We start from the raw sequence: 115,244 nt of genomic DNA on the forward strand, positions 1-115,244 counted from the left end.
GAGTCCCCAACACAGGAAGGACATCAAACTCTTGGGGCAAGTCCAGAGGAGGGCTGGAGCACCTCTGCTATGAGGACAGGATATGAGAGTTGGGGTTCTTCAGCCTAGAGAAGAGAAGGCTTCAGGGAGACATTATAGTTACCTTCCAGTATCTAAAGGGGGCCTACAAGAAGCCTGGGGAGGGACTATGTACAAGGTCTTGTAATGACAGGATGAGGGCTAATGGGTTTAAACTGGAAGAGGGGAGATTCAAACTAGATCTTAGGAAGAAGTGCTTTACAGTGAGGGTGGTGAGACACTGATGGGTGGTGAGACACTGATGGGTGGTGAGACTGGAATGGGTCGCCCAGGGAGGCTGTGGATGCTCCCTCCCTGGAGGTGTTCAAGGCTGGGTTGGATGAGGCCTTGAGAGACCTGTTCTAGTGGGAGGTGTCCCTGCTTATGGCAGGGTGTTGGAACTGGATGATCTTTGAGGTCTCCCAATCTAGACCATTCTAGGTCTCTGGGCTAGACCATGTCTCTGGGCTGCCTGCTCCAATACCTGACTTCTCTTGAAGGAAATAATTTTTTTTCTAATACACAATCTAAACCTCCTGTGGCACAGTTTGAGTCAGTTTCCTCTCATCCTATCACTATGGGGCACGGTAAGGCCTTGTGCATGCTAGGTGGAAGAATTTGTAGCCATTACAGTGTTAACTGGCAGGGTCCTGTGCTTGCTTGCATTACTGTATATGAGGGTCTGGTGCATGTTAGGGGTTGTTTTGAACTTTTGTTGTTTATTGTAGCAATTATCATCCTACTGTGCTGTGCCAGGAACATTTTGTTAACAGCAATGGGCCATGTTCCTGGGCTGGCATAGGGCCCAGGCACTGCTGCTATTGGACATGCCATAGCACCAGTGTCTCATTGTAGCAGCCCATGGAGTGTTGGAGTTTGGATTTCTGACTAAAACAGGGTTTCAGCAGTTACTGAACAGTGTTTGCAGTGTCAAGGCCTTTTCTTTTTCCCTCTCTGTCCTGACAGTGAGTAGACTGTGGGTGGTTAAGAGGCTGAGGACAGTGACCTGAGCTGACCAAAGTTCTATCCAAGTAGAAACAGAATCTCCAACTTGTAAATTTGATGCAGATGTATTGAGTCATTCTCCTGCAATCAGTTTTGCATTTGTCTGACTTTATACAGAACTATACAGGTATATTAAAAAACTATCTACTTAAAACCTCTAAGATCATGGCCACCTTAAACATAAATAGTTTGGCACGTTGTGCAAAATCCTGATTCTGCTGACTTTATTACTTGTTTTCTAGGGCAAAACCTGACTCCAAAGTTGTTTCCCCCTTGCCCCTTTTCCTTTTGCTAAATATGGTTTGCATTGTGACTTCATGGCTGTATCAAGAAAAACTCAATTAAGTACTGTTATGAAATACTAAGAAACAGATTTTTTCCAATGAAGCAATTATTCATACAGTTTCACCATGTGAAATTAATTCTAATTAGGACTGAAGATTCCCCATCAAGCTGCAAATTTTATTTTCATGATGCAAAATGTAATGTATTAATAAGAGTACTACTGTTGAGGCAAATATACAAAATGAATTGTTGATGTTTTTCATGCTGTATTATCATCTTTATTTTAGGGTGAAAAAAAAATGACAATAATTTGTGACATAGTAAAAAAAAAAAGGCAGAAAATATTTCTTTACTTTTTATACTTTTTTTTTTCACCCCACTCTATACCTTCCCTGGAGGTGTTCAAGAGAAGACCGGATGAGGCACTTAGTGCCATGGTCTACTTGACTGGATAGGGCTGGGGGATAGGTTGGACTGGATGATCTTGGAGGTCTCTTCCAACCTGGTTGATTCTATGATTCTAAATGCATGGTCTATAAGATACAAGAACTGAAAACCTACTGAAATAACTTGCATAACACCATACAAAGTTCAAAGGCTACTCTGAATAATCCACCCTGTTGAATGGTATCTGATGAGGTAAGTGGGAGTTCTGCAGCTAAACAATTTACAGCATAGAAGCAAAAATCACTACTGGAAACTTAGCTAAAACTCTGCTGGAATGAGTTGATGGACTGTGTGATGTAGTCATCCTGTGAAAAATTCATGTATGCTCTGTGTCCCTTAATTGAAACACTGTCAGGGCTGAATGGTAAAGAAGATGCAAATGTTTCTATCATCCAATTGCATCTAACCCTCCTCTGCTATACCACCAGGTTGTATTTGCACTGAGCAGCTGTAGTCCTCAATGTCTCACTATTCCAAGGAACTCCCTCTCCCCATGGTCTAAGAAAGTTCATATGGAATCAAACGTTAGGAGTTCTGGATTCTCGCTTCGGTTCTGTTACCATTCCACAACCTGCTGTAACTGAGGTTAAATCACTTCCCTTCTCCTTTCTGGGAAAGATAGTTCTGGTCCCCCCTCCCTTTACCATGGCACAAAAGATGGATTCTGTAAATTCTACAGCGTTTCAGGTGTACTAGGCACGTAAGAACCAAGTCAGTAACGCAGACCTACATTCTCCAAGAACAGCTTGCACATGCTCAGCACTGGGATGTGCTCTACCTTTATCTCAGTGTAGGTTAAAGACAAGTGGATGCAAGGCCACCCATAAAATAATTCCTTACCGAGGAACTGCTGGAGTGCAGCACCACAGCTTCATACCTGCATTGGTTTTCCCTCTCAGCCCTGTGTATGGAGAACATTTACCTGCTGTAGCTTTGTTTCTCCTCTGTGCTGCAGAAGCATTACAAACCAGAGATAAGCAGGGCTCAGGATAAAGGCCAGATTCTCCATCACTAGGATTCAGGACTTAAAATTAAGTAAGAAGTAAGACAAAGTGCTGGTTAGAATGAAGAAGTGATAATAAAGTCAGAAGGGACCGCTATTTTTTTCAAGAGAAATGAAGCTGTTTTCTGAAGTGTGCATTTATAGGAATGAAACATCTGCCAGAGAAATCTTGCTCAAGACTTGCTGACAAAACATTACAGTCCTTCAAGGAAGCACACAGCCAAACTACTAAGAATGCTTGTTTAAGGGTTTTGTAAAACTTGATGTCCTGCATGATGGTTGCTGAAAGGTTAAGAGCTCTCAGACTTGTCACTCCTTTTCACAGGCAGACCCCCACCAAAATCACAGCCGTAGAGTTCTACCCGAAGGGCAATACCTTGATGCCATGTTCTTGGAACAATGCGGATAAACCTGGACAGGATGGGTGGGTTAAAGAAATGCTTGACATGTCCATTGCTGTTTTCATTACCCAAGAACACCTGCAAATACACAAACATACAATAATAAGAATAATAACAAATTAAACCATCTGCTTTTTCGTTTTAAAACGTTCCAAGGTGCTGCATTAGCTGGTCAGGGTAGATTGGAGTGGCTCATTTCTGGTTTTACAGAAGAATACATTTTGATCTCTTCCTAAAATGCTAGTTCAAAGGTTAATTCAGACCAGCAATATCTGGCTCTGAATAAAAGCTCTGTTTCCATCCACAATAGAGAATTTGCCATTTTCGTTTTGACAGACTGAACCCCCAAACTGTTACTTTACCTCTGCTAGCAGCCCTTGTGTCAAGTACTTGTGTAATAGTATCATCTCCTTCTGTCATTGAACCAATGAACTGTTGAGGTTGGAAGAGATCTTTCAGATCATCAAGTCTGACCGCTTGCCTAGAGCTCACAATCCCCCCCACTACTGCTAAGCCACTACCACTAAACCATGTCCCTAAGTACCACATCCACACAACTTTTAAAGCCACTACCAGGTTGGAAGAGACCTCCAAGAACATCCAGTCCAACCTATCCCCCAGCCCTATCCAGTCAACTAGACCATGGCACTAAGTGCCTCAGCCAGGCTTTTCTTGAACACCTCCAGGGACGGTGCCTCCACCACCTCCCTGGGCAGCCCATTCCAATGCCAATCACTCTCTCTGGGAAGAACTTCCTCCTAACATCCAGCCTGTACTTCCCCTGGCACAACTTGAGACTGTGTCCCCTTGTTCTATTGCTGGTTGCCTGGGAGAAGAGGCCACCCCCCACCTGGCTACAATGTCCCTTCAGGTAGTTGTAGACAGCAACGAGGTCACCCCTGAGCCTCCTCTTCCACACAACTTTTAAATACCTCCAGGGATGGTGACTGTCACTTCCCTGGGCAGCCTGTTCCAATGCCCACATCCTCTACAGATTTGGTGTTCTGCCCTTTTGTAACAGTTAATTACTATGACTAAAATTAGATGGATATTATGACATTATCTGTAGCTCCCTAACATTTTAAAGACTTGTGAAAATCTCCTTGGCTGAGTATTCTGCCTTTGGGCCTCAACTCCACTCAGCATCTGAAACCAAACAACAATGCAACTGTCCGAGGTAAGGATGATACCTTTGCTGTTGAGCTTGAATTATCCATATAAGATTTCCACTCTGAGCCGTGGTCACTGTATTGGATAACATAGGTTTTCACAAAGTTTTCAGCAGTCATGGACTTGACCCCCTGGGTAGCAATAGCAGTTATCTTCTTAATTGTGAGGAGATCAATTTGCAGCCACTGTTTGTTGTTGTTCAACTAAAAGGGATTTTAAAGGTTGTCCATTAGTAAACACATCTATGTCTTTAAGTGAAAAGCCCTTTTTGAAGACAGTGAAAACTGCATCAAATTTGGGTCAAAGAAGTGGAGAAGAGTGAAGCTGGGGCAAAAGTCACAAGCATATTCAGTGGCCCATGTGCAATTCACTTCTTCACTGCAAGTGGTGTGTTTGGTGTCTTAAGATTTCCACATTAATTTCCATACATGACTAAAAACAACATAGATTTGTCTCCAGTTTTACAATGCAGTACATAATAATAACACCAAGTGGTTGTACAAAACAGTAGCTTCCAGCAAATCTCAAGCTACTCAATAAAGAAATGCAGCTCTCTTTTGAAGGCACAGGCTCACATGCCTCACCAAAGGTCATCCACCCCCAGAGCCACCAAGCTGCACTGCCTATAAAACAAGCCAGGAGAGGTTCTTTAACCCCTTGAAATTGTAGTCATCTCCTGCAATTAAAAGGGCTGTTTCTGAAAGGAAGTGCTGCAGGTTCTGATTCAGAGGACACGTATTTCATTGATGTTGCCAGAAATTCAACAGGTTTTCTACTGGAAGAGTTGAATGGGCTTTTTTTCCCCAAAGAATGGCTAAAGAGCTGTCCAGTAACCCTGTCACACTTGGCACTGGGCACAGTGTGCAGGAAGCACACGAGCACCATGAATTTAATAACTGTAGCTGTCTTGCTGTCATCCCTACTTTTCATTTGTTACCTTGGCTCTCCAGGCATTCACCTTTCCTTTCTGATTGAGACGAGCAAATGAAGGGTCCCATGTGTTAAACCAGGATGTCTTAACAGATGAGGCTGTTATCTGGGTATTCTTGATCTCTCCATTTTCCATTCCAAGTGGCAAAGAACAGCCTGTTAAGAGAAGCACCAGGTTATCTCCAGATCATTCAAGCAACAGTAACTGAGAACACTCAAAATGGTAGCTTTATTTAACACATTAGATTATAAATGTTGCCAGAAAGGAAGCCACAGCACATGACTCATTCTTACCATCAACTTCACAGCCCAGAAGCTCCATGCGAAGGGTAGGCCTGTTGTAGACCTCCGTTGGGTAAACTCTGACATACCTAGCAATAATAGGGGGGTCAATGACGTTCTCTTTTATTCCATAGGCATCAGAATTACCTTCAAAAACCTATAATAAAAAACAAAATCCATGTATCAATAACTTAATGCTAACACAAACTGGGATGCTAAAAAGCTGTTCTGTAACAAAGGAAGTTTTTTTAACTCCCTTAGCTTCATCCATGATGACAGAGTGCCCTGTGCTGCAGGGCAACTGGAAATATTTACTGGTCCCAGCTTGGAATATTTGAAAGAGCCTGAAAGCCTCAGTTTAAATAAGTAACCCATTTCTATACACTGTGTAAATTTGTAAGACATTAGTAAAAAGGCAAAAGGAGAGGTAAGAGACAATAGGTTATCAGTCTGGGAGTTGTACCACAGAAATCTCAGGGTAAACTGAAGGTTTACTTGTAATGGATAGGGCCAGACAGAATAGGCACAGAATCATAGAATCAACCAGGTTGGAAGAGACCTCCAAGATCATCCAGTCCAACCTAGCACCCAGCCCTATCCAGTCAACTAGACCATGGCACTAAGTGCCTCATCCAGGCTTTTCTTGAACACCTCCAGGGACAGTGACTCCAGCACCTCCCTGGGCAGCCCATTCCAATGCCAATCACTCTCTCTGGGAAGAACTTCCTCCTAATATCCAGCCTATACTTTCCCCAGCACAACTTGAGACTGTGTCCCCTTGTTCTGTTGCTGCTTGCCTGGTAGAAGAGGCCACCCCCACCTGGCTACAATGTCCCTTCAGGTAGTTGTAGACAGCAATGAGGTCCCCCCTGAGCCTCCTCTTCTGTAGGCTAAACACCCCCAGCTCCCTCAGCCTCTCCTCATAGGGTTTGTGTTCCAGGCCTTTCACCAGCTTTGTTGCCCTTCTCTGGACACGTTCCAGCACCTCAACATCTTTCTTGAATTGAGGGACTTCTTTCAAGACCACACAAATACAGGCCTTCTGTAGGCAATTCAGACAGTTTAACATTCAACTGCTGTGATGGCCAAAAGGGAAGGACCAAAATGAGGAAACTAATCACAGATGATGCAGGGCCTGATTTTTACTTCAGCTTCTTGCTTGCTTCAAAAAAGTTGACGTGGACTTAGGGAATAAAAGTAGGGAGAGATGCTTGTGAGAAAGTCAGTTTATACAGTCAAGGTTACAAAGCCAATCTAAATGGCAGTTTAGGAGATCCCTCACTTTACAGTTTGCTTCTGGTCTGAGTTTTATTAGATGGGTAAATGACTTTTGGTGCCCTAAGCTGTGCTATTGTCTCTGAAGGCTAGAATTTTGACCACTATTTCTTAATGTGGTGGGAAGTGACTAGAGGAAATGGTTTCAAGCTGCACCAGGGGAGGTTTAGGCTAGATATCAGGAAATACTGCTTCACTGAGATGGTTACCAAACACTGGAATGGTCTGCCCAGGGCAGTGGTGGAGTCACCATCCCTGGAGCTAAACAAATGTGTAGACCTGGTGCTTAGGGACATGGTTTAGTGTTGATCCTGCAGTGCTGGGTCGAGGGTTGGACTGGATGGTCTTGGAGGTCTCTTCCAACCAAATATATTCTGCGATATAAAACTGTGATCTCACTGTGTGACGCTACCTGGTTTGTTGCAACCCCCATGGCATATACAGACCTTACATGCTGGAGAGCTGTCTCCTTTGAAGGTGCTCCACTTCCTTTTGTCTTTGCTATAAACTACACAGAACTTCTGGACGTACAAAGACTTCAAAAACTGCTTAGCTCCCTGTGTCTGTATCCCAGTTAACAGAACTTGTCTTTGGAAGTCCACCTAAGAAAAGAGAACAGTGTTCATAAAACCAATAACACACAGCAGAATCTGCTTCATTCTTGGCAATCTACACAATAGCACTGAGCCTTGCATTTTAACACCTACAATACTAACACTCTCAGGAGCAGTACCAACCAAATGCTAGAGTCCAAATCAGTGCTGTTTCGGTCGCATTTTATTTATGTATTTGTGTGTGCCTTTAATCTCAGAGGCCATTTTACAGCGTTTGGCACAGTACCACAAAGGCACATCAAAAACATCTGCATCTCTGTGGTAGGCAGAACTCTGCTATCCCCACTTATGGATATGCAAAAGGTATATAGAGAAATTACAGGTTCACATTTTCATTAGCTGCCTCTAGTTTGGAACACTTAGGCTGACAAAAGGCATATGGCATTCCAAAATGCTGAAAAGCCATCATTACTGCTTATAGGAGATCCAAACACTTAGTATATAAAACCCAATCAGGAAGATCTTCATATCCATAGTGAAACTCATTCTTTGGGACATGCCTTCCCCATCTCTATATGCTCCAACTGCCCAAGCCTCAGCTTCTCATTACCATGCTCCCTTTCAAATTCTTTCTTCTCTCAGCACAATTTCTAGTTTCACATCAGATCTCCCAACTCCTACTTCACCACTACTAACTGACTAGCATGTTAAATGTTAGCAGGCCAAATGAAACAGACACCAACATGTTGAACTTAAACTGCAATACTAGTTTTGAGTCTTTCTTTTTCCCCAGTTGCCAATTTTAATGATATTTGTAAGAAATCAACTCTTCTCCACAAATTTAGGTGCAAATTTGCTGTCTGGTGCAAAAGTGATGAGAGCAGAAGAGAATGATCAAAGAAAACAATGGGAGATGTAAGGTGACTGAATGATATAGTGCTTGAAGCTGTACTGATAATTTTGTTGTGATGCCACATTGTGCTTTGTCAAGCTGGACATAGAAACATGCAAATCAACCAAACCAAAACTGTCTAAGGCAACGTTTGAGTGTATTACACTTTAAATTATCATCCAACAAGCACATGCACATAAATAGGTAGTGAGGTAGACAGGTAAAAAAACCCTACAAAGTAGTAGGAAGAGTGTAAAGGGTTAATCCTGCTGGGGGAGTGGTTTTGACCCTGACCCCAGGTCCTCCTGACTCCTCTCCAGGGGTAGGTCCAACCCATTCTCCAGGTGTGGTGGTCAGCCCACTCCTAGTCCCTGTCTAGCCCCTATAAAAAACAGAGGAACATCCTGTTTTGCTCTCTCTCACCCTGCCTCCCTGCTTCACAGCATCAGCCTCCTGTTCCTGCTGCTCTTTGTTTCACCACATGGCCATCAGTGCATGAGGTGTGGCAATCCCATTGCCATCAGTCTGGTTGTATTTCTATATTTTGTATCTTGTCTCCCCTTCCCTATACCATTTTTTGTAGCTCCCCTACCTCAAATACTTTTTAATTATTGCTAAAGCTTTCTCTTTTAACTTCAAAATCAAAGTGAGACAATTTATTTGTGTGTGTTATACCTTTTCCTCTCTACATCAAATTCCTTTTCTTTGGAAAAAAGGAGGAAGAGGGAAAGGCATCCTATAAATTGTTATTGGTTCTATTAACTATATTTGAGTCTCTGGGAAATTTAAACTAGACCTGAGACAAAGAGCTAGTTCATTTCCTTGCAAAATGGTTAGAGTCTAAATTATGAGCGTAACTGTCTAGTTGGTGTACCTCAGTAAGAGTAGAGACTGGGTTATTTTAGGGGAGGTGGACAGCTTATGACATCACCAGTCAAACTTGCTAGATCTTTTCAGTCTTCCCCAGCAGCCTTCTCAGCAAGAACAAGAGCAATCTGACCTTATGTGATGGTTTGGGCTCTTACCCGCCCCCCCCACACTTTGAATTTGCCCCAGCTAACTCAGACGGACCCTGGGAATATAGATGAAGCAATTTATTTACAGCTAGCAGAATTTACAAGCAGCTATTTACAATATATACAGTTATATACAATTATATACAGAAATATACAAAGGATAAACAATACAAAAGCACAACTCCCCTCCCAGAAACCTGAGTCCCCAGGAGGGGCTCTCAAACCACCCCAACACCTCCCCCGGCCCTCTCAACCTTACCCCAGTTCTCAGGAAGAAGAGAGATGCAGCCAAGAGGTTAGGGAGCAAGGTTAGTGGGAGCAAGGTTAATGAGATGTGACCAGGTCTGAAGGCAAAGGCAGAAGTGAAAGACAAAAATGGAGAAAAAGTCTTTCTTCTTCCCAGAGTTCTCAGTGTAACTGTGAGAGGAGACACCATGTTTTCATTCCACTGCCTGTTATCAAGTTCTTTTACCAAAACATTCCAGCTTGCTTCAAACTAGCACACCTTATAAAGCAAACTGTAGGAAAATCACAACTCAAAGGTGGCCAAGCATGTGTCATACCAATCATACCTGAATCCAAGGCGGTTCTTCAGTTTTCATTGTAGCGCTCCAAGCATTGTACGTTCCAGAGTTGTTTAACCGGGCTAGCTTAGGTTCCCAGTAGTCTAGACAGAAACCACAAATAAAGCAAGAACTTAAAAGAAAGGTGGTGACAAAAAAACCCCAAAACAAACCACAACCCCCCAAAAAAACTAACAAAACAAAGGGGGAGACTGCAGCTAGCAGCTGATGTTGAGTGCTTCATTCCTTTTCTGATCTGACTTGGCAAAAATTCCCAATCAACAATAAGCAAAACAAACACAAGACTACAAAACCATAATCTAGGATAATTTGGACATGGTCAGCATCTGAAAGCCAGCTGTTACTCTGCGAAGTTTTATAGTTGGCAGAATGTTTAGCCTAGAGAAGAGGAGGCTCAGAGGTGACCTCATTGCTGTCTACAACTACCTGAAGGGACATTGTAGCCGGGTGGAGGGTGGCCTCTTCTCCCAGGCAACCAGCAACAGAACAAGGGGACACAGTCTCAAGTTGTGCCAGGCGTAGGTACAGGCTGGATGTTAGGAGGAAGTTCTTCACAGAGAGAGTGATTGGCATTGGAATGGGCTGCCCAGGGAGGTGGTGGAGGCACCATCCCTGGAGGTGTTCAAGAAAAGCCTGGATGAGGCACTTAGTGCCATGGTCTAGTTGACTGGATAGGGCTGGGGGATAGGTTGGACTGGATGATCTTGGAGGTCTCTTCCAACCTGGTTGATTCTATGATTCTATGTACTGCATTGTCTGCTGATTTGGAAACAGTCTAGAGTTTTGTAGACAGGTTTTGCAAGATCAGACACTATGCTCATGGAAGACAGCTCTGCTCTGCATGAAGAAGTTTCCAGGATAACCAATGACATGGAATATGACACACAGCTTTGAAGCCTTCATAACAATGTGTCAGGAAATGAAGAAAATTAAATCCACAGAAAAATCAAATTTCCAAAATACATCCTTTCCCCTGAAACAGGAAATCAATCATTTATGTTCCTGCATGTGTGTGTCACCCATATACCTCAATTTGACACTCTGCATGGAAAATTCTATCCATTTCTCTACTAAATTATCCCACTTTTAATCCAGGAGTAAACTTGTTGAATTAAACACTCTGAATGCCAGGTTCCCAAATATTTTGTAACAGATACACTTTGCCCTTTCACATTCTCATACACATGTTAACCTGAAAAGCTTTTTGAACACTTGGTATTCCCTGTTTTCAGCCAGGGAACCTAAAGGACCAAAAGATAAAGCTGGATATGTTCCAGGACATCCAGCAGGCCACAGATGATTCCCTGACTCTTAAGCATGTGACACTGTCAGTAGAACTGTGACACTATTACAATAAAATGATGAGTGTTTACCTAACACAGCTCAGAGCCTCCACTTGCAGCACTGAAGAGCTTTTTAACCTGACAGTTGTGGTGGGTTAGGAACTTCTCCTCCCCCCCACTAATGGAATTTATCAGACTAGCTCAGACTGCTTGGAAGTAAGATGAAGCTCTATTTACAGCAAAGCCAGATTTACAAGCATATATACACAATGTATTCACAAGTATTTACAATTATATACACATTGGAAATAAAACAGAAATCCAGATTCTCTCCTGGACAACGAAAAACTGCTCAGGAGGGCTCAAAACTACCCTCTCTGTCTCCCTCTACTTTCCCAGGCAGACAAAACAACCAGCAAGGCTTACATTGCTTTGTGTTAGCCAAGATCAGAGGAAAGATATTATAGTGGAGTTAAGAGGAAGTGAATAGATCCAGTGACACAGACTGCAGTGGGACAAGCTGTTAACATTTTGGCTTTTTATCCCTCTCAGAACCAATGAATGATGTAGACTTCATCGTTATTTTATTTTCACAACCAATGATCTAATTTGTCTCACTAAAATATTCCAATTAGCCTCAAATCAGCACAGTTGATCACACTGGGGGTCAGTCTCTTCTCCCAGGCAACCAGCAACAGAACAAGGAGTCACAGTCTCAAGTTGTGCCGGGGGGAGGTCTAGGCTGGATGTTAGGAGGAAGTTCTTCACAGACAGAGTGATTTGCCATTGGAATGGGCTGCCCAGGGAGGTGGTGGAGTCGCCATCCCTGGAGGTGTTCAAGAAAAGCCTGGCTGAGGCACTTAGTGCTGTGGTCTAGTTGACGGGACAGGGCTAGGTGATAGGTTGGACTGGATGATCTTGGAGATCTCTTCCAACCTGGTTGATTCTATGATTCTATGATCATGAGATGGCAAAAGAATACAGTACTGCAACACTTTTCTGGGGGATACCAGGAACATGCCCAGACTTTTTCAAGTATTAACTCACCTATATGATGTGAAGCATCGATTTGCGAGTCTAGGATAACTCCACTTGCGAGACCCATTGGGCTCCTGCACTCTATAAAGAGAGCACAGTAAGTTTGTTGTTAAAGGAGGGCTGCTGCCATGTATATCCTGGTAGAACCTTTTAAGACTGCCTCACTCAGGACAATTCTCATTAATACTGTAACACCACCACTGTTTCCCAAAGAAGGCCATGATAATTCCTGCAATTACTCACAACAGATTCATCCACTGTTCACTTGGAGGAAGTCTCACATTCAAGGCTAGTGTGCTAAAAGGAACTGAACTGCTGGAGGGGCTTCAGAGGACAGCCACAAAGATGATCAGAGGGCTGCAGCACCTCTGCCACGGGGACAGGCTGGACAAAAGAAGCCTCTGGGACACATTATAGTGACCTTCTGGTATCTGAAAGCAGCCTATGGGAGAGCCAGGAAGGGACTTTTTACAAGAGTTTGTTGGGATAGGACAAGAGAGAATGGATTTAAGCTAGTGGAGGGTAGAGTTATACTGGACCTCAGAAAGAATTGTTTTACAATTAGAGTGATGAGACACTGGAACAGGTTGCCCAGGGAGGTCATGAATGTCCCCTCCCTGCAGGTGTTCAAGGCCAAGCTAAATAAGGCCTTGAGCAATCTGGTCTAGTGGGAGGTGTCCCTGCTCATGAAAGAGCAGTTGGAACCAGATGACCTTTAAGGTCCCTTCCAACCTAAAGCATTCTACGAACCTGTGAATAAAGACAGTATGCTAAATAATTCAAAGATAGTATGCTAAAGGGTAAGCATTTTTTTCTACTAGAACAAATTACTACCCTCTCCCCTTGCATGCACAAAGAATTTGCTTTGGGGTTCTGCAGAACAATCTCCCAAATTTATTTTTCCTGAAAGGGTAGAGATTATTTTACAAGTGGACTCCCCTAGCCAAAATACAGCATAGTTCAGTACCTTTCTGTATAACCAAATAGGATGCTTGCATTCCTGCTTGCTGATATTCCCCCACTTCAGTGTCTAAAAGCCACCAGCCAGGTCTCTGTGGTTTCATTTCAATTGTTCTAAATGAGCCTTGAAAAAAAAAAACATAAGAAAAATGTGTCAGAAACATTAGCATTATAAGGTTAGTGTTAGTGAGACTGGAAGTTAAACCAAAGATCAGCCTAGGACTCAGCCCAGAAAAATTAAATAAACCTGCAGCACACTGCAGAGAGAGCAATAACTGCCACAGGCTCAAACATTTCATTTCTTAGCAAGCAAATTCCAGTGGGAGACCAAGACTGAAATTAAGAGACCAGATCAAAACCTAACCTTTGCTGATGGTGCAAAGTACAAAACCTTGGATGCCTGTACTGTGCCTGGATATCTGCACATTAAGTACAGTGCTAAGCCATACAATGAGCAGCACTATTAGGTTGCTGCATTATGCAGGGATGCTGATTCTGTGGTGCTGATTACAGTTTTTAGACCTGCTGCCCCAGTGTGGTGTTCACATAAGGTAAAGAAGACAAAAGTAGATGTGGCAGAATTGGATGTATAGACATGTATATGATGGAGTGGCTCCTGTTGGAGGGCTTCTCAAGGCACTTGGAAGAGAAGAAGGTTATCAGGAGTAGTCAGCATGGATTTACCAAGGGGAAGTCTTGCTTAACTAACCTGATAGCATTTTATGATGCCATAACTGAATGGGTAGATTCAGGAAACCACTGGATGTAGTCTGCCTTGGCCTTAGCAAGGCCTTTGACACTGCCTCCCATGACATTTTAGTGAGCAAGCTGAGGAGGTGTGGGATGGAAAAGCAGACAGTGAGGTGGATTAGGAACTGGTTGCAAGATACAGTTCAGAGGGCGGTGATCAATGGTGCCAGGTCCAGCTGGAGAGCTGTGACCAGTGGTGTCCCCCAAGCATCAGTGCTGGGGCCAGTCCTGTTCAACATCTTCATCAATGACACTGATGAGGGCACAGAGTGTCTGCTCAGCAAGTTTGCTGTCAACACCAAGCTGGAAGGCTTGGCTGATACAGTTGAAGGCTGTGTGGCCATCCAGAGACCTGGACAGGCTGGAGAGCTGGGCACAGAGGAACCAGAATAGCAAATAAACCACATAATGTTCACTGAAATAAACTATTATTCCAAGCCAATCCCATTGTTTTGATTTCCTTGTTGCCTGGGTTGTTGTTATGGAGTTTGGAGGTTCTTGTTTGATTTTTTTTTCAGTTTGGTTTGGTTGGGTTTCTGTGTGTTTGGTTTGGTTTCTTTGGGTTTAGGCATTTGTTTGGTTGGAGTTTGTTTTGATTTTGTTTGTGGGGAGTTTGTTACTGGTGGTTGGTTTTGGTTTTTTTGTTGGTTTGTTGTTGTTGCTGTTATTTTTTAAACACTTGTAGCTGACAGTAAGTGCTGTTACTGCACACACACAGAATGATGAGCAAAGGAGTATATCCTGTGGCCTATGGAATGCTTTAGCCTGGTTCCTTTCTCCCTGGACATAAAAATTCTCCTACGTCTCACATTTGTCACACTTATCCTGACTTTCCAAAGATAAACCCTCCCTACACTGCCCAGATACCAATGCTATTTCCAGCAAACATCAGTGAGACTTCAGTGGTATTGAAGCCCAGGGACGGTGTGAGCAGCACTGGCTGCACGGCTGTATGCATGTCATTTCACATTATCCTACCAACTGCCTTTTGCCAATACCCAGCTTTACTGCACTTACCAGAGACAAATCAGCACTCTGCTTTGCAGACAGGAAAAGAGAGATGCAATACAAGAGACAAGCCCACTTGTAGTCATGTATATGGTGACAAGCAAAGGAAGTGCAGAACAGAAAGTATGCTACAGACCATGGTGCTATTCATTTTCCATATACATCCCTTTTCATCTGAGAGGAAGAGATATGTCCACTTCACTTTTCTCCATAACTTTGCTCATATTTCCAGTTTTAAAGGACAGCAATGCTATCTTTTTTCCACCTCCTCTCCCCTAATGATAAGTGAGGTGCAAAGTGATAATTTTTCCTTTGACCATCATAGGCAATCACTCTTAAATTCTTCCTGTGCTCAAAGCCAAATTCTGTTCACCTTTACACTGGCATGATGATGACAGATTGAAAAGGTCACCTCTTAGAATGCACTTTGTTCTGATACTTACCTGGAAGGAGTGTGTATGTACCAAGCTGATAGTTTGCCTTTCCTTGTTCTACGAAGGTCTGTCCATGGAAATGAACAACATGAATGTCTTTTGGTCCACCCATATTTAACAAGTGCCATCGAACCAGTTCACCTTCATACATCCTCAAGCCTTGCAAATTGTAGGTAATGCCATTAATGGCTAGGGAAAGGAAGGAAGGAAGGAAGGAAATTGTTAGCAAGGACAGCCACTCACAAAACAGATCTTTGGAAGTGCTAGAATCCACTTATTAAAATTAGTAAAGTACTTGAAGAAGTAATGCATTTGGGAAAAACATCACTTTTCCCAATTCTAAGTGCTACACCTTTTATCATCTATATACATCAATTCAGAAAATACATGGACCTCACCAGAGGATTTGGGCACAGTTGGCATGCAACACAGGGCAGTCAGAAGGACAAGGAGGGTAACATTAAATGTCATAATGAAACACAAGGCCCAAAAGAAAGGACAGCTATCCAATATAGAACAAGGGGACACAGTCACAAGTTGTGCTGGGGTAGGTCTAGGCTGGATGTTAGGAGGAAGTTCTTCACAGACAGAGTGATTGGCATTGGAATGGGCTGCCCAGGGAGGTGGTGGAGTCACCGTCCCTGGAGGTGTTCAAGAAAAGCCTGGCTGAGGCACTTAGTGCTATGGTCTAGTTGACTGGATGGGGCTGGGTGCTAGGTTGGACTGGATGATCTTGGAGGTCTCTTCCAACCTGGTTGATTCTATGATTCTATGAACATGTGCAAGCTGCAGAACATTTCCACATATAGCTGTATAGCTTCAACCAATATCTTTGATTAATAATTGAGTTTATAAATCAAATTTTCAAATGGCAGATTCCTCTTCTCAACAGGCCTTTTACAAACACAGTCACTTACAGCACGCAAGCATCAGATTTTCAGAGAGACTTTTGTTACAGACCATTATTTCAAAGAGAAGAAAGGGCTCCCTTTGAATAGTCACCCACTTTACATGACTAAAGTCTCTCAATCCACAGAGAGGTAGATGAAGGGCTGTCCTACAGCTGCTTCAAACTCCTCAGTAGAACTTGTTGACTTGTTAAATTATAACAATACTTTTAAATTTCTTGCAAAAATTTGTCAGGGTACTGAAAATTGTGTCAGGGCACAGGGTGGGGGCTGTGTTGAGTTTTCTTTAATTTCTTCTCTCTTCTAAATACAGAGGTAGGTAAACATGAGTGTAAGAGAGAAGTTGGACGTTGAAAATTTCAGTCTAGTATTTCCAATTCTGTGCTATTCTTTACATATATCACAGTATCACAGTATCATCAGGGTTGGAAGAGACCTCACAGATCATCAAGTCCAACCCTTTACCACAGAGCTCAAGGCTAGACCATGGCACCAAGTGCCACGTCCAATCCTGCCTTGAACTGCCCCAGGGACGGCGACTCCACCACCTCCCCGGGCAGCCCATTCCAGTGTCCAATGACTCTCTCAGTGAAGAACTTTCTCCTCACCTCCAGCCTAAATCTCCCCTGGCGCAGCCTGAGGCTGTGTCCTCTTGTTCTGGCGCTGGCCACCTGGGAGAAGAGAGCAACCTCCTCCTGGCCACAACCACCCCTCAGGTAGTTGTAGACAGCAATAAGGTCACCCCTGAGCCTCCTCTTCTCCAGGCTAAACAATCCCAGCTCCCTCAGCCTCTCCTCGTAGGGCTGTGCTCAAGGCCTCTCCCCAGCCTCGTCGCCCTTCTCTGCACATGCTCAAGCATCTCAATGTCCCTCCTAAACTGGGGGGCCCAGAACTGAACACAGTACTCAAGGTGTGGTCTAACCAGTGCAGAGTATAGGGGCAGAATGACCTCCCTGCTCCTGCTGACCACACCATTCCTGATGCAGGCCAGGATGCCACTGGCTCTCTTGGCCACCTGGGCACACTGCTGGCTCATGTTCAGGCGGGTATCAATCAGCACCCCCAGATCCCTCTCTGTCTGGCTGCTCTCCAGCCACTCCAACCCCAGCCTGTATCTCTGCATGGGGTTGTTGTGGCCAAAGTGTAGCACCCTGCACTTTGAGCTATTGAACCCCATCCCATTGGCCTCTGCCCATCTGTCCAGGCGGTCAAGGTCCCGCTGCAGAGCCCTTCTGCCCTCCAGCTCAGTCACATCTGCCCCCAGCTTAGTGTCATCTGCAAACTTGCTGATGACTGACTCCATGCCCTCATCCAGATCATCTATGAAGATGTTAAAGAGGATGGGGCCCAGCACAGATCCCTGAGGGACACCACTAGTGACAGCCGCCAGCTGGATGTGGCACCATTCACCACCACTCTCTGGGTCCGGCCCTCCAGCCAGTTCCTAGCCCAGCACAGAGTGTTGCCATCCAAGCCATGGGCTGACAGCTTAGCCAGCAGTTTGCTGTGGGGGACAGTAAAACTATGACTATTATAAACCCATGACTATTATAAGTAATGCAGAGCAACCACAACAAAATTAACATGTAGGATTTATATATGTTCAAAAGGCACTGAGAACTGATCTACTGCCTCCAAAACGTTTTGCTCTACCCCAATAAACTGAATATCTGGTAAGATGAAATAGATACCATAGAACTTGTGGCACTGCTGTGTTCTCTGGTTCTTCTCAGTACAAGAGCTTCTAGAACGTTTGTCAAAGTACCAGCTTTTCTCTTCATCAAAGGCCATAAAAAGCAAGAAAAAGTCTCGACTTGGTGGTCTGCTGTTGTTTGATTTACTGAAGGTTCCTTTTTGACAGATCAGTATTGGCCCAATCAAGCCAGAATTTATATCTTTCTCCTAGAAGGTAAAGCTCATATTAGATGTAAAAGTGGATTTCCCAAAAGATGTCAAAAAAACCCACAGCACTCTTTAGCAATGTACCGGGCCATAAAACCTTAAAGCAGAGGCCAGAATTGCCGTTGCTTTCTATCTTTAATTTCCTCTGCTCAGTCTACCAAAAAGTTAGCAAATTTGAATTGTTCAACATCTTACACCCTCTTTTAACTAAAAGATTAAATGTCAGATGGGAATATTGAGCATAAAAGAAAGAACAGGTACCCTAAATGTATTCTGCAGCTTACATTTCTGCAGCCTTAGAGTAACATCGCTTGAAGATACTTGAAACCTGAGTGGACATGGACAGCCTGCTTGAGTTGCAAGAGGTGGTCTAGATGATGGCTAATGGTCTCTTCCAACATAAGTGTTTCTGTGAGTCTGTCATCAGCCCCAGCAACACTACAACTTCTGTTTTGGTTTGACATCTTACCAGGTTTAGATCAGAGTAGTAGATCCAGGACCGACAAGCTGCACCTGGCTGCACAGGTCCCGATCGCCTGTTTGCGTACCACACATATATGTAGCTGTTATTTGGCTGAACTGCTTCATCTTCCTTAAACCAAGAAGTAGATTCATCATCATAAATGCTTCCCTCAGAGGATTTTTCATAGAAGAGTCCATGAGCATGAAGAGTATAAGGTCTGGATGCCAGGTTCTTAAAATGAACCTAAAAAACCCAAACAAAACCAACTGACCAACAACAAAACAAACAAACAGACAAAATAAATAGATTTTGTTCAGAAAATTCAAGCCTAAACCAAGGTCACCACACCCACACCAAGACGCAGGAATGAGAGAAGGGAAACTCTACAGCTATGTGCTTACAGGCTGGATGGGTGGGCAGAGGCCAGTGGGATGAGATTTAACAAGGCCAAGTGCAGGGTTCTGCACTTTGGCCACAACAACCCCAAGCAGCGCTATAAGCTGAGACTGAGTGGCAGGAAAGCAGCCAGGCAGAAAGGGACCTGGGGGTCCTGGTAGATAGTAGCTGAAGATGAGGCAGCAGTGTGCCCAGGTGGCCAAGAGAACCAATGGCATCCTGGCCTGCATCAGGAACAGTGTGGCCAGTAGGATGAGGGAGGTTATTCTGCCCCTATACTCAGCACTGGTCAGGCCACATCTTGAGTACTGTGTCCAGTTCTGGGCCCCTCAATTCAAGAAGGATGTTGAGGTGCTGGAACATGTCCAGAGAAGGGCAACAAAGCTGGTGAGGGGCCTGGAGCACAAATCCTATGAGGAGAGGCTGAGGGAGCTGGGGGTGTTTAGCCTGGAGAAGAGGAGGCTCAGGGGTGATCTTATTACTGTCTACAACTACCTGAAGGGACATTGTAGTCAGGTTGGGGGTGGCCTCTTCTCCCAGGCAACCAGCAATAGAACAAGGGGACACAGTGTGCAGTTGTGCCAGGGTAGGTCTAGGCTGGATGTTAGGAGGAAGTTCTTCCCAGAGAGAGTGATTTCCCATTGGAATGGGCTGCCCAGGGAGGTGGTGGAGTCACCGTCCCTGGGGGTCTTCAAGAAAAGCCTGGATGAGGCACTTAGTGCCATGGTCTAGTTGAGTGGATAGGGCTGGGTGCTAGGTTGGCCTGGATGATCTTGGAGGTCTTTTCTAACCTGGTTGATTCTATGATTCTATTCAAGATGAGGATATATATTCTCCCCAAAGGTGTATTTTCCTCTGAAAACTTTTGCTATGAATAGTTTTGTTCTAATACAGACAACAAGGATGGAGAACAACTCTATCCTTGGTGATAATGGTAGTATGTTTTCATTAGAATCATAGAATCAACCAGGTTGGAAGAGACCTCCAAGATCATCCAGTCCAACCTAGCATCCAGCCCTAGCCAGTCAAATAGACCATGGCACTAAGTGCCTCAGCCAGGCTTTTCTTGAACACCTCCAGGGACGGTGCCTCCACCACCTCCCTGGGCAGCCCATTCCAATGGGAAATCACTCTCTCTGGGAAGAACTTCCTCCTAACATCCAGCCTAAACTTTATTCTGAAGACACTAAGAAGCTCACTTGCTTATAAAATGCCCTACTTTCAGTGCAATCCTGGTTTAAAAAATTTAGTATCTTTTAATGTTAAATTTAAATCTCATTTTACACAAGCCTGATAAGCCATCATTTAGAAAGAAAACAAAAACAGGGAAGTGAATTTACTGTGGATAGGAGAGAGAAGAGGGATGTGTTTGAAAGCTTCTGTGTCCACACTGCAACTTCTGGCTTGGAAAACTGGTTTGCCATCATCATCTTTTTAAAACTTGTGATATTTTTAGACCCATTCTATGTCACATTGTGAGATCACCATAAAAAAATCTCATCCTGTACAGACATTCAAGACACTGACTTACCAGTATAACATCATCCACTTCAGCCCTGATAACTGGTCCCAGGATGCCAAGGTGTTCTCCATATTCATATTCATCCTGAAGGGTCGTAAAGGTACTGTCTGTATAGCTCTGGAAAATCACCTTGTACGTGGTGCCATCTTTACAGGTACTGTCAGTCATGATTGTACTGAAAGGAAGTGTCCAGATAAGAATGTGCACAGTGAATCAGAAATCGTGGCTGTGATGAAATCTGAGAACTCACACAGCAGGAAGATGGTTGAATATAAAGAACAAATGCACAAACAAAACTCAGATGGTTCTGAAAATCACAACCTACAACATTTAAGCAATTCTGGTTCTACAGTTGTATATGAAATCCTTGAAAGACTTGGTCAGCTTTCACTGAAAATCTCCAAACTAAAAAAAAAACCAAGCCCACTTGAGCTCTATTTACCTATTTTTTACCTTTAGCATGCCCAGAGAAGGGTGACAAAGCTGGTGAGAGGCCTGGAATACAGTGCTGTGAAGAGAGGCTGAAGGAGCTGGGGTTGTTCAGCCTGGAGGAGGCTCAGGGGTGACCTCATTGCTGTCTACAACTACCTGAAGGGAGGTTGTAGCCAGGTGAGGTTGATCTCTTCTTCCAGGCAACCAGCAGCAGAACAAGAGGACACAGTCTCAAGTTGTGTCGGGGGAAGTATAGGCTGGATGTTAGGAGGAAGTTCTTCCCAGAGAGAGTGATTGGCATTGGAATGGGCTGCCCAGGGAGGTGGTGGAGGCACCATCCCTGGAGGTGTTCAAGAGAAGACTGGATGAGGCACTTAGTGCCATGGTCTATTTGACTGGACAGGGCTGCTGCTAGGTTGGACTGGATGATCTTGGAGGTCTCTTCCAACCTGGTTGATTCTATGATTCTATGATTCTATGATAATAAACAGATCTTAGGTGAGAGCGTAGTGAGGCCACCATCTCACACATGTACAGTTCCTGGAAAGCTAACAGAAATTCATGTCATAGTTGACTGCTACAGAACCCATGAAGACAAGGAAGGAGTTGTAAAGCAGGTCATTCAAATATAAAAAAAAAGTAACTGGGAATTCCCCTCGACTTTTTAGAGTGGATTTTATACCTTTAAGTTCTTTGCTATGAGAGTGGTGAGGCTCTGGAACAGGCTGACAAGAGACATTGTGGATGCCTCACCTTTGGAAATATCTAAGACCAGGATGGATGAGGGTTTGAGCAACCTGGTGTAGTAGGAGGTGTTCCTGACCATGGCTGGGCCACTGGAACTTGATGATCTTTAAGGTCCCTTCAACATAAGGCATTCTATGATTCTGTTTTAAAGAGTGTTTCTAATAAGTCTACAAAAGGAGGTCAAAGAAAAAAAGTGTTGGTCTTGATAACAGTAATCTCTATGGTATTTTAGGGAGGTCTACATCCTCCCACTGAGAATTCTTAGGGTTCTGCAGCTGAAATGCTGGAAATGACATTGTTCATTACAGATGCTTCTACATTTATCAGAGAGGGCAGTGGCTGTTGTCTTGCTTGACTTTAGTGAGGCTTTTGACACTGTCTCTCTCATGCAAAAGTTCAGAAAGTGTGGTTTCAAAGAGTGGACAGTAAGATGGATTGAGAATTGGCTAAACAATAGAATCCAGAGGGTCATGACCAATGGTAGAGAGTCCAGCTGGAGGTGTGTAGCTAGTGGTGTTTCCCAGGAGTCAGTGCTGGGTCCAGTCTTGTTCAACATATTCATCAATGACTTGGATGAAGAGATGGAGGGCACCCTCAGCAAATCTGCTGATGTTACAAAACTGGCAGGAGTGGCTGACACACCAGAAGGCCACACTGCCATTCAGTGAGATTTGGACACACTGAACAGGTGTGCAAAGATGAACCTACTGAAGTTCAACAAGGATAAGTGTAGAGTCCTGCACCTGGGGAGGAATAACACCATGCACCAGTACATGTTAGAGGTTGACCTGATGGAGGTTGCTCCACAGAGGACCTTGGAGTTCTGGCCAATAATAAATTATCCATGGGACAGCAGTGTGCCCCAAGAAGGCAAATAGTATACTTGGGTGCTTTAAGACCAATGTGTCCAGGAGGCATAGGGAGGTTCTCCTTTCCCACTACTCAGTATTAGTTAGACCACATCTGGAATACTGTGCACAGTTCTGGGCTCCCTAGTTCAAGAAGGACAGGAAATTACTGGAAAGAGTCCAACAGAAGGCTACAAGGATGATGAAGGGACTGGAGCATCTCTCTTACAAGGAAATACAGGGTTGGACTTGATGATCTGTGAGGTCTTTTCCAACCCTGATGATACTGTGATACTGTGATACCTGGGACTGCCTAGTTTGCAGAAGAGAGGAGGCCTTGTCAATGTCTTCTGTCACAAGGATGAAGCCAGTCTCTCTTTAGTGATATGTACTGATAGGATTAGGACCAATGGATGTAAACTCAACCACAGGAAATTCCATCTCAACATGAGAAAAAAAAAAAGTCTTACTCTGAGGATCACAGAGCACTGGAACAGGCTGCTCAGAGGGGGCAGATCTCCTTCTCTAGACATCTTCAAAACCTACCTGGACACGTTCCTGTTTGATCTGCCCTAAGTGCTCCTGATTTGCAGAGGTTGAACTGGATGAGCTCTGCAGGTCCCTTCCAACCCCTAACATTCTATGATTCTGCATGTGAATCAACATTCTGCTAGCATGCATCAAAACTCTATTCAAAATGAAAGCAAATTATTTAGCCAAACCTTTTTTTATATCCTGCATAGTTCCAGCAGACTTCTTTAGCTGCAATAAAATATCTCCTCTCATTCCCTTTGCTACGCAGGTAATGTTCAGCAATATTGTCTGGGTTACGTTGTTCATTGGTGTTCACTTTTGGGTCTGTCAAGTATGGATCAAAGAAGGTGACATAATTGTATTCGTATTCACTACCTGATGTTTCCTCATTGTAAAATCCTTCTGTGACATATTCATAGTCTCCATTTTCTTGGGGAAGGCCAATTGTTATCGATGGCTTAAACTGCCGTGGGGTGAGTGTGTAATTTAGTGACTCTCTATCCCTGACTCTACTCAGATCCACTGTGTGTTTGGCCTCACTGAGTGCCCCTGTGGTGTTAGGGCAACATGACAGTGTTGTGTGGTTGGTCTCACGTGGAAACAAGGTGTGGCCAAAGGCTGCCATAGAATTGGTGATGTTTTGGGGTTTTTTACTCCTTGGGCTCAGCAAGTGAGTCATTTCTGGATATTGGGTTTTTTTCCTTCGGATCTTGATGAAGGATCCAGATGCACTTGAAGTATCATTCTTGCTCCTCTCCTCTCCTTTCATAGCTGGGTGTATGTGGCTCGCTTTCTGTTCTTGTCCCATTAGATACGGGAACTCTTCATACTTCCTCATTTGCTTCTTATTTATGAGTGCTGTACCATTTCCACCATGATGATTTAACTTACCACTAACAGATTTACCTAAATTTGCCTCTAATGGCAGACTCTCTTTTGCAGACACCAAATTCCATTCATCAGATGTCATTTTAGATGAGTATTTCCCAGCCCTGGGCAATGGTGCTTCTAGTAGATTCTTCGCTAGTGCAGGGTTGGAGTAAGGGCTTATATTTCCTAATCTATTCTCTAATGAAAAAGTGCCTGTTTGTTTGTTTTTGGATAGCTTGGGTTCAGAAAGGCTGGATGCATTTGATCCATCTCCTGTGAGGAGGTCCAAATCATGTGTCACATTAACTGGACGCGAGGAATTCTCCATCTGGGTTTCCTCCTCTTCTAGTTCATCGACATAATCATTTGGAGGCTGGCCACTTTCCACCATGTCTGTATTGGATGTGTTCTCTGCATGCTCCAAAGAATGAGGTGCACTGCTTATGTCAGAAGATGAAACGTTTTTATTCCTTACATGATTTAGAAGGGCAGTCATCTTCTGGACAGAGTAAAACTTCATGGCCAGTGAGCTTCGCCTTTTCCTTTCACTGCTAATGGTGGCAGTTCCTGTGCTTTCCTCTCCATGCTCTTCTGAAAAAACAATATTGTCCTGCCCATCAATTGGAAGCTCTTCTGCAATATTCATTTGGCTTTCCCCACTGCTCAGCAAGTGTTCATCTGCAGACGTGTTACAGTGATTTATTTCATAATTGCTTTGGTTTCTATTCTCTAATATCAAGTCACCCTTTCCATCTCTTGCGGCAGCTAAAAATAAGTCCTCTTCTGCTGTGACTGATGTGTGATTTGGCTGCAGTATTGCAGCTCCAATTTGGGGGAGAGGAGTGATAGGAGTTTTTGAGAACTTCGAGGTGTCTGCAGATTTGCTACTATTTCTAGCTATCACATCTGAGCCAGCTGCCACCTCAGAGCTCATGCCATCAGTGCCATCATACTGTTCCCAGGCCAGTGCTGTAAGGTTTTGTTTTTCTTCAACATCTGTTGCCTTCCTCAAGCTTCGGATGTTGTAAGAAGATGCCAAGTAATCCTGATAATCCAAATCTTCCCTATCTTCTTCTCTTTCTTCTTCCACAGCTTCTTCAGATGAGATGGTAACAACCTTTCTATCAGTCTTGGTGGGAGTTAAATCCATAACATCAAATGTGTAATCTTCTTCATATTCACATCTGGCATCTCTGAATCTCAGCCTCATGCCATAACTCATCTCTGGGGTACCCCAGGAGGCTAAAAGCCAAGTACCTGAAATTGAAATAACAGTGACTCTGTAATATGCAGTAGTTACAAGAGTGGGCATTGGGTGGTCAGGACAAGCTGCTGGGTTTGTTTCTACAGGACCTGCTATAGCAGAGTGATAATCCTCACTGTAATGAAAAATAATTAATAAAAGGAAATAAATAATAGCACTTGTAAATAAACACATTTAAGAGCTGGAGGTATTCTCTACAGATTAAGCTGTATGTACCTAGGACCTGAGTTCAAACATAACCTATTAAAAAGAGGGATATCAAAAAGAAAGAAACAATATAAAGGCTCTTATGTTTAGATCTGGATTGGGATCTTTGGGATAAAGTTTTCCTTGTTTTCCTGTCCTTAGTGCTGTATGCACTGCCACACAGAGAGAGCATTCTGAGGTAATGCTGACAAACAAACATAGCATTTTAAAAGCTTTTGAATGCATAAAAATAATCTTTAAGAATCATTTGAATTTCCAAAATGGACACCAAACATTTAAGTTGCCAATCTGAGGCATCCTAGATTACTTCAAAGGTTTTAATAGTTCCTCCAAATCCCAGTCAGAAGATAATTTCTCCATTTGAAACTAGGCTCTGCTAAAAACAAACCACAATCTATTTGCCTAAACAGCATCAAATAAAGTTTGTTGCTTGTTGCAGCTTGCTTTTGGAAGTAGCAGAAACTACAGAATAGATAGAATTAACAGATCTTAGGCAAAACAGTTTGTTTGTTTTTTAATTTAAAGAGTCACATAAAAATATTCTATATTCATCAGAGCTTGAAGTGACCAGCATAGTTTTCCTGATTGTAACAACAGGTCTGTAGAAGAATCTCTAACAAACCTACAGAAGAAAACAAACAGAAAAAACAGACTGCATACCAAAATCACACAGAAGCACAACTTTGTTACTGGGGAGGTTTCCATAAAGGCTGAAAGAGATTTAATGATTTCCTTAGTCTTGAATAATAAAACAGACTTAATACACAACCCGTTTTTAACTTACAGGGTCTTGATGCTATGCCATGACCAAAAAGAAGCTTTGAGAATATGAATAATTAATTATTCAAACAGGTAAAAGATGAAACAAAAAACCTGGTATTTTTAAATAGGATAAGGATACCTAAACTTTGGGGGATTTTAGGATGCTCACTAAACACTGTTAGCCAATGAGAAACAATCTCTTGCAAGCAATTTTCTAAGTGTGGACTACATGGGTTCTAGTGCCACCTTTTCAAGATATGGTGCTAATCCTAGCTAGACACTGAAATCTATCCTGGTGAACATGCAATCCAATTCATTCAGGCAGGCTTTACTACTGCCAAATGACAACAAATCTAAGATGAGGTCTAGCCATTTTGTCCAATGGTGGCTAGCATAACAGGACAGTGTTGGCTAGCTAACTCAGGTTAGACAAGTGTGTGGCAGAGTTGGGCACCACATAGCGAAGCTGATACTGAATTATTTCCAAGGACAATCTTAGAATTGCCTTAAAATGGGCATTGCTAACCCAAATACTAATTGTGAAGTGGAAAAAAAGCCTCCAAACAATTAGCCCACCAAGAGAAACACAAACTGAGAGCCTCAGGATAGTGCAGATTAACTTTGTGTAACCAGTAAAACTCCACAGACATCAGCTACACCAGGGAGTGATTCAAGACTTTCTAGCACTGTGTTTATCTGAAAAGCTTTATTTTCTATTTAGGTATGTTCCTGTGGGCTGGAGATTAAAAAACAAAGAAGATGGGAGAACTGTCAAACATTATAGTTTTACCACTTACCAGCATTGTCCATTTCCACTGTGACCGATTCTCCACTCATAGGGAAAAGGTTCAACACATCTTCATATTTCCCTTGATACAGAAAAGAGTGCCCAGAAAGGCGAACAGAGACAATCTCATCATGAGTGCCAACACTGGAGAAGTGCCACTGAACTACGTGATCTTGGCAAAAGCCAAGGATTTCGCTGCTGTCAGACACGTAGCCATTTATTGCTAAAAGGAAAGCAAAATAAATGTTGGCTCAGTATTTTCACTGCAAGACTTCTGTCCTTTGATGTCAGCGCACTCATCTGGACTAGCACTTATACCTCTTCTACTACCTAAATGTTAAAAATATTTTCATTACTTTTCAGTGAGCTGCAGAATTTGTTACTGAAAATGCACTCTGTTCATGTACTGCTTGCCTGTTGACCACAAGAGTAGCTCAGTCACATAAGAAGACAGTTAGTGGGGGAGAAATGTCTGGATCATTTGACACATGGGAAACCTTAGACAGCAGTGGGAGTACGTGGAAGAAGACCAAAAGACAGAGATCATCAATTTTTCACAGGTAAAGAACAAGGTGAAAAAAGTACACAGCAACAGTGAGTTAAGAACCAGCACTTTGGTTGCATTTTCCTTCCTTATCTCCCTCTCCACCCTAATATTCACAGATTGCAGGTTCACAGATTTCAGCCCTGAAAATAGCATCTCTTCGGCAGCAGGGTGCTGCGTCAAAGTTAAGTAACCCTTGCCTTTTCTCCAGGGTGCAGCATCAGCCTGGTCCCTGAAATATTGCACATTTCTGTACAGTGCCACCTGGCATAGTTAGAAGTTCAGTGACTCTAGAGAACTGCCTGATTACACTACATCTGAGAACAAGCAATCACTGAATATTTAAAGTTCACAAGAGCTCTCATAATATTGAACTTGACATCTCACTCACTGTGCATTATGTTTGAGTTGTAGAACTTGGGATCATCCCTTTTAACACTGGCAGGGTTGCTGCAGTAGGCCCTGATGTTATCCTCTATGTACCAGCTCTTGTTTTCATCAAACACAGCAAACATTGCCTGCTGCTCCCCATCTGCCTTTTTCTGAAAGACAATCAGCACAGCAGTTAAATTCTACTAGCAGAGATATGTACTAAGGACTGTATTTTCTTATTAAACAAGCAATATGAGCTCCACCAGGGTTGTGACAAGTGTGACACAAGTGAAAGGCAGTAAGGGTGCAAGACTTCAAGGTGACAATCCTAATACTGCAACCAACCTGCGGTGAAGCACTAAGCAAGTCATTAGCACTGCCGATATGCAGATAGTATGCAATCGGTCTCTCTTTAAATGGACCTAAGCACAAGCTTCTGACAAGTTTTTTCATATGCACAAGCTTTTGACACTTTTTTCCTCATCAAGTAATGCTCAAGTCTTTGCCAAGCAAGATTTTAACAGATGGCAGAGAGAATCGCTCTCCCAGAACAATGCCATGCTTTTTGAGTTGCTCTGGTTTCAGCGATGCCTAAGATTAGAACAGAATCATTAAAATGTTCAGGATGGGAAGAGACCTTTGAGATCATCAAGTCCAACTGCTCACCTTGAGCTTGCAATCCCATCACTACTGCTAAACCACTACCCTGTGTGGATTGCCAGATCCTGTTGATTTATATCTGTTACAGAAAGGAACAAATCCAGATCTGAATGTCTTTACAGTGCTATGGTGTAATAGTAGCACAGAAGTCAGTAATCAAATCTAGAAACAGACTTTATTTTTTGTTAAAATGCTGCTCTTGCAAAGAAAACCAGAATACAATCCCACTACTGCTGCAGAGAGAAGACTTTCTTCAAGTCATTTCTGCAGAAGCCTACTGGTTTAATTGCACTCTAAGAAGACAGTTCTCTCAAGGGAAGCAAAACCAAACTCACTGTAGACGAAGTGGTATTATTTGAGCAAAATGGATCTCTCAGAAGTTGCCAAACCTGTTACCTGTACACCCTTCTGTGTCAGTGCTTCACTTTTACAAATCAGAAGAGGGCCAACCAGTCCAGATGCTATATCTCTCTCAACATCTACAGCACTATGGTAGAGCCTTGTAATACATTGTGCGTCCTGTGTGGCAGGTTGGTCTGTCTTGGCAATTTTCCATTCATAAGTGTATGTCATCCCTGGTTCAACTCCTCTACTCTGGGTGTTATTGCCTAAGGAAAAATAAAGGAGAACAGCAATGATAAACTTAAAGACGGATCATAGAACAGTAGAATGGCAAGGGTTGGAAGGGATCTCTGAAGATAATTGAGTCCAAACTCCCTGACAGAACAGGCTCACCTAGGGCTGGCCACACAGGAACATGTCCAGGTGGGTGCTGAAAGTCTACAGAGAAGGAGACTCCACACCCCTCTGGGCAGCCTGTTCTAGTGCTCCAGCACTCTCACAGCAAAGAAACTTCTCTTGATGTTGAAGTGGAACTTCCTGTGTTTCAGTTTGTACCCACTGCCCCTCATCCTACCACAGGACACCAGTGTGAAGAGACCAGTCCTGTGTCCTTGACACTCACCCTTGAGATATTTGTAAACAATAATAAAATCCCCTCTCAGCCTTCTCTTCTCCAGGCTAAACACTCCAGGTCTCTCACTCTTTCCTCATAAGACAGATATTCCAGTACCTTCATCAGCCTCATAGACCTCCACTGGACTTTCTCTACTATTTCCCTGTCCCTCTTGAACTGGGGAGCTCAGAACTGGGCACAATACTCCAAACATTTATATAACATCAGGCTGCACCTTTTAATGAAATTGGTGTTGCAGTTAGGCCATTTCAAGCCACCTCTAATGAGGTAACTGATGTTCATCATGAATTTTGATCTCTCTCTAAAATCACAAACAAGAATAGGTAAACTAAGACATACCAAAAAAAAAAGGTGTTTGTCCATGCTTTGCAGACAATACCTTGGGTTTTTCTAAAATACAACAGAGGCCAGGAGAGCCAATGGCATCCTGGCCTGCATCAGGAACAGTGTGGCTAGAAGGATAAGGGAGGACATTCTTCCCCTGTACTCAACTCTGGTCAGGCCACACCTTGAGTACTGTGTCCAGTTCTGGGCCCTTCAATTCAAGAGAGACGTTGAGGTGCTGGAACATGTCCAAAGAAGGGCAACAAAGCTGGTGAGAAGGCTGGAACACAAAGCCTATGAGGAGAGACTGAGGTTGTTTAGCCTGGAGGAGAGAAGGCTCAGGGGAGACCTCATTGCTGTCTACAACTACCAGAAGGGAGGCTGTAGCCAGGTGGGGGTTGGTCTCCTCTGCCAGGCAACCAGCAATAGAACAAGGGGACACAGTCTCAAGTTGTGCTGGGGGAAGTACAGGCTGGATGTCAGGAGGAAGTTGTTGGCAGAGAGAGTGATTGGCATTGGAATGGGCTGCCCAGGGAGGTGGTGGAGTCACCATCCCTGGAGGTGTTCAAGAAAAGCCTGGATGAGGCACTTAATGCCATGGTCTAGTTGACTGGATAGGGCTGGGTGCTAGGTTGGACTGCATGATGTTGGAGGTCTCTTCCAACCTGCTTGATTCTGTGATTCTATTTGGGTCACAGACTAAAATTTCCAAAGGAAGTTTGTTTAAAGTAGGTCCCAGATACGATCAGAGCAGAGTGTAGAATGGAGGTGTTCTGGTCATGCACATTCCCAGTCAGAGCCTGTCCTTCAAAATGTAATTCACAGATGTCTTACTTTTGGGATCCAGAGGATAATCAGCTCCTTCTGCATTCTTTGAGAGGGTCACACCATGGAAGTAAATGCTGTAGGGTCGACTGGCCTTATTTTTGAACACAATCTACATTGATAGCCAAATTGAAAAAAGGGAATTAATTTAGTATTCATCAAATTTCAAATACTCAGTGACAATTTCAAGTATTCAACAACAGTAGAATTTGCTTGGTTTCAGTCTGGGGGGAGCCAGAAAGGCAAAGAGATGTCTTAAATATTGTGTGATGATATAAACCCACAGTCTAAATGTTCTTGGTGTCCTGCTGCTAGTTTTTATAGAGAACATTGAGTGAAGTTCAGCTTCTTACATCTGGTCTTTGGAAAATCTAAAAGAACATGTGTTCTTCCAGTTACTAGCCACACCCAGCCACCAGGAATATGAAGTTTATTGACTAAAGTTCTTAAGAACCTCCAATATAGGAGAAAGCAAATTTAAACAGAGATGTAAAAAAAAAAAGGGCAAAATGCCCTGCCTATTGTTCATTAAACCAGAGGGGGGGAAAAAAGGAAGTGAAACATGAAGTCAACTTCAGAATCAGAGAGTCATACTGGCAGTTAAAGGTAATGCAAGTTTGTGATGCCTCACTAATTGAAAACAGAAAAACTACTGGATGTGACAGCAGCACAAGCTTGCAATGCAAATCATAGAATCATAACACGTTTTGGATTGGAAGGGTCTTTAAAGACCATCTAGATCCAACCCACTGCCATAGGTAGGGACACCTACTACTAGATCAGGTTGATCAATGCTCCATCTAACCTGGCTTTGAACACTTCCAGGGTGACGCCGTCACAATTTTTCTGGGCAACCTGTTCCAATACCTCACCACTCTTGTGGTGAAGAATTTCTTCCTAATGTCTAATCTATACCCGGCTTCTTCCAGTTTGAAGCACATTAACTTTTATCCTGTCACTACATGCCTTTGTAAAAAGCTTCTCTCCTGCTATCTTGCAGGCCCCCTTCAAACACTGGAAGGATGCTATAAGGTCGCCTTGGAACCTTCTCTTCTTCTGACTGAACAACCACAATTCTCTCAACTTGTCTTCACAGGAGAGGTGCTTCAGCACTCTAACCATCTTCAAGGCCCTCCTCTGGTCTTGCTCTAACAGTTCCATGTCCTTCTCGTGTTGGGGCCTCCCTTCCTGGACACAGTGCTCCCGGTGGAGCCTTATGAGCAGAGTAGATTACAGGAGGAGAAACACCTCCCGCAGCCTACTGGCTATGCTTCTTTTGATGAAGCCAACAATTCTGTTGGCTTAGTGTCCTGCAAGCACACATTGCTGTCTCATGCTGAGCTTCTCATCACCCCTAAGTCCTTCTTTCCTCAGGACTGCTCTCCATCTATTCTATGTCAAACCTGTATTTGTACATTGGATTGCCCTATCCAAGTGCACGACTTTGCACTTGGTTTTGCAGTTTCATTCCACAAGTCCATGAAAGAACATTTAACTTTGAAAACTGAATGCCACTGTCTCAAACAGCCAGAGAAAAAACAGTAATGCAAGGGATGAGTGGCTCATGAATTTTGGCCTCACATTCAAATCCTCCAGAAGTCCACCTGGATTTAGCTTTTTTCAGTTTTGCACCACTGTCCATGTATAAATATATTTCTCCAAAAATGTGAGTCAAGTGTATTTCTGTTGTAAAATAATGCACAATCATGGAAACTATGCAGGGAAAGCTGACAAACTGAAATTCATGTTGGTATCTTTCAACAGGGCCAGTATTTGCAACAGCATAATTTTTGGGGTGGAAAAAGAGCTAAAATATGATTTTTTTTTTTGTACCTTTACCCAACATAAGCTTATTCTAGAGTATAAATAACCTCTGAATTTATGTTACTTACTTTAACTTTGTCATTGAGTTGAGCTCTGATAATAGGGCCCAAGATTCCAGTTTCCCTGGGACGAGGATTTTCCAGACGTTTAGTGAAGCTGGCATCGGTGTATTGCCTAAAAACAGCCTTTTTATACTTTTTACCTATGAGATTTGAGAAGTTGTCCAAATGCTGTGCTTTATAGTGTCTTAAAAACAAAGGAAAAGACAAATCATCACCAAAACTTGAATAGTGACATCTATTAGAATACAGGATTGGTACTCAAGCAACTGGCAGTAATCACACTGCATGAAAAAAGTAAAATCCAAACTCTAAACTGACCTAGTAGTCTTCACTCCAAATTCTAATGTAAATTAGGGAAAAGGAAATGTAGAACTTTATTTGTATTACAGTATCATGCATGACCACTCAGTTTAGTTTAATAACACATACATGCAAGAACAGAACAAAGCACAGCAGCAGCTACATTTTCAAGACAAGAATGCAGAAATAATTCTTCTCCTTTTACAAAGGCATAGTTGAGCACTGAAGAAAAATAGCTTATAGCAGCAAAGACTCTAAGCAAGACAGGAAAAGACAACCTTAACCCCAGTAAAGCACTTTAGAGTAAGTAGGGTTACCCTCAAGTTTGAAAACATTAGAATTGTTGATGTAGAGAGCAAAACTAGGGTAAATACTGGGAAATAACACGGACCAGGACATTTGTCTTGGTGTTGTGTGCTTAGAATCATAGAATCAGTCAGGGTCCTAATGGTTAAAAAGATTTGCTGCTCTGATCTTGAAACAAGGCTCAGTTTCACTAGAGTGCCAGCTGGTGACTATAGAGAATCATAGAATCAGTCAGGGTTGGAAGGGACCACGAGGATCATCTAGTTCCAACCCCCCTGCCATGGGCAGGGACACCCTACCTTAGATCAGGCTGGCCAGAGCCCCATCCAGCCTGGCCTTAAACACCTCCCTGGGCAACCCATTCCAGGCACTCACCACTCTCATGGTGAAGAACTTCCTCCTCACATCCAGTCTGAGGATGTGAGGGGTTCAAAAGGGGTTACTGAACAGGGATACATGGAACTTTAAACCAAGATGGAAAGATCTGAGCACTGAGGTGGTTAAGTAATGCAATGCAAATAGTAGGGAAAGATAGAAAAGTTTGCTCCGTGCAGTCCAAGTAAGAATGGAAGCAAATCATACCAAAGAAGGAATACTTGAAGAGTTGTGTGAACACTATATTCTTGAGAGGTATGTGAAACTATAAGCACATACAGGAATTTGCCATGTTCTGTTTAAACCCTTAATGTTTTTTCTGAACTTCAGCTTGTAAAGTCACCTGCATGCCAGTAGTGGGGAGTCAGAGTCATAAAATTGTTCTGTTTGGAAGAGAACCTTAAGATCCAACCTGAACCTCCCCTGGTGCAATCTGAAGCCACCTCTTCTCATCCTATTACTTGTTACTTGAGAGAAGAGACTAACACCCACCTCACTACAACCTCCTTTCAAGTAGTTGTAGAGAATGATAAGGTCTCCTCTCAGCCACCTTTACTCCAGGATAAACAATCCCAGTTCCCTCAACTGTTCTTCACAATGCTTGTGCTCCAGGCCCTTCACCAGCTTCCTTGCCCTTCTTTAGACATGCTCCAGTAGCAACTCAATGTCTTTCTTGTCTAGTGAGGGCCCCAAAACTTTCACTGTATCTCTATTGGTCAAATGCAGAAGACATTTATAGAGTGACCTCTCTTTTCTCCATTCTTTAAACACTTTATTATTCAAACTTCTATAGAGTTTTATTCTCCAGAAATATTCCCTCTCTCCCTTCCTCTTACCCTTAAGGATTGTTTATTTCAGCAGAATTTATATGGAAAAGTACATGAGCAAGTAGGCTTGTATGCTGCTTAGGGCATTGCCTAAATCATCTTTGTATTTGGGGCTCTCTGTTAAAGGCAAAACAAAGTGTCCACTTTTGACCTCCTCAGCAGAGGAAGTAATTGACACACAGGTGAGATTCTAGTAGAGGGCCACCACAGTGATTAGAGAGCTACAGCACATGACACAAAAGCAAAATCTCTGTTTTCTTCAGTTCTGCAAAGACATGACTAAGGCAACATCCTATTTTTACCTTCAACTACCAGACAGGAGATTGCACAGAACACAGAACCAGATTCTTCTTAAGGTAACAGAATAAAGAGATGAGATACAGTGGGCACAAACTGCAACATGAGAAAGTCTGACTGGATATGAGTAAAGACTTCTCTATTTGCAAGGGTACCCAGTGACCATTCTTGGAGGCTGTGAAAGCTCAGTTTGATCCAGCTTTGCATTCAGACCCTCAGAGGTCTTCTCCAACTTGAATTACTATGTGATTTCACATTAACATTCCATGCTATGTCAACAAAGTATTATTTTACCTGTCGAGGCTATTTGGAATATTTGGGGCATAATCCCAGGTAATTTCTTCTGCAGCAATGAAGTATTCCCAGTTTTTGACCATAAGGCGTTCTCTGTAGGAGAGGCGACTCTTCTTCACCTCCTTGTCCCCGCAGTCTCTCACAGTCAGGTAGCCATGCATTCCAGCTAATGGAGAAGAAGCAGTACCACAGTGACTTTCCATGCCATGAACACTTCATACTTTAACTGCATTTCTCATCTCTTTAGCCAAGGCTGCCAGAAAGCTTTGGCTCACATAATCTGCCCTTTTTTCAGGCTTGAAAAGGTCGCATCCAAGTACAGTGCACATAGGCTGGGACTCTTCCAAGGAACCCATATTAATCAAACAGGACACAGAGTTCTCTCAACTAGTGTGGTAGTTTGAGGGGTCCCAGGTTTCCCTTAGGAAAACTACAGAGGCCAAGTCCTGTCCCATGGGATGGACCTGGTCATCCCAGGATATTGCAATACTGTTATTTTATTCCACTTTCAGTATCATAGCTTATAAGGCAGTGCCTGGCCGATATTGCTCTCTTCTCCTCCCTATGCTGGTTTAAGACTAACTGAAATATTTTACTGAGAGAAATTAAATCCTTCACTGTGAAAAGAAAGAAGAAAAACCAACATATGTCCTAGATCACCATTCTTCTGCTGAGGAACACAACTAGTCAAACTATAGCTAAGATGGGCACTTCACACACTCATGCTCCTCAGCTGTGCCTTCTTCCTGGCAGTCTGCTTTCCGGATGATTCTGCCTTTAACTCCCTAATCCACCTAGACCTTTTTTCCTCTAACCTCCTTGCCATCTTCTTTTTTGACATCTCACCTCAGATCTCCAGATTCATCACCTGAGATGTACATGGGCTGATCTGGTTATTTTATTTCTGAAAGGAGGGAAGGGGGTTTGGGTCAGGAGCCTTCCTGGGGACTTGGATTGTTTCTGGGAGGGTTATTGTGTTTGTGTTACTTTTAATTTGTATACAACGATATATGTTTGTATATTTATGTTTGTATATTGAGCTAGGCTGTAATTATGGCTTCATTCTTTAATTTCCAGCCATCTGAGCCTAGTCTGGCTGATTTCCTTAAGTGTGTAGCGGGGCAGGTAACTCCCAAACCATCACAGTCCCTTCACTTCTCTCTGGGCAGAGTGCACATCTCTACTTACCTCATGGTTCGTGTGGGGAGAGGGCTTCTGGCTGGCAGGGAATTTTCAGCTGTGTCATGTGCCCTGCTCAAGCCTTGTGGGCCTAAGCTGAGGAGGGCAGTTTTGGCCTATTCTCAGGCCTGCTGAGGGTGGAAGAGGCAGAGGATTCTAGAAGGTTTTAGTCCTGTAGACCTGTGATGGTTTGGGAGTTCCCTACCTCCCCACACTTTAGAAGTTACCCAGACTAGACTCAGCCAGCTCTGGGAACATAAATGAAGCTATTTATTTACAGCAGCACAATATACAAGCAGATATTTACAGTATATACAGTTATAGACAGAAATATACAAGGTAAAAGGTGATACAGAAGCACAACTCCCCTCCCAGAAACCTGAGTCCCCAGGAGGGGCTCTCAACCACCCCTGCACCTTCCCCCTGCCCCTCTCAACCTTACCCCAGTCCCAAGGAAGAATAGAGGTTCAGCCAAGAGGTTATGAAACAAAGGTGAGTGGAAGGTGAGGTTAGGGAGATGCAGCTCAGTCAAAGCCCAAGGCAGAGTGAGTGAAAATGGCAAGAGTGTTATCTAATGTTTTCATTTCTCCTTCCCAAACTCCTTTGTGAGACTCTGAGGGCAGTAGACATCACCATTGTTTGCCTTTCACAGCCTATAATCTACTTTTTCTCACCAAAACACTCTACCCTGCTTCAAATTGGCCTAGCCTGTGGATGCATTCATTCTACCTGATTGCCTTTTGCATATATGCACCTATAAATAGAATCTCCCTTTGAACTTCCAATCAGTATCTTCATTCTTACTCTCCAAAAGGAGTAAGTGTCATTCCTGTCCTCCAGTCCCGGGTATCTTGTGGCCCTAAACTGGGACAACTAGCCTGGTTTGAAAACATCAGGTGAACAGAGAGAAGACTCTTTCCTCTGCTGTATGTCTTCCAGCTCTCATAAGAGAGACATCTCTTTCACTTGTTTAAACAGAATGCTGACCACTGCTGAGAGAGACCCGCTTTCAGATGGTGAAAAGCAAACATTTTCATCAGGCTGAGTGACCTGTAACTGGAAGTGCTCAGTTTCTCAGGAAACATCTGGTTCCCTACTCAAAATGGTGCTTATCAAACAGCTCACAGACTTAGACGCTGGAGTCCTGACCCACTGTTTCTCTCTGATCTGCACAGAGCAGTAAAGCTGCAGATAAAAATGCCTTCTAGTTCTTGGTGCACTTCCCATTGCAGCAGAACGACCTGTTCTCCAGTGGTTTCTTAGTGAAATGACAACCACCTGAAAATCAGTAACAGTACAAGCCATTTAAGGCATAAACAGGGGGACAGCTCTACAGTTGCCTGATAAATAGATGTTTCCTTGCCTTGCAGGTGCTTTTGAACCAGAGATGATATCAGCCACCTTCCTTCCTCAGTCACTGTCATGTTTACTGTGGCTGACGATCCTCCCACCAGGTTAACAGCAGAGACCCGGCGTTGTCTTTGCTCCATGGACTGGCCATTGACATGAATGGAGAAAATTTCTGGCTTGGAACTCATCCCTATCAAATGCCAGCTGATGTTGTCATATGCACAAGCCTCTAAATCTGAAAGAGAAATGAGATGAGAGTTCAGAACACAGGCAAATCTTGCGTGCTCCCCGCACACACTAGGTCTGAAGTGAATCTTGGCTCATAATATTTAAAAGAACAGCCTCTGACTCCTGTGTTTGCAACAAGGAGAACTTTCAGAATGGACAGCAAAATCCTGTATGTCAGTGGAAGACAGGCATTTGAATCTTACAACCTGACTTGTAGCGAGCTGTGGAATGAAGAAAATCAGTAGCTTCCTTTGGAATGATGTCCTTGTTTGGGAAAAGGAGGTGGGAGGGAAAGAGAGAGAGGAAGAAAGATGGAGGGGGGGCAAGGAGGGGGGGGGGCAAGGAGGGGGGGGAAGGGGGGGGGGGCAAGGAGGGGGGGGGGGCAAGGAGGGGGGGGGGCAAGGAGGGGGGGGCAAGGAGGGGGGGGGCAAGGAGGGGGGGGCAAGGAGGGGGGGGCAAGGAGGGGGGGGCAAGGAGGGGGGGGCAAGGAGGGGGGGGGGCAAGGAGAGGGGGGGGGCAAGGAGAGGGGGGGGCAAGGAGAGGGGGGGGGCAAGGAGAGGGGGGGGGCAAGGAGAGGGGGGGGGCAAGGAGAGGGGGGGGGGCAAGGAGAGGGGGGGGGCAAGGAGAGGGGGGGGGCAAGGAGAGGGGGGGGCAAGTCAGTAGCTACCCTGTTCAAGATTCGTTTGAAAAACCTCACCTAAGATGGACTTTTTTATTTGTTCTATGGTTAAGAAAATAGTTCCTTAAGAGAACAAGGGGGAAACACTAACAACAGAGTATCCCCATTATCACCTGCCTTAAGTCTAACGTAATGGTAACTGACTTTCCACAAGTTCTTCACCTGTTCACTTAACCACATTAGGCTTTCCTCATCAGCTGAGTGAAAAACTGGAGAGATTTTTGATTTCTTTTCTCTTTCTTTTTTTAAACTTAGTAATCTCATTCTTTGAGTAGAGTTCTTCTTAGAAGCAATCTTGTTGCTCTTATCAGCAATATGGCTTCCTCCCAGCAGCACAACTTCTCTTCTAGAATTTACATGTTCACAGACACGTCCTAAAAAAGGCTGTATCCTATTCCTCCACATTCCTGTACTCTTGCATAAAAAGCCAATAGAGGTCTTCAGTCCTCATCAGTTAATTCCATTTTCAGTTAATTTCATTTCACATAAACCTGACCAGTACCTGGTAACATTCCATCAGTATAGCCATTAATTGTGTACTTGAGTGATGCTGATTTTTGCCAGCTCTTGTTTTCATCAAACACACCAAACATCAGTACATACTCCTTGTCAAAAAGTTTCTGTGACCCATCCTCATTTAGGCTTCCTGTGAAGAAGAAACAGCAGGTCTTAATTTGAAGCCTAAAGAAAGCATTTTTCACATCAATGTAGTGGCATTAATGTGTATTTAAGGAGCTTGCTTCACCTGGCTAAAATAAGACTCTTACGAATGCACATTTTATTATTATCATCAATATTTCTGAAAGTGCTTTTGGCAGAATCATCTGCAGTGTGAACATTGTCTTTTCCAACCCCACACTGAGGTCATCAGCTCCTTTAAAAAGCATAAACCCAAACAAGCTTAACATACAAAAGACTTTGACAAATCCTGTTGAGTCAGATGGGTTATCAGAAACGATCTGGTTGAGTTTGTGATACAGGTGTGACTTCCATCGGCAAGGAAAATGAATTCTGGATGTGCCTCACAGAACTGGTGTGATGGTATGGCCTCAGCTTGCACCAGAGGAGCTTTAGATTAGATATCAGGACATTTTTCTTCAGCAAAAGGGCCATTGGGCACTGGAAAAGGCTGCTCAGAGAAGTGGTGGAGTCACCATTCATGGAGGTGTTCACAAGACATTTGGATGAGGTGCTTAGGGACATGGTTTAAGAGTTGTGTACAGGGAGATGTTAGGTTATGGTTGGACTCTATGATATTAAGTTCTCTTCCAACAAGGTGATTCTGCAATTCTATGATTTTACTGTTTCTTTCTGTAGATTGCTCACCAAGCTCTATTTGCTACTTTCAACATATAACCCAGGACTAAAATAGATGTCTTTCTGAACTGCAGGAACTAAAAATTTGGGAGCCAGTTAATCACTACTTGGTGGCAGTGGAAGCAGTTATCTTCACTGTAATCCTTTTTATTTATGAGAGGCTACTCCTGTTCTCCCACACAATAGAAGACTTAGATGAACTGAAGAATTTACCTGTCACCCCAAGAACATTTATTAATGCTTTAACTTAAAAGTCCACTTTTTATAACCTCCACAGGTTTTACCCTGCATGGTGCTGTTACTGTGTAAAACTGGGTTGGGTTGGCCCCAACCAGCAGCCAAGAACACACAGAGCCATTTCAGTGCCTCCCTAATTCAAGTAGCAGAAGGGAAAGAACAGGAAGAACAAAGGTGATAAAACCTGTAGATCAATAGGTAAAGGAAAGGGGGAAGGGGGGAATCTACCCAAGCAACATGAAAACAATCACCCTTCATCTCCCACAAGCAGACTGATGGGAACACTTGCCTTGGATGTCAACACCTCTCATTCCTCCCATGCCTCTTTTCCCTCTACCTCCAGTTTTCATTGCTGAGAACAACACTACATGGTAGGAAATATCCTTTGGCCAATTTGGTTCATCTGTCCAGCTGTGTCCCCTCCCCAGCCTGTGACTCACCCCTAGCCTACTAAACTGGAGATGTGTGAGCAGGAAAAAGAGAAAGGCTTAACATTGTGCAAGCACTGTTCAGCAACAGGTAAAACATGAGTGTGTTATCAACACTATGTAGCCACAAGTCCAAAATGTAACTCCACATAAGCTGCTATGAAGAAACTTCAATTCATACTAGTGAGACCAAATCCATAGACCTATTGCACACCTATTACCTGCAGTGCCCAGGCAAAGAAAATCTGCTCCAAAGTCTTTAAAATGTGATTACTTAGCCATTGGTCTTTGCTCTAGCTAGACACATATGCTCAAATTGTCTTGAAGGCTGTGGTCAAAACAACCCATCCCAAACTCCTATTCAGCTCAGGCCCACAATATATGCATGAATTAGAGAAGCCTGAGAAGGAAGGAAAGCAAACAAAGTGTTTGTCCACATTAACTCCACCAGTATGCCATAAAACGCAGACATGAACACAGGTAGAAAGAAACCCCTCCAGAATTCAGAAAACAAGTCCTAGACAGAACTAAAAGCACTAATACTCAAAAATTTTCATGAGGAACTTGATTAATATTAATGCCATTCCTAAGAGTGTGCTCTGCAATTAAATAGAGACCTACCAGGAGTGCTCTTGTACAACCCACACTGAACCAGTCTTAGTTTACCCCCAGGAAAGCTTCAAAGTCCAAGTCCATGCAGCCTGCAGTCTATCTAAATTGTGTGACTCAAACTACAGGGAAGGAGGATCAAGATAAACTCTCATTTTTTCCCAATCCTTTCAGTGAGACTGTAAGATTTAAAGGACCAAGAGAGTGGCATGCAGTCCCAAACTTCCCCCAAATCAGCAGTATGCACCCAGCAGTTATTTACAAGCCCTACAACACACCAGTTTGTACTAGCTGAGACAAAATTCAGTGGCTCAAACTGCTACAGTCTCAAGTCCCTGATCACATGCAAGGCAATTCTGAAAACTCAGAAGCTATTCAAATTTGGTCTTGTTTTCAAATGCATAGCAAAAGACATACTGCTCTGCAGTTTCAAGCCCTCATTACAGAAGGAGAAGTGCTACAAGCTCTTGATTGGATAGCCTTTAAAAGGCATGGGTAAAACAATTATTCCCTGCCTTATTCTCTGAAAAGGCTGAACTATTTGAGCGTGTCCAGAGAAGGGCGACGAGGCTGGTGAGAGGCCTTGAGCACAGCCCTACGAGGAGAGGCTGAGGGAGCTGGGATTGTTTAGCCTGGAGAAGAGGAGGCTCAGGGGAGACCTTATTGCTGTCTACAACTACCTGAGTGGAGGTTGTAACCAGGAGGAGGTTGCTCTCTTCTCTCAGGTGGCCAGCACCAGAACAAGAGGACACAGCCTCAAGCTATGCCAGGGGAAATTTAGGCTGGAGGTGAGGAGAAAGTTCTTCACTGAGAGAGTCATTGGACACTGGAATGGGCTGCCCGGGGAGGTGGTGGAGTCACCGTCCCTGGAGCTGTTCAAGGCAGGATTGGACGTGGCACTTGGTGCCATGGTCTAGCCTTGAGCTCTGTGGTAAAGGGTTGGACTTGATGATCTGTGAGGTCTCTTCCAACCTTGGTGATACTGTGATATTGAACAAAGCATCAAAATACATTTATTCAAAGACAAGAATTGAGACCATATATGTATCAATAAATCAACTGAAAATGCAACCAGAGCAGTCAAATGCATCTGTTGATCATAGAATCAAACAGGTTGGAAGAGACCTCCAAGATCATCCAGGCCAACCTAGCACCCAGCCCTAGCCAGTCAACTAGACCATGGCACCAAGTGCCTCATCCAGTCTCTTCTTGAACACCTCCAGGGATGGTGACTCCACCACCTCCCTGGGCAGCCCAGGGATGACCTTTTCTGTCCATCCCATAATCAAAGGATGGATATGCATGAACTCTGGCATTAAAAACCTCACCCATTCTTGAAGAAAGATGTTGAGAAGTATGTACTGTACTCTGCATGTAAGGGTGTGAAAAGGAAAATAATTTATTTTCCCTCATTATCATACAAGCCTAACTTTACTAAGAAATTAACCTCTATCACCTCAGAGCAGTCTTAAAGCACTTCATTACCTTTCTTACAAATAAGCAGTGCTCCAATCAGACCAGAGTTAAAATCCATTACCATGTTCTCATGAGAATAATATGCATAAGTAAGGCAAGGCAGGTCAGCTTCTCTTGGGCCAACTTCTTCTGTGACATCCCACACATATGTGTAGACCTGGCCTGGCAGTACAGCATCGTCTCGTTTTTCTGCAGGTATTGTTCTGTCATCATACAGGGAGCCTGCCAAGGAAAGAGTCAGTAAGGTGACATGAAGACAAAGAGCAATCAAAGCATCTGAAATATCTTCCTACAAGGAAAATCTAGAGAACAAGTCTTATGAGGAGAGTCTGACAGAACGGGGATTGTTTAGTCTGAAGAGAGGAGGCTGTGGGAGACCTCATTGCTCTCTACAACTACCTGAAAGGAGGTTGCAGTGAGGTAGGGTTTGGTCTCCTCTCCCTAGTATTAGGTGATAGGATGAGAAGAAATGGCCTGAATTTGTGCCAGGAGAGGTTTAGGATGAATACTAGGAAAAAAATGTTTAAACCTTTCCTGCAAGAGTGGTCAGGCATTGGAACAGGCTGCCCAAGGAGGCAGTTGAGTCACCATCCTTGAAGGTGTTCAAGAAATGTGTGGACATGGTTTAATGGCCATGGTGGCCTTAGGTTGAAAGTTGGTCTTGATCTCAGAGGTCTTTTCCAACTGAAACGATTCAGGGGTTTTAAACAATTCCAAAAGCTTGATTGTTTCTTGCCCATATGATATTTCAGCTTCACAACAACGATTCCACTCAAACAGTAGACAATAGTATAGGGGAGGGTAGCTCTTCTATCATCCTGTTTCTTACATATTAAGGATTTCCTAGGATTGCCATCAATGCCAAAAGATGGGACTTTTCATCAACCTGTGTGCTAGTTTGAGGCTAACTGGCACATTTTAATGAGAGAGATTAGATTATAGGCTGTGAAAAGGAAACAATGGTGATGTCTACTTCACTCATAGGCTTTCTGAGATGTATAAAAACAAGAACATAAACATAGGTAAGACAGTCGTCGTGTGTCTCTGGGTGCCTAGGCAGGCCTTCTCTCCCTGGCCTTCTTTCTGTGTAACTAATCCTTCTGCTTTCTAACCCCCCTGGCCAATCCTCCAAACTCACCTTGCATGTAAGGCAAAGTCTGGGATAAGGTAGAGGGGTGGAAAGGAGGTGGAAAGGTGGTTGGGAGGCCCTCCTGGGGACTCTGGTTTCTAGGAGGAGAGTTTTGTTTCTGTATTACTTTTAAGTTGTGTATTTCTATATATAGCCATAAATATGTGTGTGTATCTGCTCGTATATTGTGCTAAGCTGTAAGTATAGCTTAATTCTTTATCTTCCAGCTTGGCTGAGTCTAGTCTGGGTGATTTCATATGGGGGAGGGGGGAGAAGGGGGAGGCAAGTAACACCCAAACCATCACAATCTGATTAGGTTTAGAATGGCACAATGCTTCAGGCTCTGCACACTGATACTCTGGGAAAGAATACTGTCCACTTAATTAACTGTCTAATTCTCTCTCATAAAGCCATTGCACAGGCTAGCACTGCCTTAGGCCTTTGGATATGCACTGCACATCCAGATGACGGCAATGGCTCATAGCTATTTCTACCATACCCAGCAAGTGTCTGCAATATGCCAACAGGGAGCCAGAGAATGAAAATCCTTGGAGCAAAAGGCACGTTAATGGATTTGTCAAACTGCCTGTCACTTCCAGTAACATCTTTCATTCATCTTCCCAAGATGGGCTTCCAAAACTCTTCCTGTACCAAGACAACAAAGCAAGCCTTGAATAAATCTGTAAACTGCAGATCAGAGCTCTGGCTCAGCACCCAGTGCAGGGTAAAATTTGGGCAACTAAATGTGTTCCGTGATAGTGCAGACACTTAACTGTCAATTTGACACCCTTCGTGATCTCTATTTGCTAGTTACATGAGAGCTGACAGAATCATTATGGATAGAAAAGACCCTTAAGATCAACTCCAACCATTATCTAACTCTAACAGAGCCACTGCTATGCCATATCCTGGATCATCATATCTAGACAGATTTTAAGTGTGCCCAGGGATGGCAATTCAAAGAAGCAAAGCACTGCAAAGCTGGCCATGGAATGCTGAGCATCAGAACAATATGATTAGCACTGTCTTGATGTACATTATCATGAGGGATCAGCAAAAGGTTTTTCAGGATCTGTATTTAAGAATTTACATGTCCTGAAATAGTACATTTCACAATTACATGGGAGTTGGACCTGATGACCTCCAGAGGTACCTTCCAAGTTCAACCACTGTGATTTTGTGAAACAATATTAGCACACAGGCAGCTGGTCAGGAGATTCTGCATGTCAGATGGCACGTATTCCTAGAGTCACATTGATGAAAGATAGGAGCTAAGAACAGGGGTGAAACTCTAATCCAGAATCAACAGATAACTTCTGTTTCACATATCCTTGCTTGAGAGCAGACCTGCAGAGAAAGATTTGGGCGTGCTGACTGACGAAGGGCTTGACATGAGCCAGCGATATGTGCTGGCAGCCCAAAAATTCTGGGCTGCACCCAAAGATGTGTGGCCAGACAGTCAAGGGAGGGGATTCTGCACCTTCAACTCTGCTCTTGTGAGATCCCACTTGGAGTACTGTGTCCAGTTCTGCAGCACCCAACACAATAAGGACATGTATCTGTTGGACAGGTTGAGAGGAGGGCCATGAAGATGATTAAAGGGCTGGAACAGCTTTCCTGCAAGGACAGGCTGATGGAGTTGGGTCAACTCAGTCTGGAGAAAATGAGGCTCTGAGCTTTCCAGTACCTGAAGAGGGACATTTTATAAGGGCCTGTGTTGACAGGACAGGGGCAATGGTTTTAAACTAGAGTAGGGTAGAGTCAGTAGTACTGCATCCAGTTTTGGAGCACCTATTACAAGAGGGATGTAGACATGCTGGAGCATGTCCAGAGAAGGGCCACTGGGATGATCGAAGGGCTGGAGCACCTCTCCTCTGAGGACAGACTGAAAGAGTTGGGGCTGTTCAGTCTGGAGAAGAGGAGGCTCCGAGGTGACCTTCTTGTGGCCTTCCAGTATCTGAAGGGGGCCTACAAAACAGCTGGGGAGGGATTTTTTAGGATATCAGGCAGTGACAAGACTAGGGGGAATGGAGCAAAGCTGGAGGTGAGGAGATTCAGACTGGACTTGAGGAGGAAGTTCTTCACCGTGAGAGTGGTGAGAGCCTGGAATGGGTTGCCCAGGGAGGTGGTTGAGGCCCCATCCCCGGAGGTGTTTAAGGCCAGGCTGGATGGGGCTCTGGCAAGCCTGATCTGGGGTAGGGTGTCCCTGCCCATGGCAGGGGGGTTGGAACTAGATGATCCTTGTGGACCCTTCCAACCCTGACTGATTCTATGATTTTGATTGGACATAAGGAAGAAGTTCTTTAGTGTGAGGGTGGTGAGACACTGTGGCAGGTTGGCCAGAGAAGCTGTGGACACCTTATCCCTGGAATCATTTAAGACCAGGCTGGGTGAGGCTTTCAGCAACCTGGTCTAGCAGGAAGCATCCCTGATCATAGCTGGGAGTTGAAACTAGACAATCATTAAGGTCCCTTCCAACTATGATTCCCATAGAATTGTCCCCATTCTATGGCCCTCAAACACTGGTCTGGACACCTCTCAATATTTCATGCAGTAGTCTACAAGTAATTGAACAAACCTTGGAGTTTTCACAGTATTTACCTTCTGCATTTTTGTTGTAAACTATGCCTTGGGGATGAATACTGACTGGCTTGTCAGCCATATTCTTCAGGTGAACTACTAAAGTATCTCCCACTTCAGCACGTAGAGTTGGTCCCAGAAGACCTGTGGTTATTCAGGATAAGGAGAGAAGGAAATGTGAGCAAAACAATGCTTTACAGTGAAACAAAGAGTTCTCTGTCTCCATTAAGGAGTGTGAGCTCTCTAAGTAAAAGCTGTACAATGAATACAAGCAAGGAATGTAGTAGCACTGCAATGAAGATTTACCTGTGAAAAAAAGGCACGGTGGGGATTTAACACCTGCAGCTCAGCCAGGAGCATTACAAATTGTTGTCTCTGGCAACTAGCACATAAAAATGACCAAAAAGCATGGGGGAAAGTTCTTCCAGATAGTGAAAAATTATCAAAAAGTTCATGTTGAGGTTCCCTAGGAATTTCTAGGAATCCTTCACATGCAGTGCAAAGGATTTAGCCGGGGGGCTGGAACTAGATGGTTTCCAGAGGTCCCTTCCAACCCAAACCATGCTGTGATTCTGCAACTAAACAGTTTTAGGAAAGCATCTGTTTTACAACTTAAGAGATTAGAAGAAGGCATTCATACACATTTCTGTGATCAGCACTCTCAATGCCAGAACAAAAAGATCTTTCAATCCCAAAATGTTGTCTAGAGAAACAAGCAGTTCCGTGTTGCAAATTTCTTTAGGCATATCCTACAAGAGGTTTTAAGAAGAGCTTGTTTCACTGCTCCCCAAGTTGCAAAAATAGGCAAGGCAAGAAACTTGCAGAGGCAACCTTTGGCTTGTTAGTCTTTTCTTGTAACCTATGTTGTAAATTTCTTTCTCTGGTGAGAAAAAAAACAGCTTCAGAAAACACATGGGAGCAAACAAAGTTGGAAGGAATTAAATCACAGACTAGGCCTATCAGGGCAACTTACTTTGAAATTTAAATCTGAACATCTAACATCTGAAGTTATTTTATCTTTTAATATGAAGCACAGGCAGACTATATAATACTCTGCAGAACTATTCATGTATGACATAACAGCTTGCCTCCACGCACTTAAAAGTGTCTTCAAGCAGTAACAGACACAAAATCAGCTTTCACTCCCAACCTCATAGTTTTTCTTATCTTTTCCACTGATCTATCAGAAACATATTTAGCCTCAGGCCTGAAGCTCTTTCCATGTGAATTTATAGTGTTGCCACTGCAACTGTGACATACAAGACTCAATGTGTATGGGAAGTCTCAACAGATGCTGAAAACAACAGCATTAGCAATTAAATTGCAGCCAGCACTGAGCTGGCACAGAGGTAGCTGAGCTCTGAAAATTCAACCTCTCTATGGTTTTTGAAAGCCTTTTGCACTGTAGAGACCTCATCTCTGATGCCTGTTTGGTTTGTGTGCAAGTGATGGGCATAAGCATAGAATACAAACTTGCTTCACCTGCTACTAGCTTTGTAACAAGCAGCAAATAAAATCACTCAGAGCATTTCCTCCCTCTTTACCTGCGAATGCATTTGCTGGCTTTTCTTTTTTAAAATCCACTTCATATTCTCTGTAAGAAATTTTCTTATAGACAGGATTTGAATGTTCCAATCTGAAACCAAAAGAGTTAAAAAAAGAAGTAAATGAAAGGACAAAGACTCCAAGAGGTATTTCAGAAAGCAAATCCTGGAATTACATTCAATAACTTGCACATTTTGCTGAAGGCAAGACAGCACAGTCCCTTGTAGCATCTTCCCCTCTCCTTTTTACTTTCTTAAGTCTAGCATGTTCATGAGCTAGAGTGTTTCATATTAAACCTTATGCCACAGTACCTAGCATACTGATTTTGCTGATCATAGAATCAACCAGGTTGGAAGAGACCTCCAAGATCATCCAGTCCAACCTAGCACCCAGCCACTAGATCATGGCACTAAGTGCCTCAATACAGTCTTTTTTTGAACACCTCCAAGGATGGCAACTGCATCACCTCCCTGATGATTCCTGTAAGTCCTTTTCATTCTGTGACAAAGATCACAGAATCATAGAATCAACCAGGTTGGAAGAGACCTCGAAGATCATCCAGCCCAACCTAGCACCCAGCCCTGCCCAGTCAACTAGACCATGGCACTAAGTGCCTCATCCAGTCTTCTCTTGAACACCTGCAGGGACGGTGCCTCCACCACCTCCCTGGGCAGCCCATTCCAATGTAAATCACTCTGTCAAGAACTTCCTCCTAACATCCAGCCTGTACTTCCCCCGGCACAACTTGAGACTGTGTCCTCTTATTCTATTGCTGGTTGTCTGGGTGAAGAGACCAACCCCCACCTGGCTACAACCTCCCTTCAGGTAGTTATAGACAGCAATGAGGTCACCCCTGAGCCTCCTCTTCTCCAGGCTAAGCACCCCCAGCTCCCTCAGCCTCTCCTCATAGGGTTTGTGTTCCAGTCCCTTCACCAGCCTTGTTGCCCTTCTCTTGACCATACTTAACTTAGAAACTTGAATTTCTCTTTACGCAGCTCTGTGCTTGAACTTTAAAACCCACCACAGCAATTTCACCACATCATTAACAAGCAGGTTCCTGCAGCAACAAACTTTAGAGGGAAGCCCAAAACTGTTTCCTGACAACAACTAAGGATCTCACAGCAAGTCACAAAATTGCTTTCTGGGAAACACTGGCAGCGTCCTTAGGCTTGTTATGTAAATAAATTAGGCACCCAGGAGACCACACAATGTTTTCTTACAAAATATTTAGGCAAGCTGAGGGACACCAGCACACAACACTTCTGAAGAAGAGGGCAGGAAGACTATTAGCCTGTATTTATTTCATTTGTATTGCTTGATTTCTAATAGTATGCATGAAGACTGGATCCAAAAGGAACTCCACTTGGGTATTTTGTTGGTTGGGGTTTTTTTTGTCATGCCCTTTCAGGCAGATTTGACAGTGAGCAGATGATGGACTGCTCAAGCATAGAGAGGCTGGGCAGAGATAAGAAAGTGAGTTCCTTTCAGTGACACCCAGAGCCCATAAGGTGGGGATGTCTTTTCCTGTCTGACACTCACTCCAGAAAAGGCCATCAGGCACCGTTCACATTTCAATCCATCCTCCTTCTCTTTGAACTCACTGATAGCACGTTTTCAGTCTGACCCAATCCCTAGCCTTCATTGACAAGTGCTGCCAGAATGCAGCAACGTTAACAGAACACACATGTCAGAGACTGAGGTGGAAGAGGAAATTCATCAGCGACCATGGTACAGCTAGCAGGAACAAACCAGGCAGCTCACTAACGCCTCGGAGATCTCAGCCTACGCAAGCATGGCCAGTTACATAACTCGGGAATGGCAGCAGCAGGGCAGCATGCACAGACCATGCATGGGGCTTCCCCTCTGCTCTCAAGCGTTTTATCCATGGCAGCTGTACGTGGTAACAAATCTCTTCGAAGATAAGATAAGACCACTGATGCTCAGAGAGTTAAGGGATCTTTTCTAGCCTGTATGACTAGAAGACTAAGGAAATAGTTCAGGAAAAATCAGTTTTGGTTTGTTTTCCCCAGCTGTGCTACTTTGCAGCTAGCTAGAATGTTTGGGTGAGAAGGATCAGATAACAGTGCTGGTGTCTACTTCACTCATAGGCTTGCTGAGATGTATAAGAACAAGAATCCAAACATAGATAAGGCACTGCTGCTTCTTCTTGGGGCATTGTCTGAGCTGCTGCTTCTGCTGGGGAGCTCAGAGCTGCATTCTATTCTCTCTCTAGCCTCTATGCCATTTCTCTGATTAACCCACTTTGCTTCACAATCCCCTGGCTGAACCTCCATTCTTCCTTGGGACTGGGGTAAGGTTGAGAGGGGTGGGAGAAGGTGGAAGGGTGGTTGGGAGCCCCTCCTGTGGACTCAGGTTTCTGGGAGGGGAGTTGTGTTTCTGTATTACCTTTTACCTTGTATATTTCTGTCTATAACTGTATCTACTGTAAATATCTGCCTGTATATTGTGCTAAGCTGTAAATACAAGCTTCATGCAAATTTCCAGAGCAGGCTGAGTCTAGTCTGGGTGATTTATAAAGTGTGGGGGAGCAGGGAACACCCAAACCATTGCACCAGCCTACCTTTTTAGAATCAAAAGCAGAAGAGTATCAGATTTTTACACTGTATTTAGAAGTTAAGCATCTAATGAAATCAGAGTAAGGTATATGACAAAACGCCCTTGGGATCCAAGCCATTAGTTCTTTTTCAGTGAGTATCTTTGTGGTGTTCCTTGAGGGTTTTTGTTTGGTTGGTTTGGGGTTTTTTTTTGGTTGTGGTTTGTTGTTTGTCTGCATATGGTGGTTGGATTGGGGTTTTATAATATTATTTATTGTTTGGGGTTTTTTTTGTTTGGTTAATTTTTGTTTTATTTGGTTTATTTTTGTTTTATTTGGTTTATTGGTTTTGGGTGTTTGTTCGTGTGTTTATTTTGGGGGTTTCATTTTGGTTTGTTTTAAAGTTGCATTTCTGTAAGCTCTACAAAGTTCACCAGATCCATCTGGCCTATGAGTGATGTGCTCTAAACGCTTATGGAAGGTATCTCAACTAGGCATTGTGTATGAAAAGCTCCTGTCTAATTGCAGGGTATTTACACTGAGATTTGAGGCAGTTTGTGGGTCTCTACTGCATGAAAACAGCCTACTCACAGTGTGACACTTGATGAAAGAGCAGTCCATGCTTACACTGATATACCCAATGTTCTGACTGGAACAATACTTAAATGGCATTTAAAAGGGACCCACCTTTAAGGGTCCCTTCCAACCTGATGCATTCTATGACTCGTATTCCTACATTTAAATCTTGTTTTCTCCTGTCTTGCCACTTCAACATGTTTATACTAATTGCTTTAAACTTTCAGTGGGAGATTTAAAAATCACAGACACATTACTTTGAGTCTTGAAAAAAGGAATAAGTAAAAATCCAGTACCTGAAAGGGGCCTACAAGAAAGCTGGGAAAGGACTTTTTACAAGGGCTTCTACTGATTGCACAAAGGAGAAAATCTTTAAGGTGCAAGAGAGTAGATTTAGACTGAATGTTAGGAGGAGATTCCTTACAGTAAAGGTGGTGAGACACTGAACAGGTTAATCAGGGAGGTTGTAGATACTCCCTCCCTGGAGGTGTTCAAGGCCAGGCTGGATGAGGCCTTGAGCAACCTGGTCTAGTGGAAGGTGTCCCTGCCCATGTCAGGGGGGTTGGAACCAGATGATCTTTAAAGTCTCTTTCAACACAAACCATTCTATGATGCTATCAACTGGAAATGCCCTTTACATAACATCCAAAAATGGAATACATGCTTAAAAAAAATAGAATCACAAACTAAACAAAAATAAAGAGACCAAATATATAAAAGAATCTAACCATATCCAAACACACCCTGCAATGCAGGAAAACAAATAATTTGTACCATTTCATGCTACTTTGTGAACAGATCAAAGCTGTGTATAGAGAACACAGCATCAGAATAAAGCCTGACTTAAACGCAACTCTAAACCACATCTAAGTGGTATAGTTTCTGTCTAAACAAAATGAACACTGCATTTGCAGTGCTCATCAGCCTAACAGTAGCAATGCAAATATTTCATGTGCTGAATTTGCACAAGTGTGTAGGCTGCCCATTCTGCAATGCTATCTGATAAAAAGTCATTAGTGTTTACACTTAATGAAGTATAGCAGTGCTTGATTCTACAGCTTTTGCTCAGCAGGACTCAGGATGGACATTACACAAAACACTACAGAGCAACTCAGAAACAACACAGCTAGTTCCAAAGTTCATCAGGCTCTGATTTAAACGAAAGTGATAGCATCCCAGTTGGAACATATTTGCTCCTCCAGTAAATTCTAAAGTCTGATTTCTTTTGAAATCTTACCAAACCATGGCACAAGTTAACATTGCTCCAAACCCATATACCTAAAATAGTTGCATTTGAAAAGAACTAAACAACAAACATCAACCAGCATAGAAGATGATAAAAGCAACTCCTGAAACAGAACTACAAAGTGCTCTGAAACACATCCACTAATGAAGCAAATGAAAAGCAGCTTTTTATACTTCATTGGCTCCAGGCCAGATCATGCTTTTTAAAGTCAGGCAAGTTCCTCTGAAGCCAAGAGATAAGGGTATAAAATTCCGCAGAAGAGAGAAAACATAAAATACTTGGTCACAAGGGAGGACGAGCTTCATCCCCCTTAGCCTGTACTTTGTTACCTGGACTTTTCCTCAGATTCCAGTTTGTAGGTCCAGCTGGTGGGCTGAGCAGCTATATAGTGCTCCCTGACCTTCGCAGCTGCCACCACTCTCTTCCCTGAGTCTGGCCACCACGAACCAAGCAGAAGCAAAAGAAAAAGACGCATGCAGAGGAGTGTCATGATACAGATGCCTGTTAACGCTGTTCTGGAAGACAAGGCTGACAACAGCTGCTTTTATTGCTGTTGCTGCTCCTAACTTCCCCTCAGAAATGAAATAATTATGATGCAAGAGGGTAACAGGATTTGCTATGTTCAGGTCATTGCTCTTCACCTCCCCTCCCCTTGCTGACAGGGATCCAATAGAGATGAAAAAAAAACCTGTTTAAACTACCTTCCCTCCCCCTCCTCCACATCATCTTCAATGAGAGACAGGCACCAAGCAAAAGCAGCTTCAGCTCCACTGCAGACTGTGGTTGAGTGATTCCCTACTGAAGCAGCAGAATATCAGAGACAGAAAACAATTACTTAGATCACTTAAAATTACAGGATATTCTACTTATGTAGTTAGGAAGAGGCCAGGGGGCATATTTTATATCTCTCCAGAAAACATAAACTCAGCACATGGCTGGCACTGATGAGCATTTAGCAGTTAGATGCTACAACTCCTAAGAAGTCATTCCCAGTTAGAAAGCAAAATGATGAAGGATTAGGAGTGGGGACTAGAAGACCTAAATGTATTTCAAATCCAGTACATATACTGCATGCTGATAATAGTAATTCAGTCACCTTTCTAAGTATGCTATCAGCTTAGGTTTGGTTCCTGCTACACTCTCAGGTAATGGATAACAAATTGGCTTCTCAGTGGCAGGTCAACCTGAAGACTTGCCCGTAGTCAGAATCCTTCTAACCTATAGTTTTTATTAGGATCTGTTGATATTTCTCTAAGAAGAGCTGATCATGAAAATATCTTTCAATAAGCCAATTAGCAGTGTCAACTATATCACCAAAAACATTTCCCTGTTTTCACAAGGGCTGAGAATTTTGTCAAAACAACAATAAAACTGAGTGTGTTTACCCTACACAAAGTTCACTGGAAAAACTCCTACCTATATCTTTTATTTCATGGATAGATCACAACAGACTTTTCCATATTTGCTAAAAAATTTTCATGGAAAGAAAAAAAAAAAAACACCTAAAGTCCCTAATTAGAGTAATTCCACTCCAGATCTAGATTAAAAATAAGGACATTTCTTCAGACTACTTCAAAACAAAACATCTTCAGTTTTAGCTTTGAGGTATTTTTTTCAAGAGCAAAATGGTCTAAGTGGAAGCTTGGTTAATTCTAACCCAATTATAGAATCACAGAATCATTTCAGTTGGAAAAGACCTCTAAGATCACTGAGTCCAACCATCGACCCAAGTCCACTGTGGCCATAAAATCAAGACCAGAAGTGCCATGTCCACACATTTCTTTTTATATGGTACAACATGGCTTTAGAAGTGATGGGGGTGGGGGGAGGGCAAAAAATAAAAGGATAAATGCCAAAATACCAAAAGCAGAATGCTCCCTACCAAACTCCAGAACCTGAAAACAACAGTCATCATTTGAACAGTGTACAACTACACACATCATGGAACAGTTTCAAGGCAGCAAATTGAGCTTAAATTACCTCCTGCTGCATCTGTAGGGAGTTAATCTCTTGTTCCTGTGAGCTGCTTTGACACAAAATGCATGAAAGGGACTCAAAAATTCCAGAGTCCAGCAACAATTAAGTTGGCCAAGGATATTTGTGCTGAAAAATATTAGATAATAAGGAAATACTACTGGACTGTTTAATTGTTGTTTTGATTACAGAACTCACTACGATCCTCAGTAGAGTTTAGATTGGATATTGGGTCATGCATTGGAACAGGCTGCCCAAGGAGGTGGTGGAGTCACTGTGCCTGGAGGTGTTCAAGAAATGAGGAGATATGGTGTTCTATGATATAGTACAGTGATCACAGAGGTGTTGGATAGAAGGTTGGACCTGATGATCTGAGAGGTCCTTTCCAACCTTAATGATTCCATGAAAATCGTTAACTAAAAAGTTACAACATTTGTCTCATTTCTACTCTAGTTGCAGTCTCATCTGTGACTCGGGGTCTGTTTTGGTGCTGGTTGTTAAGATGTAAAAATGCCATTAATTAAGATTTTGTGGGGAAAAAAGAAACTCTGGCTAGATGGACCATTCCTTCTTTTGACTCAGAGCTAATAGGAAGTGAAGTGCCTGGCATGTTCTGTTAAACCAAAACCATCATCACTTTTACATTAGCTTGTCTCACCTCCAGTTCTTCAGCATCCACAGAGAAGCACACAGAAAATATCAGGCATCTTTATAAGATCAGAAACTAGTTCAGGTTTGGGTCCAATATCCATTGGGCTTCAGAACACTGAAAATAAAACACACTTTAAACAGCCCATATTATCATAGAATTGCTTCAATTGGAAGAGACCTTTAAGATCATTGGGTCCAAACTTCAACCCAAGACCACCATGGCCATTAAACCATGTTCCAAAGTGCCGTGTCCGCACATTTCTTGAACACCTTCATGGATGGTGGCTCCAAGCCTTCCTGCAATTCTGTTCAATGCACTAAATGTTTGAATTTTCCATTGGAGGTTTCTAATACTTAATTCTTCCCTATAATAAAAGATAAAGCACTGGGATGAGATTTAACAAGGCCAAATGCAGGGTCCTGCACTTTGGCCACAACAACCCCAAGCAGCTGTAGGCTGGGGACAGAGTGGCTGGAGAGCAGCCAGGCAGAAAGGGACCTGGGGGTACTGGTGGATAGTAGGCTGAAGATGAGCCAGCAGTGTGCCCAGGGGACCAGGAGAGCCAATGGCATCCTGGCCTGTTATCAGGAACAGTGTGGCCAGTAGGACAAGGGAGGTTATTCTTCCTCTGTACTCAGCACTGGTCAGGCCAAACCTTGAGTACTGTGTCCAGTTCTGGGCTCCTCAATTCAAGGGATATGTTGAGGCGCTGGAACGCATCCAGAGAAGGGCCACAAAGCTGGTGAGAGGCCTGGAACACAGCCCTGTGAGGAGAGGCTGAGGGAGCTGGGGTTGTTTAGCCTGGAGAAGAGGAGGCTCAGGGGTGACCACATTGCTGTCTACAACTACCTGAAGGGAGGCTGTAGCCAGGTGGGGGTTGGGCTCTTCTACCAGGCAACCAGCAACAGAACAAGGGGACACAGTCTCAAGTTGTGCCGGGGGGAAGTATAGGCTGGATGTTAGGAGGAAGTTGTTGGCGGAGAGAGTGACTGGCATTGGAATAGGCTGCCCAGGGAGGTGGTGGAGTCACTGTCCCTGGAGGTGTTCAAGAGTAGACTGGATGAGGCCCTTAGTACCATGGTCTAGTTGACTGGATAGGGCTGGGTGCTAGGTTGGACTGGATGATCTTGGAGGTCTCTTCCAACCTGCTTGATTCTATGATTCTAGGCTAAGAATTAATACCCAGAATGCAGGGCTATAACCCCTTGCTTTGTGACAGTGAGCTGGGAATCATCAAAACGGAGATAAGCCCCCCAAATTCATCAAAATGTATAAAAATAGCTTAATTTATTTTTCAAATTCCTTAGCCAAAAAAAAAAAAAGGTAAAAGGAATTAAAATGCAGATCAGTGAAATGAGTTCTACAAGGATGGCTGATAGCACTGGCAGTCTTAAAGAAGTACATCAAATCAGATCAAATCTGCTTTCTATTATGGATACTGATTAGCACCTATTAACCTTCTTTAATCTTTCAAGAACAAAAAGTCTAATATGGATTACTTCCTTATCTTCTCTGCCCACACCTCTTGAACCATCTGAAATAATCTGATCAGCCTGTTCTGTATTTTTTTCAAGGTACTGCAAGGCAGGGTCTTCCTTAGGGGCTGGGAAGTTTCATAGTGTTCCAAATATCAGCAGTAATAATCCAGAGTCTTGTTTCTTCTCACCTGACCATCACTTTTTAATACCTGCCATTGTATCTTCTGACTGACATGGTAAAAGTCTAATGCACACACAGATTTATTTATTGTTTAGTCAGCATTGCTTGCCTGCCAGTTCACAGAAGTGACTACAGAATACATTGTTCAGGCTGAAGTCTAAGACAATGCAGTTCTATTGTCTCTTCAGATATTACTGCATCCAGTTCTGGTGCATGCAACACAAGGACTTCAAACTGCTGGAGTGGGTCCAGAGGAGGACCTCCTCTATAGGGACAGGCTGTGAAACCTGGGACTGTTCAGCCTGGTGAAGGCTCCAGGGAGACCTTATAGCAGCCTTCCAGTGCCTGAAGAGAGCCTACAAGAGAGCTGGGGAACAACTTTTCTACAAGGGTTTGCAGTGATAAGACCAAGATTCTAGCTTTAAGCTGGAAAAGGGTTTAGACTGGATATTATAGGAAGATCTTCTTTATAGTGAGAGTGGTGAGACACTGGAACAGGTTGCCCATGGAAGCTGTGGATGCTCTGTCCCTGAAAGTGTTTGAGGCCAGGGGGAACAGGGCCTTGGGCAACCTGGTCTAGTGTATGGTGTCCCTGCCCATGGCCCCTTTAAGGTCCCTTCCAACCCAAACCATTCTATGACTCTGCAATCATTCTATGTATAGCTATACTTTCAACTTCTCCTATCTCAACACTGCACACGCAGCACATGTAATATTTTGTCTTATGTGCATGTTCAAGTGTATCTTCCATTTGACCACAACCAACAACAGAAGATCTGTAGGCAAATACCATGTATGGAAGAGCATGGGTCTAGTCTGCACTGGCAAAACAATCTCTGCAGCATTGACAGGGACACACTAGACCCAGGTTGCTTGAGGCCACAACCAACTTGACCTTGAACACCTCCCCAGAGGGGCATCCATTACACCCCTAGGCAATCTGTTCCTTTGTCTCACCATCCTCACTGTAAAGAATTTCTACCTAATATCCAGTCTAAAGCCATTCCCTCTCATCCTATCACTGCAAGCATAGAGGAAAAACAGCTGTAAAAGCTTTAATAGCTAATAATGGACAGATAATAATGCACTAACTGAGATCTCTCTCCTTCAGGTACACCAATCAATGCTCAGTGGTCCACACAAGCATATTTTGTTTAGTGCAGGGTGAAAGGACTTTCATGGGCAAACAAGGAGTTAATTATTGATCAGCAGTGAACCCATCATTCTGAAGCAGGGAAAATACAGAGGAGGGCACTTACCAAATCTGCCAGGCACAACTTGGAATAGAAGCCATCATATAAATATCTTCACTTCGCAAGAAGGTTCCAAAGCCAAGAAAAGTTCATTTGTGACATGGCTCATTTTAGAAGTTTAAAGTACATGCATTAGGTCAAAAACCACATGAGCAGGCAAAAAGAAAAGGTGGCTGGGAAACTTGGGCTTTCCTGATACAAATGCATATTCCTCTTGAAGAAGTTGGTAAGTTTTTTATTTGATGGCAGCTCATCTAAGAACACACTCTGCATAACTGTAAAGGAGCACAGGCTGCGTTACTCCTAGGGTCACACAGACAGCAGGGCAGTAAGAATGCAGGGCAGCATTTCAATCTGCTCCGAGACTAAAGGCTTTGGAAGATACATGATTGTGCTGACTCCAACCTACAAACGTCCACATTCTGTAAACTTGTATTTTTCCTTAGCAGAAAAGCCAATCTCCTTGTTTATAATTGGGTGTTCCTCCAAGTCATTGTTTGGCAAAACTGTTTATTTAGTAGGACTCAAAAATTATTTGCACAGAAATAGTAAATAAAAAGAAGTTTCAGAGAAAAAGAAATATGAGAACTGTCTAAATACTGTAACAAAAAAACAACCCCAACTTCATTGCTAAAAAAAAAATTGTCTAACCTAGGCTTTTGGCCTGAAAAAGAAAATACTCATTTTGAGGAACAAAAGGACAACACAACTAGTTTTCTCTCTTCAAAAAGAACATTAACAATGTCTGACTCAAGTTTGGTTGCTTTGTTTCCCCCCTGCTACTCCCTTCCCCCTGCTGTGTTTAATTTTTGCCGGAAAATTTTCAGTTTGGCTCCACAAAGAATTCTACTCCTACTCTAAACCATGTTTGTCTTCTCTGTGTTCCTGTTTGCCTTCTTTACTAAGAGATTTCTCTATTTGCCCAGGCTTACAGCTGATGTGCTAAATCAGGCCAGATGCCCTAAGGCTAAATTAATCTAGCAGCATATTCAGCTTGGCTTTTTTATTTTCCTGTTGAGAAGCAAACCAGTAAAAAATATCAGTGTCTACAACAGGATGGTCAAGAGGCAGTGCAGGGATTGCAGGAGTCTGCAATGAGGAACATTTGCATCTTTTTAGAATCATAAAAAAAAAAAATTTGTTTAGAATCATAGAATCAAACCAGTTGGAAGAAACCTCCAAATCATCCAGCCCAACCTATCCCCCAGCCCTGTCCAATCAACTAGACCATGGCACTAAGTGCCTCAGCCAGGCTTTTCTTGAACACCTCCAAGGATGGCAACTCCACCACCTCCCTGGGCAGCTCATTCCAATGCCAATCACTCTCTCTGGCAAGAACTTCCTCCTAACATCCAGCCTAGACCTACCCCCGCACAACTTGAGACTGTGACTCCTTGTTCTGTTGCTGGTTGTCTGGGAGAAGAGCCCAATCCCACGTGGCTACAGCCTCCTTTCAGGTAGTTGTAGACAGCAAGGAGGTCACCCCTGAGCCTCCTCTTCTCCAGGCTGCACACCCCCAGCTCCCTCAGCCTCTCCTCATACGGTTTGTGTTCCAGGCCCTCTCACCAGCTTCATCGCCCTTCTCTGGATACATTTCAGTATCTCAACATCTCTCTTGAATTGAGGAGCCCAGAACTGGATGCAGGACTCAAGGTGCAGCCTGACCAGTGCCAAGTACAGGGGAAGAATAATCACTTGTGTCCTACTGGCCACACTGTTCCTGATACAGGCCAGGATGCCATTGGCTCCCCTGGCCCCCTAGGCACACTGCTGGCTCATGTTCAGCCTACTGTCTACTAGCACCTCCAGGTCCCTTTCTACCTGACTGCTCTCCAGCCACTCTGTCCCCAGTTTATCATAAACCGTTATTGTAATTGGAAGTGGATCATCAAAAAAAGAGCTTCTTATCAAGTACCTTCATTCAGGATTGGGGTGATACTTTGGATAATTTTTTTCTTCTTTCATAGGGCTGCATTTTCTACACCCAGAGCTGTTTTGTATTTTTTGTTGGTTTGCATTGTTTAAGGGTTTTGACTTTTTTTTTTGTTTGTTTGTTTTAAAAAGCAGACTTAGAACAAATAGAGGTTGGGTGAGGAGTGGCTCAAGTGCAGTCTTGAAGAGATAGACAGTGGGGGTGGCAGTTGTCAAAAAACCTCAACATGAGCTGGCAATGTGCACTTGCAGCCCAGCAGGCAACCACCTCCCAGGCTGCATCAAAAGACATGTGACCAGCAGGACAGGGGAGGCAGTTCTCCCCCTCTTCTCTTGTGAGACCCCACCTGGAGTATTTGGTCCAATTCTGGTGCCCCCAGCAAAAGGAAGGCATCAAACTGCTGAAGCAGGTCCAGAGGAGGATCATGATGATCAGAGTTGAAGCACCTCCCCTAGAAAGACAGGCTGAGAGACCTAGGGCAGTTCAGTCTGGAGAAGGGTGCACAGAGATCAAATAGCAGGCTGAGGGACTTTGTAGAAAGGCTTGTTGCAACAGGATGAAAGGGAATGGACTGAAGCTTGAGGAGGGTAGATTTAGACTGGACAAGAAATTCTTTACAGTGAGGGTGGTGAGACACTGGAACACATGACCCAGGGAGGCTGTGGATATCCTTTCCTTGGAGGTGTTCAGGACCAGGTAAAATAAGGACTGGGGCAACCTGGGCTAGTGGAAGGTGTCCTTGCCCCTGGTAGAATGGTTGGAACTAGATGACCCTCAAGGTCCATCCAATCCAAACCATTCTATGATTCTATCAAGTTACTATCAAAAAAGGTTGTTCTCTGCTAGGGAAACAGACAAGTATGATTGAGGAAGACACATCACATCACTATGCTTTTACCATAAGAAAACACTAAATCACACCTGTCCCTGCAGATTTTACAACACTCAAATCCAAGCTGTTCTGGTTCTTTATCAATGGATCAGGATGCCTGCTAGCAAGGTGGTTAAACCACCTCCACTTTCCCACACCAGAAACAAGCAGCCACAACAGAACAAACCTGAAATTGCCCTCATTCTTCAATACTATTTCCATCATTCATTGTTCATAGCTTAGACTTTGACTAGACTTGTAGAAGACTAAATACAGAAGCATTATTAATTTTTTCCCATGTAAATTGAGGATTAGGGATCTTAAGATTTTAGAAGAGCTTGCAATAGTAATTTTAGATCTCTATGAACTTACTCCCTTTGCATCATAACACAATTTCTTATGGTAAAATCCCACCTTTGGTTCAGATTCAGGGGAATCAAAATTTCACACACACCTGCAAATCACAGAATAGTCTAGGTTGGAAGGGACATCCAAAGGTCATCTAGTCCAACCCCCGCTTCAGTCAAAGGCATCCTCAACTAGACCATGTGCCCAGAGCAAGAATAAGGCCCAAGTTCACCAGACAGAGATCTAGAAGGCAAGTAAAGAGGCACAAGACCTTTTAAGATGTGTAGTAGGAGAAGGACTCCACAGAGTAGCTCAGCTGTTTAGATGTAAAGGCAAAATTCAGATAATTTGTGACCCTGTAGGATTTGTCAAAAGCTCTAACTCAGGCTACTTGCTTTGTGCACATTTATAGCAGTTTCTACAGCAGTAATCTTTGCTGCCAACAGGAATTTTTAATACTAGTTCCAAACAGAAGAGAAGGATTGACATACAGTGCAAATGCTGTAAGTGTACCCAGGTCAAATCTGTTTGCTCAGACACAGCTACTTCAAAAGGCATCCAAGCAGGGTAGCCCTAAGCAGTCAGCAAACGTTAGGTTCCTGTGCTATGAACACTGTAAGTATCTTGGTGCTGATGGAAGCCATTGGCGAGTTCTCTTCAGTTCTGCTGCAGTCACATAAGGAAAAGGCCTTCATCAGTTCACACTTTGAAAAAGGATGCTACTTGTGTGGCCAGTAGGACAAGGGAGGTTATTCTTCCCCTGGACTCAGCACTGGTCAGACCACACCTTGAGTACTGTGTCCAGTTCTGGGCCCCTCAATTCAACAAAGATGTTGAGGTGCTGGAACATGTCCAGAGAAGGGCAACAAAGCTGGTGAGGGGCCTGGAGCACAAATCCTATGAGGAGAGGTTGAGGGAGCTGGGGGTGTTTAGCCTAGAGAAGAGCAGGCTCAGGGGTGACCTCATTGCTGTCTACAACTACCTGAAGGGGCATTGTAGCCAGGTTGGGGGTGGCCTCTTCTCCCAGACAACCAGAAATAGAACAAGGGGACACAGTCTCAAGTTGTGCCAGGGGAAGTACAGGCTGGATGTTAGGAGGAAGTTGTTCACAGAGAGAGTGATTTCCCATTGCAATGGGCTGCCCAGGGAGGTGGTGGAGGCACCATCCTTGGGGGTCTTCAAGAAAAGCCTGGATGAGGCTTGATTGGATAGGGCTGGGGGATAGGTTGGACTGGATGATCTTGGAGGTCTCTTCCAACCTGGTTGATTCTATGATTCTATGATACTTACTTTTATCAGCAACCTGACAAAGCAGTACGTGTTGTGAATTCAACATACCAGAAACCAGTGAAATTACTCTCCTCCTTTAGGAAGGTGAGACAACCTCTACAAAAAAAAAAGGTTTCAAAAGACTGACACAGCAAAGGAAAAATAAAGGATATACAAAGAGAGGCCTTACTCGTGGTTAAGTTGTAATCCCTTCCTTCTCTAAACCTGCAAACTTGTTGGGTGGAGGGCAGCTTCTTCCTCCGCTACCAAAAACCTCAAAACATCTTAGAAATCAGTGTGATAGGGAAAATCCAACAGCATGACTCACTGGGTGTGCTTAAGTTTTAACAGGCTTCAGGCAGCACTGCTCTTCACACAGACATTGCTCAAGATACTGTCCAAGAAAGAGGAAACAAAGACAGTTATCAAAAAATGAAAGCCAAATGAAACGCAGCACGCAAAACTTGATTGAAGTAATAGCATGGCATAGAGGACACTCAAGCTGTGGATCACTTTTGCCAAGGCAGGGACTGCCTTTCCCACCCAACAACAAATTCAGACACTTGCAGACACTCAACTTCAGGTTACCTTGCAGAATGTAAGTTTGGGAAACAAAGATGCTGTCCTGAAAGCTGAACAGAGTTTAAGTGAATGTGAGACAGTTTTGAATCATATAGTTATAAAATTTTAATGTAATAAAATGGTCTTTTTCTTCCCATGTTTTACAAGACAGAGTGGCTGATAAAGCCTGGGTATGTCTGCAGTGTCTGAATTCATTAACATCCCTATGCATACTTACCTCTAAAACAAAACCATGCTGTTAGACTAACAGTCAGTGTAGCTGAGACAGAGAAGTAATCAAAATTGAATCTTCCTCTACCACAGCAATCCCCTCCCTTTACCACTAAGCTTTTAGTTTTGACAGTAAGACTGTTCTTCCCTTTATTACAGGATGAATACACTACACACTAATATTCCTCCTTTGTCTCAAAACAATTCAGTCTTAAAACACTTGCCTTGAACAAATGTAAGGACAAATCCTTCAAAGATGGGTTATTTTAAGATGTAGTCAAACCTTCTTAATAAGATGATCATTAATTTCCTTTCAGCTTTCAAAATCCTCCTCCAGCTAGAGTAAACATAACAATTCATTAACTAGCAAAAAACCACATAGCTCTTAAGTGAATTTAAAAGGAAGAATCATATAATCAGTCAGGGCTGGAAGGGTCCACAAGGATCATCTAGTTCCAACTCCCCTGCCATGGGAAGAGACACCCTACCCCAGATCAGGCTGGCCAGAGCCCCATCCAGCCTGGCCTTAAACACCTCCAGGGATGGGGCCTCAACCACCTCCCTGGGCAACCCATTCCAGGCTCTCACCACTGTCATGGCGAAGAACTTCCTCCTCACATCCAGTCTGAAGAAAGGAAGGGGGAAAGTTTTTGGAGCTCTTGCTATTGAGGTGTGGAGTTGCAGATGCACTGGCAATGGTAGCTCTGTTTGGGAAGCTGATCCTCTTCACGTGAAAACCAGAACACAAAGACAGGTGGAATGAAGTAACTCAAAGAGTAGAAATGTGGATTTCCATACAAAAAAAAATATTGACATTCAAGGTGAGGCTAGACAGGGCCCTAGGTGACCTGAGCTAGTAGGAATACCCCTGCTGACTACAAGAGGGCCAGACTAGACGACTTTCAGCAGTCCCTTTTGGCCCAGACCATTCTATGAAAAAACAAAGTAAACACATTTTCAGGAATCATCAGTGAAGCCAAAAGCATTAGGCTTCTACAAGGAAAGTGGATTTCAGCTTCCAATATAGTCAGAGACAGCCTTCTGCTGACAGGAAATTGAAGGACTTACAAAGGAAGACAAATCCCACTTCTTAGTGCATTGTCTGTACAGGAATGAAAGCAATTTATTTCTACTACACACAAAGATTTTTATTAAAAAGGCTGGTAATGGAACATTTTATTTTAATGCATCAACTTGGTAAAAGGTACGTTACAGAAACTGTGTATAATGTTGTGTAAGTCACATGGATGGGTTATTAAAAAAGAAATCTGGTAATTAGAAGAGGACATTCTCTTAGTTACATTGTAAAGTGCCTTGTGTAGTCATATTCTATCGTTGGAATGACTGCCTGTACAAATTTCAAGAAGATAAGAAGGTACCTGAGCTTCTCATTAAGGAAAATGTGCAAGAGCTAGAGATCTTGGAAAAAAAAGAGGAGGGGGGGAAGAAAGAGAGAAGAGAAAGAAAGGTGGGATTGGCAGAGAAAAAAAGAAAAAAAACAGAAAAGCAGAAGTTCCATTTAGTGGTCTGCTCGACATTATTTTTCGCCCCTAGGAAAACAGCACCTAGCAATGACACAGTCAGAGAACAGGAAATTAAAACATAATTCTAACTGATGACATCTAATGCTTGCCCAAGCATCAGGATCTTCCTGGCTTAAAGCAGGGAGGCAGCTCTTTAAAATAAATCTTACAAACACCATTTACCATCCCCTTTATATACTTAATATTTGTTAATAACAAGCATCAAGGTGTACTGCAACTATCGAGACTAATCCTGAGCTACCTTTCTGTAGTTGCAGAGAGAACAAGCTCCACAGTGTTTCAGTGGCTCAGAAAACAAAACAGGATCCTGTTCTGAATCATCCTAAAAGAAGTTCTTTCTGTTGATGAGGGAAAATAGACACCAGTTTTGCTAGACTGAGAAGTGTACCTTAGAAGAGACCGTCCTCAGCTCCCTTGTTTTTATCCCCCTCAAAAGCGCATGGGGCCTGCATTTGCAGTCTGGGGTATATTGGGAAATTATAACCTGGAACTACAACAGAGAAGTGAAAGACCAAAATAAATCATTATCATGCAGTAATGAAAAGGATACATGTGAACTCCAAGTTCTCCTCCACCTTCTGCAACAGTCTCAATTATTTTCTTCATGACTTCTGCATGCCTGAAAAAGAGATCAAAAATAGTGAAAATTTTAAGGAAAAAGCAACTCCCTCTACACAGAACCACTGCAGCTGGAAAAGACTCTAAGCTCATTAAGACTATTACCTAACTATCAGGAACACCACTACATCATATCCCAGAGCACCATATCTAGATGGCTATTGTATACATCCAGGAATGACAATTTGATGTCTTCCCTAGGCAGCCTGCTCCAGTCTCTGAGAAGCCTTTTGGTATAGAAGTTTTTCCTCATGTTTAACCTGAGCCTCCCCTGATGTAACTTGATGCCATTTCCTCTTGTCTTTCCAATCAGCTGTGACTTGTGAGAAGGGATCAACACTCACCTTTCTATGACCTCCTTTCAGGTAGTTGTAGATAGGTGGATGTTGGTCTCATCTCATTAAGATTAGGTTTTGTGCAATTTAAACAGCTTTGGACTGCTAGCTTTACAAGCAGCAAGAGAAAAACCTTCAGTTTATTAAGGAAAGCAACACATCAACAAATGAAAGTCAGTATTAAGTGGCAGCTCTTAGTCACATGGAAAGCAAAAAACTGTTCTATGCCACAATGTGGACTGAGTCACTATCGTAATTGCTGAATGTCAGAGAACATACGAAAGCAGCTCCCCAGAAGGTAATCCTGACCAGCAGCAAGACATCAGCACTTCTCAGAAAACCTCTGAAGATTGCTGCAAGTGTTTTCGCTACTTCCACATAACTTAAGAGGTATCACAGTATCACCAAGGTTGGAAGAGACCTCACAGATCATCAAGTCCAACCCTTTACCACAGGGCTCAAGGCTAGACCATGGCACCAAGTGCCACGTCCAATCCTGCCTTGAACAGCCCCAGGGACGGCGACTCCACCACCTCCCCGGGCAGCCCATTCCAGTGTCCAATGACTCTCTCAGTGAAGAACTTTCTCCTCACCTCCAGCCTAAATCTCCCCTGGCACAGCCTGAGGCTGTGTCCTCTCATTCTGGTGCTGGCCACCTGAGAGAAAAGAGCAACCTCCTCCTGGTTACAACCTCCACTCAGGTAGTTGCTGGCAACAATGAGGTCTCCCCTGAGCCTCCTCTTCTCCAGGCTAAACAATCCCAGCTCCCTCAGCCTCTCCTCATAGGGCTTCTGCTCAAGACCTCTCACCAGCCTCGTTGCCCTTCTCTGGACACACTCAAGCATCTCAATGTCCCTCCTAAACTGGGGGGCCCAGAACTGAACACAGTACTCAAGGTGTGGTCTAACCAGTGCAGAGTACAGGGGCAGAATGACCTCCCTGCTCCTGCTGACCATACCATTCCTGATGCAGGCCAGGATGCCACTGGCTCTCTTGGCCACCTGGGCACACTGCTGGCTCATGTTCAGGCGGGTATCAATCGGCACCCCCAGATCCCTCTCTGTCTGGCTGCTCTCCAGCCACTCCGACCCCAGCCTGTATCTCTGCATGGGGTTGTTGTGGCCAAAGTGCAGCACCCTGCACTTGGAGCTATTGAACCCCATCCCATTGGACTCTGCCCATCTGTCCAGGTGGTCAAGGTCCCGCTGCAGAGCCCTTCTGCCCTCCAACCCAGCCACATCTGCCCCCAGCTTAGTGTCATCTGCAAACTTGCTGATGACTGACTCCATGCCCTCATCCAGATCATCTATGAAGATGTTAAAGAGGATGGGGCTCAGCACAGATCCCTGAGGGACACTGCTAGTGATCAGCCGCCAGCTGGATGTGGCACCATTCACCACCACTCTCTGGGCTTAGCCCTCTAGCCAGTTCCTAACCCAGCACAGAGTGTTGCCATCCAAGTCACGGGCTGACAGCTTAGCCAGCAGTTTGCTGTGGGGGACAGTGTCAAAGGCCTTGCTGAAGGTATGAAACGCTCAAACATTTCCTAGTTTTGTAGGAAAGCAGGCTAAACCAAACCAACTCTACCATCAAATCAGAACTGATCCCCTGGGACTGGCTTTTTCTCTGGTAGTAACTTGAGTTCTATAGCAGATCAGTTTCCAAAATCACTTCTCTCTGACTGGTTTTGTAAAGCACGTATAAGGCAGGACAAACATTTCCTCAGGCTGCTGCGTTTTGATGTAGTCATCAGTGGTACAGCAGACCTACTATGAACCACACAAACACCTGTGCACAAAGGCGACACTGAGAACAACATGGAATCACAGAATAGCTACAATTGGAAGAGACTGGTCATCATCTAGTCCAGGGGTCCTCAAACTACATCCTGCAGGCCAGATACAGCCCCCAAGGGTCCTCAATCCAGCCTGCTAGTATTTACAGAACCCCCCCACCAGGGGTTGGGGGGGAAACCAAGCAGCCACTTCCTGCCACTTAATCCACTTTGCAGGCCTCTGCAGCCCCCAAGCACCCACCAGGACTGGGCTGGAACCAAACTACAGTCCAGCCCCCAACACTACTGCATGGAACCAAACCTGGATGTTAGGAGGAAGTTCTTCACAGCGTGATTTCCCATTGGAATGGGCTGCCCAGGGAGGTGGTGGAGGCACGTCCCAGGAGGTGTTCAAGCAAAGCCTGGATGAGGCACTTAGTGCCATGGTCTAGTTGACTGGATAGGGCTGGGTGCTAGGTTGGACTGGATGATCTTGGAGGTCTCTTCCAACGTGGTGGATTCCATGATTCTATAGTCCAGCCCCCAACACTACTGGGCTGGAACCAAATTATAGTCCGGCCCCCCACAGTGTCTGAGGGACAGTGAACCAGCCCCCTGCTTAAAAAGTCTGAGGACCCCTGGTCTAGACCAACCCTCCCTTCTCAATGAGCATTCAACTACAACAAATTGCTCAGGACTTGGACCCAGTTTTGAATATCTCCAAAGATGAAGACTTAACATCTTTTAATAAGCACTGCAAATTCAAACACAATGGCTTTCTTTATGGGATAGTGTGCTAGTTTGAGGCTATCTGGAATATTATAATGAGAGAAATTAAGATTATAGGCTGTGAGAAGAAAACAATGGTGATGCCTACTTCACTCATAGGTTTGCTGAGACATAAAAAAATAGATGACAGTCTCCGAGAGAGGTGGTATCTGTGTTTTCTCTCTGGGTTTCTGCTGCTCTGTGTAACCCAAGTAATCACTCTGCTTCTAACCCCCCTTGCCAATCCTCACAGCTCACCTTGCATATAAGGCAGACTCTGGGATAAGATAGAGGGGTGGAAAGACGGTGGAAGGGTGGTTGGGAGCCCCTCCTGAGGGCTCTGGTTTCTCAGAGGGGTGCTGTGTGTATTACCTTTAAATGGTATATTTCTGTATATAGCTGTATATATTTGTAATAGATTGTAAACATCTGCTTGTATATTGTGCTAAGCTGTGAATAGAAAGCTTCATTCCTTAACTTCCAGCCAGCTGAGTCCAGTCCAGGTGATTTCAATGTGGGGGGGGGGGGGGGGGGGGGGGGCAGGGCAGGTAACTCCCAAACCATCAGAGATAGTTCTTACGCTCTATAGTCATAGAATTGTTTCAGTTGGAAGAGACCTCTAAAAGAGAATCCAAACATCAATCTAAGACTACTATGGCCATTAAACTATGTCCCAAAGTACCATGCCCACACATTTCTTGAACGCCTCTCCAGGGATGGGGACTCCATCTCTGTGGGCAGCCTGTTCCAACGCCTGACCATCCTTTCAGTGAAGAAATTGTTCCTAATATCCAATCTAAACCTCAGCTGGCACAATTTCAGCCCATTTCCTCTCATTCTATCACCTGAGAAGAGACCAACCCCTGTCTCACTACAACTTCATTTTGGGGAGTTGTAGAGCAATGAGGTCTCCCCTTAGCCTCCCCTCCTCCAGACTAACCAACCCTCAGCTGCACCTCTCAAGACCTGTTCTCCAGGCCCTCCACCAGCTTTGCTGCCCTTTTCTGGACACACTTCAGCACCAAAATGCTCTTTTTGGAGTATGGGGCACAAAAACTGGACACAGTATTCAAGGTGCAGCCTCACCAGTGCCAAGTAGAGGGTTATGATCATTTCTCTACTCCTTCTGGACACACCATCCTTCATACAGCCCAGGATAGTGTTGGCCAACCTGGCCACCTGAGCATAAACCAGGGAATGAAGAAGATACCACATCAGCAGGTAGGACTACTGTGTGGTTAATTTATGTTCTATGTAGAAGGGCAATGAGGTTTGTGAACATCCTGAAACACATGACATACAAGGAGCAGCTGAGGGATCTGGGGTTGTTCAATCTGGAAAAGGGGAGGCTGAGGGGAGACCTCATGGCTCTCTTCAACTACCTGAAGGGAGGCTGAAGTGAGCAGGGGCTTAGCCTCTTCTCCTTGGTGTCAAGTGACAAGACCAGAACAAATGGTTTCAAGCTGCACCAGAAGAAGTTTAAGCTGGAGGTTAGGAAATATTTCCTCACTGAGAAGGTTATCAAACATTGGAATGATCTGCCCAGGGCAGTAGTACAGTCACCATCCCTGGAGGTGTTTAAGCAGTGTGTGGACATGCTTTAGTGTTGATCCTTCAGCACTGAGTTGAGGATTGGACTGGATGATCTTAGGGGTCGCTTCCAAAAGGATGTTTTCTATGTGATTCTACATATGTTTTTAACACAAACTCCCAGGTTGTATAACTCATCTTACTTTTATCTATACTCCAGCTTTGCTTTAAATTAACAATTCTGCAATCTTTATCAGTGATGTCCTGCAGCACTGTGAACATCCACCTACATATTACTGTAAGCTAACTAACAGCAGTGGTTACAAAGTACTGAGAATAGAGTTTGCATAATTTTCTGACCATGCTTTGACATTAATGTGCAAATCTAAAAAGCTGACTAGTAACTGGCATTTAGGAGTTACTTCCAAAGTTAATAATGCTGTCAGCAACTGCAAACACAAGGAAGGAAGCTGTTGCAAAGCCACCAGGACACATTGTAAACAGGAACATGCAAGTCTGGGGAAATATTGAAGGTCAGCATTTGTCATTTGCTGTCCTGTTGATCTTTGTGAACCAGCTAATCCTCACAGTTGAGTCCAGTTCCGGATCCTCACAATGCCACATCAGATGGTACAAATAGTTTCTTACAGAGGAACCCAGCCACTGTCAAAACTTAAGCTTTGACCTCATCCATAATGATAAATTCGATTTTATTTATTGATACAGGACACAGGTCACCCTGCTGCTTCAGAGATCATAATGACATTTGTTCTTTTCCAATTTCCAAAGACTAATTAGATAGCTGAAATTCCATAATGGCCACAGTAAAGGTCATTCCTAGACTCTTACATTGTATCCACAGAATTACTCATGAAAAGCTTTGTAGGTGCTTTGTAAGAAAATTTTGAGGCTTTAGCATAATACCCTCAAAGGAAAAGAAATCTGATCATTTTTGAGTAAATGTAAGCTAAAATCTCCTGCTTTCTTACTTCTGAATAGAAGTTTTCCAGGAAATAATTCTTAACTCACATCCAGGGGGTAGTACTCAATGGTTTGAAGTCCAGATGGAGAGCAGTGACAAGTGGTGTCCCTCAGGAATCCACACTGGTACCTGTGCTGTTTCATATTTTTAGTCAATGATATAGATGGGGGATCAAGTGCACCATCAGCAAGTTAGCAGACACAACCAGGCTGAGTGGTGCTGCCGATACACCAAAGGACAGGATAGCATCCAGAGGGACCTGGACAAGCTGGAGAGGTGGGCCCAAGTGAATCTCATGAGGCTCAAGAAGAGCAAGTGCAGGGTTCTGCATCTGGGCCAGAATAATTCTCACTATCAATACAGACTGGAGAATGAGGTGATAGAGGCAGAACTGTAGAAAAAGACTTGGGAGTGCTGATGGACAAGAAGCTGGACGTGAGCAGAGTGTGCGCTTGCAGCCCAGAAGGCAAATCACATCCTGGGCTGCATCAGAAGATGCATTGCCAGCAGATCCAGAGAGGTGATTCAGCCACTTTGCGCTGGTGAGACCTCACCTGGAGTACTATGTCCAGCTCTGGAGCCCTCAATATACGAAGTACATGGACCTGATGGAACGGGTCCAGAGGAGGGCTATGAAAATGACAAAGGCAGGCTGAGGGAGCTGGGGTTGTTCAGTCTGGAGAGGAAGAGGCTCCCTCCAAGGAGGCCTAACAGCAGCATTTCAATATCTGAAGGAGGCATAAAAGAGGGATGGAGAGAGAGTGTTTACAAAGCCCAGTATTGATAGGATGAAGGGCAATGGCTTCAAACTAGAGAAGAGCAGATTTAGATTGAATATTAGGAAGATATTCTTACCACAAGGGCAGTGGAACACTGGGATATGTTGCCTGGGCAGGCAGCTGGGGCCTCATCCCTGGAGATATTCAAGGTGAGACTTGACAGGGCTTTGGGCAGCCTGATCTATTTGAGGATGCCCTTGCTGACTGCAGAGGAGGGTGGAGCAGATGACCTTTGGAGGTCTCTTCCAACCCAGACCACTCTACGATTGTGTGAAAAAAACCACACTACATGCTCGCCAGTGCTTGTTCTAGGACCTGTTTGAAGCACTTAAGCTATCAGACATTTAAAGACTCTAATATATCAGAAAGTAAACTAGATGATTTAGTAATCAGCTCCAGGTGATTCAAGTAAAATAAAGGAATTATTATTCATATGCCAAGTCAGAAATACTGCTGTTCCTATTGAAAATAAAATTGGAGATATACAGAGTTAAGCCCATACAACATTGGGGGTTTGAAAATAAGTTGAAAGAAGATGACTTCTTAGATTGATTAGATGACCCTTTCTGTGTTCGCTTTCCAGCTGAAAAATCCTCCTGCTGCTTTGCAACTGACCAGAGATGTCAGTCAAAATATTTGGTTTTAACTTCACAGGGGAATTCAGCACAGCTGACATTGCCTCAACATCAGACGGAAGGGAAATGCAAGCTATCAGATAGTAAAAGTTGAAAAACACTTCCTGAAATATGGGGAACAAAAATCCAACACCAGTAATGACTCATTCTCATTGTGTCCCCCCTTCTCTGCCTCCAGAGAGTAGTGGATAGCAACTACAAGCTTCCTTAAAGGAGGGTAAAATGCAGTAGTTTGTTTTTTTTTTTTTAGAATAGCATAGTTTCAAGGGGAAAAAATTGACCCATGAGTCTCATTCACACACAATGGACAGGTGTGGAGAAGCCCAAAAATGTCATCATTAGAGCAACATTCAGAATCCATGATATTTAACCTTAAGATTTACAGTGCATTGCTCCTTGCACTTGCCTCTTGTCACTTCTCTGCAGATATTTAGAGTACATAAGGAGAAGAGAGAGTTCAGTTTATTCTGAAACAGAATCAGAGCAAGTAATTCATATCTAATTGTAAATAAATGTGTCTAGTAGGTAACTAGTTTGATAGTCCTTTCCTAAGCCTAACATGGAAGTTGAGAATTGTGATTAAACTGGTTGGCAGCAATTAATAAGGAAGTTAACTATGTTCCTCCCAATACCATAAAAATGCAGATAAGAAATACAACCTAGAGCAGAGTTGCAAGATGAACAGTCTGAACTAGCTACTGAAAATAGGAACGATCTCAAGCAGCTGACAGTGGCACCCAACTGCCATTTGTTTCCTTTCTCTGACGCGTGACACAGAGATATACACGTCACAAGAAACAGTCAAATAAGTTTAGGACCTTACACATATCCTACATTACACAATTCGTGTAACATGAAGGAAAGCAACAGAAAAGCTAAATTGTGGTACTTCCTGGCTAATTAAAAACACAGCAACATTTCTGGCTGTGCGTTTTCACCTCAGAAGCCCAGACCTTAGCTGTCAGCCTTACTAGTTCAACATTACAGAACAGTTCAACCTGGAAACTCAAGGAACATACTTAAACTCTCCATTTTATAGTAGCTGTTAGTTAACCTCTTTCTTCAGTGTCTCAAGATGACCTTTTCAAACTTTCTGATGTGGAACAGTTGCCAGTCAGAGGAGGACTAGACAGTTTCTCCACATTACCAAATAAAACCTGTCTCTGACTGACATCAATCACCTCCTTCATGCCTAAGAAGATTAGCTGGAACAAGTGCCACGATGCAAACCATTTCTTTGAGTGTAGATGTAGATTACATAACAAAAGGCACTGGCACTTCACTGGCTTCAGAGGAAGAAGTGAAACCACGCACAGGGGACTCTCCTCCATGAAGACTCCAAATCAAAACTCACAGACTAGCATTGAAATGGTCCTTACTCTGCAAAAGTATTTTCAAAATTAAGCAGATTACACCGCAGCCACATCCCAGTACAAAACACATTGGTCTTCCTAGGCTGTGAGGGCTGTCATGCAGCACAAGTATCTGTCTGTTTCTCTCTCCTTCCAGTCTGCATCCAGTAACAGAAGCTTCTTCCCAACCAATCTATTAGCAGGGCTTACAGTAATTACTAAATAAAGCCTTAGCTTCAGACTTTTTTCCCCCCTACTTGTCTTCTAGCAATCACCTTCTTCCTTCATCCTGACACTCCTTCACAAACAAAGAGCTGCACTCATTTGCTTTCCAAAACCCTGCAGACAGCAAACAATAAAACAGCCAAAGTCACCAACAGGCTGACATATGTTAACACTGATATGTTCATATGAGGTACAAGAACACCTTACAGGATCAAACAAAAAAACTTCCCTTGTCTTGCTTATTATCTTGTAGTATGTGCTCAACAAAGAGGCCAGAGCAAGCATCTAGCAATACCTTCCCAAAAGTACTACCAGTTTCAGGCACTATGCAACCCAGCTTCCTAAGTCTGGAGAATGCTATAACTTCACTTGTAACATTTCTTGACATTTTTCCTTTCATTAAAATCTTATAGCTTAAGTAAATGTTTAGCTTAATTAGGTGCTTGCTGTGTGCAGAGTCCGATCCATCTTCTGGCTTTGAACATGCTACCAGTGAGCAGCAATGTCACTAATTTTACTATCAGAAAAAAATGAACACCTATTAATTCACTTTCTGTGCCATTTATGAGGAAGGTCATGAAAATCACAGCTCCCTCTCCAGGTATCTCTTTACAAAGCTCAAGTATCCCATGTTATTTGATCATTTCTTATGGGAGGGAGCTTCATAACCTCAGTTATCCTGGACAATCCCCCTGTATCTTTCCCAGTTTTAGTCTTCATGTCTCAGACTACAGAACAGATGACCAGAGTTGTACTGCAGTATTCAACATATGGGTGGTCCTACAGATTAACAGAGGCCTTTTACAGATTTCTGTTCCATTCTTCATCCTTTTCCTGAGTTTCCCAAGTGCTTTATGTACTACCCCTGAGCATCGAGACTGATACTTTCACAGGTCTATTGTGCTAGTGGAGACTTAAACATGAAGATTTAAAGACTAACAATAAACATCACCACTTGATGGTTTTACAACACAACTAAAGTGGTGAAATACCTATTTCCCAGTTGTACAATGGCTTCTCTGCTTGTCCAGATACAAGCCTGACTGCTTGGTGAAATCAAAGACTGTTGTAAAGCAGTATTTAGCTATGAACTGGAAGAAGCATGAAATATGTATTTACAAAGTCTGTAAGTACACATCCTCACAACAAGACCCTAAAGCAGCCATAAACTACGTGATTCAGAGCTCCCTTGCTTGCTCTCTCAAGAGTGAAAATACCCTTCCCAAGACTCATCTTCCAATCAAGTAATTCCTAAGCCAGAAACAGGAATGTTTTGAGCCTGCAAAAACTACCAGAAGCTTGTCAACTACAAGCTGATTACTGGACACCTCAGCTAGTGACACAGGATCCCAGGAAAGTCAAAACAAGGGGTAACCTGCAATTTTTTCTTGTAGTAAACAAATTCAAAGGGTGACACTTAAAAAAAAGAAGATAAATCCCAAACTCTTACCTCTAAGAACCTCATAGTATCAAGTAGTATGGGGAGTTACAGAGACTATCATAAACAGTGCCTCACTAATACACCTAAAAGGGTGCCAGAGCCTACATCTAAAGTAAAGTCACCTTTCAAAGACCTGGGAATAAAAATAAATCTGTGCAGCTAGTCAAAATACAACCTCCCTATGTCTTGGGTAAGAAACATGGGAATGCAACAGAAAAGACCATAAACCCAGAAGTGGTTTGCAGTTGTATTCAAGAACCATTTTAGTGTGGCAATTAAAGGACCTGTATTTACCAGTGTAAATGCTCAAAGACTTCTGGGGGAGCAGAAGGTAGTTATTATGAAACAAACAGAAAAGGAGCTGTTTCATGTTCTAATATCTTTTTCTGCTCCTAAAGTACACGTTACACTTCTGCCCTCCCTAAAAACACAGCAAATGGAAGTACAAAAGAACTTTGCTCTACAGAGTCTGCCATCTTCTGGAGTCTGCAGGGAAGTGGCGGAAAAGCAAGTTCGGCACAAAAGACAGCTTTAATTGCAGGTATAACACGTTTGTAGCAACGAGCACTGGAGTGACATCAGAGATTTGCTGCTATCTGCCTTTCATGCTCCTTCAGAAGCTAACAGGTTACTACGGCAGCCAGGTGACCAGGAGGAAAAAAACAAACCAGTGAAGTGCCTTGTGTCCAGATCTTGAATCAGATCAGAAACAAAGAATTACCTGCATGGATGAACCGAGCACATGGGAGGTGGGGGAAGATGAGGATGGTTTTCAATGGTCACTGTTTTCTTGACATGGTCTTGACTAATATCTTCATACATATGCTCTACTGTTAAAGGCTGTCGTTGCTATGGGATAAAGGAACACAAGAATAAAAGCATTACTAACAAAGAATTGCTGAATAGAAGCAAGAGATTCTAACACCATTAAGAGATGAAGCACCATAAATGAAGCATCTAATACACAGAAGTCCTGAAGATACACTCTTAAGAACCGTGTGTTAAAATCCATATGTTGTAGAAGCAAAACCACACAATATTTTTAACACTCCACTGTAAACTGTAGAAGTCAGCATATTTGAGAACCACCTAGGTTCTCGTCTATTTGACCTGCAGGCCCTAACTAATTTTAACTCACAAAAACTCAGTCATTACAAGGAAGTGTGATTTATCTAATCCTCTCTCTGATGAACATGATGAACCTGCTTAGCTGATTTAACTTTACTAGTGTTATTACTAGCTCTACAGAGCTAATAGCATCTCAAATGACAGAGCACAATTTCCTTCCTTAGAAATGCACTCAGTTATCAAGTACAGCTTTCAGTAAAATTGTTCCTCCTTCCTGCAAATATTCTAAGTCTATAAATATCTGAGGAATGGTTGCCAAGATGAAGGTGCCAGTCTCTTTTTGGTGGTGCCCAGTAACAGGACAATAACAACATGTATAAGCTAGAATACTGGAAGCTCTTTAAAAGGTGATGGGGTGGAGCGCTGGAAAAGGCTGCCCGGAGTGCCTGTGGAGTCTCCTCCTCTGGAGACTTTCAAAACCTGTCTGGATGCATTCCTCTGTGGCCTACCCTAGGTGACCCTGCTTTAGGAAGGGGGTTGGACTAAATGATTTCTAGAGGTCACTTCCAACCCCCAACATTCCATGACTCTCAAGTCCTGTCTGCAGCTCTGTATAATGTTTTTCTCGCCAGCTTTTCCTTTAAATTCCTACCGTGAATGAGCACCAAGTAGCCTTGCTGTTCGACATGTTAATTTCACAGAAGTGGGGAAAAAAAAACCAACAACATAGCTATACCTCATCATATCCAAATAACCAGAGCCTTGGAGTCTGGTAATATTTGTCATAAGTGATGTAGAGGTCGTAAGTTCTAGTCTGTAGAATAGCATCCTCCCCTCCAACATCAACTTTAGCTTTGTTAGCTTCTACAATCTGTCTCGTGTCAAGCGTTGCCTGGTTCAAGGTAAAAATGACAATGTTAGTGCAGTCTTGTTTGGGTGACCTTTCTTCTTGTCCTAAGTAATTCTGTAAAGCTGTAAAACTGAAATTAACATTAAGTGAGCACAAAAACAAACAAACAAACAAATATCCCCCAAAACATAGGCTTTTTAAATTATCTTTAAGAATTACAGTTTCTGGTTTTATTTCTGGGGAGGTTTTTTGGTTTTAAAAATGATTCTGTTTCTTAGAGGAAGCATGCAACTACATTGTCACACCCCTCACCCTTCTTTCATCAATGACTTCTGAACCCAGCAGACAATTCCAATTGAATCCCTGAGGCAGAGGTCTCAGTTTATGCAGGTACTCTAAGAAGTTAGCAGAGCATCACAAGTAACAATGACCTCTGCTTCAGTCATGACAGTCTGGTGCATCGGTCTGACCTACTGAACCTTTAAAGCCACTCATCCTCCACATGCAAGCCTCAAAAACAACCACTGCATTTTTTCACCTCTACTGAATACAGCCCTGTGTGTGAGCAGAGCAAAAAAATGATTAAAAATTAATAATTACCAAGTTCAAAATCTTTGAGGACCTAAGAATTAAGGTTACTGCTGTAGGTTGGCAGAAGATGAACACAAAAGAAAAACAGGCTCAATAATCACACTGCTCAAAGTGTTATGAGTTCATGTGATCTTATGGCATCCACTTGTCATTGTATTTACTTAGCTTGTGCTTGTATTGGTCATAAACATTGTAACAGACAAGACAGAAAACTGTTCACTCACATCATCTGTCTCCAATAGCCCACTTTCTTCATATTCTGAAAAGAAGATCCATAAAATTCTGCATTCAGCTCATTCATAAAACTCTCCTTTAAAACAATCTACATGCATCCACATATCTTTTATTCAGGTAGACCTCCTGGTCCCCAAATCAGAATACATCATTTTGATACAAGTTTGACCAGCATTACAGTAAGCACATAATGAACAAGAATTCTTGAGTGGTTTTAGGTAGGTAGGCAGATTGAGTTTAAGTGTAGATATGAACAGGAAGGAAGCTGTGATAAATCCCTAATATATACTTAAGTCTGCCCTGCTCTTTCAATTAATTTCCCAGTCACTAACATTTATGCAGGTTCTAGCATACAAACCAGAATAAACATGCACAAGTAAGACCATACAAAAGATGATAAAAAACATACATAACCAGTTTTTCAACATGCATTCCATGAAAAGAAAGAGTAGTGTTCTCTTAAACTGTACAGCTTTAATTAAGAGCCTGAAATAAATCACATCCCACCAAAATTAAGAAAATACCTTCCATGTCTGCAGCTTCTCCTTCATCTTCTTCGTCATCATCTTCACAAGATGCTGAACATTCTGGTATTTTTATATTGTCCTTTAGAAGTTAAATTGAAAACACTGCTTTAAAGACTGCTGCATCTACAGAACCTGACAGCCCTATTAACTTTAAGGTGTAAGCCCAGTCAACACATATGGTCAACCAGAAAAAACAATTTCTGCAACAGTAAGGTCTGTATTTGTTTATTAACCAATATTAGTGTCAAAGCCATAGTAGAACAGTAGAAATCCACTTCAAAAGTCCTCATTTGACTCTCTAATCTCAATTTATTTATTCTTCTCTACTTGGAAATTAAAAATGGTGCCAAACAGCCCACAATTTCTTTTCCAAAAAGCAGTCTATCTCAAATGAAAAGGCTGTACCTAAACACATAGGTTAACATTTTGTAGGTTCCAGGGTGCAGCCAATTGTGCAGCAGTTACTGCAGAGTATCTCAAGCTGGATGTGACTCGAACAAGCCTAGCTCTCAGCTCCTGACAGAAGCGCCTAAAACTAAATCCTGTAATGAGAAGTGTCATCCAGTTCTATAGTTTTTCCCATATTTTGATACAATTGTCTCAGGAAGCACAGTCCAAGAGGAGTGAATATGGCACAAGCCCTCAGCCAACTATTTCTTTTGGGCATTTGAACCCAAGAGACGACCCTGGCAAAATACAGAAGGGAGAGGCCTGGATTTACACAGGTTTTGTAAAGACTTTAGGAGAATATTCCAAATAATGCTTACAATTAGAAGCTGCTCTAATTGTAAGCATCAGGTGGTTGCTTTCCTTATTAAAAACAACAGAAACAGAACACCAAAATTCAGTGAGAAACTAAGTTGTGAAGTGTTTTGGCAAACAGAACATTAGCAGGAAAAGGTGTTGTTCTGCATTGGACCTATGGACCAAGAAATGAATTGTTGTAGAAGCAGCAAGATATTCTACAACAAAAAGTAGTGTTTCTTCCATCTTAATGTTACCAACTTGTGAAACAGCAGCACTTTTACTGTGCTTAGCTCACTCTCACTTAAAATATGTGCACTTCACAGTTCACTGTATCAAAGGCATTTTGAGCTATTTACAAGTGTGTAGCAGCACATGCTCTTCCCCTTCAATTTTTAGAATCCAGAACTTTGTGATTGAATGATTTAACAAACCCTGACAGTACACAGACAGAACCCCACTTTTCAACCAGCACTGAATACCAGGCTGTAAGTGACCCCAAAGATCATCTGGTCCAACCTTTCTAGGCGATAGTGTAGTTGAAATGAGATGTCCCAGCATCCTGTAAAGCTGAGTCTTAAAACTGACCAATGTAGGAGAATCCACTAATTCTCTTGGGAGATTATTCCAATGTCTAACTGTTCTCACTGTGAAAAGCTTTCTTCTAGAGTCCAACACATCTTTAAAAGCATTTTTTGTCTCAGTGACTTTGTCCACATTTCTTAAAATGTGTTGGCTAACAAATTGCAAACTGTTCTCAGTTTCTTCAGGACTTAACTTTCAGATTTAGCTCCTGCTGCACAGTGACTCTTTGGAAACGTGCAGAAGCTAGTGATTTTGCAAGACACATACATTTAAAGTTTTAGTACTTCTGAGCTGGAGGGCACTATCCTGTCAAACAGCAAATGCATTCAAACTCTACTGACAGTAATCAAAGATTAAGAAAAAACTATTTATATCCCTAAACTATCTTTCCATATAAATTTCTTTACACTGGATCTCCAAACATTCATTTTCTGAGACACACAGGTGCATTATCACTGTAGAATCTCATTTTCAGATTGTAGAAACCTGCCACAGGAGCAGAGTGGCTAAAGACATTCCAAAAAGAATGCAGCTTCAGTAAACACAGTAATAAGGAGCAGATGCTTAGATGAGAATGATAGGCTCTGAAAGTCAGTGTATATCTGCAAAACACTTAGTGACAAAGTACATTTCCATCTTGCATGGAACTACTACATGACTTCTGTTTACCTTTACATTCTGTAATACAGCAAGAGAAAAATTCAGAAACAAGTACCTTACTGTCTAGCGTGATCTCTTTAACTGCTTCTGTTGCACCCAATATACCTGTCAATGGAAGATGATGACTGGGTTAAAACTTTTTTTGTTACAGGTTAGCATAGAAAAAACTTGCAAAGACTTCAGAAAGCAGCATGTCATCCTTCCAAGTTACATCTCTCAACAATTTTGGTATTTAAAAGGCTATTTATTTGGTAGTGGTAGCATGCTTGGTGCCAAAAAGCCATAAAGAAGGCATACCAGTAACAGGGAGCACACCAGAACAGCTTTTGCACATCATACAAACAGATGGAATGCTACAAAGTGATTTGGACTTCTAAAGTCTTTTTTTTGCATAAAAGCAAGTTCAAGATAGGCATTGATGTCACAATAATGGAACTCAGTTTCAGGAGCATGCACTTATGAACCCTTCTGAGTATGCTGAAAGCAAAGTGTTCATGACAAAGCATAAAGCAGTAGAACACTCAATGCTTTTAGCAGAGAGGAAATAGGGTGGTAAAAAACCCAAATCACAGCAATACCAAGTCCTGAGTTCCTTCCCATTAGCTTTCTAGTTTTACTGCAGCTGTCTCTCAGTAGTCTTCAGGATACATGACTGAATTCTGCTTTGACATGGTACATTTATCTAATTAATTCTTCAGATGAAAGTAAGTTACATCACTATGGAGAATGAACTTGGAATCAAGTAAATGGCTCATCAGAAAAAAACTGTTTAAAAGAAAAGAAATGCCAGTTGAATTCTGCTTGGAAAAAGTGCATTTCTAGTGGCTATGTGATCATTTACATATGCTTTTTCTCCATCAGAAAGTGATTTTTATTAAGGGATATCTACACAGGTTCGAAGAACACCATGTTGGAAGGGACCTAAAGGATCACTCGAGTCTGACTTTTTTCAGGGCAAGAATATAGTTCGAATGAGGTGCCCCAGTACTCTGTAAAGTTGGGCCTTGAAACTGTCTAATCACCTAACTCATCAACTCTCTTAGGAGTTTACTCCAACATCCAAACAGTGAAAAAAACGTTTTCTGGCATCCAGTCCCAATCTCCCCAGCAGCAACTTGTATCCATTACCCCTTGTCTTTACTGTGTGATTCTTTGTAAAAAGAAGAGTTTCCCTCCTCATGATAGCTGCTCTTTATGTATTTGCATGTGGTTGTGAGATCTCCCCTAAGCCTTCTCTTCTCAAAGCTGAACAAACCAAGTTCTCTCAGCCTTCCTTCTTATGACAGATGGGTGGAATTTGATATCTTTATCTCCTCTGACAGCATTCAGACGCCTGGCCAGGCCTAGTCAGTGTTACAGTTGTGCTACCACAGCACATTGCCCAAGCCAGTCTACTCTAAAAGGAAAAACTTAGCAGAGGATTCAAGAATATGGCAAAGCTACACCAATTTCTTGTGTGGTGTCTTCAGTTACGGACCGTGATACATTTAGAAAGTACAGGTTATGAAAAATGTACATCTACAGAAACAAAAAGGCATCTTCTCCTGCCCTTTTTCTCTTTCAAGAAACAAACTAACATAAATTGCCAATTTGTGGGGAAAAAAAAAAAGGATTTCATGTAAGAAAGGATCAACTCCTATACTGATCTCTGTATTTAATAGTATTCTCTTTCCTTTCGGTGCTCATGGCTCTACTTTCCCCAGTGACCTCAGATACCAAGACGACAGCTATTTTCTGGTGATTCCCCCTTTTAGGACAATCCAACAATTTCATGCAATGGGAAACACTGATATAATTAAGTCAGTTGAGGACATCAAGATAAAGATCTCAAAATACTTCACATGCAATTACACTAAGAAAGTTGCATGTTCTTCCAAACAAATAGTTTAAACCAGCATTTTCTTCACAGGATCTCCTTACTACGGAATGAGTCACTACCCAGCTAATTTGAAGTAACTTCCTAGAACTTTAAGAGAATATTGAAAAAAATTACTGACAGCATCTCAAAAGTAGCTGTTTCAGGAACACACAGCTACATATTTAAGCACCTAAGCAGCCACACACCAATCAAGTAGCTAACTGTCAATGCATCTTGTTTCAGACAATTATTCTGGCAATGTAGATTTCAGGTTAGATACTAGCATGCAGTTGTCAATACAAAAGAAGCATTTTACTCTCTAAGAGCAGGAACTGAAAACCTTTCAGACTGCCAAACAAAGTCTGAAGAAGCAAGACTTTGAATACCTGCATTGTGAAAAGTGTCTACCCATCCCCCATCACCATCATCTTCTTCTATAATTGCTTCCTGCTCATCTGAGTATTCCATCTGCTTACACCTTTTGTAGCATGGTACTGCAAAAAAAGAGTCAAAAATTAAAATGCACTCATTCCTATACAAAACCAGACTGGAGCATGAAATTAACCGACAAGACCACCTGAAATGTGGCAGTCTCTCATATCCTTATTTAAGACACAGTTCAAACGCAAAAGCAGAACCTTAAATGTGTTGATGTGCTGCATCAGATATTCCTTGAACAGTGCAACACTTGCAGTGGTCTTTAAAAGTTCATTCTTCTGTTAGCCATTAGAGCACTTTTGCCCAAAACTCTTCAGGATTAGAGGAGAGTTAACTTCTCATTTGTTAAGAATTCAAGACAAGTTTTCCTCACATAACTATATAACCTTTATCTTAAGTACAATTTTGCCTGGATTAACATCAGTTTACCAAAGCATAGGTCTTCTGAATTCTGCCAAAAGTTTGTATCACTTGTTTACATAAGATGTTAGGTATACTTACTTAGAAATTAACATCTAGGAGTTTACAGGTTAGAACTAATGCGTTACTTTAAGTTCAGTCATATGTGTTACAGGAGTCATTCAAGTACAGAAAAGAGCCAAAGAAATTATGCAGATCTACTGCATGCAAACCAGCTATTTTACAACATCCTAAACAAGGACAAGGGAAAAAAAATGCTGCTTTTCTACTAACGTGGAGAAAGCCACCCCACACCTCTGCTGTACGAAGTGCAGAACTTGTGAAGTGCTCTTACACCTTTCTGGAAAGACATGGGTGTGAAAGTCACAGTGAAGCTCTCCACAAACGTCAAAAATGAGGTCTATAGGATGACACTGGCCTCACTCACAGCCCACCCACAACTTCTACTCATGCGACAGGCCAATGTATCACCATCAGCAGGAAACCCACTATTTTAAAATGTGACCTAGAAAGATCAGAGCAATGAGGAAAAGAAACAAACAAAAAACCAACTTGGCAACCCAGTCATCAGGACCAACTTAGCAAAGTCTGTCCAACAGTACTGTAAGCATAGCACATGATAGCACACTGCAAACACTCCAAAAGGCAGCAAGTAAAATCCAATTATAAATACAAATATAAAATCTTCTCAGGCTGTTCTAAGTACTAAAAGTTCATCTAACAGCATTCACTTTGATAATTTCAATACAAGATCTTTTGAGAAAATGATTTCCCCATGGTTGTGCAAATATGTTAACCTTCTTAACCACTAAAAAGGTAGTCATGACAAGTATTTCATAGGTTCAACCCATAAGTCCATTAAAAACATTTAAAATTGTATTTTATAGTACTATTATTAAACAGGGATAACAAGGATCTGAACTAGAATTATCAGTATCGCTGAGAGAGTATTTTGGGAATGTTTCAATAGCTGCAGTTTTCCAAAAGTAAGAGCAAAATGGACATATTTTCCTTTTAAACACTGAATAAGAGTTGAAGGACAGGACAAGGGAAAGACAGACAAGGAGGTTTATTATGTTTAAGCTTTATTTCTACTTCAGCAATGCATGCTATATTACCAGTATAAAGCCCTTCTAACAACTGATCTAAGGAAAGGATTTTATGTATGTAGGAAAGACACTTAACATCACAAAGCCAAAGTAGACAAAGTGTAAAGATACTTGCTACCCCTGTCAATACAGGCAATCGGTAGAGTTGACAGCACACTCAACTATGACATTAATCCTAAGAACACTTACATTTAAACTTCAGCCTTACCATTTTTAGTTACCAAAAATTGTTTGTCTGTTGGCAGATAAGCCTTGACTTTCAGTTCTTCTCCTGAAGCCCTGTAAGATGAAGTGCACCACAAAAGGTTGAGAATTTGATGACCTGTAACAAAAGAACCTTCTCCTTTCAGAATGTATCAGGAACATTTTGCATTCTCCTCTTGATCTGTTCTCTGAATCCTTTTGCTATGACTTTACTCTTTCCTGTACAGACTTCAAAAGGTTGGCCACATCTAAACTATGGAGTCTTGGATTAAAACTGTTTTCTGCTTAAAAAACTACTTTCCCTTTAAAATGGTCAAAACCAGGTTGACAGAATAATCATATTTTTTTCCAGGATCCACAACAACATAGTTCCAAGTATCTGAAGAAAGCAACTTCAGGAAAAAGCAAGAAATAGACTTCCAGAAACATTACACCTGCCATAGTCATCAGAGCTCAAGTAATCATTGTCATGTTCATATTACTCGAGCATTTGCTTTCACCTTGAGTGGGTTTTGGTTTAGAGCAGCATTCTGAATTCCAAACTGCTGACACACAGGCCAGACTAATCAGCTTTTGTCTGAAGGAGACAGTAAAAGGGCAAGAAACAATGACTTAAATTAATTCCTTGTTTGGCAGTTCATGGCCCTATATGGACCAACTGTACAGACAAAGTCCATTTAGGTAATGATTAGCTGTATTTGTCTTGCTTTGTAGAACATGAAGAAGCACCTTATTTGCACCCTTTTGGGACATCAAGCATGAACTGCACAAAGTTATCCAATGTGGGCCATTTTGAACACATTTAATAAATGGTTGTCTAAAATACACCAATTACAACTACTTCCCAGCAATTCCAGTTGCACATGGCCTTGGCTTTTTCAGTCACCAAGACAAGCTCAGGGAAACATGATGCTACATCAGCTATGCACTGAAAGCATTCAGGGTATGTACCATTCTATTTCCTCTAAAACCTTAGGAAAACAAACAAAAAAATCCCCAAACAAATCCTCATCTCTACTGGTGCTATGCAAATCAATACATATGTTCCTGCCTGACTTAAGGACAGCTTCATCATAAAATCAGATTAAGTCTGAACATGCCAAAGCATACACAGGGATGCTAGTGTTCTTGATTTTACTTACCATTGCCAGGTAGGACAGTGGTGAACTAAGTGATCTCCAGCTGCGACAAACTGTTAAGGCAAGAGAAAAAGAAACTGAAGTACGTAATGAAACAATTTCCAACTTCTCTCTATAGTACTATTTTAGTTGCACATTCATTTGTCAGATCACCTATATAGCTAAGAAATGTTTAAATCAATTTGCTGCTTTATTTCAAGTCCATCTCAGCTAACCATGAAAACCACAAATCAACTTCACTAGAAGGAAATGCATATTAAGCACAATAACAAGTTCAGAAAAAATTCAGCCATAACAAGAAAGCTTCTAGACCCCATCATGTTGTTTACATTGTGACAAAAACTCTTCTTATTTGCCACTTTAACAGTTTATAAGACAATGAAGAGTTTAATGTAAAACTATATATTTATTTAACTCTTTCAGTGTTTGAAAGAACTCTGCAGCAGTATTGTGGTTTAAGGCTTATTGGAATATTCTAACATGAGAAATTGGTACAGAATCTGAATGAGAAGGGCACTGGATGTAAAAGTGCAATGAAGTCTATTGGCTTGCTCAGAGGAATGAAAAGCCAATGTATAAAGAATTCATTGTTCCTGGCTTTCTTTGCTTCTCTAACTAACCTTGACTGACCAGATAACAGAAAGCAATCAGTAAAGCTCACCTGTCTGGAGAGAGAGAGTGGCATTGGCCCCTTCTGGGCTTTTCTTTGTCCAAGGACGAAAGACTGGAGTTCTGTTATTATTTCTACATAGTATATAATTGTAAATATATTCTTGTAGATTTAGCTTTGCTATAAAATACAGATCTAGCTTACTTTCAAGCCCTCTGAGCTGGGCTGGTAAATTTTAACTGTGGGGGGAAGTTCCCAACCCACCACAAGCGAGGAAAGTGAGACTAATATCAGTTCATTGATTCAGCAAGAGAACTACATCAGAGGAATAAACAGCATGCATTCAGTAATGTACATCACTGATGTTAGCTAAACATGAATAATATTCAGTAGACTGAAACACTTTATATAATTTTGTACTGAAGAAATAGCTTTCTTAAAAAAGGTGGCTTTGAAAATGAGGTGCACACCTATTGCTACACCTGCTTTGTCTTAAAATGCCTGTTTATAACCTATCCCCTGAGCTTGCAGCATGTCAGCCATTTTCTCACCATGTCCTGCATATCAGCACAGTGGAAAACACCACAATGCGTGCTGCGTAGGGATTAGCAGATTTAATCTCAGCAAAAGTGCTTTCTTACACTCATTTTCCAAGAGAAGTCTCTAGCAAAAGCGAAATCATCACTTTAAAACACCAATCCTTTCCAAAACACATGGAAATTTTAAAATTGGTCTTTGCACAGTAACAAACATGTAGGCATGAAACCCTAGAATTAGTTAATTCCCTGATCTAGGAACTGCAACACTCTTTGTGGCATCAGAATTAAAATATATTATCAAAGGTGAGAAAAAAATGGAGATGTTCTTTGTGGGTCTAACAGATGTAAAAACCTAAAACAGCACTTGAAATTTCATTTCCATTTCTTCATCTTGGGGAACAAAATTATTTGGATGGTTTTGTTTTCTGTTTCACAAGCAACAATGTCATCTCATTCCTGAATCAATACTGCAAAAGCAGCAAGAGGTCAATTTCATAACAGCATCTTATTTTTAGTTCTGGAAATAATGTTTTTAATAATATTCACCTCTTTCCATTTTATACATAAGTATAGATGTTATCTTCCTGAGGTGTTACCTAGCAAGAACTCAGGACAGCAAAGATTTTGTTGCAATTAAATCAAGTAAACAGACATATGAAAAGAGGGAGTAGATATTGAGTTTGATTAATGAGTTACTGTTAGCCTTACTGCTAATGGATTCATTTCAGAGGCAAGCCACAACTCCACAGTGACTGTATGACAGCCAGGGTCTCAGACTAAAACCCAGTCAAACTTAATTACCCATGAAATCTAAATTCACTGAAAAGTAACATCTTACCATCATTATCAATGACTTCCAATTCCTCTTTAGCAATCATTACTATATAAAGACCAAAATCACCACAACAGAGGAAAGACTGTGAGAGGAAGAGTAACCAGATCCATGCTCCAACCTCACAAAAAGCTAATCACACTGTAAAATTGTTTCCCTTGGCTACCTCCTTGAAGAATTCAATTGATTTACCCTATCAGCATCTAACTTTACAGAGAGAATACATACTATTACCAGTGTATAAATGCTGCAAACTGTTTAACTCCATGTGGGTTTTGCTACATTCTACCTTTTCTTTCAGAACTACTATAAAGTCTTCTGCCATAGATCAAAAAGGGATTAAGAATTTGTTTAGATGTTATTTTTGTTTTGTATCTAATATAGGTTATAAATGCATAAACATTCACACACATACATACAGTTATGAGGAGAGCAAAACATGTCGCTAAGCATATTTTTCTGAGCAGTACTCTCCTGTGGATCACAGAAAGTAGGAGTGCTTGCTTGCCATGCAACTGAGCACAAAAAAATGCTAGGCACCAACATTAGGAACATGTACATTTGTCTACATTATCTGACTGCATTGGTTATCATTTGTTCCATCTTTTTCCATCTCCATCATTTTACATTCTGCCTCACTTTCATTTTACCCAACACTGTTAGCTTTGTTTTCTTACACCCCTGTAAAGACATAGTATTTTCAGACCAGTAGCACTTTACTGTGAGAAAAAGCAGAACAGGAAAGCCAAACTAGGATTTGCATAATTTGTTTTCACTATTGTAGAAAAAAAAGTCCTGTTTATTTCTCTTCACAGTAGACTCTCTAAAAGCCTACAGCTACTTCGCAGCAATCCAAAAATGCAACCAGCCTGAAGCAGCCTACAGAGAAGAGAGGAGAAAAAACAATCCTCGTTGGACACTTGCTGTGGACAAGCATATGTAAGAATTTAGCCAGAACTGTGGAAGGAATCAAAAGAGAGATAAGCAGAGACTGCTCCCAAGATAGAATTTCCCCTTTCAGTTGCTTACAGGAAAAAAATTCTGAATTCCATGTACTTCTGACTTGGTCCTGAACTCTCCTGACAAATGGAGATGTTAACCCAGCACTGTTTCCTTAGTTTCAAGAAGCAGTAATTAGTTGACAAAGACATGAACTCTTGAGATGAAAATAGTTACTTTCAAAATACACTTCAAAGTTTCTAAATACTTACTTCTTCAGGTGTAATTACTCCAGTTTCTTTGAACTTGGACTCCTGCAATACAGAAAGTTGAAAAATGTTGAGAACTACTGACAAATCAAAAGTATCCCACTTTATCAGCTCTTGTCAAACATCTGCTCTACTTCTGTCTTGACATTAGCTCTGTCCATAGAAATCTGTGAGCCAGATGGGAGGAAACCTCTGCCAAGGCTGACAGGCAGCTTATTTCTACATTCTATAACACAAGGCTCAACAAAATCAATTGTTGCAAAATATGGGATATTATAAAAATAAGATCACACAGAAAAATATGTTGGGTTTGCTCCAGCTGATTATATCAATCACAAAGAAAAGATCCTTGATACTTGCCATTACATTGGCCAGTAAGAGACAGAAACCCATCTGCAATCAGTGATTCTCAGTCAAAATTTTGTGACTGCTCTAGGTACTGCACAGCACTGCAATGCATCAACATGACACTTTGCAGTTAAGAAAGGTCATTAAATGAATGACAATCAGCTTTGCTCTGTGGTAAGAAGAGTCAGGTAGAAAGCTTTAACTGTGAACTTCTTTTAATACTCATTTCTGTGCCTTCATTATGCACCCCATGGAAATAGTTTCTTTCTCCATGCAGAATTAAATCAAATCCTTCTCCACTTTTATTAGCATACACAAATCAGAACTGTATTATTTTTAAGACTTTTGTTCATGTTTGTTTTTTTCCTTCAGAAAAGTCTCAAGCACCAAGAACATGCACTGTTACCCAGCACTAGAGCCACCTAAGAACAGCTTTTGAAAAAGAGTATCATTTTAACCATGGCATAGCCCTCTTACAATCACAGACCACCACGTTGGAAAGAACCCCAAGGACCATCTGGTCCAAGCTTTCTAGGTGATAGCATAACTCAAATGAGATGACACACCACTCCATCAAGCTGAGTCTCAAAACTGACCATTGGTGGTGAACTTCAAGTTCTCTCATCATCAGTTATTTCTTGCCCTAGAGAACTCATGATCTTTTTTCTATGAAGACTAAAAGAAGCAACTGGAAAGTATCACACTTTTTGCTACAACTTCACTATGTTGAGTCATTACGTAACCATAAAAGAAAACCAGTCATTGCCTGATTCGGTCATTGTTGATGCTTCACCTTGGCACATGGTATCACCTGTGCTATGTAAAAGGAAATCAGCACACCTGTTTCACAAATCATATAATCAGTCAGGGTTGGAAGGGACCACAAGGATCATCTAGTTCCAACCCCCCTGCCATGGGCAGGGACACCCTACCCTAGATCAAGCTGGCCAGAGCCTGGCCTTAAACACCTCCAGGGATGGGGCCTCAACCACCTCCCTGGCAACACATGCCAGGCTCTCACCACTCTCAGGCTCAACAACTTCCTCCTCACATCCAGCTGAGCCTACTCATCTCTAGCTTTGCTCCATTCCCCCTAGACCTGTCACTCCCTGAGAGCCTAAAAAGTCCCTCCCCAGCTTTTTTCTAGGCCCCCTTCAGATACTGGAAGGTCACAAGAAGGTCACCTGGGAGCCTCATCTTCTCCATACTGAACAGCCCCAACTCTTTCAGTCTGTCCTCATAGCAGAGCTGCTCCAGCCCTTCGATCATTCCAGTGGCCCTACTCTGGACATGCTCCAGCACATCCACATCATTCTTGCAATGGGGGCTCCAGAACTGGATGCAGTACTCCAAGTGGGGTGTCAGCAGAGTGGAGGGGGAGAATCACTTCCCTCGACCTTCTGGCCACACTTCTCCTGATGCAGCCCAGGATTTGGTCAGCCCTCTGGGCTGCAAGTGCACACTGCTGGCTCATGTTGAGCTTTTTGTCCACCAGCACTCCCGGGTCCCTCTCCTCAAGGCTGCTCTCCAGCTAGTCAGTGCCCAGCCTGGATTTGTACTTGAGATTGCCCCAACCCAGATGCAAGACCCTGCACATAGTCTTGTTGAACCTCATGAGGTTGGCTTGTGCCTACCTCTCCAGGTCCCTCTGGAGGGCATCCCTGCCCTCCCGTGCGCCTGCTGCACCACACAGCTTAGCATCATCACAAGCTTGCTGAGGGTGCACTCAATGCCTCTGTCCATGGCACCAACAAAGGTGTTGAACAAGGTTGGTCCCACGACTGATCCCTGAGGGACTCCACTTGTCTCCACTTAGACATGGACCTGTTGACAGCCACTCTTTGGGTGCGGCCATCAAGCCACTTCTTTATCCACCTCGTGCTCCACCCATCAAACCCATGTGTCACCAGCTTGGAGACCAGGATGTGGTGCGGGACAGTGTCAAAGGCCTTGCTCAGGTCCAGGTAAATCACATCAGTTGCTCACCTCTCATCTATTAATGTTGTGACCTGTTCATAGAAGGCCACCAGGTTTGCCAGGCAGGATTTGCCCTTGGTGAAGCCAAGTTTCACATAGGACCAGTAACTTTTTATCCCTCACTTCTATATACACTTAAAATGAACAAAACAGCAGTTGTACGAGTTGTTTAACATCTCTATATGCTAACAAACAGAATTAAAACAAATGCAAACAAATCTAACTTAACAATTTGGGTTGCTGTGAAATGCAGAATTCTCAGTAACACACCACAACGGAGACAATTTACTATTTAACCTATAAGCAGTAGGCAAGATGCACAAACTTGTGTTTCTGGGTTTGCACAAGAAAAATGTGTAAAATATCTATCCTCTCTTTCCTGAGGGTAAATAATTCACTTTCTCATCTCTGCACATTCTGTGGTATGCAAGCTAATAAGACACACAGATCTAGTTTACTTTCAAAGGTGCCAAGTTACAGTATTTATTTCAAGCCTCCTAAAGGGCATGCACATGCATAATATTATCACTTCCCACTTTTAGAAGGTTCAACTCCTGCCACCTTCCTACTTTGAATACACCTGGGCAAAAGAATTCCTCTGCCATTAATTACAGTTGCTGTCTCACAAGTGACTATGATAAACAAGTCACTTCACCTTTCCACAGAATTTCAATGTCATATTGGTGGGCAACTCTAGAAAGGTCCACTATCCAGGCAAGAGTATACTATATAGCACAGAGGAAAAAAAAAATCAACTGAGTATCACTGCCTTCTACCCAAAGAACGAAGGTACAGAGTACAAGGCACATAGGTTGTACCATAAAACCACAGGCAGAGAGACTGCTGTCATTAACAATTACAACAGAAGTATTTCTTCAAAAACACAACAGTAAGACAACTGCTGACAAGTTAAACATTCACGCACAACGTTGGTGTTTCCATACAGTATTTGTAACTAGGAAGCAAAAGATAGGATGTAGTCTAACAACACTGTTCATTTCTCCCCCAAGTAAGGAGTAACAGAAAATAGGTGTAGCCCACCTTTACAAGCAGACTGTTACAATTCACTCTCAAGAGCTAAAACAGCCCTTATCTACTATTTGCAGCTACTTTAGTACCAAAGAGGCTCGTACTAACACAGTAATGCCGATACAGAAATAAGCTATGCTACATAACTTCATACCTGCTCACAGAACGGAGATGCAAGTAGGTTTCTACTATGTCAGCTAAAGACACTGCAGTCTTACCCAAAACAAACACTGCAAACCATTCCTAAAAGCAGACTTAAACCCGTCAATATATGACTATGTATTTTCTTTTCTGATGACACAGTCCTTAAAAGGGCAGCCACAAATAAGCTATTCCTCGAGTACCAGGGTCAGTAATACTTAGTCTTCGAAGGCCTGCATCTCCCAGGTGAGTACTCCCACACGTAATAGGATATGAACTCTAAGTGAAGCTTCCCTACATTCCGTAGGCCCCGGAACAGGCTGAGGGTTGACAGCTTTGCCACCTCAAGGCTGCCCCAGCACAACCTCCCGTTGAGGTACTCCGAGGAGCACCGTGTTCCCAGAGTCTCTTCGCCAGCTGGGTAAAGCCACCTCAGAGTTTCTCAGGCCTGCGTGACGAGCGAAGCCACGGCCACTGGGAGGCTTCCGGGAAGGCAAGAGAGTCTCCCGGGACAGCAGGGATTTCCCGCGTAGGCGGGAGCGGCCCTAAGAAGCCGCCAGCGGGCGGGCAGCAGCCACACCGCAGACGACACCCCGGGGACAGGAGGAGAGACGGGGGCCGCTCCATGTCGCCCCGATACCCCACCACCTCGCGGCTCTGCGGCTACCCCGACGCCCTTAAAGGCTCCAGCACCTCCCTCACGACACCCCGTCAGGCTTTCGCGCGGCCCCGCACCTTGAGCACCGGGGTGAGGTACTCGGCCACCTCGAGGGCCTTCCCCTTCACCGTGTTGATGACGTTCTGCATGCCGCCGACAGGCCCCCCCAGGAGCAGCAGCACCACCACCTGCCCCTTTGGCTAGGGACTCCCGCGGCGGCGGCCGCTCCGGCAGCACTGCCCGCCTGCCCCCCCGCCCCCAAAACACCCGTGCCGGCCACGTGACCACGCCCCGCCCTCCCCGGAGCTCCTCCCGCCCACCCACGCGTCACGCACACACCCCGGCGCTCAGCGCACGTCAGCGCCCCGCGCAGCGGGCACTACGCCTGCGCTGAACCCGGCGGCGGTCGGCGCCAGTCCAAGGCTCACCCGCGCTGCGGCGTGCGCAGAGCAGGCAGAGGCAGGAGGCGGCGCGGGGCGGCTCGGCGCTGCCTCCTGGCGCGCAGGCGCGCCCCGCGTGCCTGTGGTCACATGACCGAGGGGCGGACCGGTGTTCCCCGTGGTCACGTGGCTCGAGCCGGCTCTCACGCGGAGTGAGGGTGCGCGCGCCCAGGGCGAGCGGCGGCGCGGGGAGGGCGGCCAGGGGGCGCGTGCGCACCGCCGGGTGGGCGGGGCCCGTCCTGCCCCCGGGCCCTCCCCTGCCCCCGGGCCCTCCCCTGCCCCCGGGCCCTCCCCTGCCCCCGGGCCCTCCCCTGCCCCCGGGCCCTCCCCTGCCCCCGGGCCCTCCCCTGCCCCCGGGCACTCCCCTGCCCCGCCCCTCCAGGTGCAGCCGGTGCGATGCGGCGGGGCCAGGGCTGGGCAGCGCCCTCCGCTGTGGCGGAGCAGCGGGCAGGTCTGTACGGGAGGCTGAGGGGCTAGCCGTGCTCCTGCAAGGCGTGTCGAGTTGAGGAGGCTGCTCAGGGTGCCAGGGGCATGCAGCGTGGGTGACGTGCGGTGCTGCGGTTGTTCCGGAGCCCGTGTGCCTGATGTGACTAGCGGCGGCGGCTGATCACCGGCTGCTGCCTTGGACCCGGTTCATGCTGTGAGGCCGCGGTCCCGTTCCTGGCTGCAGCTTCGCGTCGACCTGAGGGAGCAACGTGGCAAACGGCGTTCGTCAAACCCAGGCGAGTGTTCCTTCAGTACGGAGGTGCGCTCTCACCACCAATGCGAGGTAGATGGCGAGAACGTATTCCCGAAGTCCGCCGAACCGGCAGTAGGGGCCTGCTTGTCCCCTCCTGGCCCCTGCCGCGATGCCGTGTTTCGACCGGCCACGCTGGGGTGGGGCGGTGCCAGCTGTTAAAGGATGTCGCGACCGTTTAACGAACGTCCTCCCCGCAGACGGCCCCAGGGGGCACTTGCGGCTCAGGGCCCCGTACTGGCCGACTGCTAGCCGGTTTTTCAGGCCTGGGGGGCCGATTAGCGGTTCGTCGGGGTAATGGCAGCGGTGGAGGCGGGGAGCACGGGTACAGCTGAGACGCGGCCGCCGGCAAGCTGTATTCCTCCCCCTCCTCCTTGTCAAGGGCCGGGGCTGAGTAAGCTGGGCAAGGGCCAGTTCTGAGGTGTTGCTCTTGTACCGCAGGAACAATTAGGAACAAGAGCACTTTAAAAACTAATTAAAGAAAAACAAGCATGTAACTTACGTCATCTTTTTCGCTCATCGGTATTCTAGCGACGCACTCTTCTGACAAAGCGACATCTTTGTGTCACTTTCAGAATGACTGTATGCATTGGTTATCCACCTTTGCTGATTCCCCTTAGCATATCCTCTCGTTTTTCATTTTTTAATAAAAAAGATAACTGTAAAACGAGATCACAGCATCATAGAATGCTAGGGGTTGGAAGGGACCTCTAGAGATGGTTGAGCCAACTCCCCCTGCCAGAGCAGGATCACCTAGGGCAGGTCACACAGGAATACATCCAGGTGGCTTTTAAAGGTCTTAAAGGAGGAGACTCCACGTCCTCTCCAGGAAGCCTGCCTCAGTGCTCTGTTGCCCTCAGCATAAAGAAGTGTTGAGGTGGAACCTCCTGTGTTCTAGCTTGTATTGATTGTTCCTTATCCTGTCATTGGGCACCACTGAATAAAGACTGGCACCTTTTTCTTGACACCCACCCTTCAGATATTTATAGATATTGATAAGATGCCCTGTCAGCATTCTGTTCTCAAGACTAGACAGTCCCCAGTCTCTCTGTCTTTCTTCATAGGAGAGATGTTCAAGTCCCACAGTCATTCTCCTAGCTCTCTGTTGGATTCTGTCTCTCTTGAACTGGGGAGCCCAAAGCTGTATTCTAGTTGTGGTCTCACCAGGGCAGAGTAGAAGTGGGACATAACCTCCCTTCACCTGCTGGATGCACTCTTAGTGTACCTTAATGCACTCTTAATGTACTGTCGCCCTTATCGTCTATGAAGGCACGTTGCTGTCCCCTGAATAACTTGCTGTCCACTAGGACTCCAAGGTCTCTCTTGTTGGGAACTGGCTGAAGGAGAGGGGATGTGAGCCCCTAGAAGCTTGTACAATCAAGCCTTGGATGTGAGGTCTGAGTATTGAAACACAGTAAGCTGCAGTGGTGTATGTGAAGAAGCTCAAAGGAATTTGTCCTTGAGCCTTCTGATAAACAGCAACTTCTGTGGGACTGTGTCCAGAATGGGAGGGAGGTTGGCTTCAGTGGAAACCACAGGTAGGAGGAACATGCAAATTCCAATCTTTAGATGTGCCAATTGCTAATTAACAATACTGCATTGCATGCTGGGTTCATGCTAACTGGGTCACACTAACCTAAAAGTCTATGCTCTATAACTTGAAGCCTGATGCTCTCAATAAATGTTGGATTGCCTTGCAAGCTAACTCATATTGAGTCATCTCTTGGCTTTCCCAAATCCCATCCGCACTTTCTCTTTGGGGCTACTTTCCAGTGGGATGACCTCTAGTCTACACTGCTGCCTGGTGTTATTCCTCCCCAGATGCAGGACTCTGCACTTGTCCTTACGGAGCGTAACAAGGTTCACCTCCAGCCTGGCCAGATCTTGTTGGATGGCAGCACAGCCTTCGAATGTGTCAGCCACCCCTCCCAGTTTCCTATCATCAGTGAACTTGCTGAGAGTACTCTCAATCCCCTTTTCCAGGTCATTGATGAAGATATTGAGCAAAACCAGACTCAGTACTGATCCCTGGGGAATACTACTAGCCACAGGCACGATCATGGCTTGTGGTGTAAGCATCTTCTTGTATAAACTAACACAAAGCATCAAAATACACACAGTTCACCTTGCGTAACCAGTTTTGGGAAGTACTATTTATGGTGCATTTTTATTTTGTCATCCAAAGGGCATTGACAGCAAGACAGCAGAATGAAGACCAAGTGCTGTGGTCGACTTGTGCTTTGCTCCAAGACAACCATCTATACCTTTCTGCTTGGAGGAATCTTTATAGCGTTGGGCTCAAGTCGAATCCTTCTGATGAAGTACTCTGCCAATGAAGGTACTGTTGGGCAATCAACATAGTGTACCTCAAATGAAGAAAGAATTGGCATTTGGGGTAAAGTGGATGCACAGAAGCCTAGTTGTCCACCTGCAGAGTTCTTAGCATCAAGTATTCTATTAGATAAGTAGTAGTTTGTGTTTCTTTACTAGAACGTCTCTGTGTAGTCACTGATCTAACAGCATGATAGCTAGGGTTGCAAGTGGAGGTTCACCCTTAAGTGATGAGCCAGTGAATTATTTTATAGCTGATTTTCAAAGACTAAATTGTTGGGTGATTCCTATCAATGGTACATGTCTTGATGGAAATATTTGTCTTGCTTAGAAGAAAAATGTCTTAGTGTGTGGGCTACATCTGGCTGTTCACAAAATATTACCAAATCTTGCTAACAAAGAACAGATACAGCCCTAGAAGGTTATGTCATCCTTGAAGCTTTTTTTTATGAGGGAGTGGAAAAGTAGGATCTTGCTGTTTGGTAAAAACATCCTTGCTTAGTCTTTATTTTTTAACAGTGATATTCCTTCTTCCAAAAAGTTCTGCTGCAAACTGAGACCAAGTGAGGAAAGATTTAACCCCATAAAGGAGACTATTCAGGGAGTTGTATACCTTAACAATCAGAGTCTTTATAATGAAAATGCTTACATAGCTTTTTGCATGTATGGAAAGTGGCTGAAATTCCTACTGGAGAGGTTAAAATAGTTTCCTGTTCTAATTTATAAATGCAGGAGACAGAATCTAATTGTAGACTCTCTATGATTTGCTGAATCCCACAGATAACAAATATGATTACCTTCCTACGACAGTGAACATATGTTCTGAAGTAGTAAAACTGGTCCTGTGTGTGATTTTGGCACTGTGGGTTAAGAAAAAAGGTAAGTACCTATATTTAACTAAAATGTGTTGATTTTCTAAGATGTGTTGTACCTTTGATTTTTTTCTGTTATTTGAATTTTTTTTATTGTTGTTGTTTTTTGGGGGGGGGAATGTTTGGTTTATTAAGTGATAGATCCACATGTGATCATATGGACTAGGTCCTTCTGTTAAAGTTCACTGGAGTTGTCTTTCATGCAGAATCATAACTGAACTTCTATAATTCTGCTTTGTGCTGTAAAATCAAGTATTCTTGTGTTGTTTGTATGGCAGGCAAAACAAGAACAGGTAAATTGTGTTAGAAAGTAAAATGAAGACACAAGTCTAACATCTTCAGTATTTTAATACAGTATCATGCAAGGGTAATAGAATCACCTCACCTCGAAATCATAACTGAACAGAAGCTTCTAAGTGGCACAGGTAAAAGATTTGGTCTGCAGATTCTGTTGTTCTGACCACTTTTAGTTAGAAGCACCACCACCTTCCACTGAAGAAATGTCATGTATGTTTGGTGGTATTTGAATCAGAAACAAGACATCAATGCTTTAATTCAAGGTACCTTTGCTTTGAAGTCAAATCTTGGGGCTGCTGTTGAGAAAAACTGGTGTCAGGCTTCACTGGCTACTGGTTTTGCATTGTAGGTTATTTTTATTTCTTGGCTTTTCTGTCCTGATGTAAGAGGGATGAGAGGTAACTTCATAGAGAACAGTTAGATTGGAAGAGATTGTCAGGCACTGAAGTCTCCTGTGAAATTGAACTGCTGGGATTTGTCCACATCTCCATGCAAGTCATGGTTCTGGGAAGCTGATGAGATTTTTGTGTCAACAGTTTAGTACTTATACATTCAGTCAATGTTTGCCATAATTGTCTACTGCTGATTATACATTTTCCTCCCTCTTTCTTTCTTTCTTTCTTTCTTTCTTTCTTTCTTTCTTTCTTTCTTTCTTTCTTTCTTTCTTTCTTTTTCTTTCTTTCTTTCTTTCTTTCTCTCTTTCTCTCTTTCTCTCTTTCTCTCTTTCTCTCTTTCTCTCTTTCTCTCTTTCTCTCTTTCTCTCTTTCTCTCTTTCTCTCTTTCTCTCTTTCTCTCTTTCTCTCTTTCTCTCTTTCTCTCTTTCTCTCTTTCTCTCTTTCTCTCTTTTTCTCTCTTTCTCTCTTTCTCTCTTTCTCTCTTTTTTTTCCAAATGCCTTGAACTTTGAGCTCAATATCTTGGTGGTTCAGAAAAGGGTTAGATAGCATTTTGTGGTCTTAAGTCTGTGCCAACAAAGTACTGTCAGTGTAGTCTGAGGTTTATCACAGTCTTCCTCTTACAGTATGTGTCCTGAATACTAAAGTAAATGTCATGCTTTGTGCCTTGTTCCTTCTCTCTTCCTGTATGTTCTCTTTTTACCAGATCATGTGCTGTGTGCCAGATACTGAGTTCTAGTTTGTTTCATATTTCTGTCTGTGGTGGCTGCCCTTTGTGTGCTGCTATATGAACAGATCCACTGTTTGTGTCATTGGTTCAGTCTACATGTGATTGAGAATCATCAAAAATCATAGTATTGATGTTGCTGTTGTATGGGGACTTTGAGGTGCTTTTTGGCTCTCAAAGAATGGCTTATAATTGACTCTCTGCTTGTAGTGGACAAGTACTCTGATGGGGTTAGCAGGTTCCTTGATAATTCTCTGCTGAAACAAGAAGATAAATGTCTGTAGGCATAGGATTGCTGCTGTACCTCTGTGTTCTGCCCTGAATCTCTTCTCTGTGTCACCAGAGAGCTGTGGTACCTTACTGTTTTTTCAGTCCAGTGGTCCTGAAAACAAAACAGTGGCACCTATTCTTTTACAAGGGAACAGTTATGGTTTTTGTTAATAAGGAAGATGTCATTCTTACTGATTTCTCTTCCTTTCAGATCATGCCTTTGAATGTCTTTCCTGGAAGAATTTTTGTAACTCCATGAAATGGTCGATCCCTGCCTTTCTTTACTTTTTGGATAACTTGATTGTCTTCTATGTACTGTCCTACCTCCAGCCAGTAAGTATACATACACTGAATAAGGTGTCCACCAGTGTCATAGTGACAGGTAGCATTGCCCTTAGACTGTTCTAACACAGGCAAGGCATGATTGGCAGGTAAAAGAATGATCTGTTTCCTGGCCAGTCAGACCTTCCCAGCCTCTTGCCCACTGGTCAGTGTAGTACAGCTCTCAGTAGAGGAGGGTCTCTCTTATAATTTTCTTCATACAAAGTGATCTAGAAATAGGCAGAATTGCTTAAGTGCTAGGCAGATTTTAATTGCTTTCTGTCCTTTGGTTTCTTCAATTCTGTAATTCTTTCAGTGCATTTGCTCATTCTGCTAGTATTTGAGCTGCACTTTTCTGTGAGGCTTCTACCACTCTATGTATGTGACTTCACAGATGACTTGCTTTCTTTCCTCACTGACTAAATAAACGTGATTAAACATAATGGTGCAAAGAGAGCAAGTGTAACAGGAATTGAGGAGGGGAGAAAGAAAACTGACTTCTATTTTTTTGCATTTGTTTATCAGTTATGTTTAAGAACAAAATTCAGTTGGTACTTTGTACTAGCTACGTTGATCTTTAGGGATGAATCTACATTCATCTTTGTACTAGCTACATTCATCTTTAGGGATGAATCTACATATGCTCAGGAGATAGTACAGCTCCTGAGCTTTCTTTTATTTTTGTGCTGGGTTGCTTTTTGGTTCAGAATCTGTGTTTGAAGTTTGATGGAAACAGATGGTTATTGCCTGCCATAAACTACTGTGGGTGCCATTGTCTGACATTAGAAATAAAATGTAAATGCTTCTGTTCCTTCTCTTTAAGAATTTCTTTTTAAAATTTAAGCCTTTCAGGTGTACACTTCTGTCAAGCATAGGCCAGTGTCTAGAACAAGACCTGGCTGGAAACATCTAATAAAAAGCAGGACTTGGACATCTTAAAATAACAGGCACAAATCCCTGGGTCTGGGGCTTGTTGTGTGGGGTTTTTTTTGTTGTGGTTGGTTGGGTTTTGTTGTTTTGTTTTATTGTTTGGAATTCTTTTTCACTTTAGGAAGGAAATTCAACTGTAGTGTTTGTAATAGCAAAACCTGATGTTTAGGAGGTTACATGAACACCGTTGCTTTCTTAAGCAATCTGATTTGGCTCTGTTAAAGCAATCTTTTGTAATAGACATAGCTTTTGTAATTTACATGCACACATCTCCCCATCCTTTCTCTCCCCTTGGAACATGAAGATTCCTTCTTGAAAAAAAAACCTCTCAGTGTCTTACACCTTTTAACTGGGTATTTATTGCAATGGTTAATGAAATTTTGCCATTATCATGTTAAAAGAGATAGAATAATGGAATTCTAATAATTATAATAATCAAATTCTCATAATTCAAATAACCAAGTAATTCTAACAGCCAAATACCTAGAAGATAGAATACCTTGACAGTGTACAAATCTGCAAAAATGGAAAAGTGGAAGCAAGATGCTTGAAAGAAGGCAGCTGTACCTGTTTGAACCAGGTTTTGTGTAACTTTAAAAACTTAAGTAGACTGGGGACTAAGCAGTGCCTGGGTGAGCAGTTTACTGAAATAGAGTTCTGGGCCCCCCAGTTTAGGAGGCACATTTTGATGCTTGAGTGTGTCCAGAGAAGGGCAACGAGGCTGGTGAGAGGCCTTGAGCACAGCCCTACGAGGAGAGGCTGAGGGAGCTGGGATTGTTTAGCCTGGAGAAGAGGAGGCTCAGGGGAGACCTCATTGAAGGTGAGGTTGTAGCCAGGAGGAGGTTGCTGTCTTCTCTCAGGTGGCCAGCATCAGAACAAGAGGACACAGCCTCAGGCTGCGCCAGGGGAAATTTAGGCTTGAGGTGAGGAGAAAGTTCTTCACTGAGAGAGTCATTGGACACTGGAATGGGCTGCCCGGGGAGGTGGTGGAGTTGTGGAGTCGCTGTCCCTGGAGCTGTTCAAGGCAAGATTGGACGTGGCACTTGGTGCCATGGTCTAGCCTTGAGCTCTGTGGTAAAGGGTTGGACTTGATGATCTGTGAGGTCTCTTCCAACCTTGGTGATACTGTGATTATTTCTTTTTGCATGAAGCTTCAGCTATAACTAGATACTCTAGAGGCTAGCAGTTCCCTCTGTTGAGACTTAGTTTTGGAGACTGTGCCCTGTAACTCAGTGGCATGGTGATTCTTAGTAAATATTTCTCTTAATCCTTCTCATGTAGGACAGAGGTTCTTAAGGCCTCAGAAAACAAAGCAACTCAAAATTAATGTCTTGTAACTATCCTGCTATAGATTTTGATAGTATTAATGTTATCAGAGATGTTGGATAAAAGGCTTTGATTGCAAAGCAAAACCAGACTATGCATGGAACACTTCTGCATTTTGCATCAAGCCTTTTTTTTCCCCAGAGGCATTTCTACCAGCTTTATTTGCTTGTCTGGTATTTTTCTCCTTCCACAAAGTTCACCTAACATCACTATTTGTTGAGTTGTAGTCTTGCAAAGCAGAACATTCAACTGTGGTTTCTTAAGTGTCTTTAGCTTATATGAGAGCCTGTGTTGTACTGTTTTGTCAGACTTACTGTTCAGCTGAGAGTGTGTTGGAATAGAGTGGAACAAAGGTGCTGGGAAAGGCACCTGTGCACTTTCTCTAGTAAATGAAAAGGGCTTTGCTATTGCAGAACTAGAAATGTGGAAATGTAGGCAAGAAAATTCAGGATCAATTCTGTGTTTTAGACTTCTGAATCCATATTTTTTTGGTGTATATATAAAAATTGTCTTAGAGTTCTCACTCTAAGGCTGAATTGGACACAAGAGTTCCGACGCCTAGATTTTGTATGTGTGCTTTCTATGCAAGGCAGTCCTGAATAACACACAGTTTGGGAAGCACCTCCTCTCCCACCAAAAAGATCCTTTTTTTTGTCCCCATTGGTCCTGGTCAATTCAAATTTTTAATGGTAACTGCAGTGTCTCAAACTGCCTCTTCTTGGTCCATTGCCCCAATATAGAGTGTCTGATACAGAGACCAAAAAGACAAGCCTTGCCACAAGGAGTTTGCAGCTTGGGATCACGGCCATGATTCAGGTATTGTCACTATTATACAGCTAGTTGCAAATTAGATAAGAGCTTTAGAGTTGTCTTCAGTTCTGCTTTGAAACAGGTGGATTATTTTAGTACAGTGCAGTCCTGAAAGTTCAAGTCTCTTTACCTTTGATAAATCATAGAATGGTAGGGGTTGGAAAGGCTCTTTGGAGATCATCTAGTTCAAACCTCTGTCAAAGCAGGATCACCTAGGGCAGGTCATATATAAAAGAAAGTCTTTAGAGCAGGAAACTCCATCTTTTCTGGGCACCTTGTTTCAGTGCACCAACACCCTCACAGCAAAGAATTTTTTCTTTACATTGAGGTGGAACTTCTTATATTCCCATTTGTGTCCATTGGCCCTCATTCAATCAGAGCACCAGTGAAAAGAGACTGGCTCCTTCTTGACACACACCCTTCAGATATTTGTAAACGTTACTGAGATTATCTCTTGGTCTTCCTTTCCCTAGACTAATGAAGGCATGTGATGGTTTGGGTGTTCCCTGCCCCCCACCCCACCCCCACACTTTAGAAATACCCAACTAGACTCAGCCGGCTCTGGGAATATAAATGAAGCTATTTATTTACAGCAGCACAATATACAAGCAGATATTTACAGTAGATACAGTTATAGACAGAAATAGACAAGGTAAAAGGTAACACAGAAACACAATTCCCCTCCCAGAAACCTGAGTCCCCAGGAGGGGCTCTCAACCACCCCTGCACCTTCCCCCTGCCCCTCTCAACCTTACCCCAGTCCCAAGAAAGAATGGAGGTTCAGCCAAGAGGTTAAGAAGCAAAGGTGAGTGGAAGGTGAGGTTAGGGAGCTGCAGCTCAGTCAGCAGCCAGAACGAGAGTGCCACAAAAAATGGCGAGAGTGTTATCTAATGTTTTCATTTCTTCTTGTTCAGCAAGACTCTGAGGGGAGTAGACATCACCACTGTTTTCCTTTCACAGCCTATGATCTAGTTCTTCTCACCAAAACATTCTACCCTGCTTCAAACTAGCACAAGGCAGCAGATGAATTTGGCATAAAAGTAGTTTATTTTCTGCAAGTGCTTTGTCCAAGCTTGGGATTTCATGAATGCTGCAAGCTTGCACTGCAGCCAGAAGCACCCTCACCTTCCCCAGTTCTTATTTTCATATTGAAGCAACTTCCTCCTGTGGCTGCCACAGCTGGTTTTGCAGCTAACTGATCAAACTGACTGGGGAGCTGATCTGACAGGAGACTGAATAATTTTCTTTTTTGAGTAAGTTTTACTCTGCATTGGTTTCCTCACATAGAATCATAGAATCAACCAGGTTGGAAGAGACCTCCAAGATCATCCAGTCCAACCTAGCACCCAGCCCTATCCAATCAACCAGACCATGGCACTAATTGCCTCATCCAGGCTTTTCTTGAACACCTCCAGGGACGGTGACTCCACCACCTCCCTGGGCAGCCCATTCCAATGCCAATCACTCTCTCTGTGAAGAACTTCCTCCTAACATCCAGCCTATACCTACCCTGGCACAACTTGAGACTGTGTCCCCTTGTTCTATTGCTGGTTACCTGGAAGAAGAGGCCACCCCCCACCTGGCTACAATGCCCTTTCAGGTAGTTGTAGACAGTAATAAGATCACCCCTGAGCCTCCTCTTCTCCAGGCTAAACAGGCCCAGCTCCCTCAACCTCTCCTCATAGGATTTGTGCTCCAGGCCCCTCACCAGCTTTGTTGCCCTTCTCTGGACACATTCCAGCACCTCAACAACCTTCTTGAATTGAGGGGCCCAGAACTGGACACAGTACTCAAGGTGTGGCCTGACCAGTGCTGAGTACAGGAGCAGAATAACCTCCCTTGACCTACTGGCCACACTGTTCCTGATGCAGGCCAGGATGCCATTGGCTCTCTTGGCCACCTGGGCACACTGCTGGCTCATCTTCAGCTTACTATCTATCAGTACCCCCAGGTCCCTTTCCTCCTGGCTGCTCTCCAGCCACTCAGTCCCCAGCCTATAGCTGCTTGGGGTTGTTGTGGCCAAAGTGCAGAACCCTGCACTTGGCCTTGTTAAATCTCATCCCATTGGCCATCTTCGTTTCAGCACAGCTTTCCTCGTTACGGTGGAACTTAGGTGCTGTGGTTTGCTTGAGATTTTGGAATGTCACTTGAATATCTTTTAGGGGCATGTTGTTCTAACACTGGGGTAAAGTAGAGATTTCTGTACCAGGGTGATGCTTTTCACTATGGCACATCACAGAAAGGTGGACACTTGAAGTCGGTGGGCTTTTGATGTCCTCTCTGTGTTTGGAGTGTAACTTTGTTTCCCTTCTCTTTCTAGGCAATGGCTGTGCTCTTCTCCAATTTTGTCATTATAACAACAGCTCTTCTTTTCAGGATAGTCCTAAAGTAAGTAATACTCACTAAAAAAATATGTTTTCTGTCTTCCTGGCCTTGATGAAGAAGTTAAGCTACATTCTTTCTCTTTGTCTCTTGGGAACAATAGTTCTCTTTTCTTATGGCTATACCTACTGGGAGAGGTGGCTTTTGTTTTCTGCATCTGAAGGTGTAGGCAGTAACAGCTTGAGAGGAGTCATTTCTTGTCTACACATTTGATCACCTGTAATAGAAAATAACTGAAATTGTGGTTGTTGGATGGTCAAAATTAAGGTTTGTGTAACTTCATTTGTACTTAGAGCTACAGAGGTGATGAGGGGACTAGAACATTAGGGACAGGAGCTTACCCGGTACTGGAGGACAGAAATGACTCTTACCCCTTTCCAGGAGTAAGAATGAGGATACTGCACACCCATTGGAAGTTTAAAGAGAAATTCTATTTACAAGAGCATGTATACAAAAGGCAATCAGGTAGAATAAGTACAAAAACCCACTTGGCCCAAACCAGCCTTCTAGAGTCCTCCACCCCTTCCACCCTCAGTTGGCCTGAGGGTAGGCTGAAACTGCCCCCTCCAGCAACAGGCCTCAGTGGCTCGATTTCCTGCCTGCCTATCTCCCCCATGGACCATGAGATAATAAGCCTGCTCTTCTCAGAGAGGAGAGGTGGAAGCAAGAAAGGCAGGTAGGAGAATGGGGAGAGATCAAGTCAGGCACTTTTGAACTGTGATACCGGAAGATGGAACAGCATAACAATATTACGGTATCCTGGGACGAGCAGGTCCATCCCCCTGAGATGGGCCTCTGTCCCTGTGGTTTTGCTTAGGGGGGACCTAGGATCCCTCAAGCTAGCACAAGAGGAAAGACTGAGAATTGGGTCTTTTTTAGCTTGGAAAAGAGAAGTCTGAGGGGGGGATCTCATAAACGCTTATCAGTACTTCAAGGGTGATGTTGTAGTTTTGGAGAGCAGACAGAAACTCTTACCCCTCCCCAAAGGAGTAGAAGAAAATGCTTCACACAGAATTGGAGATTTAAATGGAAGTACTATTCACAACTATATAGAACAGTACAAACCCATGCAAAATACACAAAATTCATATTCAGCCTCAGCCCAGTTCTCCAGCTGGTGAGGGGGCTGGAGCACAAGCCCTACAAAGAGCATCTGGGGAGCTGGACTTGGTCAGCCTGGAGAAGATGAGGCTCAAGGGGGACCTTATTGCTGTCTACAACTACCTGAAGGGAGGTTGTAGCCAGGTGGGGGTTGGTCTCCTCCCCCAGGCAGTCAGTGACAGAATGAGGGGACACAATCTCAAGCTGTGCCAGGGGAGGTTTAGAATGGATGTTAGGAAGAAGTTCTTTGCAGAAAGACAGATTTGCCATTGGAATGGGCTGCCCATGGATGTAGTAGAGTCACTGTCCCTGGAAGTGTTTAAAAAGAGACTGGATAAGGCACTTGGTGCCATGGTTTAGTTGATTAGATGATGTTGGTAGATAGATTGGGCTTGATGATCTTGAAGATTGAGCACTGGCTTCCTGGAGAGGTGGTGGAATCTCCATCTCTGGAGAAATCCAAAACTCGACTGGACATGTGTCTGTGTGACCTTCTTTAGGTGAACCTGCCTTGGCAGGACTCAGTGATCTCTGGAGGTGCCTTCCAACCCTCACCATTCTGTGATTAAATCTTGCATTTCACGATTAGTGGTACTTCTTTCCAGTCTGTTATAATTCTTTAATGAATATAAATGTCATTTACCAAAAGGGAATGAGGTACATAAGAGTGAAAGACAAAGCTGGTGAGGGGCCTGGAGCACAAATCCTATGAGGAGAGGTTGAGGGAGCTGGGCCTGTTTAGCCTGGAGAAGAGGAGGCTCAGGGGTGATCTTATTACTGTCTACAACTACCTGAAGGGGCATTGTAGCCAGGTGGGGGGTGGCCTCTTCTCCCAGGCAACCAGCAATAGAACAAGGGGACACAGTCTCAAGTTGTGCCAGGGTAGGTATAGGCTGGATATTAGGAAGAAGTTCTTCAGAGAGAGAGTGATTTGCCATTGGAATGGGCTGCCCAGGGAGGTGGTGGAGGCACCGTCCCTGGGGGTCTTCAAGAAAAGATTGGATGAGGCACTTAGTGCCATGGTCTAGTTGATTGGATAGGGCTGGGTGCTAGGTTGGCCTGGATGATCGTGGAGGTCTCTTCCAACCTGGTTGATTCTATGATTCTATGATGCTGTGCCAGCCTTAATGTGCTTCCAGTCAACTGCATAATTTATGTTAAAATGTCATTTTAAGTGCCCCCTTCGTTACATGTGTGACAAAAGCAAGACTCTGTCCTATGTGTTCCTCTTTGCCTGTTGGTGCACAAAATTGAGGGGGGAAATGTGAAATGTAGTGAAAGCTTAACAAAGAAAGAGACTAATTATTTTAGTGTTTGTGGTTTCTTTTTGTCTGTCAGACCTCTGCTCCTGTGGAGACAGCAGCTGCTTTTAAGTCCTCAAGCAGTCACATGGTCTTGAAAGACTTTCTTTAACTCTACAGAATACTCTGTTTTGTATTTCTATAAGTGCTGGGCTGAGTCCCTCCCTCCCTTGTCTTAGAAGAGCAGACTGCATTTTGGCATCTTACTGTCAGTTCTGAACAGCCAAGGGCTTTTTCGTGGTACCTGTCTCTGTCTCCTCTGTCTGTGACATCTGTCTTCTATGTTTTATAGAGCTCGTTGTCATGCCGTTTAATTTGTGCCACTGTGTTTCTAAAGGTAGTGGCTCTTTTTGTCTACTCCTAGGCGGAAACTCTCTTGGGTACAATGGGCATCTCTGGTCATTTTATTCCTGTCCATCGTTGCGCTGACTTTAGGAACTGGAGGCCATCAGCAAAGCTTGGCTGCACATGGATTCCATCACAGTATGTTTTTCAGTCCATCTAACCACTGCCTTCTCTATGCCGAACCTGAGGAAGCGTGCCAGGAAAAGGGCAACTGTGAAGCACCACGTTTCCTTCCCAGCTTCCAGTGGAATGTCACCACTACCATGGCAGGAGCATTGAAACCTCTCCACCTCAGCCTGGGTCATCTGCTTATTCTAGTGCAGTGTTTCATTTCTGCCCTGGCTAACATCTACAATGAAAAGATCTTGAAAGATGGAGATCAGCTTGCTGAAAGCATCTTCACACAGAACAGCAAACTCTATGCCTTTGGGGTGCTGTTCAATGGGCTTATGCTGGGGCTGCGGACTAAGGACCGGAGGCAGATAGAGAACTGTGGTTTCTTTTATGGGCACAACATCTTCTCAGTGGCTCTCATATTTGTCACAGCATTCCTGGGGCTGTCTGTAGCCTTCATCTTAAAATTCCGAGACAATATGTTCCATGTTATGACTGCTCAGATCACCACTGTCATCATCACCACCGTCTCTTTCATCATTTTTGACTTCAGACCTTCTCTAGAGTTCTTTTTGGAAGCTCCTGTAGTGCTTCTCTCCATATTCATCTACAATTCCAGTAAACCAAGAGGCCTAGAATACTTCACTCTGCGGGAAAGGGGCAAACTTGTCAAAGGAGATGCATGGGAGAGGTCAAGCGGGGTAAGGCTTTTCAGTGCTTGTCTCCTGGTTTCTCTTTTGTTTCACCTCTATTTATGCTATAGAACGTTTGGAAGATTCATTTTCTCTGGGCTCAGCCCTCGTCTAAAACACCAAAACCCCTCAGTACTTCTTAAAATCTTTAAAATGGATTGCATATTGCTTTGCATATTCCACTTCTTCAGTTCATGAAGCCTGGATAAGCATTGCTTTCATGCTGTGACCACGGGCAATCCCGTGAGCAACTTCAGCTCTGCATAAATCCTCTCTTTAAACCTTTATAAACAACATATTTTACTGGCCATGGGCCTCCAGAAATTGAATATGACACCTGGGGGGAATAATTGTACTTAAGTAGAACTGATAAATCTGCACCGCTGAGCCAACGTCGTGAAGACGTCAATATATTTGCTGTTAAGATAGCGTTACTACCTTAACAGTGAAAGATAATCCGAAGACAAAAAGATAATGTTTAAATGCAAAGTTTTAACACTTTTGCCTCCCCGCTCTGGTGTGTAACACATCTCAACCAGCAGAGAGCGCTGTCTTCACTTAATTCTAGCAAACACTAAACTTGGAAGAGATGCTTTCCAGAAACTGGACGTGGTACTTACTTCAGCTTGTTGTTTAACGAGTAATAAATGACACAAAGTCATCTGTTTCTTTTTCTATAGCAGGTGTTAGCTATTTTAACACTTAAAAGTGAGCAGCTATGGTAAACCCAAATAGCACTATGTGAGCAGGCTTCCTTATGAAGGAACAGGCTACGTGGTGTTTTATGGAGTGAGGCAGTAAAGTGTGGTGGGTTTTATGAGCATGTGTATTTTGGAGCTAGATTATAACACATCAGTACAAGATTTAAGTTGCAGGGTCTTAATTTTATAAAAGTGATGCTTTTAAAACAAACTTTGCTGTCTTGTTAAAATTTTTTTGGGGGGTGTCTTTTAATGTTTTTTTTTTCTTTTAAAATTTTCCTCTTCTTTTTCCTTTTCTCCTTGTGTTAATAAAAAGATAACATTGCTCACATTTGATCTGTTTTGTTTCTTCTTCCTGTAGGATGGAGAAGAATTTGAGAGATTGAACAAACCAAGTAGTGACATTGATACAGATGAAGATTCTCTCTAGCATGAAGCTGGCTCAGAGGAGAGCTAAATTACTCATAGTGAGAGACTGTTAATATCTTATTAATACAGAGAAGGGTCATTTTTCTCCCCTTGCAAGCCAATTGAGACTGTTGTAGGGCTGGATTTCACAGGTGAATGAGGAAAACACTGAAGCCCTATATATAGTGAGTTGCATTCCATCCTCCTATCCATCAGGAGTTCAGAATCCTGTTGAAAGGACCAACTGTAACTGATGCAGATAAGAGAGGCTTGGACCTTGGTCTTGGTGACAGGTGCTGCGTTGTGGAAGGGCAGTCTTGGACTCTAATCATGTCTTGTCTCGAGTCACTGTTAACTTCCTGTATGAATTCCTTGCTTAGCAGAGCAGAGATGAAACTGTTCACCTCCCAGAAGCAATATGAGCATTGATTAATGTTTTTGCTGCATCTTCCAGCATACAAATGCTCCAGTAAGTTTTATTTTCATAAATAATGAGTCATATTGGCTGGTTTACTGTATTTTGGTAATTCAGATCAACACATGCCTAGCTGAGTAAAAGACTTCCTCTGAATCAACCTCATCAAACTTCCACTTGAGAATGTATAATAAATCAAATCCTTTGGGTTAAGGGTATGTTGATCCGTCAGACGTCTAGCTTGTGATTTGAGTTTGAATGGTCTTAATTCTGTCTTCAGTCCTGTTCTTACACCAGTGTAATGCTATACCGACTCCTGTGGAGTCCTGTCTTTGTGATTTTTCTCTGATGTGGCTGAGAGCAGAATACATTTCACTGATTTCAGCCACTAGTTGTCCTCACGTTTTCAGTGTGAGACCTTTGTGTGCCTGTCTCCCAGCGTCTGGGGAAATGACATGTGGAATGCCTTCATAGCAGATAGCAAATTTTACATGGAATTTGTGTGGCTTAACTTTGAAAGAGCTTGAATAAAACAAAAACTGTGTTACATGTTGTGAACACCGTATGGGGTCCTTTTTTGTGTTTAGAAGGCTTTTTGTGTGTAGAAGCCTCATTTGCATTGAGGCAATTACATGAAAACAATAACTGCACAACTAACAGGGATGTCCTTCAGCGTCTGGAGCACTGAGCATGAGGTTTCAGGTGGTAGTATCACTTGGTGTTGCTCTACCCTGTCCGACTGATAAGATCTTGCATTCATTTTGTAGAGAGAGAAATCATTCTGCAGAGTGCCTGGCATAGTGATCTCCTGTTGAGGCATCTGCTGGATTATATTTTGAGTGAAATGAAAAATAGATTCCAAATAATTCAAAGAATTTGAAAAGAGGGAAGGGAATAGGAATGCAGATAAGAGATGCTTGGTATGTTCTTACAGCCTCTTCTCTCAGAACCCTGGAAAAGATGGTGGTTTATAATTTCCTCCCTTCAAAAATGTCTTTCGTGGTTGAAAGATACTGTCAAATGAATTCTTGAGAAGATAAGCAATGAGTTCAGTGTCAAAGCCTCATACCACAGTGTGTAGTAATCAGTTAGTGATGCATTTCTCTGTGGACTGAAGACAGTCCTGCCTTTGTTCCTTCATGCCATCCTGTGCATAACAGCTTATGTATCCTGTATTGATGGCTCATTGCTATATTAATTAACATACCTCCTGTCATTGAGCTATCAAGAGGGGCAGGTTTTTTTCTGTATGTGGCCATCACTGCCAAGTTATAAACTAGGAATCTAAAGTTATTTTCACTCCTTGTTTTTTTTTTCAGGAGTATTAGCTTTTTCTAGGGTATATTAAGAATAACTACAAAGTGAAATAAATGAATGTTGTGGTTGAAAAACTGTACAGCTGCTGTCATTGTCCTTCTATAGAAGACAGCTTCAAGAAAATGAATCCTAGTTATTTGCAGAATCATGGAACAGCTTAGCTTGTAAGGGACCTTAGAGACTCTACTGCAAGCTGCCTGCCATGGGCAAGGATGCATCTCAGCTAGACTTGGTTGCTCAAGGCCTTATCCAATCTGGCCTTGAACACCTCCAGAGAGGGGACACCCATAACCCCTCTGGGCAACCTGTTCCAGTGTCTCACCACCTTTACTGTAAAGAATTTCTTCCTAACATCCAGTCTGAATCTACCCTCTTGCAGCTTAAAGTCATTATGCTTCATTCTATCATCAGACACCCTTATGAGAAGTCTCCAGCCTTCCTGTAGGTTCCCTTCAGGTAGTGGATGGCAGCTATAAGATCCCTGTGGGGCTTTCGCTTCTCCAGCTGCCTCAGCCTATACTCACAGCAGAGGTGCTCCAGCCCTTGGATCATTTTTGTGGCATTCCTCTGGACTTGTTCCAACAGTTCTATGACCTCATGACTGGGACACTAGAACTGGATAAAGTCTCACAAGAGCAAAATACCTCTCTTGATGCAGCTTGAGACATGGGTGCCCTCTGGGCTGCATGAGCACACTGTTAGCTCATGTTGAGCTTCTCATCTATCAACACTCCTAAGTCTTTTTCTTCAGGGCTGCTCTTAACCCACTCACACCTAGCATGTACTTGTGCCTGTGATTGGCCCAATGCAGATGCAGGACCTTGCAGTTGGACTTGCTGAACCTTATGCAGTTATTACGGCTCCCCTTCTCAAGCTTGTCAAGATCTTTCTGGATGGCATCTCTTACCTCGAGAGAGTCCACTGCACCACACAGCTTGGTGGTGTTAGCAAATTTGGAAAGGATATTTCAATGTAAATTACAGAAACATGGATTTGATTGGTTTCCTGTTTTGGGAAGTAAAAGTTTGGTTGTTTGTTTTGGTTTGGGTTTTTTTCCCCATTGCATACTCCTTTAGCTGCCTGAGTTCATTGCCTTTATGATCACAGCTATCAACTTGAGCAAGTATTTCCAAGAGGAGTGAAGTACTGTTAGCTTTAGATTGCTTTACACTTAAAATTGTAGACTGGGTGGGGTTGGAAGGGATTGTGAAGATCATCTAGTTCCAACCCCCTTGCCATGGGCAGGGACACCTTCCACTTGACCAGGTCGCTCAAGGATCTGTCCATCCTGGCCTTGAAGACCCGCAGGGAGGGGGCATCCACAACATCCCTGGGCAAGCTGTTCCAGCGTCTCACCACCCTCACTGTAAGGAGCAGCAGCTTTTTCCATGAGCTTTGACTGAGAGCTTTGCCCTTTGCTAAGTCAGGTTTAGGGTGGATGCTAGGAAGAAATTCTTCACAGAAGGAGTGACTGGCCATTGGAATGGGCTGCCCAGGGAGGTGGTGGAGTCACCATCCCTGGAGATTTTTAAGAGGAGGCTGGATGAGGCACTAAGTGCCATAGTCTAGTTGATTGGACAGGGCTGGGTGGTAGGTTGGCCTCAATGATCCTAGAGGTCTTTCCAACCCGGTTAATCCTGTGATTCTGTGTTCTTGTTGAAAGGATATTTGGCTTCTTGTTCCTTTAGGTTTTGCTTTTAGTTTTTCACTGGGAGAGGTAGGTTACAAAATTAGGATTTTGAGTCATTGCTAAAGGATTTGGGTTTTGGGGGTTTTTTTTGTTTGTTTGTTTGGTTGGGGTTTTTTCTAATTATAAGCCATTTTTAAAAGAAGGCAGGAATTAGCCCCAAAATCATAGAATCATAGAATCATAGAATCAATCAGGTTGGAAGAGACCTCCAAGATCATCCAGGCCAACCTAGCACCCAGCCCTACCCAGTCAACTAGACCATGGCACTAAGTGCCTCATCCAGGCTTTTCTTGAACACCTCCAGGGATGGTGACTCCACCACCTCCCTGGGCAGCCCATTCCAATGCCAATCACTCTTTCTGAGAAAGAACTTCTTCCTAACATCCAGCCTAGACCTCCCCCAGCACAACTTGAGACTGTGTCCCCTTGTTCTCTTGCTGCTTGCCTGGGAGAAGAGGCCAACCCCACCTGGCTACAGCCTCCCTTCAGGTAGTCGCAGACAGCAATAAGATCACCCCTGAGCCTCCTCTTCTCCAGGCTGCACACCCCCAGCTCCCTCAGCCTCTCCTCACAGGGCTGTGTTCCAGGCCCCTCACCAGCTTCATCGCCCTTCTCTGGACACGTTCCAGCACCTCAGCATCTCTCTTGAATTGAGGGGCCTAGAACTGGACACAGTACTCAAGGTGTGGCCTGACCAGTGCTGAGTCCAGGGGAAGAATAATCTCCCTTGTCCTACTGGCCACACTGTTCCTGATCCTGATGTTCTATGGATGCTTGGGCGTGTATGTGAACAACTTGTTTGGAGTTGTCTTTTTAATTCAACTCCCCCTGAATGCCTAGGCTGGGTTTGGTACTTGCACAGCTTAGCTTCAAAAAAGGAGGGGAAATAAAAAGAATCTGTTTGGATCAGACATTGCAGTCTTTTGTAAGTTAACTCTCTCCTGCTCAGCACAGGACATTTAGTTTCTGTGATCTGTCATGTGAGTTAAAAATGCTTTCATTTAAAGATTTTACAGTAAAAAAAAGTAAGATTACAGAAAAATTGAAATGAACACCTGAAAGGAAAGACACCAAAGGTGTTTATCTATAGGACATCTGGTGCACTTCCCTCTGCTTTTCCTGTAGGCAAAGATAATAAGGCAGGTGACCTTAATACACTGATCCAGTGGGCACTTATTTTCTAAAACTGAGCTATGAGACCTTGCAGTTTCTTCTAGAAACCTTTCAATTCTGTGATGCTTTTTGCAGCTCCTCTCTGTTTTTTTTTTCCTCTGTCCACTGCTTTTGGTTGTGGAGATGCAATAGTTAATGAGAGCTTGGAAACTCTCTGTAGGCAGCAGTCATAGAATGGTTTGGGTCGGAAGAAACCTTGAAGATCATCTAGCTTCAGCCTCACTGCCACTCACAGTTATCTAGGAATGGTTTTGTCAAATGCCTGCCTTCCCCAGCTGAGCTCAAGGCACCCAAGAGAGGTAAGCTGGAAGCTGTACCCTGTGCAGACTAGACCTTGTGGCATGGAGAGCAGGCTGCCCCAGAGGGTAACCAGGTTTGTAAAGAAGAACTAAAGAGGAACTGGCCAAATCCGGTAACCTCTCCACATCTGCCTGCTTTTCTAATGAAGAAGGATCATAGAATCATAGAATCAACCAGGTTGGAAGCGACCTCCAAGATCAGCCAGTCCAACCTAGCACTCAGTCCTACCCAGTCAACTAGACCATGGCACCAAGTGCCTCATCCAGTCCTTTCTTGAAGACCTCCAGGGACGGTGACTCCACCACTTCCCTGGGCAGCCCATTCCAATGCCAATCACTCTCTCTGTGAAAAACTTCCTCCTAACATCCAGCCTATACCTACCCCAGCACAACTTGAGACTGTGTCCCCTTGTTCTGTTGCTGGTTGCCTGGGAGAAGAGACCAACCCCCACCTGGCTACAATGACCCTTCAGGTTGTTGTAGACAGCAATGAGGTCACCCCTGAGCCTCCTCTTCTCCACGCTAAACAACCCCAGCTCCTTCAGCCTCTCCTCATAAGGTTTGTGTTCCAGGATGAGGAAAGTCTGGGCTTTTGTGACTCCATTTCTGAAAGCCACCCGATTCTGAGTGAAATTGTTGCTTTATCCACTTCTGTTTTCATCCGAGATAAGAAATAAATAAATCTGGATAATGCTGAAACTCAAACTGTGGGACATGCTCTGTCCAGCTTAGAGTTGTAGCTTCTCTCCATTCTTGTGCTACTGCTGTGACGGCAAAAGCTAGCAAGTGTCCTACTACATGTATCTCTATGTGATGTGTGCACCCCTGCCTCTGATTAGAAAAGGAAATGTGACTAGTCATGCATGCCTTCGACATTGGAAGCGACCACCATGCTGCTATGAAGGCTTGCATGTTGCCTTCAGGATGTTTCTAAATCTTTCTGCTGGACCTCTAATGTTTAGAAATCTGACCCACGTGGTGTTGAGGGCACAGCAATGTGTGCAGCTCTGCCCCTGCAGGACTGGCCTGCTGCAATAAATATAATGCCTAAAGACACCAATGAGAAGGGAGAAGAAAACCATTTCATAAAATGTGGTAGAAGTAGAGCTGATTTAGTAGCAGTGAAAACTGTTCCCAAGTAGTTTTATGAACAGTCTAAATGTCCTTCCCTCCCCATCCCCCCACCATGTGCTAGTTTGAAGCTAGCTGGAATAT

The 115,244-nt window shown here is 43.3% G+C and overlaps 3 protein-coding genes across 5 annotated transcripts; 1 reads left to right on the plus strand and 2 right to left on the minus strand.

Moving 5' to 3' along the window:
* Positions 1-1,602: 1,602 nt before the first annotated feature.
* Positions 1,603-52,625, minus strand: F5 (coagulation factor V). Its single transcript, XM_064143236.1, has 25 exons — positions 52,465-52,625; positions 47,759-47,850; positions 46,236-46,358; positions 42,515-42,727; positions 38,941-39,084; positions 37,545-37,766; positions 35,003-35,168; positions 32,610-32,787; positions 30,727-30,829; positions 28,989-29,200; positions 27,952-28,102; positions 27,027-27,239; positions 23,315-25,253; positions 20,575-20,740; positions 18,654-18,890; positions 17,974-18,184; positions 15,384-15,563; positions 13,190-13,306; positions 12,232-12,303; positions 9,890-9,984; positions 7,302-7,457; positions 5,593-5,737; positions 5,306-5,454; positions 4,389-4,571; positions 1,603-3,276 (listed from the first exon to the last, which is right to left on the minus strand). Exons 1-25 carry the CDS (start codon positions 52,623-52,625, stop codon positions 3,088-3,090), a joined length of 5,817 nt encoding a protein of 1,938 aa, XP_063999306.1. The 3' UTR covers positions 1,603-3,087.
* Positions 52,626-64,008: 11,383 nt separating this feature from the next.
* ATG3 (autophagy related 3) lies at positions 64,009-92,887 on the minus strand. 2 transcript variants are annotated; one of them, XM_064143237.1, is made up of 12 exons: positions 92,716-92,887; positions 88,489-88,530; positions 85,300-85,349; positions 84,162-84,232; positions 82,373-82,480; positions 80,184-80,233; positions 78,137-78,218; positions 77,603-77,637; positions 76,674-76,829; positions 75,591-75,718; positions 64,981-65,049; positions 64,009-64,265 (listed from the first exon to the last, which is right to left on the minus strand). In XM_064143237.1, the coding sequence occupies exons 1-12, from the start codon at positions 92,785-92,787 to the stop codon at positions 64,184-64,186; spliced, it is 945 nt and encodes a 314-aa protein (XP_063999307.1). In that variant the 5' UTR covers positions 92,788-92,887; the 3' UTR covers positions 64,009-64,183. The 2 variants fall into 2 exon arrangements, with proteins under 2 accessions (XP_063999307.1, XP_063999308.1); XM_064143238.1 differs by lacking the exons at positions 64,009-64,265; positions 64,981-65,049 and adding an exon at positions 72,070-72,318.
* A 524-nt stretch (positions 92,888-93,411) lies between these two features.
* SLC35A5 (solute carrier family 35 member A5) lies at positions 93,412-110,108 on the plus strand. Of its 2 annotated transcripts, none has more exons than XM_064143240.1 (7): positions 93,412-93,847; positions 96,000-96,152; positions 96,926-97,024; positions 98,916-99,037; positions 104,412-104,479; positions 107,240-108,035; positions 109,089-110,108. In XM_064143240.1, the coding sequence occupies exons 2-7, from the start codon at positions 96,023-96,025 to the stop codon at positions 109,155-109,157; spliced, it is 1,284 nt and encodes a 427-aa protein (XP_063999310.1). In that variant the 5' UTR covers positions 93,412-93,847; positions 96,000-96,022; the 3' UTR covers positions 109,158-110,108. The 2 variants fall into 2 exon arrangements, with proteins under 2 accessions (XP_063999310.1, XP_063999311.1); XM_064143241.1 differs by lacking the exon at positions 93,412-93,847 and adding an exon at positions 94,417-95,352.
* Positions 110,109-115,244: the final 5,136 nt, after the last annotated feature.

The sequence above is a fragment of the Pogoniulus pusillus genome, chromosome 5 (genome assembly GCF_015220805.1).
Source record: "Pogoniulus pusillus isolate bPogPus1 chromosome 5, bPogPus1.pri, whole genome shotgun sequence".
Classification (NCBI taxonomy): domain Eukaryota; kingdom Metazoa; phylum Chordata; class Aves; order Piciformes; family Lybiidae; genus Pogoniulus; species Pogoniulus pusillus.

What these genes read in the sequence shown, in the direction of transcription:
- F5 (XM_064143236.1), bottom strand. Translation starts at nt 52,625, where the DNA reads ATGACACTCCTCTGCATGCGTCTTTTTCTTTTGCTTCTGCTTGGTTCG. An exon ending in TACATACACACTCCTTCCAG is followed by an intron (nt 13,307 to 15,383) that starts GTAAGTATCAGA and finishes TTTTTTTTCAAG; the next exon opens with GCTCATTTAGAACAATTGAA. An exon ending in ACAGCTCTCCAGCATGTAAG is followed by an intron (nt 5,738 to 7,301) that starts GTCTGTATATGC and finishes TTTTTATTATAG; the next exon opens with GTTTTTGAAGGTAATTCTGA.
- ATG3 (XM_064143237.1), bottom strand. Translation starts at nt 92,787, where the DNA reads ATGCAGAACGTCATCAACACGGTGAAGGGGAAGGCCCTCGAGGTGGCC. An exon ending in ACCTCACCCCGGTGCTCAAG is followed by an intron (nt 88,531 to 92,715) that starts GTGCGGGGCCGC and finishes TCTGTATTGCAG; the next exon opens with GAGTCCAAGTTCAAAGAAAC. An exon ending in GAGTAATTACACCTGAAGAA is followed by an intron (nt 85,350 to 88,488) that starts GTAAGTATTTAG and finishes TTGCCTTAACAG; the next exon opens with TTTGTCGCAGCTGGAGATCA.
- SLC35A5 (XM_064143240.1), top strand. Translation starts at nt 96,023, where the DNA reads ATGAAGACCAAGTGCTGTGGTCGACTTGTGCTTTGCTCCAAGACAACC. An exon ending in TACTGTCCTACCTCCAGCCA is followed by an intron (nt 99,038 to 104,411) that starts GTAAGTATACAT and finishes TTCTCTTTCTAG; the next exon opens with GCAATGGCTGTGCTCTTCTC. An exon ending in CTTTTCAGGATAGTCCTAAA is followed by an intron (nt 104,480 to 107,239) that starts GTAAGTAATACT and finishes GTCTACTCCTAG; the next exon opens with GCGGAAACTCTCTTGGGTAC.